We start from the raw sequence: 134,607 nt of genomic DNA, 5'->3' as shown, positions 1-134,607 counted from the left end.
CACAGAATCCCTCTTTATCCAACCACTGTTTGATAACTTTTGAGTTTGTATTGCTGAACTACATGCCATTGGGCAAAAATTTCTATACAAGATGTCTGTCTGATAGTGCTGTAGCTAAATTTAAGGATGTGATTCCATCAGCTCTAAATTCATTATCAAGTCACAAAGTAACGGAGGACTCCTATGCTAATTTCAGTCCCTCCCAAATCGATCCATCTTGTTGATAGTGCTGCAGGCTCGCTGCGAATGACACTGGACTCTGTAGCCCCTCTAAAAAAGAAAATACTAAAACAAAGACGGTTAGCTCCATGGTATAATACTGAAACTCACAAATTAAAGCAAATATCGCGGAAACTTGAGAGGAATTGGCGTTCCACCAAACTGGAAAATTCTCGTTTAATTTGGCAAGATAGTCTTAAAACTTATAGGAAGGCCCTCTGTAATGCCAGAGCAGCGTACTACTCGTCATTAATAGAGGAAAATAGGAACAACCCCAGGTTTCTTTTCAGCACTGTAGCCAGGCTGACAGAGAGTCACAGCTCTATTGAGCCAAGTATTCCCATAGCTCTCAGTAGTTATGACTTCATGAGCTTCTTTAATGATAAAATTCTAACTATTAGAAACAAAATTCACCAAGACCTGCCCTCAACTGGCACCAACTTATCTCTTAACTCAGGAACCTTAGAAACAGCTGTAAAACCAGATATATGTTTAGACTGCTTTGCTTCCCTCAATCTTTACCAACTAACTTCAATAATTTCTTCATCTAAACCATCAACCTGCCTCTTAAAGATGTTTTACCCTTAGTCAGCACTCCTATACTAGATATGATCAATCTATCTCTATCAACAGGCTATGTACCACAGTACTTTAAAGTAGCTGTAATTAAACCTCTTCTGAAAAAGCCCAAACTTGATCCGGATGTTTTAGCCAACTATAGACCTATATCTAACCTTCCATTTCTCTCTAAGGTCCTGGAGAAAGCAGTTGCTAAACAGCTGTGTGACTTTCTACAGAGCAATAGTTTATTTGAGGATTTTCTGTCAGGATTTAGAGCTCATCATAGCACAGAGACAGCACTGGTGAAAATTACTAATGACCTCCTCATTGCATCAGACAAAGGACTTGTCTCTGTACTGGTTTTAATCGATCTTAGTGCTGCATTTGATACCACTGACCATCAGATCCTATTGCAGAGACTGGAACATTTCATTGGCATTAAAGGAACCGATCTAAGCTGGTTTAAGTCCTATTTATCAGATCGATTTCAGTTTGTACATGTTAACGATGAGTCCTCCATGCACGCCAAAGTTAGTCATGGAGTTCCACAAGGATCTGTCCTCGGACCAATCCTCTTCACTTTATATATGCTTCCTTTAGGCAATATTATCAGGAAATGTTCCATAAATTTTCATTATTATACAGATGATACTCAGTTATATCTATCAATCAAGCCAGATGAAACTCATCAGTTAGCTAAACTTCAAATGTGCCTTCAGGATGTTGTTGATAATGACCTGTAATTTTCTAATGTTAAACTCAGATAAAACTGAAGTTATTGTTCTGGGGCCTAAGCACCTCCGTGACGCATTATCTAAAGATATAGTTTCCCTTGATGGCATCGCCCTGGCCTCCAGCACCACTGTGAGGAATCTTGGAGTTATCTTTGATCAGGACATGTCGTTTAAGTGTCACATTAAGCAAATTTCAAGGACCGCCTTTTTTCACCTACGTAATATTGCGAAAATCAGGAACATCCTGTCTAAAAATGATGCAGAAAAACTAGTCCATGCATTTGTTACTTCTAGGCTGGAATACTGCAATTCCCTATTATCAGGCTGCTCGAAAAAGTCCATTAAGACTCTTCAGCTGATCCAGAATGCTGCAGCACGTGTTCTGACAGGAACCAGGAAAAGAGATCACATTTCTCCTGTCTTAGCTTCTCTTCATTGGCTTCCAGTAAAATCCAGAATAGAATTTAAAATCATTCTTCTCATCTACAAAGCTCTTAATGGTCAGGCACCATCTTATCTTAAAGAGCTCATAGTACCTTACTACCCCACCAGAGCACTGCGCTCGCAGAATGCAGGGTTACTTGTGGTTCCTAGAGTCTCCAAAAGTAGACTAGGAGCCAGAGCGTTCAGCTATCAAGCTCCTCTCCTGTGGAACCAGGTTCCAGTTTGGGTTCAGGAGGCAGACACCATCTCCACATTTAAGAGTAGGCTTAAGACTTTCCTCTTTGATAAAGCTTATAGTTAGGGCTGGCTCAGGTGAGTCCTGAACCATCCCTTAGTTATGCTGCTATAGGCCTAGACTGCCGGGGGATTTCCTATGATGTACTGAGCTCCTCTCTCCTCTACTTTCTCTGCCTCTGTATGCAACCTCATCCCATTAATGCATGTTACTAACACAACTTCTCCCATTTCCGGTAGTCTTGTGCTTTCTCGTCCCTCTCCTCTCTCCTCCTATCACTTCCTGCAGGTGTTTCTGGCTCTGGAGCTGTGGAGTCTGGATCTGTGTTCCTGCTCGACACCCTCTGCTACAACAACTATTGTTACTAATTCTATTGTTATTATTGTTATTATAATCATTAACATTACGATTGTTATCATTAACACTACTATACATATACCATTTTTCATTTAGTCTATAGTAACATCACCTTTACTGTCTGTACCTCTGTGTGTGTATATTGTGTAGGCTGCCTCCCTCCCCTCTCTCTCCTTCCATCCCTCTCTTTTTCTCTCTGTTCCTCTCTTGCCCTCTCTCTCTCTCTCTCTCTCTCTCTCTCTCTCTCTCTCTCTCTCCTTCACCCCCAACCGGTCAAGGCAGATGGCCGCCCACCCTGAGTCATGATTCTGCTCGAGGTTTCTGCCTCTTAAAAGGAAGTTTTTCCTTGCCTCTGTCGCCTAGTGCTTGCTCTTGGTGGGAATTGTTGGGCTTCTGTAAATAACATCATAGAGTACGGTCTAGACCTGCTCTTTTATGAAAAGCGCTGTGAGATAACTGTGATTTGGCGCTATATAAGTAAAATTGAATTGTATTGAATATGGACGCCTGTCCCAAATATAGGCAGGGTCAATTCAGTCTAATAAAAGCCCGGGCTAATATTCAAAGTTTTACGGTATATATATATATATATAAGTTGTATTAATTTAAAGTAAATTCAGCTGAATATTTCTAGTTTTTTATTTTCAGATTACGTTGGAACTTAGAATGTTAGAAGACAGACATGATGGAAACTTGCTATGTGTCCTTAATACATGTTAAGATAAGTTCATATTCATGAAAACAAAGTTAACCTTGATAAAGGTTAGGCTAGTATGAATTACCGCCTCTACCCCCAAATGCTGTTAATTTAGCAATGTCTCTGTAGAGACTCTGGTGCAAAAGGTCTCCGTGTCAAATAAAGAACTGAATAATCAAACTGAGAAAATTAAAACGTAAAATTATCTGACTATAAAATTTGTCAGTGTGATTAAACTGTTGCTGATTCAACTTACTATATTAGGTTTATTAAAATTGTTTTGCAAACACTACAGTGCAGTTTTGGAACCAACGGTGGCCCCTGAGAGTCCTCCTTCACCTTGAAAATGTTGTTGAAAGACAGTCTGGGTATCTTACTCCTCTGTAGGAGGGGTGTCTGTGCCCAGGGGCCCATTATCTCATAATCCTTTCATGTATAAGATATTGGCTGGTTACACTCTTCTTATTCTTGTTAAATGTTTAATGTCAGTGATTAATGCATAAGGCTCTCTACAGGACTAATCATTAATTTCTATTGATATTTAGTTAAGTGATTACTGCATTACTAATAAGAAATCTCAGTTCAAGACTTGTAAAAACTTTCCAGGTACTTGAAATGACTTTACAGATTAATTTGTTATCTTATTTATATCTGTGCCACAAACACTTGAGGTGCTGCTTAAGAAGTGCGTTGGACAAACTAACACGCGATCTGTGGAATAGAAACCCCCAACAAGGCCACCCTGACAAAACGATGGCATAAAAAGCTGTGTATCAGCTTTGGTGATATTTCCGTGCTATTTATCTTGAATTCAATCTGGTAAAGATTTGTTTCAGTGGCATGCATTGTCGGAGGCACTGAATTAAATATTTACAACTATCGATGTCTCCCAGAGAGCCTGTGTTCAAAGTTTATATAGTGGGTCTTGTCAGACACTCGACAGTTCATCCATAACCTGAAATATTCAAGCAGCAGCTTGGACTAAACAGACTCTATCCTTTTGTTGTTTTAAAAGTTTGACTCAGAGGAAGTTAAGGAACTTAGGACCACTGACTGTTATGTTCATTGCTAAAGTGTTTTTTATATGTTATTTTCTTCTCAGTAGGACAGCATTTAACTGAGATTGAAAGTATACTTTTTCTTTAAAGTAGGTAGTCCTAGTTTCACAAAGAGAAGGCAATGTCACATAGACATGAAACTTGATCTGGAATGTGAAGACATTCCTATGCTATACCTGTGTAAGTTTGCTTTCCTTTCAGATTTTCATAGTGATATATCCACCCTAATAGGACAGCAAGACAAAATAACAGATGTTTGTTTTCCAGCATACTGTCTCTTATATGTCAAATTAATTGATTCAGTTATTTCATATTCTTTTTTTTGTCTGATCCTGAGCCACCAAAGCAAAATTGCTAAAACATATTCAACTGAAAAGTGTACTGTAACACCTTTACTGAAATAAAAATAAATGACCCTCTTTAATTTTAAAGTTATTTTAAACATTTAGGGGTTTTTGCTTTAATATTTGCTTTAATTTATTTTATATTTAATTTAATTTAACTGACATAATTTGTCTGATTTCTGCTTCTATAATGCTGGGGATTAGTCTTTTTGTAAAAAAAAATAATAATAAAATTCTATTATTCTGGAAATGACTGCTCATGGTTAACACAAACTAAAACAAAACAATTTCCTTCACCACTGTTAAAATCATGAAGAGCTGTATACTCTGTGTGTGTGTGTGTGTGTGTGTGTGTGTGTGTGAGAAGCGTAAGACTCCAGGGATGCTGATAAATTCAGTCAAAGTCACTTGTTTGTCAAGGTCCCCTACAGTGGCCCTAATTTTAACCATGTGTTCAGCCCAGGTGTCAATGCACCATGCTGTGTGGAGAATTAAAATAGAGTTGACGTTGTTTGGGGAGAGGACTTCATCCTAGATATCTCACCTCCAGCAGCTGTTGGTTGACCCAACCATGAAGCATCACCAAAATACCGCGGAGCAAGCCACCCACTGCCACTGGATTATCTCCTCCCTGTAATGTGCTTTGTGGAAATGACTGGTGTAAAGTGTTTAAAGTGACAATGAATGTGTTATTTTTTATTTCAGCCCTGCAGCAAAAGCAGTATGGAGTTTATCTGTGAGGAATCACACTATGAACAAAGGCATTTCAGCTACGGAGACAATGAATGTTTCTTTGGATCTATGCGACAAATAGCTAGAATTATAAATGTTAATTTTACTCCCAGGCCACCGTAGCTCATGAAGACAAATCTTTTTGTCCATTTTGTGCAGATAAGTAAGTCCAGGAATACAACTCAATTCTTCTCTTAGTTGTCTTAAAGAGAACAAACTTGTAAAGAAATCACACCTTGAGGTGGACTGTGTGTTTGCTGCTTTCATTTAAAATCAATGAAGATGCAAAGTGATCCATTCTCCCATCTATTTATACCAGTTCTGTATAGTAAACTGAATGCCTCAATATTGCTTTTCACATTTGCTAGAGAGCCAAATTGCCATCTGATGTATCCGTGGTTCTCAAGCAAACTGCAGGGATCTTTATCCATCCAACATCTTTGCATTCTTTTGTTTTGGAGTCATACTTCTGCTGTTGGATAAGATGCCAAAAGGGTCACAGATGACACAAGAAGGCAAAGAAACACACTTAAAGACGCATGAGGAACATATTTTGAGTTAGACATGGACCGTGTGGTTGAATTTACAACGAAACAATGATTTGACATTTTGTGAAAAAAAACACTATCTACACATCTTGATATAAGGTGTTACCTAATGGCTTTAGAGGTGCTGGTGGGCTGATTTTTTAATCTTTGGACAGAGCCTGGCTAGCTGTTTCCAATGCTTTCAGTTGTTATGCTAAACTAACCATCTCCTGCCTGGCTGTACCATATTTAGGAAACAGATGTGAGTGATAACAATCTCATCCAAATCTCAGCAAGAAAGTGATTTTTCTGACCACTGGGGGCCAACGGAAGGAGGCTGTAAACACAAGATGATATGGCTAGCAAACAGTTTCCTATTAACACATCTTGCAAATCAGGAGCAACATCAGCATTTATTTGGAGTTGTGTTTCTGGCATCCGATATTCACTTCCCCTTTAGCTCTCTTTTTCATATAAAATTACCTGTGGAGTTCCCCAGGGCTCCATTCTGGGGCCCTCTTCTGTTTAACATCTACATGCTTCCATTGGTTCAGATTATGAAAATCAACAAAATATGTTTTCTTAATTATGCAGATAACACAAATATCACATAGCCATATAGTCACATGTAAGCGCTGAGTAAGTGCATCATTGTTTTTGGAGCCCAGGAAAAACGATTCAAAGTCAGCACTTAGCTTCAATCAGCAATGTTAAAAACCACAAACCAAGCCAGAAATCTTGGTCTAGTCATAGACTCAGACCTGACTTTCAACAGCTACATTAAGATAAGTTATAAAGTCAGGTTAAGGTGACCAGACACACATGCGCACGCAGCATGTAACGTTATCGCCCTGTATCTTTATGTCTACAGCTGCTTTTATCTGGATCAAACCATACAGTCTATGTCAAACAGACATAACATATAAATGAACATCACTTTATGTCCGTGGTAATAGCAAAGGTATGTCTTTGTGAAACTTTAACGGTATTTAACACATAAAATGCATTTTTCTACTTGCTAGAAAGTGAGTGCAGCCTCTTATTGACTGAAAGGTAGTTTCTGCCTCGAAATGACTTGATTTCATTCAGAAGAGTTATATTTAGTTTTAAAACCGAAATTGCCCCCCTTTTTAATTTAATATATAAGAACATTACATTTTTTAATGACATACTGACCACCAAACCAAAAATGTAATTTCAGAAATCTGGTCACCTTATGTCAGGTGAAACAAAACATCGTAAACATGGTGAAGCTGCGTTCAGTTTTTATGCACCGTTTATCTGGAACAAACTCCCAGAAAACTGCAGGTCTGCTGCATCTCTCAGCTCTTTTAAATCAAGGCTGAAGACTTTTCTTTATAAAACTGCTTTTTATTCAATCAAAATGAAGGCTTTTGATTAATATCTTACACTGCATTGTAACTTTTACTATCCTGTTTCATCTTGTTTTAATTTTCTATGTAACATTTTAATTGTATTTAAATGTATTTTATATTGTCCTATGTTGCTTTAATGTTATATGTAAAGCACTTTGAATTGTCTGGTGTTGAAATGTGCTATACAAATAAACTTGCCTTGCCTTATCATCTCCTAAATGAAATATTTGGCTGAAAACAGCTGCCAAAAACATAAGAAAATCACTATCAGCTACCCCTTTGTTGATAGCCACTTAAAAGACACTTGACATAATCTTATTCAACTGGACTTCTGCTACATACTCAAGACTACTGCAATATAGACAGTTCAACAGACAACATCACTGTATACCTGACTGTCTCATTCTCACCATGAATATCCAGGCTTCCCATTTGTTCAGATCAGGTAAGTGGACCTTCCTGGATACCATCTTTATCTGTAGATATGAAGGAAACACAAATTTTACTTCAGAAATCTGAAAACTCTTCCTTGGCAGCTCTGGCTTAAAGGGAACTGTGCATTGTGCAATCACATCATCTACAATATAAATCAAATCATCCTTATCCAACTTTAATTGAATATGTGTCAGAGAATACACAGTAATTTAAAACGTTGCCTTTAATGTCAAATGTGAAAAGATAGATTGTCCTTGGTTCTTTTCGCTCTGCATTTCTAGACAATTTAATAAAATACTCTGCCATAAACATGAAATATAACAGGCATCATGTTTAATGTTAAATCTTTTCAGTTTCTGTACTTGAGATGTTGAAGTAAAGAAAGTGAAAGCAAGCCTAAGCAGACTCACATTTGGTCGGGTTGAGAGGTATTGACCTTGCCCCAGCACTCTTATTCCCGCTATGGTTGTGATGTGTTTGTTTGTGTGATGATCAATGCACTTATTGAACCGCACACAGCACTTATTGATCAGTGTTTCTTTTTCCTACAGTGGGCTCTGAGTGGTTTCTCCACACTGAAACTAGACATACAGTATGTCCATTAATGGATATTAAAGCTGCTTGACTGACTTAACTGAAAATGTTCGACTTTCATTCTTTTTTTTCTTCTTTAGAAATGGTTCTTTTGAGGAGGTAAAAGTTTGTTTTTTTTTCTCTGGCCCACATCTTTCCTTTTAAATCACACTAGTATTAGCAGGGTAATCTCAATGCTTGGCTAACTAATGAATACTTTCAAGGCCTCATTTTTCAAAGGTACATACACCTTTGGAGACCAGGACACCTGGGAGATTACACAGTGATGTTACGTGGGTAATATGTCTCCCTACTGGTGATTAAGTGTTACACATCCAGGATTCTTACCTGGCTGGACCATATTGCTGTTGTATCCTTTTTTCTTGTGGGAAATATCAAATAGTCAGTTCTGTGTGTTAGTGTTTGGAAACATAAGCTATTCTGAAAGATAGACTGCCTTTTATTGTCATGATTACAGAAATAAACATATACATTAATACAAAAGTATTCTTGTTGTTATGAGGACATATTTATGTACTTTACAATATAAACTGATCTAGTTCAACTACATTACAAAACTTTGGTCTCAGACAAGAGTTTCACAAAGGCAGTATTTGTTGCACCGCTATTTGTTGTATTAAATGTGCAGGTGGCTAAAAGTTTAGATGCATGTTTCTTTTCTGCATGCAGGACAACATAATTCACATAATATCAGTACAGTATGTTTACTCAGTGCTGGGCCCCATCATATTGGCAGAGTGAGAAAACACATGGGAGATGAAGTGATAGAAAAGTGAGATTGAGGGGTGACATCTTGTTGAAGCGGAAACATTGTGCAGAGTTAAGCCATCGGCATTCAAGGTCATACTTTCCCCCCCAGTACTTTAAAATACTTGACACTGGTGATGATTTTTCCAGCTGTGAGCAGGCAATGTTTGAAATGAAAAGAGAGAAATTCCATTGTGGCTCAACACGGCTGATGGATGTCAAACACTTCTCTCGTGCCAGGGAGCGTCAAGAGCGAAGCGGAACCGACACCAGCCGTGAGTGAAGCAGTTTTGATGTGACAGTTTGGCAACGACAACCTTTTCCTGGGATGTGGAATGATGCACCTGTAACTGGGAGCCGTAGCCAAATGTAACTGCTAATTCTGTGAATGGAATTCCAATTGGATTTAGACATAATCATAGTGTAGGTATCAATGCTGGCTGAGCTGGCTGTAATGCCTTGGTAACGCTATAGCTGGAGGTACAAAGTGGACAGAACAACAAAACATGGCTAAATTTTAAGACTGGAGCCTTTGATATGATATCCTGATAAACTGTTAAGACTTACTAAATAAATATTGGTTGTTTTTGGGGAGTGATCCTGATATGGGAGATTCAGTCCTCTCCATAGACATTGCTAAGAGACCAGTGAGCTCTAAACTGCCAAACATGTTCCATTACAAAGTTGTTTTCAATGATATTCTACATGTAACTCTAATTATTGTATCTGTATAGTGTCACTGCAATCTTTACTAGATAGGCAAAACCATTTTTTTTAAAAGCAGGACAGGCTGTTTTTTATTTATCTACAACAAAGATATTTAGTCACTTAAAACCAAGTGTGGGCATATTTGTGAATCAAGACACCTTAAATTTCCACACTGACAATAGCCTCGCACGAGACGAAGTGAGCCTCACCTGGAACGTTGACAAGAAGGCCGAGTTACTGGCTGCCTTCACTCAACAGGAAGTCAAACAAATATTTACATCCTGTTAGATTTGATTCCAGTTACTGAAATGCTATCAAAACAATCTATTCAGCTTAGACTATCTAACTATAACTGTTGTTTGAATCATGTTCTTGCACGGTGTCCGTCTTACCAGTTACCCTAATTCCAGCTAATGATCTGTGGCTGACTGAAAAGTGCTGTTTTTAATCAAATTCAATGCACTTTTATTTGTATATCATTACAGGAGTTCACTCAGGGCACTTTTACTATAGAGCAGGTCTAGACCATACTCTTTATAATATTAAAAGGTCATAGCTGGAACATGACTTTACCATATGCAAGGTACAAGAATGACAAAGTCGCACGCTGAGTTCTGGGCTAGACATTTCTTTCCATGCATGTGTCCAGTGGGAGACGAAGTAAACAAATCCTGTACTTGAATAATGGTACAGCTACCCTTGCCAAATATTACTCCACTAAAAGTCTTAAATATACAACTATAAGTACAAAAATACCAGCTTTTAAAAATACTTTAGTATCAACAGTAAAAAATACTATTAGTATGGTTATGTTTGCCAGGGGTTGCACACATCAAATTTAAAATTACAGTAGGCAAACTTTCCTTTTTATTAAACAATAGGTTGCCCTATCAATAATAATTCAAGTTACTCAGTGTATGTGTGTGTGTGTGTGTGTGTCCCCGTGAGTGGTGGGTGACATATTCAGATCCTTTACTTAAGTAAAATTAATACCACACAAGTAAAAGTCTTGCATTAGAAAATGTTACTAAAGTAAAGTATGTAAGTATCATCAGGAAAATGTACTTAAAGTATTAAAAGTAAAAGTACTCATTGCAGAAAAATGTCCTGTGGCTGTTAATTTCAATGTCATTCTAATAATCTTGTCATCTGTACTTGTATAAATGTTGTTTGGGTTGTTTAATTTATAACAAAAGATGTGTTTATATGTTTTGTGTGTAAAAAGCTTACTACTCAAATTTGTACTTAAGTACAGTATTTGAATAAATGTTAATTACTGTCCACCACTGCATGTGTCACACTAGCCATGTTTCCATCCAATTGTCATGCGAATTTTAAGCGCACTTGTGAAATTTCGCGAAAAAGAAATTGCAAAATGTGTGTGTTTCCATCAGCTGGTTTGGAGCGAATAAACCAGGCTTCGGCAAGCGTCGTTATGTCAGTAATTGACGTTACACATGGCTGTAATAAACAAGACGTATGGGTTCCAAACCAGAAACAAAACCAGTCGCATGAACCTGATGGCCACTGATCTGAGAAGAATGGAGAGAGGCCGAGATGCCGAGAATTGCATGCACCTCCAAATAATGCAACGCAATAATATCCTTTGTGGGGTTCATCATAGGGGATAAATGATTCTAAGTATATAGCCTATTCTATGAACGTTTAGAGTCATTAATATTTTATTACACTCAGTAGAAGTAGCCTAGCATTCACTGAGATTCAGCAAAAATATGCGGTGATAACCTCGTTTGATCAGTGTGCAGAGCACAAGCCAGAGCCGCAAGGTGCATGAAATTCTCGGCAGGCATGCAGAACTCCGCACAACCAGGCAAGACACCGACAGCAGAACGTCTTCAGATAGGGCACCACCGCTGTGTTGTTCTCTTCGGAACGAACCAGGACGTGGTGGCCTTGGAGATCGGGCAGGAAACTCCTTAGAGCCTGGAACACCGCCAACATCTCGAGACAGTTGATATGCCACTCGGATTGATGCACCTGCCAGGATCCCCTTGCAAAGCGGCCGTCCATGACCGCGGCCCAGCCCGTGAGGGAGGTGTCTGTCGAAATAACCAGCCGGCGACAAGACCCTCCCAGCACGGGCCCCTGGGACAGGAACCAAGTTTCCTTCCAAACTGATAGGGAACGAAGACACTTGCGCGTAACCCAAATCAGATGGAGAGGATTTCCCCTCGGGGAAAAACCCTTGTTCCTTAGCCACCACTGCAGGAGTCTCATGTGCAGCAGTCCAGATGGTATTACGCTGGACGCAGCTGCCAGGAGACCCAACACTCGTTGAAAGTGTTTCATAGTGATGGCGTGGCCTAACTTCACCCCTTTCACGGCAGCCAATATGGTGTCGACATGTGCCGGAGACAATTGTGCCCACATCGTTGTCGAATCCCATACAACCCCTAGGAACGTAGTCCGTTGGGTGGGCGCCAGCACGCTCTTCTTTGCGTTGAGCCTCAGCCCTAAACGCCGCAGATGAGCCAGAACGACATCTCGATGCCGAACCGCCAACTCTCGAGACTGGGCTAGGATGAGCCAGTCGTCGATGAAGTTGAAATCCGGATGCCCTGGAGCCTCAGCGGGGCCAGTGCTGCATCCATAATCTTGGTGAATGTGCGAGGGGAAGTGCCAGGCCGAATGGAAGAACCCGATACTGGTAAGCCACACCCCCGAAGGCAAACCTCAGGAACTTCCTGTGAGAAGGACGGATGGAGACCTGGAAATAGGCGTCCTTTAGATCTATCGTGACGAACCAATCCTCAGATTGGATGTGCGTCACGATGGCGGGGATGATGAGCATCTTGAACCTGAATCTCCTCAGAGACCGGTTAGAACCCGCAGATCCAAAATAGGGCACGCAGCCCTCCGTCCTTCTTGGGGACTATGAAGTACCAGCTGTAGAACCAGCGTCTCTGTCTGGGGGGGAGACACGTTCCACGGCCCCTTTCCTCAGCAGAGTACGAACTTCCTGTCCCAACACCGGACCTTGCTCCGGGCAGACCACAGTCCAAACCACCCCCTCTCTTCTGTTGAATTTGGAGGGCGGGTTTTGGACTGTAGTCGATACCCATCTATGGCAGTGCGCAGGACCCACGGAGAAATTTTCGTCAGGCTCCGCCAAGCCTCTGCAAAGTCTGCCAACGGAACCAGCCCCTCGGGACTGGTGGTCGGTGTCTCGTGTGATCTTCTGGTGGACCCCTGAAGCCCCAGAACGGCAGGGGGGAGCCGCCGAAGATCCACGGTGAGTGAGTCGGGACACCGCCTGACTGCAGACCCTCAGGGCAGGCAGTACGCCGTGGACTCGATGGTGGCAGGTGCGTCCTGAACGTGTAAACGGCGGGATAACATCACCTGTTGCCACGGCGGAGGGGACCTCGGTCGGCCTCCGGGGGGGGGGGGGGGGGGGGGGGGGGGTGCGGGAGGGGAGAAAGACTCCCCTACCCCGGTCTTCCCTGAGCTCCGTCGGGACTGGATGACGGTCCTCAGATCGCGTCTCTCAGACGGCTGAGGGTGAGAGCGCCGTCTCGCTGCCCCAGCTCCTCGGGGGGGGCCCCGAGAAGCGACACTCTGCTTCCTCTCCTCTCCGTAGGAGCTCGTAGAGGGAAGGGACCTACGCCTGGCAGCCTCAGCTGCCTTGGGTCCAGACCGGCGAGGGAGGTACTGGCGGAACGCTTCGCCCTGCGTCTAACGCTTCGTGGTTCTGCGAAGCTCCGCCAGATCTTCCTCGGAGGGACCCCCCCTCTGAACCATCTCCTGTAGCAGGTTGGCTTGGTAGGCTTGAAGCACCGTGGTGTGCAAGCTCGCACCTGCCTGGCCCGCTGCCATGTACGCCTTCCCCACAAGCGTGGATGTGGTGCGACATGGTTTGGATGGTAACGCCGGCTTCTCCAGGGAGGACGCAAGTCGAGGGGAGAGATAGCTCGCAAGCTGCCCGGGCGTGCTCCATCCCCAAACATGAGACACACATCTCATGAGAATCTCCATCCGTGATGTACCGAGGGCAAGAAAAAAAACACACCTTCTGTACATCTGGTTGCCGGACATGCTGGTAGACTTCTTCTTCAGGTAAGACATACTGCTCGTAGGACTGGAGCTTTCTTCAAACAACATACAGAGCGCCTGCTGAATAGAAAAAAGCTAATGATGAGTGTGTACAGGTGTGCTTTATACTCCTCCGGTTATTCCGTCACACCTTACCGTTCTAGCAACAAGCCAATAGGATTGGAGTGATTTCATTCACGTTCAGACCTTCTTTTCTCCTAGAGGCGTTCCCATAGTGTCGTAACCGACGCAGTTCGAGTTCCCTCGAAGGGGAACTTATTCGGAAAAAGTGTTTCCATCTCCCATTTAGCGCATTAACTATGTTTCGACAAAGGCCTCAAGCGAACCACCTCAAGCGAACCACCTCAAGCGAATGTATAAACTTTTTTGGGAAATTAATTTTTTTGTGAATTTAATTTTGCAGTTTCCATCAACCTTTTCTAATGCGATACTTTAAAATGTGCATTAAAAAACATTGATGGAAACACGGCTAGTGAAGCAGAACTCTAGCCTTTGTAGTCAGTGTTGGAGTATGATGGGATGTTGAACAAAAATGAGACCTCCAAGTTTCTTGATATCACTAATTATATGTTTTACTATATGTTCAGTTTAGAATGTAATTTTTTTACGAAACCGGTCTCACTGCCCTGTAATGGTTCACACTGTGAGGCTTTGCGAGAACTGATGAAGCAATTCAGTCTCATGTCACACTTTAATGAATTGTATTTTGATGTAAGATAAGGTCAAACACAAAACAAATGGCTGAATATAAAAGTGGTGAGATTTGAAGTAACAGACTGTGTTCTTTTTTCCCCTTGTCATGCTCTTTCCCGTAGTGTGTGTGTGTGTATAGTATCAACCTGAGTCCACACTGGCCATTTTCCACAGATGTAGTGTATGCTGTGGACAAACAGCGTGTGAAACCACAGTGTCAACACTCCAATATACTGATAGACTGAACAAATGCAGGGTCAAATAAAAAGTCACGAAGCTCACATGCCAAAAAATAATCCTGTGAAACTAGATTGTTTTGTTTTCTATCTTTAGAAAACAATTCTCTCCATTCTTCCATCTGTATTTTTTTTTCTGTTTTGATCGCATTAATCACACTTCGTGTACACTGACTGTAAACCCCTCATTGTCGTGTGCAGCAACCAGGAAATTAAATGAATCAGACATGTAAGTGAAAGTCATTTCTGTCATATTACTGTCACTGAGGGTGGATATGTTTTGACAGTAATTTGTTGCCGCAACAAGTATTCATTCACATAGCTGTTCCTCTTAAAGGCAGTTCCATCAATGTTCACTGTTGTCACTAATAAGACCAGAGACAGGTGTCAGAACTGGAATTGATTCTGTGCCATGCCTATGGCAAAACACCTGATGTGCAAAAACGGTTTCAGACATGTAAGACCACACTAGGAAAAGACCACAGTGCCCAGTCTGGTTGTTTGAATCACAAAATAAAAAATTAGTCAGCCATAGAAAAGCTTGATGTTTCCACATATAACACAACGCTAGCAAAATAAACCCCTCCTTTACTGTCTGTTTTCTCCAGTTGTGTCTGAGAAAAATAAGGCCACACTTGACAGTGAAATTTTCATTTGAAGTTTCTTTCACATTAAAGAGGAGATGGAGGTTAGAGAATTACCATCACTGTGGCATTGTTCACCTTCAAAGAGGCGGGCTAATTCCTGCTATCTTTGATGTGTCTGCAGGGTCACCATGTAGTTGGAGAGAGGAGTGAAAGGGTGACGGTCTGAGGGAGAGAGTGATGCCTCATGCTGCCTGCTAACTACAAATGAGGGCGAAGATGGTCATCTGTGCCATCATTAGCCAACATTCCTGTATCTTCCCTTTTATTGTGAGAACAAAAGACCTGGTGCTGTAAAGTACAGCTTTAATAAGGGTGGGATAATCAGCTGTGGTCTAGCCCTACTAATGGGAATATCTCAGCCAAGACTGGCAGTGAATCAAACAAATGACGTTGGTAAAAGACAAATATGGCTAAAAGTCCTTCACCCTGGCCACTGGACCACTGGATAGCATAGTGTGTTGGTTGGCAGCTCAGCAGCTACAACCAGGGAAAGTAAATGAAAACCTCCCTCTTTGCTCCTCATCTACTGGAATTAAAGTGCTCTTGAGCATTGACCAAGCCACATCCAACCTGCTTCAGTTCACTGAGTTCAGTGCTAGCATAACTACAGAACCACTGCGCTGACAAATGACAAATACTTTTTTTTTATAAAATAATTAATAGTTTTGAAAGTGAAGCTTGCATTAGAGACAGTGCGTGATGTACTGACACCAAAGTGACATTTTCCTCTTTGAAGCCCATAGTACAATTGGATAATGAGAGACTATGTAAGATTTTTGTTCCCTGAAACTCGTGTCCAACCAGGTGAGAATCTCTTCTTTGTCTGGTTTGCACTGATGAGCAAATGCAGTCAGTAAGCTAGATTGTTGCCTAGGAAGACCTTCATTTATGAGCCGTCTCCAAGCAGCAGAAAAAATACCTTTTTTGCTTTCACCTATCCCCAGGGACACAAACAGGTGTGTGAGTGAAATAATTATGCATGGCATGTTTGCTCTAAAGTCTCCTGCACAGCTTTGGTTTGCCGTGACTTCAGTGATGAAGATATAAATATAACTGAGCTTACCATGGCGACACTTATTGCTTCCTGTTTTAAAGCAGTGTCAAAATGAAATCAAGCATAAAACCACCATGTACAATTGTGTGTGTATTCTGGCCACACAATCAACCACCTACTGAAATTTTAACAATGAATGATTTTGTCATGTTGGTAGTAAACTGAATGCCCCCAGACCAACCAAGATTCAAAAACCTACAGGTATTTAGGCCATGCAGGAGTTTAAGCAGCTGCAAACTAACGTTAGCTAGATTTTCAGCAGGATTCATACACATTTTTACCAATGAATTTCCGTGACTTTTCAATGACTTTAAACCAAATTTTCAGGACCAAACAAAAGAAAAAGAGCAGGCCCGTGTGTGCACATAATTTCTAAGGATAATGTGAATTTTCCACCTTTAGCACCCATTGACTTCTTTCCTGGATACAGCATCTGTCATTGGTGTTTGCTTGGTAACACAGAAGAGAGATGCACTGTTTGCAGCTGGTATCCTCGCCAGCATTATTAAATCTACATTTCCCTGGCAGTGTGTATTTTAGCTAGCTAATGACTCAAGCCTACCGCAAGCCAAACCCACTGCCACAGGCAACTGAGGTAGACTCAACACAAGCAAGATCGTAGGGGAATGTAGCAAAGTCTTCCATATATACAGAAATATGTTTTATAGGCTAATGACTAAGCGATAGATGTCATAAGTTTGACATTAGTCAGAGATGAGATTGGCATAGGACAAAAGCAGGAAAATAAACAAGAAAAGTGTTTCAACAAAATGTATTTGATATCGCTAAGTAGCCAGACCTTCCTTACCTTATCACTGTTGTCTTTTTGACGCATCTCTGTTGCTGTTCCCAAAACGGCTCAAGCCCCTGCAATCACATAGCATCCAGCCAGTCCTACTATGGGAGGGGGTATATCTTATGTATGGTTTAGACCTGCTCTATACAAAATGTGCCATTACATAGCATCTGTTATAAATTAGCGCTAAATATTACTAAATAAATAATACATACAGGTGGCTTTTGTTTTAGCTTGTTTGTAACAATTCGTTGTTAGCTTAACAAGTTATAACAACATCAGACAAATCCGGTGAAAACATCATCCATTTACCACTCATATCCTTCACTACACCTGCTTCACTGCCTACACCAATGACTACATCATGACTAGACAAACTCTGTTCCAGTGTTTGTCTTTATGGGCAAAACCCCATAGTTATGCATCTCACTTGTGTCAAAGCAGTATAGTTTACTTTTCATCTGGCATCACCATCAAGTCAAAATACTTTGTTAAAATTTAAACCTGTACTTTGAGTTGAGCACTAATTAGCCATGTTAGCATGCTAACATGCTAAATTAACATGACGGACATGGTAGCCTACAGTAAACATTATACCTGTTAAACACCAGTGTGTTAGCATAGTGTCAGTGTGAGCATAGTATTTACATCAAAGCACTGCTAGGATAGACTCACAGACGCTAACATGGCTGTAGAATCCCAAAGGCAGCGGCTCATCTTATTCACTGTATGGATGCATGTGTAGCATTTATATATTTTATTATGCCATGTTACTGGAAATGTTGAATAAACAAGGGTTCAAGGTGCTTTGATGACCACGAGCAGCCCGGAGGAGTCAGAAGAAAAACATATTTAATCAGTGGAAAGGAAAGAGCAAACAGAACGAATGCCATTGAAGATATTTCTGAGAACAATGACAAAGTAGATTTACAAAGAACATGTTACACCAGATAAAAAACGCCTACAGAAACTCCAGCTTTCTCCCTCACTAATACATGCAGCATAGCAATATAGTATTGACAAAGCTGAGTCAATGTGTGCATTATTATGCTAACGAAGAAAAGTGTAAAAATGTGCAACATTTTACCGTCATAAGACTCTCAACATGCTCCAATGACGTAAAACTGTCCTACTCCAACATCTATATTACCTGAAGTAAGAAAAATGGTTCCATTTATTCACAATAACCTTGAACATAGAAAGAAATAAGTGTTTAACAAAACACATTTATCCTCTTGCTTCTGATCTATGCAGAGCATAAACAAAGCAGCAATGACTGCCTAACACACATCACTCACATTACCACTTGAAAGAATTTAAGAGAGTAATAGTAGGAGCTTTTGCATATGACCTTGTGGAGTGTTTTGGTAGGAGACAGAAAGGTGCTTCTCCAAACATGCATCTAATCAGACAGCTTGATTAAACCCGTGCAGACCCCCTGTTGCATGAGGGCTTTGCAGCTTACGTGTGTGAGCGTACACTCCTTTAAGAATCACTTATCATGGTAAATGAGTGTCAGTCAAGGTCTGACGTGCACTACATAGGTACAGCATCTGTCGCAGGTAAAGGATCCACAAAGCATTTCCTGTGTCTTTTGGACATTTGGGCAGGATGTGAGGAGGAAAGGAGGGTTTTTTTCAAGGTGTCAAAAAATATTTCACTGGTATGTTTTTTTCATTAAGTAAACTAATGAGCTGTTTTTTTAATGGAAAAAATACCAAATTTGTCAAATGTTTGGACCCCATTGTTGAATAGGTGTCCGTCTATGATGATATAAAGAATTAGCTAATGGGGTGAAAAAGTGTCTTTCCATTTCACTGTGTCACTGATGCTTCAGATCAACCCACAGTGTATACAGTATCAGCTAATTAACTTCCCTTTCTGGCCTCACTCATTGCTCCCACACCCCGTCAGTCTCTATTTTTCCCCTCCACCACCAGTCCTCCTCACACTCTCTGTCTTCCTTTTTCACTCACGTTTTCCATCTTTGGTAATTTGGCCCAAGTTCATCTTGTCACCTAACGGATTCCTCAGCAAAGTGAAAAATGACATTTTGGGTCAGGGACTTCAAGGATGGTCAAGTTAATGAATGGCCACCAGATGGCCCTTATTAGGCTAATGTGTTCCCCCTCTCTGCAGCCCCAGCTTTCGCCTGGGGACTTAAATCGCTGTCAGCCAGTGTGCATGTGTGTGTGTGTATATCTCTGTGTCTATGTTTGTGTGTGTCTGTACCCATATGAAGTGTGGTTTAACATCCTAAGTGTGCGTGCACACGCAAGTGTGTGTTGTTGTTGTTGAGTTAAATCAGGTTAACCCGAGAGGATGGAAGGACGCAGCATCTCTGCCTTAACTCAGCGGCTCTGCATTTTGATGGGGTCAACTGTCCACTGCTGTCCCAGTCACTCCAGCACCCAGCTGACCCTAAGCCCTCCCCTTCTGACGGCCTGACACCAGCCGCCACCAATACACTCAAGTCTGAAGTTTACATGAAAAAAATAGGATTCAGAGAATGAGCAGTGAGGCTCTTTCCCCTCCAATGTGACAGCGCGTTAATTGCCTCATTTATAATCCCCGCTCATCAAAATGAATAATTGTCGTAATGCATACATCTACCACAAAGACCTTTGTTAAACTCCAGAATTATGCTAAACATGGTAATTAATTGAGTTTAATTTATTAGATTGTCGTCAGTGTATGCTGCCCCTGGGCCTTTGTGTTTCCGTAGGTGAATGTTGTAGCTACCAGGGATGAGAGCAGAGCTGTCAAAGCTATTTCAAATGAGGGCTGCCGGTACATGCTCAACAAGTTTACTGGAGGGCTCAACATATTCTCTCACCACCTGATGGGATTCTTCATTATGTAAAACTCCTTTCATACAAATTGCATCTCTTTTTTTTGTGAACAGAATTATCATGGTATTTTCCATATTGCATGTGTGTAGTGTAACTTTGTAGCATGTTCTCTTCCCATTATAAAAGGTTTTTGTTAAACTGAGTCTATGTCACTATGTGCATGACTATTTTGTCATATATTGGGATTGTAAACTTAGATTGATTTCACCCAATGAATGTGTGAATATTAGAATGGGTTAGGTAATACTGTGTCACTCCTCAGGCTCTTTGGGCTTCAGTTTTATGTCATCGTCCTCCTTTATGCTATTGGCTGGTGAATCTGGTAACCAATCACAGACCATCGGGGTGTATATAAAAGATGAGGAGCTGCACTTCTGAGCCTCTTGCCTGCTTACATCAAGAGTTAAGACTGTTTCAGGAATGATATCTAAAACCTGGAAAATAAGTTAGCATTTATTCTCTTCCGGTTCCCTCGTCTCGAAGTCAGTGGGTTTTTTGAATGGGTAAGTAAAAACCCCAATCTTGAATTTTTAGGCTTCTACATGCAAAGACGCAGTTGCTAACAAGTGGCTAAATGAGACTACAGAGGTTGTCGGGGATATTAAATGTCATCACGCCAAACAGTGCAAAAATGAAATTAGAAGTTGGAAGCTTAGTGGTGGTGATGCGACCAAGGTGCAGTTTGTTTATAGCCGTACGTTAGCATTTTACTTCTGGTGATTGCATTTACGCATCAAAAATCAAAAGTGGTGTTCATTTATAAAGATAATCTTAATAAAGAAAAGGTGCAGGTATCAAACATTTCTTTTGCCACAGAGTTTTTTTCTGCAATAATCCAAAATCCAGTGGAAAAATTTCATTTACTTTTTGTCATAGAAACAAGGGAGATACTACAAAAATATGTCATCCCTGCAGCACTCTATTTGTATAGTCAGCTATCATGTGTAGGGGTAAACCGGGGCGAAAGTAACATGAGACGAAAGTAACAAGGCGATTTTCTCTGAGCCCTGACTGCATTTGCAGTCCAAGCTGTGACAGCACCTTCAGCACGCAACCCTTGATGGAGCTGCCAAATATCGCATGATTTCGTCATCGTTTCCCGCAGCCGTCTTCGGAAAAATGTTTTCAAGCACAGCAAGTAAATTTCTGAAGCGGGACTGTTTTTTCGAATTACAAGTTGTGTCTCTCGTGTCACAGTAAGGATTAATCTACAGGTTATTTAGTGCTTTAACACACCCTGAAGTTTGTCCTGTCAGAGTTTTTCAGTATAAAAATAAATCGTGTTTATATGTCAGGAGTTCCTGTCTGCCTGACCACAAGTGTTTATTTTGTCCCGCTGCTAATGTGCTGACTTATCTGTGTGTTGCAGCAGTTATTAAAACATGTTTATGTCATATTATACCAAGAGAATATGCCAATAGCGCGGGTCAGAAAGACAGAGGTCTGATTCAGCCAGATGTTTTAGAAGGCGTTTCTGGACATCTCTATTAGAAACATTAGTCTCAGGTCAGCTGATAAAGTCGTATGGCATATGCCATGCGCTTTGTTCAGATAATGCAGGAAGATGGCAGAGATAATTGGGGAGAAGACTAGACCACAGTTACAGATCACGTTGTTAAGTCTTCTCCTTGGTCTAGGAAGGGAAGCTGTATGCTTATATTAAGAGAGCGGATGATATTTATTTTGGCCTGTCTCCTAAGGAGGTCAGTGTAGTAGGTGTCAGTAAAAAGGACTGAAAATGCAGATCACATAGCTTTTTAATTTTTATCTTAATTTTATTGTTTGTTTTCATTTTTGTCCTATCTTTCTAAATTATGCAAGATATGCAACATGCAAATATTTCCAGTGTAGGAACAGTAGTCTTATTTTATTTTAATCATGTCAGGTTCATAAATGTCCATCTTACCATTTCCCCCCTGTTTTAGGTGCACACATATATATATATATTATATATTTATAATATATCCTTAATATAATATGAAATATTCTAAACAATCCAAGTTTGGGCTGTCAGGTTACTTTTGAATCTGAATATTTAAAATAAAATTTAATTAAAATTTTTTTTTAAAGATAAAGGACAAAAGATGTTTGCAGTTACACATTAACAAGGTCACAGTCATGTTTATTTATTAAATACACGGGTAAAACAAATCTAGCTTGTATTGTAGTTTTACTTTTGTCCCAGCTGACAGGGTCGAAAGTAACAGTGTGCCACTTCTGTTTAAAGTGAAATTATACGGAAGTCGTTCTACATTTGTACAAAATACCACCTGATATTGACAGACCACACCTCTGAGTTAGTGACCACAGCAAAAATATATCTCTGTCTGAAACATTATCTATTAAAATCAGGTTTTTCTGAAAAATGGTACTTTAGCCCCTGCTCTCCCCTAATATGTGTCAGCACTGCAGAGCAAAAACAGAACAGTAATGACCCAATTACCCAGGAAGTGCTTTGAAGCCAACTTGACAAAACCATGAAATAACTTCCGGGTCCATCACGTGATCCACATTGGCCCAAAAAGACTCTTCCCCATACTTTGTGAATGAAGTGGCTGTAATATGATAATTTTCATCCCACGCGACATGACTCGATTCACCATCAGAATTTGATCCATTCGGTCCGATAACATTTAGAAAGTCTAGAAGATCTGCATGGAGGGCTAAACCGTAAGTTAGCTGGATGTCTCTGGTAATGCATTCATCCCGATTCATCCAGGTAATTTCTTTACAGCAGGAAATGGCTTTATTTGGCTGTTGACAGAGGAAGCTAAGAAGAGAAAATAGAGTGACCAAGCAAGAGGCTCCAGGACGTTGGTGAAATCAAACGATGCAAGATAGATGCTGAGATGGTATTCTTTCTGTTGGACTAGTAAGTAATATTACTGTCTTGTCTTGTGGCACTTGCTTTATGTTTGGCTATGTTAGCAAAGTTGTCACCTTGCTTTTTGATTTTGATTGTAAGTAATGTTATTGTAACAAATGTATATGTAGAAATGTCCTTTTCTATGACAGTGGTGAATTACACTCTGAAACCGTAGGAGCGCCAAATCGCACAAAAAAAACAAACCTTACATAATGTTGCTTTAACATGTATTCACTTAAAGGCTGTATAGAAGTGATATTTTGGATTTTAGGCATTTGATGTGTGTGAATGCTTTGTCATATATTGAAAATTAAAGTTACAGAAGAGATTTTGACATGTTACAGTAAGAAAAGCATGTATAATTTATGGTGGCCTTATTCCCTTTAGCTGTTCCCATTAGCTGTTTCAGTTTCAGGGTCCTGGTATTGTGCATGCTACTACTGTGTCACATTCTCATGAACCATTGTTAACTTTAAGTAACACGTGGGTTTTTCTCATTGTTTGCTGTGAATGAGGCTTATTGTACTGTACTTACTTACGCGGCCTCTTTCTTTTGTACACTTGACTCTTACTCAGTTTGCGATCACTAATAACAAGAAAACAGGTTATTAGTTTAAAAGGGAACTCTGATAAAGTCTGCCCTGGTATTAAATGCACCAGTGTAGCTAACAGATCTATGAGAAGCAAGACAGCACATAAACGAAATGCAAGTGAATGAGCAATTGATGCTTGAGCGTGGTTGCCACAGCAGACTAAATAGGGCAACAACATCATTATCCATCACGCTGAAGGTAAAAAACTGTAATAAGGGAGTAGGGTGACCTCAGGCGGAGCTGAAACTCCTCGTAGTGGTGGTGTGGCGCCATCAGTGGAGGTTGGGACATAACTGCTGACGCCACCACATTCCCAGGAATGACAAATGGGAGCTGAATACATCTGGAGGTGCTTCAGGGGACACTGGGGAATAGGCACATTGCGAATGGTACGATTGCCAGTTGAGGTTAGGAGGGAAACAGAGAGGCAAAGCAAAGAGTGAGCTTGACTCAAATACCCCAAAATAGAAGCTCTGCCTCCAACATCTCCATCATCTTCCCTCTGCAACGTAGGAGGAAATATGGGTATGCATACATAATGTAGAGAACAGTATGTGTGTATGCTATCAACAAAACTACCTCTAGCCACAGGTGTGCTATGAGCTACAGTATGGTGGTAAAGTATAATCAAATATGGCTGCAGCTTTGTGTAAAGTATGACACATATGCACATTTTATACAGCTAACAGTGGATTTGAAGCTTGGTTGTGTTAAAAAGCATCAGCACATTATTACTGTATTGCTTTTATGTATACATGCTGCAGTATGTGTAACATATTCTGAAAACTACACTGCCCTACAATTTCAAAATGCTGTAACCACGAATTTGGTCAAAATTTAGTTAAGACCAGAATCTGACTATAACTACGGAAGTCCTAAGCGGCTATCCATTCAAATGTTTAATCCTTTACTCCTGTTTTCCTGTGAATAACGGGCTAATTTAGTTGTGATCGCGAGATAACAAAACAGTAGTTTAACACAGGGGTCAGCAGGAACATTTCTAAGGTAATTTCAGTATGATTTTCATTGACACTGGTTAACTCAGTTTTTAGGGCGCAGAATTCATAGTTGCAGGATTGTGTATTCCATCTTCATGGTAGACTGTTGCTGGACTGTGTGCATCCCGGCGACTGGTCCACATCCATCAACTTATGGACTTTTTTCACAGAGGAAATTCCTGTGCTTCTCGATCAGCGGAATCCAATTAACGTTCCACATTTCCGGCTATTTCCGAACCTTTGATATATCCGTGGGTAAACTGGATTCCCCTGAATCTCTTCATAACAACTTAATAAAAACACACAAAAAAATAAAAAAAATCATTGAGAGCAGAAGTTGAATATGTAATCCTTGGATTACAAGCACTGTACCACCTGAGCTAACCAGTGGCACTGATAATGTATCTGAAATTATCGTAAAGAAACGCACCTGCCAACCCCTGTATTCAGCTATGGTTTGTTATCTCGAGATCATGAGAATATGATCTCGTTATCACGGGAAAACGGAGTAAAAAAATTTATTTTAATGTATGGCCGCTTAGGGCTTCCGTACTAAACAAACACTGACATTTGTCACTGTAGGGGGAAAAACATACTCTGACTAATTGGTTGGCTAGCAATGATTGCCTTAGCTAAAGCTAACGTACCCACTTTTTCCTGTAATTGAAAAATCTATTTTTATGCTCTAACCATCTTATTACTTGAGTTTGGTATACTACACAATATATTTAGCTACGCAGTAGAATAATAAAATAATACCACGTGAAGTAGTCCTGCTAAGCGATGGCAAGTAACTAACCAGCCTAGCTTAGCAAAGTAGCGGTAACTGTCATTTCAGTGTATGGAAGTCATGGGATATTGATGTGGTACCTTTGTCCTCTTTCTTAGGTTTTATGTCTTGTATACTGATTATAGTCATCCTAATAAGTAAAATAAAATGTTTTACAACTAATATTTTTGTTACTCAGATTGGCTAAGAGCCATAAAATGTTAAACCCTCTATTCTCTCACCTCTCTGCCTTTGCAGAGATGCAGTACAGGGCTCCAGATTAAAACAAACATGCACACAAACATACTATAAACTGCCATTTCTATGCATTGCACAAACAGTCCAGATAAATAATGGGTGTGAAGCTTCCTGGCAGCACATAAAATGATCTTATCTGGCATTTAAAGAAGATGTACTGAGGTGTAAATCCCCACATGAAAACAATTCACATGCACAGAACCAGACCAAATATTACAGAAGGGCAAATACAAGAGCAGACATTCAGGCAGTTAACATGCCAAATTAAAAATGTGATAGTAATGTAGATAATTGATCTTTTAGGCAAATGGCATGCCACATTGCCTGTCTGTAGTAGTTGTTTCAGCAGTGAAGATCCTGTAACACAAGGTTTATCATGTTGGAAAAAAATCCTCCCGTTCCCACTTCAATAATAAAAGGCATGATGAGATAATGCAGTTGGAACAGAGTGGCAAATGAAATGTAACTGAGACAGCAGGCTACCATACAGAGTGATAGATTCCCACATCTCCTCTGCCAGTTTGGAGTGGATCAGTGTGAGCTCTGGCCTTCCGAACAAACCACAGGGGAGGGAAGAATTCCAGGATCTCCTGGACATGTTGAAGTACCTGGGCTGTGTTGAAATTTCACTTGAGCACAAGTCAAAATACTGGCTTAAAAATCTACTGGAGTAAAAATAAAAGGGCAGTTGAAGTTAATTTAGGTTGCTTCAAAGTTAGATTTCCACAACTAACATCACATATTCTGTGTCACAGCGGTGCCTTAAAGCAATATCACATTTATATTAAGGTAAATATTCAAATCTAGCACACCATGTTTTCAAGGCTGCACCAGTGGATTAAATGGAAAATTCTAGGTGCCTTTTTTAATGTACATTTGTCAATAATTCAGCATGACATATTTGGTACATTTAGAAACTTTGGGATACTGACTACATGTTTAAATAAAGTTCTCTGGGTTTGAAGTGTTGAAGCTTTAATTGTTCAGCAAAAGCAACTAAGGCCAAATTTGCATTTAAATTACAAAACTTCAAAGTCATGAACAATATTAAACATGAATCAACACAATTCATCTGAAACAATGATGGCAGAGAGTGCAATACTTTAAAACTTACATCCCAAATACACTGTTTTTGTCTTATCTTTATATACCGCATCATACTTACCCTGGGTGTTTATATTTCTGTAGAAAATCACTTGCTATATGTTACATAAAGGAAACTGACTGTTAGGGTGTTTTCTTTTCCCTTATTGTTTGGCACTGATGAAAAGTTGCAGCTATTCTTAATACCTCTTCAAAATGCCTGGGACGAACCATTCCGCTTCTCCAGATTGCGTCACTATGTGACATATTGCGCATGTGCACAAATGACTTTGCAAATATATAATATAATTTGCAAATATTCCAGCTCTTGTCTTCTGAATTTTGTTCCTGCACATGCACAAATAGTTTTCTGTGAATACCTTGTGCATGTGCACACAATTTGAATCCAGCGCATGAATGGCAGACTCTGCCACTGACAATGCAAACTACTGTATACTGTAGAGAGGTAACTAATGAATGTACACATTTAATGGTTACAGCAGAATAATGCCAGCCATAAAAGCATCATTATGTGTCGGCATACTATTGATGTTCATGACATGACATGTCTCACTGAGTATTGTACAGTTTTGTGAAAATTTACAGTCATGCATTTGAATAATAGAGCTGATAGTGTTCTGCGAAAGTTGTGTAATGGCAATGCTTGTAATGATACAACATAATACAGACTATAAATTATCATTACATTATGTATTATTACAACTTTCAGACCAATTTCTTCCAGCTACAGGTATGAGGTACAGGTATCACAAGGATGACACACACACCTACACTCGTTTTTCTTCTCCTTTTTTTTTATCAATTTATGCACTGAGAAAAAAAAGTGTGGAACATACAGGGTGTCTTCACACCCAAGTATTTATTTACAGCATAGACAGAATATAACTGCTGCAAGTATCAACTATACATGTGACTCCTGTTAAGATGCTTTTGTCAAGCCGGTTGTGTATTTCAGTGCATTTAGGCTGGAATGTACCTGGAATGACCTTGAAGGAAGGACAACACTGTGAAGAATTGAGGCTCTATTTACCCTCTCGAGAAAATAGGAGCAGAATTTGTTAAAAATTGCAAATAGGTGGTTAAATAAAATTTGGAGCAAGCCTTTCAGCAAATTAAAGGATACATTTTCAACTGCTTTATAATGCTGATTATTATTGAAGGCAATGTTTGTGCCACCATCTGTTACTAGTGTGTGCATGGGGGCCGCAAATTCTGTACAGCTTGTGTGTGTTTGTTGTTTGTTTGGATGTGTGAATTTGAAAGAAAAAAAAAGAGTCTACAACGGAGAACTGCAGCTCTATAACTGCACTATAGTATGCCTTCATTTCATGCAGGTGCCAGTTGGAATAAATGCAATCACCATGCACACACTTCGCTTCTGAGAAATGGCAAGCCATGTCAACATGCACACAGGGCCGCCAGTTAACTACAGTATAAGGGCTAGTTCCCCTTGAATCAACACTCCATGACTACATAACTATGTATGAGAACAAAGTAAAGCCTAGAATAATATAGCTTCAACCTGTAAAGAAAGATGGCCATAACAGCCGATACAGGAGTGTTTGGGTGTGTATGTGTGGCTCTGAATGGGCAAGTGTGTGTAGGCGCGTGTGTTTTATGGTGATGAGCTGTCTTGAGTGTGTTCCATAGACAGCACCTCAGTGTTTATGCAGTGCTGTCTCCAGGAAAACATGGGGGGGTGGGGGTGGGGGGGGCGCTTGATATTTACACACAGCAGCCATAACGTCTGGCAATGATGATGGCTCCCTCATGGCCCCAAAAGACAGCAAAAAAAACAGAAAGCATGAGCGAGACAGAGTGAGAAATAGACTGGGATATATGGAGTGCAGTCGAAGAAGTCAAAACATGGCAGCTTATATGAGATACAGGGATTTGGAAAGGGAGATGGAAGGAGAGGTAGACAAATGACTGCAGTGTGTAACACTGTAGATATTAGAGATTGCTTGGACCAGAGTCTAGGTTCGGAGGAGCAGTTCATAACTAGACCTCAGTAATAACAGTCCACAGAGCAAGAAGTAAGTTTGAACTGCCGGCCTATTTATATATGAGTTAGTAGTAGATATCCACAGTCTGGCACCAAGTCACACACATCATATACACAAAAAGAAACATACACTAAATTTCTTGGGAATATTCCACATTAATAATGCCCAGATCTCAGGAAATGTGTTATTCCTCCTATTTTTACCTCTCTTTGGTTTGGGTTAACGCCGATTGTTGCAAATTCGCATCACACCTCTTCCTTTCAGGCAGAATAATTTGCATCTTACCTAATTTTTTTTAATTGTAAATAAATTCAGGCATCAAGGGGTTAAACCTGGTTGAGTTAAGAGTAATTTCCAACTTAGGGTCCTTTAAGTTGTTATTTAGTTCCTCAGTTTCTTATTGAGTTAAGAAAACTCTCTAAGTTTTAATTTTATTAGTTAGTAAGGCCTGGTTTAAGAGTTTTCGTTTCACCTACTCTTTAGTTCACTTAACCAATACGTTTTTGTTTTTGTTTTTTCAGTTTACAGTAACAACAAAAACATTTCAATTGCAACATTTGCATCACCAATTCGGAAGGCTAAACTTGACCATGCCTGTTGCATGTAGCTTTTCAATTCTTTCACACAAATAAAACCACAAAATACACAACATAATTCACACTTTCTTAGTTTAGCTACTGGCACTTCAGGCTTAACCTTACATTCAGCTCGGGAAAAAAACAAGGAAATGCATGCTAATTTACACGTTGTAAATAGCAGCCTTTACTCACCAAATCCTTGTTCAAAGCAACTAAAACAGAATCCAGCGATGTGGACAAAAAGAAAACCAAAATCCTCCAAAAAATGGAAAAGAAATCAGGTTTTACAGTCTTCAAAACTTGTTTTTTTTTACTGTTATCTGATTCTCTCCTCCCTTGTTTTCAGTCTTATCTGTTGTTTACTTCTAGGTCTACTGCTCTGTTTTTCCTCTCTCCCCAGCAAGTGGCGCTAGAGTCACTCTGATTGGCTGTTACCGCTGCACTTCTTAAAGGAGTAGCAAATAAAATAAACTAACAAGAATTGTTGACTTAATGCCTAATGTCATTTGTTTGTTTACATATACATTTATTGTTTACCCTTTTATTGGTCTGTAGGTAGTATTAACCTGTGTTACAAGTGCAAAACTGAAACAAGACAGAAGTTCAATCAACTGAGCAGGTCACTTTCTTTCAGTGGTTCTTACTGGTGTTTTTGCATGTTCTAGGCAGTCCTGATGTATAAATACATAAGGTTTATACTGTAGTTAACTGGCGGTCTTCAACAGGGTACCGTAAGTATTAGATTGATTTACTACCTGCAAGGCATCCTTTGGTTTTTATTAATTCTACAATGGAAGAAGATCAGCTTCCAAAGACCCAGCAGGGCAAATACAAATAAGAAACCAACATATGTTGCAGAATCTCTTCCTTGTTGATACTCTGAAGTACTGAGGCGCGTGCCATATTCACAAAGCTGTGTTTTCACACATTTTCATTTTACTTCACAAGTTTTCAGGGTGACCTCTTGCTTTAGTTTGACTTCAGGTTTGATCTCAGACAGCATTACTTTTAAATGCTGCCCTTTTCGGCACTGATCTAAATGTACTGGTATGATCTGAAATGGCTACCTGGTGGGAGGTGGGAAATCAATTTAAAAATGTATCTTTAGCAAAATACGGCATACTTTTTGATTTTATTGGTAAAGCCTGGGGCTGCAGACAAAGGTCTCAAACATCCACGTGAAGAGAAAATCTATATTCTTTGGAGAACAGCAGGAATGTGTTAAATTTTGAAATTGACTATTACAACATAAAGTTTGAAAAATACAAAGTTTACACACATTTACTTATCCTTCAGGTTGTACTGATGATACAGGTTGCACTGCCTCTGCAGCAGGTGTAACTGAGTTTAGCCAGACACCACTGTAACTGGCTTGTTAAACAAACCCCTTGACTTTGCGTTGTGTTTTGTTATGTTGTGTTGGCTAGAGGGACGATGGACGAGAACCTTGTGTCTATTTCTGTGTTGCCGTTTACTACTTACTTACTTTACTACTTACTTACTGGCCAGGAACAGCATAAATACATATAGCACACTCTGGGCATGTCTCTCATGAACTGGCTGGGTTTCACAGCATTTACCCAGTGGTGGAAGAAGTATTTAGATGATTTATATATGTTGATAATTTGCATTTATAGTTGTAATCTAGTAACTAAAACGGTCAAAATAAATATTGTGGAGTAAAAAGTAAAATATCTGAGGTACTTGTACTTTACTAAACCACAGTATGTCAATAAATGTACATTCCACTTCTGCATTTAGGGACTGGGAGACGGCGCCCGTGAGCCACTGAACCTACACTACAGAATCTGTTACATAGGCAGTTTAAGTAAATATACTTTGACACACTTTTCCACTCTGTGCATGGGACTCTCTGATTGGGGAACAACATGACTATAACTATCACCCTCCCCTCCTGTTATACTATTAGTGACAAGAGTTTCTCCTCTTATCAGTCTCAACAACAGTGAGCTGTGAAAATCTTTGCTCATCTTCAAATCAGAGAGTATCAGAGAGACTGCAGCAGTCCAGAAACTTGGGCTTAACAATCTCTTAGTGCTGTGAAGAAGGCTGATGTCACCCTCTCACCAGCCATCTGTCACACTGGTGGTCCAACCTCAGCTGGAAGTGGACTGGCAGTGGATCCAGACTGACCCGGCCAAGGCCAAGGCCGCCTGGTGGGTATTTAGTACAGCGTCTCTCTCCGCCCCTGCAGTGCCATCAGCACTGGCTGCTACAGCCCAGCACCTCTCATCCTTTTGGTGTCCGAGCCTCAGTCTAGCTGCAGCAACGGCAGATAACCGGGCACCAGATGGCCAAGGAGACCACCACCCACACACACACACACGCACACACGCACAAGCATGCACAATCATTTTTACAAAAAAGCTACAGTCAGCATCAACATATGGTCTGTGTCTTGTACACACTTGTACAACTGTTCACTGCATGGTTTCACACACCCACAGTACTGTTAGCATTCACCTTTTTTGCAATCATTTTAGCTTGCTATAATTAGAAGTTTGGTTTACTAAGGTTCATTATTATCAGCGTGATAACATCACAAGACACAAGACCCACCGTTATCCCCACATTCATTCACACCTATTAGCCAATGAACTAGTGAGAAACAGCACCCCACTGGCTGCAGGTTTATATAAGTCCTGTGGAGGGAACAGCGACACAAACACGGCAGTAACACCATGGCAGCCATTTAATGAGCACTACTATACTTTAAGGACCAAGTCCTAATTTTAGTCAGAAAGTCACTTCTGGGCAAGCTGAGCTAACAGAGATGAGACTGACCAGGATCAGGGCCAGAGCCTGAATGACACGTTTGATTTACTGACGAGAGTTAGCAATTATACACAGTGTTTTCCCGTAGGTACTTGTGTGTTCTGTTTGCACATTGAGGAATTAAACATTAAAAATCCCAACCTTGATTTTATTAATTATTAGAGTCCATATTACAATTGGAATATGAATGAGCTGTTTAGAGGTTGCTTTCCAGGTTGAAAATGTCTATTAAGTAGCGATATGGTTCCAAATGAAAGCATTCATTCATTGGAATATATTATTTGAAAGTTAAAATCCTCATAATAAACTGACTCATTTATCTCTTTCATTATTAAATGTGGCACCCTGCACAATATGAAGCTCAGTATAAGTTCATCAGTTAATCAGGAAGACTATCTCCGTGCCTCATTTATTCACAATGATCTCGAACCAAATCTGTTCTCTCCCTATGCCGCCATCTAATTCAATTTACTGCTAATTCAGTAACAATAATTGAAATACATTTTATACTGATTGCATGGTTCATCTTAGTTGGTTTATGTTGTCGTCACCTCTTTGGTGGTGGAAGAAGCATTGAAATCCTTTCCTAAAGTGGTAGATCACACAGATTGAAAATACATGTAGTAAATGCACTGCATACAAAATCTTACTTAATAGCAGGTAATATTATCAGCAAAATGTACTTAGAGAATCCAAAGTAAAAAAAGTCCAACTCATAATGCAGCAAATTGGTCCATGTCGAAGTTAAATTGTTATACATATTAGATTATTAGATCATTATTACAGACATTTTACTGTGCATGAAGCATTTTATGTTGTATCAGATTGAGGTGCCGCTAATGGAATCATGTTTTTTGTATGTTAAGCCCACCTTGTCTGTAAAGTGTGTTTAACTTGTTATTTCAATTGGATCTTTGAGTGTCACAGTGTAGAATGATGTATAGGTAGAGTTTGACACTAGAAGGTTGGAAAGTTTCTCTGCGCTTACCTTAAATGGTTTAAGACGTCTGAGTACGAGTAGGATTTTGTGACATCACAGCTAGCTTGGAGGCTAATCTTGGTTCAGTATGCAACTTCTATGAGTGTGACATAGAAACCTCCAGTGCACATACACACACTGAATGACGTTTTCAGTAAAGATGGGGACATCTTAACCCATCATCACTAGAATCTATGAATATGTTATGTAAATATTTTTTCGTTTAAAGAGTTAAGTTTTTAAATAAGAGTAGAATTTTTTTATTTGACTTTTATTGTGGAAAAAACTAATGGGATACAAAATTATTTAAAGTATTTATTTATTGTCTTAAAACCAATCTGGAGGGGATCTTTAATCTGTAAACTAACTATATCTGTAGCTGTTCAAAAATGGAGTGGAGTAAAACTACAATAAAAAATTTTGTGAAGTGTTAATTAAAATTGTGAGGTACCTTATGTACAGAATGTCCACTTTCTGCTTCTGAAGTGGTGAAATGTAACTAAGTATACTGTACTTAATGTTTCAGCATCTAAACCTAAATCTATTTGCCAACAGACTCATCAGATCCCACTGCTTAACCTCTGAAAACTAAATATTTCACGATTCAGACTGATTTAAGTTAATGTGTTAAAATCATTATTTGAATCTCACTTAAACATGTTTTACGTATATGCATGTTTTTCGATTGTTCCTCTGTAAGAAAGTTGCAGTACATTTGATTAAACCCACATTATTGCTTGTTGAAAATCTGCATTAATGCGGGATGTGAAATCACAACACATTCGAAGAAGCTATGTATATCTTTATTGTGTGCTATGTACATATTTTACAGTATGGTACAGCAAGAATACACAGTAATGCTACACAGTCTAGATTGCACAGTTATAGAGTCAGGCCACAGCGGTCGGGTACCGTGATTATGATGAGACATACCATTGGAGTGTACAGCATGCATCTTTGGCTTCATAGGGATAACAAAACATTGACATGGGACAGGAACACAGTGGATGCAATCTTCAGCCAAGAGTGAGCAAAATAACTCATTTGTCAGTGATTCATTGGCTTAAATGGATTTTCAACCCAGAAAGAAAGAAGTATTATATATCTTCATGTATGGTATTATGTCTCTGTAAATGCATTCGTATATTCGGATCTGTAAATGTTATTACAGAACTGTCCTCCAGTGTTGGTTAGGAGATTGTATCCTAAGACCCCTGCTGGGTTAAGACTTGCCCAGTACTGAATCCTGTCAAAAGGTATTTCCACATGGTGTGTGCCTATATGGACATAATCTGTGCACACATTGTGTGTGAGATGATGACAGTGGTGAGAGCGAACTCATCCTCTAATTGGCATAATTTCTCTCAGCCTATTAATTTGTGGTAAAATTAAACTAGTCCTCATTTTGCAGAGGGTTGTTTATCAAGAGTCAGACCGCCTCTCTCCCTCCTCTCCTGATAATACTGAATCTTCCATTCTCCTCCCGCCAACATACAGCAACCGCAGTTACAGCCTACAGAGCGTCGGGTGAGAATACAGAGAGAAACCGAGAAGACAGAGATTGGATTAAAGATAGATGGGGAAAGAGAGCAGTAAAGAGAGAGCCAGGGAGAGAGAAGGGAAGTGACAAGGTGAGAGAGAGCGAGAGAGAGGGGAGCCGACAGAGAGATGGATGCAGCAGGGTCGCTGAGGTGAGGAGATGGTGTAATGATTAGATCACAGATACCCTTGAGCCTTCCTCCTGTCCCTCCCGCACACAAAAAAAATAAAAAATAAAATCTGGAAGCGTACTCGGGAGGGGAAGAAGGCCTGCAGTTGTAAATGGCCCCGCTGTCAGAGTGCATCTGGGCGGAGGAGGAGTGCGGGAGTGGATTACCGGAGTCTGCGATTAGAGCAGCCTACTCTGCCTCTCCACTTCTCCCAAGACGGGAGAGAAGCTTGCACTGGATCGCATTTGTGCCGCCAAAGACTTCCTAAAGATGTTATAAACATAATGTTGGACTGTTCAGAGACTGCACATCTTTTAGGAAGCAGGAGGGGAGGAGAAATATCATCCTGCAGGTTCTTACTGGAAATTAAGTTCCTGGAATATCAGGAAAGTCAAAGAAAGTCGGGGAATGTGATAACATCTGATAAAAGCCAGGGGCTGCACAGACACAATCCAACTTATTTTAGAAATAATCTCATGTTGAATGCAGTGAATGCTATGTAATCTACCTGCAGCATTAATCATGCCTGTCCACTTCATTAGAAAAACAGTTTAGTGTATTTTGATCCTTTTGGTTTTGTCTTGGAGGTGTCCTCTTTCCCTCTGAGTCACAACAACAAGTCTGAGGCTGATGCTAATTGCTTCCTTAAATATTCTTCACCGCCTAATCAGATGATGTCATCTCCAAACTTTAGCAAGTTGAAGGTGACTGCTTGGAGAGGAGATGTGTTTAGGATGCTTCCATCTAGTGGTCGCTTAATGACACTGTTGATAATACAAAATTATAAAAAAAAAAAGGGAGATGTCACAAAGCAAAAAAACAAAAACATTATTATGACCCTCTTGTCACATTTGTGCAGCCCTGTAGTTAAACAATCTGACTGAGAACAGAAAATAAATGTGTCATACATATCCTAATGGCATGGAGTGGCAGGGGGTTATTAGTGATCATAATGGCTCCATTAAGTGCATACAAAAGGATATCTTTACAATGAATTCTTACTTTGATTCACAAAATATATTTCTGACATAATACGCAATGGCATCGACACAATGACGACATGACAGGGGAGGATAATAGCTTTGAATGGAAGCAAGCAATGCCCTGAGGGCTGTTGTGGCTGGGTAGACACGCTCTTCTCCATCTTAACAACAACTCCAATATTAGCTCTGAAAAGATGTGACTTAATTAAATGCCTGATCGAGTGTTTCACTATGTTTCCACTTAAATGGTCAACTAGAGAATGCTGCCTCTTAGTAAACTATCCCATTATGTGTTTCAGTGACATGTATTGTATTGCATTGTATGTACATCGCATGTTACATAAATAGTTTTCCTTAACATAAAAAGAGAGGGTTGATTTTTAAAATGCCACTGCGTAGGTGTGTGTAACTGTGTGAAAGTCTGCATTTGAGGAGTGAGGAGGAACATAGCCAAAGAACAACTTCAAATGGAAGAAATTAAAGGACTAGTTGAAGGTAACGTTTTGACCATCTTCATAGAAATGACTGGATCATAGTTGGATGGCCGTGTGACTGACAAGTCCAGAGAGTTTGCCTGCCTTCTGCCAACAGAAATCACCAACCACAAATTAAGTGAAAATGTCAATATGTTGATATTTTAAACAAAGAAGAATTTTTGGTTGTTTGTTTTTCAGCAAATAAACAATCTATAAAAGAGGGGATCAACATCCTGGCTGCAATTAAAACATTAAAACTGCTGGGGGAGTTTTTGGCCTCACCTCCAGACATAAGTTGATCACTATTTTGGATCAGTGTACACTGCCTTCTTATTCTGTCTGTGACTACATATTGCCGTGTGTTAACATAACGAGTGTGTGCGCAAGCGTGTTTTGCTGTAAAGGTATTTATTCCCTCAAATGTGGGAAAATCCTTTTTCACTGTGGATTAAGAAGACAGTGTGCATAATGTATACAGGGAGTGAGGGTGGAACACAGAAAGGGTGAGGGGGTGGGGTGGCAGTTAGCAAGAAGATGTGAGCAGTGGAAAAAGGTTTTTAAAAGTTGACATCAGTTCTTTTGCACTGAAGTGGTAATACGTAAATACCTTTTTAAAATTGGGTGTTTTTCTTTTTCAAAACAGTTTTTCCTGCACAAACTGTATACTTGTGTGGAAACAGTGTGCATAATGTATACAGGGAATGAAGGTGGAACACAGAAAGGGTGGGGAGTGGCAGTTATCAAAAAGATATAAGCAGTGGAAAAAGGTTCTAAAAGTTGACATCAGGTCTTTTGCACTGAAGTGTTACATACATAAATACATTTTTTCTTGCCAAAACAGTTTTTCTGCACAAATTGTATTCTTCAGTGGCAAAAACCTCTAAACAAGCAGTTACAGCAGAAGACACTTAGTCTCCACAAACACTTAGGAAGATGATGATAAAACATTTTAAGCATAATCTGGTGTAAAATGTTGTAGAAGTACAAATCTAAAGAGCCAGCTTCGCATAGACTGCCAGTGCAGTGTTGCTCAATTTTGCAAGCATGTATTCAATCATCGTATCTGTAGATGATGAAACTGCAGAAACAATTCTGGAAAAAAAGCAAAGTACGTGAGACAGAACATTGGGGGAAAAATAGGTACAAAGTTGGGTTGCGTTCGTGTTTCATCTGCTTGTCTTTACTTAGTTTTTATGTTACGAGGACAGGTGGCAGCTAGATAGGGTGGCCTGTTCCCCCGACAAGCCACTAATGCCTCCAATAAGGTAAACCCTCGGCAAATTGGCTCCTGTCGACAAAGCTGCCACCGATAAGATCGGAGGATCGCTAACGGCCAAGACAACTGAAAGCATGCGAGGCTGGGCTGGAGATAAAGAGTGTAGGAGGTGGGAGCAAAATAGGAAGAACAGCAATCAATTGCTGGCAATGTGAAGCGATGCTATCCGACACCATCCCTCTCTTACATCTCCTGTAAGAGTGTGTGCACGATCATAATCTGAAGGGGTGGAGAGGTGGGTGGTGTGTGTGTGTGTCTGTGTGTGTGTGTGTGTGAATCTGGGTCATCAAGTCATCAATAGCCACCTGCATTAGTGGACCAAACACACAGCCAAGGTCAAAACTGACTAAAATCCCTTCAGAGTGAGAAGGAGATGAAAGGGGAGGAAAAACTTTACAGTGTGGGTCTTTTCCAGCTCAGATGACTCCCACAGGGGGTTGGTAGGGAGGATGGATGCTTGGATGGACGGATGGATGGATGGAAGGATGAATGAGCGTATGACTGGAAGAGTGGCATTTGAGTTTCTACTTTTGACAGATTGGCGACGGCCGACTTGGCAAGCAGAAACAGGTGGGAGTTGGGGGCTGCGGCAGGCTGGGGCAGAGAGAGAGGAAGGGAGGGAGGGGGTGAATTATGGATGGATGGATGAAGTTGGGGAGGAGGAGGGGGAGGGCGGTGTCTGGCGAGGGCTTGTGCCCTGCTGACAGGCAAGCTGCTAGTTGGTGGAGTCACTTAGCCACACAGAGTCAACCAGAACTGATGTACTGTGGCCCTTTTTCTCTCACCCAAAGGCCTCTGGGATGCTTGTAGGCAACAGGACTCCATCGAGGGCTGCTTGGCTCTGAAAAGTAACACCGGAGCAAGCAGCGGTGCAGAAGATCAGTCTCTTCCTTACTGTTATGTGGTCAGTTTGCTTGCTCCACTGCTGCCATTTTGTTCTTCATCTTACTCTTCTTCCCATGTCGGACCTTTCACTCCTCACCCTCCTCTACGTATGTGGATGGGAACCAGCCGACCTGGAGGGGGTGGGGTGGGGGTGGGGGGCGGAATAAGTAATCACTCACAAATACTTCACAGCACCAGTTGTAATTTAAAATCATTTATGGGGTACTGGCTTTCCCTCCCTTTTGCTCTTTCTACTTCAGATAGTGATTTACCAGAATGCCTTTCAACAGCCCACAGTGAAGAGCTGTAAACTCTGTGTGTGTGTGTGTGTGTGTGTGTGTGTGTGTGTGTGTGTGTGTGTGTGTGTGTGTGTGTGTGTGTGAGATAGAGCAGTTTTTTTGAATAACTAACAAAGCTCTAATTTACATTTTCCATCTTACTACTGGCAATCCTGAAGGTACCAGAATACCGAGTGTGGCCATTTTTCTTTATGCTGAGATCCAACATTGAAACTATTGGCTATTATATCAATGTTTTGCACTGTTCACATTAAAAGTATAATTAAATGACAAGGGTTTATAGATTAAATGTTCAGTTTGAGCATGGAGATTATTTTTTTAAAGGTTCAGTGTGTAAGATTTAGTGGCATCTAGTGGCGAGGATTGTGAATTGCAACCATGTGTCCAGTCTACCACTGCCCCCTAACCTTTCAAAGAGAGTAGGACAGCTACAGTGGCTGACAACAGCACAAAAGGTGTCTCTTCTAAGACAGCAGAGGGTGGCCAGTCAAGAAATGAGGGTTCTTTAGGAATATTTATTAAGAAATTATATTTACTTAATTATTCAGTAAAACCATATGTTATTGTGACTTGGCCACTGACAGAAAACATGGAAAATGTAAGCCAAGAGTGTGAAATACAGTCACTGTTTCTGCACCACAGTCCATTATAAACCACACATTAAATAAAGTTTATACAAACACTGACAAGGGAAACACATTCATTCTCTCTGTGATTATGGGCCCTCGCCAAAACAATATAATAATATCTGACCAGCGGTCAGATTATGGTGCTTTGATAGCGGCAAAAAATATAAATAAATAAATACTTTGACAGCGGTGCTGAAATAGATCTCAGTCATGGCAGCAACCGTTATTCACATAATCACTTCCTCTTTGTGGTTTTGCCTACAAAATAAAAGCGCGAGAAGCTTGTTTACTGTAATGCAGTATTGTAGTTGAACTGAGCTTTTACTTTGAAAATTTCTGAACAACATTAAAAGAGTCTGTTGCCAGCTTGACACCTCTGAAAGAGCCGTCAGAAAACGTGATTCCCCTGAATGTCCTCTGCTTGGAGATACTGGGGAATTGAAAAAGCGTCGTAGTGTAGGTTGATGGATGCGGATCAAACACCGAAACAAAAACAGTGTAGCACATGCCGTGATCCGAGAAACATTAGCTGCCGAATACATTTGTTGAAGAGAGAGAAAATAGACATTGCATGAAGGTGGGATTGATCCCTTAACCCTTGGGTTATGAGTCCGGCACCTTACCGATTGAACTAACCGAACAACATAGGGATTCAATACTATGTCTTATATTCTCATCCACAATCTAATGGTTGAAAATATTGCTCTGATGCAAAACTTATTTGCAGACCCCTGCAGTATATTATTACTACTTCTTCTAACGTACGTATTAAACATGATGATGATGAGTATCTGCACTGCCTGAATTATACCAGAAGTAGAACAAGATTGTAGTGACGAAACGCACTCTGTAGTGCTGTTTGTCCGTTTTCAGCTACTGTAGAAACATGACGGTGCAACGTGCCGAACTCCATGGAAGGGGGGACCCACAATTATGTAGATAGAAATGGCTCATTCTAAGGTAATAAAAACATAATGGTTTATTATGTAAGGTCTTTACACACCACTGAAAACATAGTTATGGATCTTATATTGCATTTCTGTTGATAGATCCTCAGAAATATTACACACTTAACCTTTAACAATAAAATTTTTTTGTGCACATCTTTTTTCTAACCTATGTGCAATCATTTACATATCCCAAAGCCTGGTACCTGAGCTGAAAAATTGTTGGGGTTACATTGCCAAAACCTTTTAATAAAAGAGATTAAGTCAGATTAAATTTAAGTCATTAAATTATATAACTCATTCTACTGTTTTTACTTACAAATATAATGGCAGTTGCTTTGTATGATTGGAATAGCCTGTTTTAAATAGTGGATAGTTCAATTTTTAAACAAAAATACATTTATGAAAACATAAAGTTCTCTGCAGCATTACTATAAACTATTAAATGAATTTCAAAGCTATCTAAAACCAACAATAAGAGCCTGCTATTCCAATGAAGTGATATTGAAAGGTTATAGTAGTATAATCCTAAAGTGTTTTATCAATTGGCAGATTCAGACACCTTTTTTTCCAGCCAGCAGTGGCGATTGTTGTTACTGGTTGAAGGCTCTAAAGAGAGTCTAACAGCTCGCTACAGACTCTAGACACAGTGTTTAGTTTTCACCAGAGCAACATCAACACACACATTAGGCTCAGTAATGTGTGGCTGTGCTGTGAGTGTGTTTTGTGAACTACTGTGGTAAATAAAAAAAGCGTTTCTCTTTTAGCGCAACACACACACACACACACACACACACACACACACACACACACACAGAGGCTGAATGTGAGTGGGAGTCAGTACTAATATTTCCCTGCATTTAGAAACCAGCATTCTCTCAATGCCGCATGCCTGATTATAAAGCGCTCTTGGTATTGGATGGGAACATTTATGCATTTCAGACATAAAAGAGCAGCAAATGAGCTCTTCCAAGTGATGATATGGGGGAACAGAAATGTTGGAAACATGTACATAACAGACTAAAGATAAAACAGACTAAATCTGAAGAGTCCCTTCCAGGTATGTGTAGACAAGAATATCCACCAAACCTTTCTTCTTCAAAAGCTCGTTTTTAGCTCTACTTAAAATGTGAATATGAGAATTTAACACGCAGAATGAAGAAACAAAATAGCATTTTTGAGTAAATCGTGCTAATGAAGGTTCTGAAACTTTTCTGCCTTGAATAAACATCAGTGAATGTAAACATGAATGCAGTGCAAAGCTACATTTCTCAGAGGTTTATCACTGTATCAAATCAGTAAAGATCACTTTCCCCATTTGGATTTGATGATGCGAGGCTATGTTTTATTGGTGTATTAAGGCTGCCACTTACCCTGCCATTTACCTCGCCCCTCCACCAGCCGTTGGCTCCTGACTTTGTGTAGATCTTAACCACGTCACCCTCCTGCAGCGAGAGCTCCCGGGTGTCGCGTGAACTGAAGTCGTACCGTGCTATCGCCACACCAATCACTTTTGGAGTAAACACTAGAAAGAGAGAGAAAGAGAGGTGGGTATTAAAAAATATATGAAATGTCGTTCACCCAAGGATCAAGAAGATGTGTTTGAAAAAAATCAAAAAACATCAGTGTCAGTGTCAACACATACACACATGTACACACACCGATAGAGATGGGTGATATTTTTTCAAACGCCCAGAAAAACCTGGGGTCTCACCATCGTTCTCCTCTCCTTGCTTTTTCTTATAAGAACATCTGTCTATTATTATTGTTATTATTGGTTGTGGTATTATCAGTAGTAGTAGTAGTAGCAGAAGTAGAATTTAGATAATAGCTTTATTAAAACGTGGCCTACTGGTCACACCAGCTCTGTAAGTAAGTTCGTAGAGATAGAGATTAGCTAGTTGTTGCTTAATGTTTACACTCCGTAACTGCCATTTGTTACTGTTTCATAGCTACTTCAACTGACTGAAAAAGCTAATGTCAGCTTGCAAGCATATGAAATAACACTAGACAAAATGCTGTTTAATAATGACATAAAGTGGGAATATTTTACATTGCATTTCACAAAAATGACCTTCAGCTATGTTAGCATGATGTCATTATAAGCTACATAAATAAAATAAAAACAAGTAATACCTATATTCACAAAAGACTGGCAACTTTTAAGGTTAATATAATGAGAGCTGAGTGTATTACCAGAACATTAAGGTTTTGTTCCAGAAGAAAGAAAACCAAGCCTTATTTGAAATCATGTTGACATTTTTAACTATACTAATTACAGCGTAGATTGCATTGAATTACATTAGCTAGTGGGACAGATGCTAGCCTGGACTTCGGCTCTCTATTTTGTTTCCCTCCAAAAATTCTTATTTTTATAAAGTTATGCTAAAGTTTGGGAATCTACAGTGACTTCCTGTTTACATAGCTTTAGCTGATTACTTTTAATTGCGCGACTCTAAATATGTCTTTTAGAAACCATTTTACAAGTCACTAAGTTTTCACTGGCCAAGTTTTAATGGTGTAATGGTGATTTAGTATGTCACTTTAGTACACTTAATTATCCCAAATGAAGACTGAGGGGTAAAAACCAAATGTTAAGTTAGAGATGATGTACACAGATATGAGCTTGCTGTTCGTTTTTTCATAGTTGCGCAGATGATCTGGTGAACAAAATATAGTGCTAAATAAGCTAATCCGTGAACTGTTTATACTACCAGTGCGTTTCATTTCAATTTCAGGGAATTACGGCCCTAAAAGTCCTTTTTATGTTGTGTAGTTTATAGCTGTATACTTTAGTGTTCTCACAGCCGCATGTGTGTGTGGGTGCGCATGGCTACACATCTTTTCTAGGAGACAGCAGTATGAGAGACAGCTGTGGAGCAAGTTAGCTAGTTACCACAGCTCCATCCACCGTGCCAGCTTTCTACCTTCTCCAAACACTGACTTGTGGGGTCAGACTGGGCTAAGTTGACAGGTGGAAATGGAATGTCAGACCTCTACAACCTGGCCGTAGGGATAGAATATCTAATATAGAGGAGCTCTGTGTATTTGGACACCTCCACCTTTACTTTGACGGACACACACAAGCAGACACACACCAAACTCAGCCACATATGCCTCGGGTAACACCTCAAACACCACTCCTTTCCCAACTATTTCTGCACATGCAAACACACATGCAAACATACACACACACACACACACACAGACACTCCCGCAAACACAGTACATACATGCATTATTAAAACAAGCAGTCCCTATTTTCCACACAGGATGACATGTGCACACAACTATGGAAGAGGTGAAATGGTGCAATGGGAAGCTAGATGGCAGATGTAAAGGCAAAGATCCAGGCGATGATGTGAATGCGCTGAGCAACAGCCAGCATGCTAAGCAGCCTTCAACATGAAAGCAAAAAGAGAGAGAGAGAAACAGAGTGTTGCAGAGACAGACAGAGAGAGAAGCGATACCTGTACCTGACCAGAAGGGAGCAGAGGAAGGAGGTACAAAGCTGTAGCCGGCAGGAGTTACAAAAGAGAGGCCGCAGAGCAATGGGGCTATGGCAAGGCGGGCCAGGCAGGGAGCGGAGAGATGCGAAAAGGGGGAGAGGGCAGGGATGGGGGATGGTAGAAGGAGAGAGAAGCAAAGGAGAAAAAAAACATGTATTTAAAAAATCCCAACTCTGAGCTGTTTTATTTCCAGAGGTATAAAGAACACAGTTGCAGTTTGATAAAGAATAAGTGACGACAGGCACACTTAATCTACACAGCCACTGGGAGCAGTTCATTTTTGCTCCTAAAGTATTTACACCATTTGGCCTAGAGTGGGCACTGTATTTAGGAATCTAAAATTTTAACTCAAACACGTAGGATCTAACTCTTGGTCTGGTCTAAAATTTCAACACTTGTGTTTAAGAATAACTGCCATTGCATGACTAAAGGTCAGAATTTCCAGTGCTAACCAAGGCTCTTACTAAACTCATATGAAACACAAAAGCTACAAAACCTAGCCATTATTCATTTACAAAATATGTGGTGCTCTAATTAAAACCATTTGAAGCATGTTGGTGATAAGTCACAACATTTATCTCAAGAATACACATTTTTTGTTCTGATGTTGGAAAACTGAGTTGAAAGGTCAAACCTTGGACAAGGTCCAGAACAAATACACACCACAACACTAAATATGGAATGATGGCACAACTTGATTCCAATTTGCCAAAGTCTCCACTTTTTCATTTAATTGGGAGGAATATGCTGTGTGCTCACAATTACAGATTCTTTTACTTTAGAAAGCCTAATTGTGCTTCTACCTTGCAAACAAGTTGAGAAATAGCCCACTGGAGGCCCACTGCATTTGTATTTCAATCTGTCTTCCAGTATTTCTAGTGGCAGAGAAAGGAGCTACAGGCATTGATCTGATTCCAACAATGTCTTTAGAGTTGGCAGTGTTAGTGCCTTACTCAGGGGAATAGAACATCTAACCCTGAAAGTATTAGTACAATAGTCTTTTTGGATACATTTGAGTATGCTGGGTTATTTTGGAATGTCAACATAGCAAGTATGGCACAAGCACAGTCAGGAGAAAATGCTGATGCTACATAGGGTTATACTCAGTAGCAGTGGTATTTCAGTAGAAAATTCAATAAAAGTAGTTGGCTAAATGGGTGCTAATACATATTTTTGTCCAAACAGCCCATTCCTGATGTAGGAATTTTTGTAGTATGTGGACATTCGAAAACTCCACGTTATATAGACAGGTGCAAGACATAGATGTGGTTAACTGTGGCTACACAGCTCCATATGTCTGCATTATAACACAGATCATGGATGGATTACTGAATGAGCCTACTGTGCACAGGTGCGGGGACCATGGACCACAGCCTCTGTTTAAACTGTAAATCCAACAGCTACAAAAAGCCATCGCAAAACTACATTTACACAGAACGACCATAAAGAGACACAGAACAACTCAAAGAGTCAAAGAATGACTACAAAGAGACACAGAATGACCACAAGGAAACAAAGAACTACCCAAAGAGACATAGAATGACTACAAAGAGACACAGGACAACACAAAAAGACAGACAACAACCACAAAGAGACCCAGAACAACCCAAAGAGACACAGAACGACCAAAAGAGACACAGAACGACCCAGAGAGACACAGAATGACCCAGAGAGACACAGAATGACCCAGAAAGACACAGAACGACTACAAAGAGACACAGATCAACCACAAAGAGAGACACAACGACTGCAAAGAGACATAGAACGACCCAAAGAGACACAGAGCGACCGCAAAAAGACAAAATCGACTACAAACAACATGCCTGCATTGTTCAGTCTGGGGGTCTTGCTCCCATGTAGGATGGGTGGGAGGCCTTGTACATATCTGTGTCCAGGAGCCCAGTATCTCATAATCTGTCCATGGCTGTAAACTAGTAACAAATAGCAGTTTTTAATTGATATCTGATCAGACTATTTTAAGTAGTTAATTTAGCTATTTTAATTATTTAGTAATTATTAATTATTATAAATATTATCGATAATGTGTAGTTTTGGTATTGGGCTTTATGTCACAAATTTTAGTCAAATGTGCACCTCGTCTTTAAAACGATGCCCCAGTCCAGCCCCCCCTTTTGAAAAGTTTCTAAACCCTCCTCTGCACAGGAGCCCACATTTCTGCCACTGGGAATAGAAATCTAATCCCCACAATGGCAGATAAATACCCAAACTTTATGAAAAATGTGCCGCTCCCAACAATACTGCTGGCAAGTTAACTGGCCTGGGTTATTGATATGCTGTAAGGAGAGCAGAGCTCCAGTGGTTTTTAAAATGAATACTAATCAGCGCACTGAGAGACAGCTCAGCAACCCCTAATGGTGTCTAGGTACGAGCAATATGAAGAGGGATTGTCCTCCGTTTCAAACAGCCACCAAGACACCAGCTGCATTTTACATGCTTCATTTTTGCAAAATCTGATTTGTGGACCACACCGGAATACACAATGCGAGCTGGCTGACTAATACAGGAGACTAACATCGAGAGTATACACATACATTGTATCATTTCACAAGAGAGTGAAGATGAGTTAAAATCCAATCAGCAGCCAAGAGTCCCACACACACAGTTGCTGAGCTTGTTCCATGGACACATTTTAATTTTTATTTTAGGTTAACATTGGTATTGTTGCCATTGTAGCTGGTGTTATGGTAGAAAAAAAACTATCAATCAATCAGTTCTGCCTTTTGCAAAGCTGTCCAAAAAACATAAAACAAAGCATAAACATTAATTAGCAGTCTTCCAGCCGTGCTCGAGGAAGATGGAAATCAAAACAAAAGAGAGGTTTAAACACGAAAGAGAGAAAATGAAGTCTGCACACCAGGCGGAGGCTGCCTACAAGACAGAATACCACACTAGAACAAAACAAATTTGGGTTGAAGCTGTCTTGACGTGTGTTTCGAAGCGGAGTTTGCGCAACAGGCCTCGTCCAGAACAACCAAACGGCTCTGTACAATCTGTTCACATTTCTCCCACTTGGAACGTGATCGTCAGCAAGCCGGGACTCCCGGCTTGTATGTACGCAGTGGCATACAGGGTTCAAATGAAATCACATTTTGCAACTGATTGCAATAAGTCATACTTTTTCCATTAACCAACTGATGGGCAATGTTGCTGTGCCTGGCTCACACTGTTTAATGCCATTTCCACTGGCATTACTTGAAACATTCAGCTTGTGTGTCGGGGAGACATGGATGTTTTACAGGGCTGACTGCTTCTTGATGTTTTTTTAAACTTATTCCCACTTGACATTATCAGCCAAGCCAATAAAGAAAATATTTTATGCTATATACATTCTTTTACCAAACAAACTCTTAAGCCTTTTTATTTTAAAAACACCTTTCATTCCAAAATGCCTATATTCATTCCTGAGTTGGCACTTGACAATGCTTAGCTGCCTTATCTATTGCTTACTTCAAACCCAAACATTATCTCATTAAAATCTTAGTTCAAAGTTAAACACCGCACATCTGGTAAAATCCTAGTCAGAAAGGAAAAACATGTCACAGGGTGTTGTGTTCTCTCTCATCCCACCCTGATAAATAACATCTCTAACACCTGACTGCTGAGCGGAGTCAGGTTAGTTAGGGTAATAACTGACAAAGTTGCACGGTTAAGGAGGAACAGCAGCTGCATGCATAAATAATCATCAATGTGCTGCGTTCCGGTACAGTTCTGCTCCTTGGAAAGTGTTGGTAATAACTGCTGCTTTGTCTTCAGGTGTTGACAAGTTTGTTCATAACAGAACAAACAGCTCTATCGTACACAGCGGGGGGGGGGGGGGGTCACATTGATGAAACTTCACCCTAACAGCTGCAAGATAGGATACAACATTCACATGAACAAAGTTTGCAGACAACTTCCTGTGGCGCTTTTGCTAACAAAGTTTAGGCTGTTTGACATGTACAACAATGTTTGCAGCAAGGTGAGCTGGCAGCTCAAATATAACAATAATACAGTTGTTTTTTTTTATCAATCTGTGATTATCACTTAGTTAAGGCTATGACGTACCTTCACGTTATGGTGTAATATTAACTACTAAACGAATTTTTACATGTTACAAACTTCAAATCATTGACACCATCAATTAAAGAAAGATTAGATGTCTTATGATGTAAGAATGACTACTTAATAAAAAAGGTGAATAACATTAAAAAGAACTGCTGTATACATGTTACTGTGTTAGTATATCCATATACTGTGTCCATCTACTCACTAGATAAGACCATAACTCCATTTATAAATGCTCTTGACTCTTAACTCGTTGAAGGTTCTACCAGATTATCTCTCTCCCCTAAAACTATAACTGATTTGATCTTCAGCAAACGTCTAGAGAGTGTTACCAAATCTAATAACATGCTTAGTGGATTCTCCAACTACTGCTTGACAGTCAAGAACAATTAACGTCAGATGGGACTGGACTGTTCTTAACGACAAATAACTACCTGGCTCTTTTAAGGCTGTGAGTTAAAGGCGTGTGTGAGAGAGTTGGGAAGGATGACAGATAAGAAAACAGAACCGGCGGCTGGAGTAGTGGTGGAAGAAATCAGAAGAGCCAGTGACAGCAGCATGTTGTGGGGTTGAAACCAAACTTAACAACGCAAGAAGCATGAATGGTCAGCAGAGTGAGAGTGTGAGATCAGACTGACTGCTTTACTGACTTGAATGATGGTAAGAGTCTGCCGATACTGATTAGCTGACTCCATGTATAACTGTCAAATGTCAATTCCACCTTCTTGAAGGAAATGATTTGCTGCTTTTCAATGTTTTATATGATAGTTAAATAAATCTATTTGATTTATTTGTGTGGAACAGTCCAAAACCCACTTTGAATACACTACCTTGGTATCTGGGAAATTGTGACTTGAGCATTTTTCAGTGTTTAATCCTTTGTCAGTAGTTTATATTGTCCAGTTGTTGCTTCATGAGTCGCTCCCATTTCTGCGTAGAAGTGTATTAATGGTGGATTGTTTCTAATATTAGTGACTGTTCAGGTGTACTCACTGTTGCTACCCGATCGGTTGAGGCGGTGCATTGCAGCGTTCTCTGGTTCCCGGTAAGGAAACTGCAGCGTGGTGTCCATACTCCTAAAACCTTCTCTCAGGGAGTGGTGTTTGTAATACTCAATCAGCTCCTGGACACACACACATAAGAAGTATACAAACACTCATTTACATTTCTGTTTACTGCATTTACTGTCACATTTCTCCTGAAAATCAGTTTGTAAAAATAGATAAATGACACGTGATAGAAACACCTCTATCAGTTACACATCTGTCAAATCTGATGAAATAGCACTATGTAAAAAAATATGTGATGCATTATAATATGTTATGAGATCGGACTATGACTGAATATACCACCACATTGGAGAGAACATTTGATCAGGTTTTCTAGCCCTATAAAATGCCACGAAAGTATGTTATTCAAATACAGTTTTGACACACACACTAGTATTCAAATATTTTACTCAAAAAACTGTTTTTAGTAAATCTGAGACACAGAAAATACAGTCCTGGCATCAATAAAACTGGTGAAGCTTTCCAATATGCAATGCACTTATCTATAATGCTGAAGCCCTCAGGCCAGTATAAACACGTCTCTAATCATGGCTATTTTTGTGCACACTGCTAAACTAAAATTCAGGTTTTGACACTTCATTAAGCGAACACGATGATTTATTTATGAATTGCAGTGGTGGAATGAAAATAAATAAATAAAAAAGGCTGAAAAGACTCACTGATATATTCCTAAACTTCTTGTTCTCTGCGATGTAGAAGCAGCCCTCCTTGGTCAGGATCTTTATGTGCTTCACGTCGTTGTTGTACCTGTGGGTCATTAAATAAGTGTAATTTCCATCTCTGATCACCGCCATCGATTGGTGGCCGGCCCTTGGCCCCTATGTGGAGAGCACGGCCATCGCCGTAATGCAAAGGGTCCCGAAGGTTTGTGAAACAAATGATTGGTGGTCAGGAGAGAATGTGCACATGTGTGTACTGGCTCCCTCCCCAATAATGTACTCATGTTTGCATTAACAGGGTGGCTGATGGGGCTCTGAGGCTGGATTAAAAGCTACCGAAGTAGGGGGCAGTCTGTCATTTATAGTGTTAGTTACATAAGTTAAATTATGTTTTAAGTTTACGTTAAAACAAGTCAACGTAGACTTTTGGAATTACATGGAACGCAAACAGCAGAAGGCAGGGGTAGGGTCTTCTTATATAACTAATTTTTTTATTCTACACATAGTGGCTTTAATCTATAAACTCTCTGTCAAGCTATCAACTACTTTCAGTACAAGTCTTCACACAACATAATCAAGCCATGTGTGCATAAATTACTTAGACAGACCTGGTATACAAAGGGGACCTGAACATAATAAGACCCAATTCCAAATTGTGATCGACCGAAAAAGACCCAAACAAAGAGAGAATTAACACAGCATGGCAGTATAATGCACCTCCGATAACTGAGCAAAAAGAGCAACCGAACATTTCTTTTTTTCCTTCACTTCAAAGTTCTCACTTCTCCTCTCCAGGTCCTAACTGACCCAATTAGAAGAAGAAGAATTTGGACACCTGGCCTGACTCTGCATCAGGCCTTGGTCACTAAGAACTGAGCTGGACTTGTCAAGTCAAAGTTTCAAAAACTAATAGTAACTTTAAAGCATCAATGCTAGAGCTAAGAGTTGCTGATTTTAATGTTAACTGAACAGTTTGATATTTTATTTTTATCTAAATAAGCTTTTGAGTTACAAGTAGGTTACATGACAAAATCAAAACCACACTTATCTGTTAAAATAAAGCTACAGCCAGCAGCCGGTCAGTCTACCAGCACTTTTAAAGCTCTGTAATTAACAACTTGTATGTTTTTTGTTTTAACTCTTCAAGAACTGAAGTGCAAAACTGACAAACGGTGGTTTTACGAGGGATTATGTAACGATTTTTACACTTGAAACAAACAAGATATCGTGTGTTAATCAGTGTGATTTAGAAGTGCTCCTAGAGCCAGGCTAGCCGTGTCCTCATGTTTCCAGTCTTTGTGCTAAGCTAAGCTAACTGTCTCCTGGCTGTAGCTTCATATTTAGCATACAGTCATGAGACTGGTATCAATCTGCTCATCTCTCTCTCTCTCTCTCTCCATCTCTCTGCAAGACAGCAAATGAGAGTATTTTCCAAAATGCTGAACAATTCTTAATACTTGACAATTTAAAATGTAACACTGTGGCTAATAAAAGTTGCAAATCTCAAACTAGTTCTCAATGTTATAAATAAACACAGAATTTAAAATTTTGAGAATCTTTTTTTAAGAGATTTAAAGAGCCAGATTTACTCTTCTACTGTGTGTGGCCACAGCTATCCAGGAAGCAGCCTCTACTTTTGGGGAATGCAGTAAATTAAAATGCTAGAGCTTTATTTGCACAGAACTGGGGGTCTCTTGGCTATTGGGCTTTACATAGAGAAACAGAGAATGAAGGAGAGTAATACTTTTTAAACATCCCACAATGCCTTTCTATTTATATTCTGATTCTGTCTTCATGAAGAGGTTTTAATAACCTTGAAGAGTCTTAGTTGTTCTCTGTTCTGTTCAGAGCATCTGTGCGCACACAAGCAATTAAGACTTCAGCACAGAAGGAAGTTGAAGGCACTGAAAGCGGTCCATTCTGCGGATTAAATGAAGTTTAAAGGAATGTTTCCGACGCTCACAGACAAGCGTGCTGGCTCCCTGTGATGGAAAGTTTTCCAGCTCAGAGACTCAACAGGAAGAGACACCTGCGTTTATACAGACGGTAGTTATCTTATGCACAGAGGTAAGTTACAAACAATGGTAGGGTCACTGACACACCAAGGTTGTGAAATGTGCTTTGTTAATTTCTCATTACCACGATTAAAATGGCAGTATTATTCAAATTATAAACGAATCAGATGGTTTTTGTGGGTTTTGAGGTCAAACCGTAAAGCGTCTGGTTTGGTCAGCTTCAGACACATCACTGTGGTTAACCACAGACTCTGCCTCAGAGGAAAAGCACATCATCCTGCAGAGGAACTATAAATCGGTGCATCAAATTGTGCAGTATAGCCTGGGACTTCCATCTAGTCAATACTGTGGTTTGGCTAAAGGCAGCTGATGAATCTAGCAGGCTGAGCGGCCGCAGAAAGACAGAATAACTGTCATGTTAAAGAGAAACAATACAATCTGATGATCGTTGTTAGGTGGACCCAAGACAAGCCCATAATTCTTACTCAATAAATATTCAAATTTACAGATTTACAGTGTTAAATTATATATAGATTATGTATAAATGTTGAGAAATTAACCTCAACCTCAAGATGATGGATATATGTTGTTATAGTTGTTCAATCTGTTGTCTAATTTATTGAAATTCATAATTTACACTATATGCTAACATTTAAAGGACAGTCCCATTATGAGTACAAAAGAGCCATTTTTACTAATGCTAATTTTTAATTTAAATCGATCCAATTATAATCAGAGGTGGTGATACTGGCACTGCCTGTGCATGTGGCTTGATAGAAATGTCAGCCTTACTTTATACTGATGGCGTACTCTGTGTACTCTCTGCTGCGATGGCGGACCAGGTAGGTGCTGTTGACCCTGTTGATGAGTTCTGCCTCCGCCTGGAGCCTCTCCATGGGCCCTGCAAACCTACAACACAACAGCCCAAAAATACATGAACTTGACCCACCTAAAATTCATTATGGAATGATACTATCGTTACTGCCTGCACACCACTGTGTGCTGTCCTTTACAATCTCTATGATAGCTGTTTAATTTGCTTACACTTCAGTCAGAGCAGAAACTGCTTTGATACGCTGCAGTTGCTATGTGTGTGAAATTCAAATAAGTGCATATTTTGTTATTGTCTGGGCCAAATGAATCTCTCCCCAGCCTGTAGCTGGTTTGTGTCATCTGATCTTCAGTGCATGCTGCAGGAATTTACATTTGCTACATTCACTGTGTTTTGCTCCATCCGATAAAAACCTGCTCTATCCAGTTAAACATAAAACTTTTGTTTTGTGAACATACCAAGGTTGAGAGGAGTAATCAACGGGCTTCGGAACCTGGAGCAAAGAGCAAAAGTGGACATGTGTTTTTGTTATTGTCACGAAGCTGTCACTCATCCAACCGCAATACAGCGTACACCACTACAGTAAAATCCTGGAGTCAGTTGCAGTTTTGCTCTTCATAAAACAGGTGCTTTCACACTGTACAATCCCAATAAAATAGCTGAATTATTACTATTATTCAGTTTAATTTAGCAAGGACAGTGCACATTAATAAAACATTGATGTAAATGCACCAGAGTTAGCCATTAGACTATTTTTCATCTGTAGTCCCTGGACAGTTGTTACATCTAAAAACAAAAATTAATTGAAAAGAGTCATTTAAATTTATGAGAGCATGGAACAAAAATGGCAGAAAATTATGCTCTTATCTTTAAAACAAGTGACATGGTGATAATAGTTTTTTATCTACAGGATGGATCACATTCCTAAAGCAGCTGGACATGCGAATTTCATTTTATGAAATAGAACATGACAATCCAGTGGTGGAGAGATTTATAAAATTGGACAATAAAAACAAGCAACAGATACCCGAGTTAAGTCGTTGAGAGAATGCACACCATTTCTCCAACTTCTCAGCTTTCCCGTTTAGTTTGCACAACATAAAGTATTCCTTATTCCTTTTAAGACATCGTTTTGTTCCTTGCTTCTTACTGATAAAGTGAATTAGACAGTAAACCACCGTTATCTCGTAAGACAAGTTCCTTGTGCCCAGAACATAAAAACCCATTGGTTGTTCTTCTTCTCGTGCCAAGTACAACAGCTCACCTCACCATACTCACATAACTGAACTGCTAGGAAATACATGTAACCAAATGCGGGCTGCAACAACAGGTCCTAATGTAGCGAAAGGACTAGGAGGAAATGCTGCTTACACATGGGCAAGGCTTCACAGCATCGCTTGGAAAGAAGCCAACCTCCTTCTTCGACAGGATTTTGCCCTGAAACCACAGAGAGATAATTGCGTTATGTACATCTGGCTGGCTCTGTCTCCATAATTCAGGAACAATTAGCTTGCAACACAGAGCCGAGGAAATTTACAGCCCTAGTTAACTATTGTTGAAATAATGGCTGGCAGGAAGAGTGAAAGAGCACAGGAGTTCCTTATTCCTCCCATGGTGATGAGTCTTTAAGCTCAGGGCCTTGATTTATAAACACTGGGGAGACTTAGTCCATATAAATAGGGGTTTTCTAAAGTTCATAGTGCAGTTATCTTCTTCTGACTGACTCAGGCGCAGTGGGTTGATTTATATGTCATGGATTTCATTGCTGAAATCTGACACTAAAAAAAATATTCGTTTTGTGCATTTTTACAGTTACATTCAGAAATGAATTGGTTAAAAACCTTCAACCTCTTTAACCTCCAAATAAAATGAATGTTGTTGGTAGATCATTCTTATCTTGAGGGGTAAATAAAAAAATACAATTTAATAAGTAACTGATCAGGAGTAAATACACAGGAACCTGCAGCATGCATGCAGTCTATATACTTAAAAGGCATGTTGTAGGTTTTGGGGTCATCCCTGTCATATCCCTGCTACCAGGACATTTTGTCAGTCCTTATGGAAAGCCTCGCTTGCTGCTGCATCCTTGCTCAGGGTGTGATAATGATTACAGTTGGTAGCATTGACAGAGTAAACCGATGGCTACTGTTGAATGAAATTAAATTACAGCAATCGATTCTATTTGTCACGCACCTCCAGAACAGAAACGGTTATGGTCTGCTGGCTACAAAGGCGATAGATATTGAATGTGTGCCGACCGCGGGGCTGTAGCGCTTTTACACAGGGTTAATTGAATTCTATATCTATTTTATCTGTGTTGTATTAAGTATGGTGAGATGTGGTGGCTTCTGTTACATGTCTGCTTAGAACACAACAGTACAGTAGCTCATGCCAATACAATGCCCTTTTCTTCAGGCCACAGGTAAAAATCTCATTATGATTCTTATGATGACATTGATTCAGCCTCTCTTAAACACCCACACGGTGAGTGACTACGGCACAACAATGCATCAAACTTTTCTCCTCCGGTGAGGTTTCAATCACATGTGTAGTCACATAAGAGTAATGCATGAACCAAACAAACATGTCCAGTGTGTGAAAGTTTTATTTCCTTATAAGATATGCTGTACTGTGTGTACAAATGTCTGTGGGTGTATACCATAGGTGTATACATGTTACAATTCTTACAAGTTATGTAAGAGGTTTTTTGTTTTTTTTCCCCTAGCAGCTTGTTAGCAAGAACTGTCCAAAAGACTTTCGCTATCTTGAGCCAGATATATACAACTGGATTGCTATTTTGAACATGCACAGGCACAGGTGTAAAATGTCCAACTAAAAGATATGTTTATGTAGACATTACGCTATAACTGATACAGAACAGGACATTAATGCAACATCCATTTGATAAAAAGTGGACCGTGCTGACTCACCAGATTTCACTTATAATAAAAGGGCAAAACTGACTAAGCAATATATCATTCTAGCCATATTACAAGAGTATGAGGTCAGGATAGCGGCTAGATGGAATGACAGTGGAGGAAATGAGAGATTTTAATACAGTAGGTCCCATTTTTTAGTGTTGTGAAATATGTGATTAAGAGATAGTGTGACCTCTGACCTGCCACCAGGGGCTGTGAAGGTCGGCGCAGATTAATTCGATGATGTCACCAATCTGGATGCTGAGCGCGGGGCCAGACGTAGGGCTGGGCACACCAAGGTAGTTCCTGATTACCAGCATCTTAGGCAGACCTGCAAGAGCGACGGGCAGTTAGTTCCTGCGTACTGTTTGCAAAAATTGCTACCAAACATAATGAACGCCACTCAACTGGCACTATATTGAGAGTGAGAACCCGAAGCAGTTCTGCAGCTAAAGGGTTCTGCAGCTAAAGGGTTGGCTAGAAAATATGAGCCACAAAGGGATTTGAACTCATTTTTCTGCAACCAAAAAGTCTGGTTAGTGTTGCTGAATCCTCCATTTGGAAACAAATTTGCTTCACCAATATCCACTGTACATAAAATATTATTTAAATCCACAATCCTTGCTTTTTACCTAATCCTGTAGGATATTATAAATGTAAACATATTAAATGTTTTTAAAGTCATTGCAGTGTGTTGTGTGAATTAATAAAATGTTTATATCGTGTTTATATCTATTTTACATTTTATGATTTAAAAAATTTTTCTATGGGCCATAGGTTTGAAAAGTGAATTTAATTGAACTGAATGCCTCTGTGAATTTATACTGTAACCGACATGTGATCCTTTGATGTGTGGTGATGGTTTAACCAAACGCTCCTCGATTTTTAAATTAGACCTGAGTAGCTATATGAGTAGAAAAGGACATAAAGTAAGTCTAAATCCATCCCTTGATTCCTTCCACCATGAATGCCTGGCTACATGTGAGCCTGTCTACATGTGTGTGGGTGCATACATGCGCCGTGTGACCTCAAGTCTAAAAGGGCATGTTTGCCATTCTAAAGGTGCATCTTTATGCTTCTAAACTATTCATGGCCCCATTATAGGTGGTAATGAGATGGTGTATACATATGTACACACACACACACACACACACATACATACAAACACTCCCCTTGTCACCAGTGTACTGCCCTTTCAAATCATTTGGACCCATTATCCATTATATTACAGATAAGCAACAGTGCACTCTGGTACATGGCTGGTTATCGGGCTTGGAGATAAAAGATAAGCAGGAGTGAGCTTCAGTGTGAGCACACGATGTATTCTGACCTCCTGGGGGAACTCATATGGAAAATCGAATCAATGTCATAAGCGCTTTGTTGTGTTACTGAGATTTGATGAAAACTAGTCCTAATCACATTTCAAATAAAGAATTATAGGAAAATCATTATTTTTTTCCAGTTTACAAGTCAGTAATGGTAATTTTCCTCCTTTTTCTTAGTTACGTTCAGGTTCATATACAGCTTATGCTCACCTTCTAGAATTACCAGTGCATGGACTAAATACGGCATACTACTCCCCAGGTAATAAATTACATAGTAGTTTTGGTTTGCACTGGCACTAAGAGAAATACATTTTAATCAAGCTGAATTTGCTTGGTGAAATGACCTCAGTCAGCGCTATTTGATTGCACTATGACCAACTTTGATCCCATTATTGACCCAAGAAATCACTGCAATTGAATTATAGCACATCTGTTATGGCACCCACCCATGCCAAACAAATCCCAAGTTCATATCTCATATGCCCAACACAATAAAATGAAATATGCATATCTTTGTCTGCACTGTGGCGATAGTGTTGTGCAGGGATACAATGTGAGGAAAAAGAAATTCAAGTGAGCGCATGAAGAAAAGGGTAAAGCTTAAGGCAAATAATAGAGAAGTCAACAACATTGTATTGAAAGCTAATACATCTGTATCTGCCTTGCCTCTCTTTCAGTGTCTGTTCCAGTGCTGCAGCACTGTGGCTGGCAGCCTGACATGTGGTAGCTTGCCTGAATAGGACTTCTAAAGACACATGGCCATGGAGAATTGGAGTCTTGGGGGCATGAATTGCATTCCTATCCACACAAGGACAAGCCAAGTGTTAGTGCACCTTTGAAAATAGACAGAGAGAACAGCGTCGAAATATTATGAAACACCACGGGCTGGGGCAATCAAATGCCTATTGATTTTAATGCGTCTTCAGTCAGAAATGATTTTCTGCAGCATAATGGATGGAGGGGTGGAAAAATGAGTGTTGAAGCCAGGTTTATAAGAGATTAACAGTCCTTTGTGTAGTGCAGGCACACACATACACACAACGTAAAGGACGCTGTACATTATTCCTGTTCCACTGGAGAAAGACTGAGAGACAGAGAGCCACAGAGAGGAGGAGGCAGAAATAAAACGGCTACATTTCCAGCATTTACTGTACAAACCCAGTAATGTGCTATTTTATGCAATATGGTCTTGGTTTTATTCCACTTAAACTAATGTTAACATTACCCTTTCTCTCTGACTGAACCAGGATACCGTTGGAAAAAACATTATGATGGCACACCAGTAGTAATAAATGCACACCTACAGCCAATCCTGACAAACAACCTGATAGAGAAACTTCGAGCATACTGGTTGATTTTGTTTGTTTGTTTATGTGTCTGTGTCTGTGTGTGTGTGTGTGTGTGTGTGCGTGCGCGCGTGTAAATTAATTCATCCATATTTCCTGCTTCTCAAAATGTGAGGATTTCCTACTATTCTCAGTTTTATATCATTATAAAGCCAACATCTTTGTCTTTTGGACTGTTGTTCAGACAAAGTAAGCAATGTGAACAAGCCACCTGTGGCTCTTTGAACTTGTGAGGGGCATTGTGCACTATTTCCTAACATTTTTTTTGTGATTCTTTTAAAAAAATGTTGATACCGCTTGGAGTATTTTTTAAGATCATCATAATTATAACATATAACCAATTGGATAGTTTTGTTAAGGCTAAGATCAGCTGATACTTGCAGACAGTTGATATACAGTGTTAGTGCATATCAACAGCTGCTTGGATTAGCTGCCAAAATCTGGTTATTTGTTTTAGGAGCAGCAGTCTCTATGCACATAAATATTGCCAGTGACAGAAAAAAAAACAGACTACAGTGGAGGAGAGAGAAGAATTCCTGTCGGGTGGGAGGAGGTCTAGTGTGTAGTCTTGTTTTCTGAATTCCTCACCTGGATCTTTAGACGTGCCCTGAAAAAGTACACACAGAGAGTTACAGTCTGAAACAGGCACATGCATGCACACACACAAACAAAAGCGTGCGAACATTTAGACAGGAACACTTTGATCTTGATCAAAATATTCACTAGCACACACAAATTACTGCCGTAGTGGAAGTGTACATGGTAAATATCTTAAGTCATCATGCAAACTGCGTCCCCTTTGACTAGTTTATAACCTACTAAATCAATTATTAGAAACACTCTTATATTGCTGTGACATGTTCAGACACACAGCCGAATTATACTAATATACTCCTTACTACTGCACACATAAATTAATATTTTATCCCAGCCTGCTATCTCCCCTGTACAGACCACACGCAGCAGGGCCCGGCATGGAGAACACAACACGACATGTTAAAACCCAGATCGCATGCAGTGAAAGTACAGCGTGAAGCAGAAATATTTCAAAGCTGAAGAGAGCAGTTAAACTGATGTGATGTTTTCTTTTGTTTTTGCAGAAAAATATATTTGTTTTTTGATGATGCAAAGGTAATTCCAATAAACAAACATAATGTATGTTTCTGACACTTTATTTATTTTTTTTGGTGAGGGTGAAAAACAGAAAAACATGTAGACAATTGGACATTCTACAGTATTTCGACCCAAATTAGTACTACTGCTTTTACTACTACTGCTTCTAGCAAGAATAACAACAACACAACAGACTGTATGCAAGCACACATTTTGTGTGAGCTGCATCAGAGCAGTTGGTCGACAAACAGGGACACAAGTCAATTTGACCCCAGGTTTGTGATGATAAGAAGGTATAATTTTTGTATAGAAATCCTCCCTACATAGTGCAGTATTAGCCACAGTTATTGGCATACTAAATAAGTTGTTATGAGCCTAGTCTAATTTCCTGTTTGGGGATACTTGTGAGTGTTGCAGCAGCAAACAGAAGTTTCAGAAACAGCACAGACAACTCAAGGTAAATCTGCAGAAACATTCTCTTGTCAGGTAGGCCACGGCAAGCTAAGTCAATTGGAGTCTCCTTGGCAAATAGCTGCAGGAGAGAGCAGTCTTCAAAGTGCAGCAGAGCTTTGGAGAGGAGGCGAATGGCAGACACAGACAGACAGTGTACACATCAACACGGACGCACACACACACACACACACACACACACACACACACACACGTACGCACAGCAGCAGCTCACCTGAGTTCTGACGGAGCCCGGATCTGAAAGAAGTTTGAGAACAGGCATAGTGAATGACGGGTTAGTGGGTGCACGCAAACACTTGCACACACTCGTCGGTACAAGGCAACACTCCCTCATTAGTGAAGAAGGCGGACGCTCGTGTCTGACCGAGGTTCGCTTTGTTTTGCTGCGCTGCCACTACCTGACAGCTGGGATAGAGGAGGTAACGAGGCGGGTGGGGTGGTTAGGAACAGAGGGGAGGGGGGGGCAGACCTGAGGTTTTTGCTCCACCAGTTTCTTTCATTGGCTCCCTGAGGGATGGGTCACACCCCCTAGACACACACAAACACATACCTTTGCACACACACACACACTCTCTCTCATATGTACCTGTACAAACAGAACAATTGCATAAACACAAGCATACCTCCACACTTACACACATGCTAGCTGGCAGAAAGCCACAAATATATATAGTACCTGTACACACAAACACACAAACACACACACACACACACACACACGTCTGCCAGCAGGCCTGTTGTTCCTCAAGTGAACTTTGACCTGTTACGCAAACATCTGGTAAGGGATCTGATAAAACAGACAAATGTAGGTAAACAATGGCTTATCTGTGACACACACGCACACATACATACATAACCCTATACAGTGATGCTGTGATTGTGTTTTTGTGCGTGAATGAATTTTAATGCTGAGGTCAAACGGACATCAGCAAAAAGGGGTGCAACTGCGACAACAATTTATTTATTTCTGAAGTTTCAGACTTCTGAAAATACTTTTACTTTAGTATGTTACTTAAATACTGCTCCTCACATCTGCACATTTTCCTGTAACAGCAGACGGTGAATACTGTGCGGAGTAATGTCAGTGGGAATTCAAACCAACATCCCAGTCTTCAGCGGCTCTGCCGCCGCTGGTGTCGCCCAAATCTATTCAGGTAGACACTGTGCCCAGGTGGGCCTGGCAGTGGCGTTATTGCCTCTGCGCCCTAATAGCACCATGACAGATGCCAGGTCCAACAGGAGCTGGCAGCTTGCCACGGGGAATACAAACACACACACAATTGCGAGACGCAGTGTTACAAGTGCAGTGTGTGCGGGCTGTAACACTAAGACTTGCACACTTGCACACAAGCTTGGTTTTTCTTAAATGTTAAATGCAGAGGTTTAGTGGTAGGAGAACACGAGTATGCACTTTCAAGACCTAAAAGAACTTCCACAAACAAAAAGTGTGAATTCTGTTTTTCACCTGTTCGTTCTCTTCCTCTCTCTCTCTCTTTCTCACACACACACACACACACACACACGTGCTGAGGACATGCTAAGCTGGTTTCTGAAGGCTTTCTTTACACTCCACATGTCTGAAGTTTTCCTACCATTTCTTTCAGAGCTGTGAGTGCTCCTGCACAGGGAGCCAAGTAACAGATACACAACAGGAGCATAATAAAAAAGTCAGGAGTTTCTTACAACTCCCCAGTAAAACTACTATCAAGCGTTGGGGATCGGTACAATGATACACAGTGACATTGCCTTCAAGGTGCTCTGAAGTGTCAAAAACCACTCAGGGAAGCGGGAGAGTTTTTGAATGAATATCTGCAATACTGTTCGAATACTTACATGACCTTGGTTGGTAGAGATAAGGGCATGTGTAAAGTTCCTACTTATTTAGAGAAACCCCACTAATTCCCACAAGTCCACCCAGTGCAATCATTTCAGAATGTCACTGGCACTTTTTTCAATCACAGTGCAACAAATCTCGCTCAGACCCATAATTAGTCACAGGAGACACTCGTACATCAGGTTTTATGCACCAGTGTGTGTCATCTGTCATTATGTTCATACTGCTATAAAAGTGCAGTTGTGTTCATACAATTACATTTAATGTGTCCCTTGAAAACATTTTGTTCAGTGACAAAGTGTTAAATTGCTGCTGACTAGATGCGACTGACATGATGTTGTGCAATAAAGTGAAAGACTTATTTAAGGAATTAAGGATTTTTGTGTGTAAGCAGTGATGTGTTACCTGTTTTTCCACAGGACCCAAACCGGGCCAGGCATTCTTTATGAGCACCTAAACCACACTTGGAGCACAGGTAGCCCTGGTTAAAGATGCCCCTGCAGACAGAGAAACAGAAAAAGTAATCTGATGGAGTGCTTGACAGTATACACACAGCAGCAGTCCATCAATGCAAAGAACAGAAACATTACTGTCATGCCTATTGTAAAGTATGGATCCAAGTTGCAGTCAAAAGATGACCCCATTTCTGACTTCTTAGGAGGGCCAACAGTTTGGAAAACTACAGTAAATTTCTCTTGTTTCAGCCACACTCCATGCCTCCATGGATGGAAATGTTGGTCTAAATATACCAAATATCTCAATATAGACATATTGATAGACTTTCTCGCCCCAATCTGGACGAACTGTAATAACTTGACTCCTTAACATTTCATCTTTGGGTGACCAATTATTGACCAAATACCTGCAAAATGAATTGTATTTCTTTCAGCCTCAGGTTGCACTTTAGCTTAGCTTATAGAGCTTTAGCTTATTAGCAACTGTTAGCATACTAACATGCTAAACTAAGATGGCGAACACATCCTACCTGCCAAACATCGGGATTGACAGAGAGGTACATTCTACCTTCATTTCAACCAAAAAACTGCATCAGCTCATATCTAGCAAATACTGAATGTAAGAAACAGGAATTCTGGCGGAAATGATGTGTACACCGTGTGTAGTTCACTTTTCATTTACATAACCGTCTGAGAGGCCCTAATTAACATGACATGAAAGTAAAGGCTGCTTTGCTCTGCTCCCAAGATAATTATCTGTTTAACCTCTTTGAGAAAATTAGCATGGAGATAACCTGCAGGTACACTACTTTTTTTTTTTTTAGTTCAGAACTACAGGGTGCATGTTGCACTGGGGTAAGAAGGGGTAAACAGTGAATTTAAACCATTAGGACAGCACTCTTAGTACTCATCATAGTAACAGTATCATGCAACAGATATTAGACTTGATTAGACACAGAAAATCTGATGTGACGCACCAAGAATAACTAGATTTACAAATACTCATTTTTGCTGTAGGTTCTATAAAAAAAGATGTTATATACTTCTTAAAATCACAGAACACTTGACTCATGATTCATAAAGCTATTTGATATGTGGTGCCCCTGCCTGTAAGATAAGCGGTTACATTTCTTTTGTGTCTTTTCAAGTTAATAAAATGTTCTCGAGGTCTAGGACAAGTCACAACGAAATCGTCCAAAGGACCAATCAGTATTTAAAGACTTGAGAAATAATCAGGAAAATAGCAACACCACAGGAAATACTAGGAGACAATAATGACAAAAAGAGACCTTCCCTGACCTTATTCTTGTTTTTCTGATATCCTCAGAAAATGTTGGTGAATTCAGCGCCTCTGTATATTCACAGCGCAATAACCTTGTCCCCTTTCCCTACCCGCCGCCTTGAAGAAGTGCTGAAGTGTGACAGACATTTTTCTTTGCTGTCCTCGGTAGGTGAAACCACTCAGTCGTCCCCGCTGTGAGAAAGACCACGAGGCACAGTCCTCTGGGTGCTGATACCATTCAGCAAATTCAAAAGGAACTTTGTGTAACGGAGGCACATGTGCAGAGGAAGAGAGGAGCAAAAGGAAAGTGACGAATAGATTGTTAGGGTACACTGGAGAGGAATAAGAGGAGCGGAGTTCTTTCAAAGGAGTCCTGACAGTTGTTTGAAGGGAAAGGGTCCGCGTCTCGTCCTCAGTCTTTATGTTTGACGATAGCCTTGAAGAGATTTTTGTGCTGCCTGTGTGTGTGTGTGTGTGTGTGTGTGTGTGTGTGTGTGTGTGAATAATAATTGGCCTCTTACCTCAGCAGCATGTGGCAAGAGTTGCAGGAGGTGATCCTTTCAAAGGTGTGCATACGAAACTCGTGGAAGTTGTTAGTGGCATTCTCAGGACGAATGTTGGATCTAAACAAGACATAACACACAACAAACATTAGCTACTTTCTGAGGGTTAAAATGAAAGATTGTATTTGTTAATGAATATTCTGAAAAGTTGGTTTCAATATTGTATGTTTAGTATTTAAGGTCATTTATATGTCTCAGAAAAAAACATAATATATATGCATTAACATTAAACATTGCATTTTGTAAAAAGTGTGTTTTTAAGATAATATAGTTTACAGATAAGATAATGTAGGTATATTGAGTATCTAACATGACTGATAATACTGTAGCTCACCATGCCTGCTGAGGCATAAAGCATGCTGTACTGGAGAAGAGTTGCGCAACATGTTTTATTTTTGATGGACTCGCGCTTGTCTGTGCTTTGCTGTGTTTGCATTCTCAAAGTAAAAAAAAACAACTAAACTTTTACTTTTTAGGCTGATTTCCAACCTACCAGGATCCTAAAAAGTAACTTGCATCAAGTTGAAGCTCGGTTGAGATAATTAGTCCATGAGAGTAATTATTACATAATGCTCTCGATCTAGGGTTTGTGTTGAACATTAACAAAAAGCAATTAAAGCTATGTTTATAATATATAGGTAAACACTGACAATATTGTACTGTATGTGCTATTAAAAATAATATAATATAAAAATAATGGAAGTTAAGTTAAGTTAAGACTCAAAATCAGAGCAAACTGTTGAACCAAACACTAGCCGCTATTGTAGGTTGTACTATAAGTTACAGATGAGCCCAAATTAATGAATGAAAATGAGTTTGTGCGTGTTGCCCATTTTCTTACAGTTTTCAAACAGCTTTGGTCTTTGATGAAAACCTCTATTTCAAAGCCAGGCAAAAAAAATATTTTTCACTTATAATTGCATCCAACAAACTCTCTTCCATGGCAACAGTAACATTTCACCGATACAGTTCTTTGAAGTGGGAAGGAGAGGACTGCACGCAGACAGGCAAGGTCTGCTTGAAGTAAAAGCACGTATTCTTGGCCCCTTAGGACATGGAGGCATGTGGTGTGTGTGTGGGTGGGTGTGTGTGTGTACAGTATGAGAAAGAAAAAGACAGGATTTGCCCAATTTGCCTGTAGCACAAATGCCAGTTTATTTGAAATTTATGAGTCCTTCCTTTGTTTTCCAGTGTTCAGACTAGCTAGAGATGATTGTTGCATAGATGTTTTGCTTAATATGCACAGGTACAACTTGTGCATCTTAGGCAACTCAAAAAACTCAAATAATAAGTAAAACTAATGGGGTACAACATGTTCTCTGAAAAACAGGACAAACAGCGCTGAGATGGAAGAAATTGTCAAAGAAGAAAAAGAGACCTTCAGTGGCGTCTCCTCTGTAGTCAAGCAATATATACGTGACGATTGTTGTTTGCTAGAAATTGCGTGTTAAAGGCAAGAAAGATCACATTGAAAGATACAGAATATGTCGCTATAGCATGTTTACAATCAGCTTGACTTTGATAGTATGACTGGCCTCTTCCAGTTCCAGTTTCTGTGTACTGAAGCCTTTAATGCTGTCCAATAAAACCTCGTATGGTCCAAAATTAAAAATGCAGCCGAGAGGTAGCCACGTGTGTTTTAAGGACTCTAAAACAATATGACTTAATCTACAAGTGTTCTTCTGACTTTCAGGGACTCACTGCTGTTCAAGCAACAGTTTGTCTTTACTTTCAATTTCCTGCACCCGCTACGTGGAACAGTGTGTCTACCCAACCCCTCAGGGCTGCTGAATCTTAGTAAAGCAGCAAACAGTGGGTGGTTTGGAAATAAATGCGTCACGTGAGAAAACAACTGTTCACAGATCAGCCATTGAGCATCGCTGTGGGAGCATCCTCGCAGCTCGTTAATTCAGCCCCGAAAGTTAATCAACCAAAGCCGCTGTTTTCTCAGTCTCATTTCACACCGCCCATCATCTTCCCAATCCTCTTCTTCACTTCCTGTTAAGGCCTGTTGCTTTCTTTTGATATTTCTTTTCATCATTCCCCCTTTTCCCCCCAGTTATTTATTTCTATATTTTCATTGTAATTGCACCTGCTTGAGAGCCCCACTGTGCTTAACTAATTGTCTCTGCTGTCACTTGCAGTTAGGTTTCATTACAACAATAACAATAACCTAATCTAATAACAGGCATCTGAGCTCTAACTAAAGGAGATCCAGGAGGACTGGGAGAGTGGTTATCAGAGGGGGTTGTGCTTGGGTTGTATATATTTACATATCTATGTGGAGTGTAAAGACTAATGAACATTATGAAGTTATGTCTACTATGTGGTATTCACTAGGGCTGAACAATTAATAGAAATATGGAAATGGCGATATGGCCAAGTGCAATTTCCAAATCGCAGGAGTTGCAATATTTTGGTAAAGGTCAAATATGTCACAACATACCATTATAAATCAAGCACTGTGCTGCTACAGAGACACCACGGCCTGCAAATCATATCCTCCAGATGTAAGGAACACATGCTTGTTTGGTGCAGACCCCAGCACAAATCACATCTCATCATCATCATTTTGATATTTCTTTCAGTGAAATGAAATTAAATCACCCAAAAAAATCATAGTAATATGTTTTTATACAAAGGATTGACCTTAAGGGGTTACCGCAGCATTTTAGTATCGCAGACTTGAGAGAGATACATTTAAACAGGAACTGTCAAATCCAAAGCAGCAGAGGCCTAGATGTCCTGACTTTAAGAATTAAATATTTGATCCTGCATTTCCCATAATGCAACTCAACAGCATCATCTGTTAGACAAGTAAATGCATCTCTCAAATTTATCACCTTTGGTTTGAAATTAAGTCTGTTAAAAAGTCTGTGTCACCCTGACAACGTAACTATGATATCATCAGGGTTACTTTCCCAGACTTCATAGATTCTCCAGAGCCACAGAGGAGACTACACAGCTGTCTTCAACTGCTTCCTGCGTCACCTGATTAGTACTATTTGTAAGCTTGTACTCTTCTGCCTTGTTGTGCGAGTTGTCATTATTTTCCAGGTGCCAAAAGACATATTCACTGCACTTGTCGTCCGTGAACGAATGAACTGTGGTTTTATTTCATTGTTTGATATTAGGAAATTAAAAGTTCTGCCTAACTACTGGGCCCCCTGCTGTGGATCAAACACCAGCTTCATGCAACAGTTCAGCTAACATCTTCACGAAGTTTCAAGTGGTATAAATGTGGTATAAGATCTTTTACTGTTCTCCTTTTTAAAAATCATTAAAACCGTATGCAGTTTTTTTACACTTTTGACCAATGTTGTATGAAGTTTAGACTGACTTACTTCTGTGAAAAACAGAATGGCTGGTAAAGATATTCTATCTTTCTTTCTCTACATGTCAAATACTATAGCTCCGTTTGTCACTCCTGGCACCAGTTTGTCAGTCAGTGTAGATTCATTTGGATCCAGTTCAGGATGTGGACTGGTTGATGCAGTTTAACAACAAGCACCTGATGCTGGAATCAAATTTAACCAATTGTGTTCTCTTAAGTATAGGTACTAAATGTTTATAAAATACTGTAAAATCCGTGATTCAAATGTTTGACTATTATGACAATGCTACTCATGCATGAGCTTAAGAGACCGTGACGCAATTTTTTTGTGCATTTTCACTCAGGTTTTGCTTTTAAAAGTAGGTGTGCGACATATCATCTGTTCATTTTTTTGTCACAGCGTTGTGTCCCTCACAAATCACCAGGCAACCTAACTTGAATAACAGGACGGGCAACATGTGTGTTTTGATGCTGTGACAAAATGCAGACAAAAAAAAAGGTACACACTCTTATCACTGTCACGCATGAACTCGCACACACACACACACACACACACTCACATGGCCATGCCAAACTGCTCCAGCCACTTCTTTTTCAGCTCTTTGGTCTTGAAGAAGAATTCAAAGCCACTCTGGCCCTGGTTGTGAGTGAGGTAGAATCCGTAGGACCACTGCAACAGGAAGAGAAAAACACACACATTTGAGACCGGAAATAAAACGACGGCGAAACAACTAAATTGAGGGTTTGAGTGAAAGACAAACAGAAGCAGGATGGGGCAGGAGCTGAAGTAGACAGGATGCAGGGAGACAGATGGAGACAAAGAGATGCAAAATGAAAGAGGGATGCCTCGGGGAGAGCAAACACAAAGGGTTGGAGGGCGGCAGAACTGACAAACAGAGACAAGACAGAGAGGAAGAGCATGAAGGAGAAGAGGAGGGGAGTGTGCCATATAACTGCTGGGCATCAGACAGCACGCACAGACCCAAGTAGTGAGTGGGCCTGTAATCATCTACCATTACCCGCTTCAAAGGCTAAATATTAGTCTATTAGTCTTTGTGTCAACACATGCCTCTGTTTTTTAGATAGCGTCACCAAACAGATGCTTGTGATGCACTTTTTATGGCTCCTAGTTGTGGTATTGAGCTTCTAGCACTCAGCTCTGAAAACATGCCAAGCTCAGAGTGCTGTCAGTGAAGCTCATCTTTTTCTATTGAAAGAGAAGAGAAAAGGAAAGCAGCTCTCTACAGAGGCATTCCCAGTGGACCCCAAGACTTAACGCTCAGCAAAGATATCTCCGGCTACCAATTTGTAAAGAGGAGGAGGTGGTGTTTGTCTGTCTTTCCATCCCTTTTTTTGCTTGGTTTATCTTTTGGATTTGAAAGGATCCCACCTCCAGACAGATAATGAAAAGTGTTTCTTTGTTGATTTACATAAAATACAATTAATCTGACACTTGCAACACTCATGTGGGTTAATGTGCATGAGTGGTTATTCGCAACATTCAACCGGCAGTAACCATTTTTGGCACAACACAACAACATTGGTGTATTACGTCTTAAAGGTTCAGTGTGTAGGTTTTAGTGGCATCTAGTGGTGAGGGTTGCAAATTGCAAACTAATTGCAAGGAAGGGCTCTACCACTGCACAACCCTCCATTTGCAAGCGTGTAGGAGAAGCTACAGTGGCTAATAGGCTCTGTTGGCTCTTGTGCTAAATAATACGTGTGGTCCTCTACTTGTCCAAATTTCACTTCTCTTCTTACTTCTTACAAACCAGATGACTACTACTACTAAAACTACTACTACTAATTCTTCCTTCTTGTATTCGTACATATTCAACGTGGTGACGAAACACACTCTGTAAAGCAGTTTGGCGACTTCCATATAAGGTGACCCGCGGTATGTAGATAGAAATGACTCATTCTAAGATAATAAAAACACAACAGTTCTGAGAACATAGTTAGGTTTATTATATTGTATTTCAATAGATCCTCCTAAATATTACACACTAAACCTTTAAGTTAATATGTCCCACTTGTTTTGCACACAGCTGCCTAGTTGCACATCCAGCAGACACAACAGCTGTGTTTCCTCCCACTTGGCAAATGTCAGTCAATATTCACTCTACTTTTTGCTCTGTTTTTGGTCTCCACCAACTTCTCAGAGAAATATCTGCCTGCTAAATGTCTGCACGTTCACCATCCCCCGACTGGACAGAGTCGGGGTAGGCTATCTGTTGGTTTGTCCTCACGAGCAACACCTTAGATATTGACATAACACATAATCTTTTGATCTTTTGTTATTATAAAAATACAGATTACAGCAGCTTTAATAGCTGAAATACATGAAGCTTTCATTCCATTATTTCCTACTGCAGAGGCTCACACCATCAGCTTTTGCATGGAAAATGGCATCAGTCCAAACGTTGTTCTGTAACACTTTAGAAACAATTAGACTTCAGGGGTTTTTTGGTTTTACCACCAGATGACTCCCACGATGAAGGTTCTTACCGCTGCTTTCCTCACACAGTGTCATCTTCGGCAATTCCATAATAAATATGTAATCAAAGAAACTGCATCATATCCATCATGCTAGAAATGAATGACACTGAGGTAGCTGAAAGTTTCATTACATAAAAAAGAACTATATAAGGCCATATGGGTCTAAGCCTACTAATGTCTGCTATTTACAACATCATTATTGCCCAAATCATTGTTTCCTGGCACGCCTTAGATATCATTCCCTATTATGATTGGCAATATTTTTCACCACTTGGCACTTAGTATTCACTGTGTGTGTATGTGTGTGTGTAGTCAGGCCCAAAGCGAAGGTTTAATGATAACACCATCTGGGACGAGGCAGGCTGCTCTAGTCTGACACTGTTTCAGCATTATGCTGGTAAACGAACAAGACAATGTAAAACATGTGCTGGAACAAGCATGTACCAAATTATTTAAGACTCTTTTCTGTTGATTGTTTTGCGTTATGAGCTGGAAAGATTTTTGCACCAAGTTAAATTTAGCAGCACATCGGGGGATTCAGAGCACGACAGGCAGCAGTGGGGTGTAGAGGCTGGTACAGGTGCTTACAAAATACAGTCAAGAAGAGAATTAAATCCATTTTTAGTTGATTTTATGAACCTGCATTTATCTGATAAATTGTTACGGCTGCTCATTATGCTGAAGTAGCGCTGTTAATTGGTTTGTCACGAGTCCAACATGGTTTCTGAGCTTTGCTGACTCAGTCATAAAGAGGCAATAATGGACTAAACAGTGCAAGACTTGCCTCCATTATAGCTGATTGGTTGTTATATGAGATGCTTGTTTTGTTCTTTTTCATTTACAGCATGTTAAGAAGTACGTTCTATTATTTTTCACTTTTACAGCAACAGAGAGAGAGAGAGTGAAAGTAGGAAGCAGAATATGCTCACTACATTGTTCAAACCCTGTTAGGATGGACGTGGCTTACAGCCCTGGGTGAATATAAAGTATCATCAAAAGCAGTTTTAGCTGTTATAAAATCACCGTAAATCACAGCTTAAAGTGGGTTATTGCTTTCTGAAAATGGTGATAACACACCGTAAAATTAAAAGCTAAACGCTCAAGACACATTTTTCCTTTTAAGTCACTGAATTGAATCCATGTGGATTCAAAGTGACGCCACCCATCACTCCCAAGAAATTGAATCTTCCTTGTTAAGGTAAAACAATCAAATTGGACGTGTGATTCACACTTTCCTCTCAGCTGTGATGGATCTGGACTAAGAAGTTTTAACTGTAGAAATAAACTATTTGGCTGTCAGAATCACTGGGACATTTTTTCATTGGATTAAAATTCAAAACCCATGTTTTGACTGATGGCAGGTCTCATTTTTGTGTGCAGCTCAATAAAGAAGTGGAAAAATCTGTTTCAATATTTTGTGCAAATATGAGCTATAATTGTGATTCTTTTTGGGTTGAGCTTGATCTAAATCTATGTTTCTGCATGTCTGACGTCAAACACCATCACTGTGGCCTTGCCAAAAGTGGAAATGAGGTACTCTCTTTGAATCGAAAGGGAAATGTTCAAAAAGAGATGGGTTGCTGCCAAATAATAAAAATAAAAAACAGAAAAGAAATGAGAAAAAGATGAAATGACTAAAAGATGTGCCAATATCTTTTCCAATGTGACGGCCAAGTTTAAACTTGAATTCACCTGGGAGACCTGCTCTGGTGGGGGGTTCAAACCTGACCATGTTGAACAACACAATGGATGTCCAAGGCTCTCCCTAACAAAATCAGAACAGTTACATGTTCCATGTCCAGCATTTCTGCTATTCTTCTGATCAAATACTGTATTGTATTTGATGTCATACATAAATTCCTTGATTTTCCTGTCTGGGGTCTATGTGTGTAATAAACACTGCTGATAATCACTCAAATACTAAACCTTTCTTGAATTAATAGGGGCTGCAATCAATGGCTTAAAGACCACTAAATATAACAAAATAAAACAAAGTCAAGTCTATGAAAATCCTTGCTTTCAAGTCAAAATGTCTGCAGCAAAAAGAAGTCTATTGGTGGCGGCTATCGACTCCCCCCCAAACGTTTTCTTGATCTTGTGATCTGAAATTCATATATTCTCTGCATTTCAGCATGGAGAGAAAGAGTCAACTCAACAGGGCCGTGTCTCAATAGAAACCACATTCCCACGCGCGCACAGACCTTTCGGTTCTCCTTGTCCGACGTGGGATTGTTGGTGATCTTGAAGAGGTGCAGGTCGATCACTTCTTTCATCTCATAGTTGTCTCCTCGCCGCTTACATACAATCACCGCCGCATCGAACAGGAAGATGTGCCTGTGGTTCAAAGAGCGCCATGTCAAAGTAGCTGAATACAAACTTGACGCACCAGTTGCTGTTTTCATGCTACTCTGCCCACTGCACTTTGGGAAATTCTACAATATGCATTTTTTCTAATACAATAATAGCAATAAATATGAATTATTATACATTATATGCCTCTTTCTCAGAACTCTGTGTTACATGAAACTGGACTTTTAATAATTTGTTTTTGGGAAATTTTGGGGATATTCTGCGATTCAGGAATGTCTGCACCTACAGTCCCTGTGAAAGCTTCGCTGATATGGACTGCCTCAAGCTCAAGCAACCTGTTTTAATACACAGTAGTCCTCAAGGTAGGTGACGAGCGAACGTAATACTAGTTAAGAACGGCATGCCAAACAATGTAATTTGTGTTGAAAAAGTTGTTTCATACAAGATACAATGGTACGTGACACACAAGACTGTGCAAAAGTAGTTAAATATACTGGTGAGATTTTAACAGGTTGGTTGTTCTTTTTTAGTAGTTGTAGATATTGACTGATTACTTCACTTTAGTTTTTCACTTACAAGACAGTTTCTAAAAGCACTTAGGCTTAAAGTAATATGCACCCTGGCAGTTCTCCAACCATTGTACCTGATTCTAGTTGCAATCAGTCTGTCAGTGTTTTTGTCAACCAGCGTGTCATCTCACCTGTCCTGTTTAGCTCGTTTGTCCACCGAGGCCACCCGTACCTCCCCGTCACCTTTTGGTCTTCCATAGTTACTCAGAGGCTGATTCTGCAGAAGAAGAGAAAAAGAAAGATGGGTTGGAATCAAGAATTCCCAAAGCGTTGAGAAGTTGCGTGGTCAGCCTCTTGTTATTTTGAAAAAACAGGCAGCTTACCAGGTTTTCGATGGATTTCTGATACTGATCTATTTCTCGCAACGTCTCGTTGTCTCTCTTGACTTCGTTAACATACTGAGCCAAGTCCTGTGAACAAACCAGGAAATAAAAAAGCATCTCCTTTTAATTTTGCTCCATCCATGGTACTATTTTAATTGTTTTTCACACAGGTGGGATAGGGCTATATAAATAAACTTGACTTGGCGAAGGACAGGACTCTAAGCTTTAAAGTGAACAGCCTTTGATGAGCAGGACTTATAAATGCTGCAATCAGTGGAAGACTCATTTATTTATGGGTAGTCAAAAGTTGTGGACTTGCAATGAAGTGCAATATCTTATAGTCTCTTTTCAGACAGGACCATGTTAGTTTGTGAGCCGACACAAGCTTTCATAGCAGGCTGAGAACATTTCACTAGGAAGAGGGAAAATATTCATTTAACACAAATGCTAAAGATGCTGGTTATTATGGTTTAGGATAAAATAATCCTAAATTAATGAATAACTTCATAAGTAAGTTAACCAACAATCCAAAAACAATAATGTATTCCTTTTAAAGGCCCTAAAAGACCATTACTCAATTAGCTTCTTATTATACTTGACGGGGTCCTGTATGGTCCTGTATATGAACACAATATTTGTCCAATGTTAGAAGCTGTTAGATGAAACTACACACACACACACAGTCCTATTGAAGCAAATTAGATGTGTTTTGTAATGCTAAACTCTTAATAAATAGGGTAATAAGGTTTCCCCCACCCCTGACTTTAACAAGATAAGACTGCATTGAAATGAAATAAACTTGATAAACCGGTGATGTACCTTCATGGCATCCAAAGCCATTCGCAGATTACTCTTGTCAGTGGCATCATGTGTGTGCTTTACCAGCTCCTATTGGACAGAAGCAAATCACACACACACACACACAAAATATAAGTAAGCAAGTGTCCTTTGAAAAGCTTTTTCATATTGTTTAACTGATTTGAAGCGCTTGTGACAAGCTAATCATATTATATATATATATATATATATATATATAAAATTATATACAAATTATAACTGTATGCCCAAAAGTAGGAACTGGAAAGAGGACAGTTAATCATTTTATGATTAACAGCCTCAAAGAAAATCATGAACATGGTTATCATGCTGCTAACACACACTATGGCCACATCCCACACATGAGAAAGTAATGCTTTGACTCTAGATATGAAATGAAAAAAAGGTTACTGCAAAAAGAATCCTGTCCTGAAATAAATCAGATAGTGTGTGTGTGTGTGTGTGTGTGTGTGTGTGAATCTGAAATTGCTTGCCAGTGCCTGGTTGCAGCGTAAACAAGACATCTAGACCTCAGCAGTGGAGGATAAGGGAAGATTCCATGCATGTCTTTTGTACAGGCCCATACAAACTATGTCCACATACACACACAGATACACACACACACTGAGCCACTAAGGGAGATATATATGTCTGCTCGGCACTGCTCAAATCCCTGGTGTCAGTCAAGCTCAACCTGGGCATTATTATCGGTAGCAAGACGGCAGAGTCCCATTTATCAAGCCTTGCTCCCACCTCCACGCCATCCACAGAGATACATAGGAAGGGAGTGGTCGCACTGATAGCCAGGACCATACTCATTCAGGGAATCATGTTTGTGGGGTGTTGGAGGGGGGCATAGGTGGGTGGGATGATGAGCAGAGGCAGTGAGGAAGAAAGAGAGAAAGATTGATGACAAAAAAAGAGGGAGAGAAATAAAAAGCAAGAGAGAGGAACTCAGGGAGCGAGAGGAAGTGACAAGACATTAGTTGTACAGATTTTGGCTGTCACCATGTGGGAAAGTAACCCAGTGGATGCTTTATTTGGTGCAGCTGGCTATTACCTGCCTGTTCCACAGGGATATCGGCCCAGGTTGACACAACGCAATCACTTTGTTCCTCCAGGGCTTTTTTTTCTCTTGGTGAGAGGGGGGCTTAGATCATAGCCTTTCAGAGAGCCTCATTTAGGACTTTTTTAAGAGAGAACCCTGATGGAATCCGCTCATTTCTGACAAAACAGGCATGTATATTGTTATGGTAAATTGTTCTGGAGTCATTTATGATTGGACATGCAGATAATGGGTCTGTCATTCATTAGTGAAGGAAATACGCTCTCTGATACTTGTATTAAATGCATTTTACAGGTAAAATATACAGTACATACTATACTGCAAACCAAACATCTATGGCAAAGAAAGGTCGAAATAATTCAATCAATTCAATTTTATAAGCAACTAAATACCTAATTGTAACTACTACTGAATAGTCATTGTTGACATTTCGATTCCATTGAACTTACAGAATTAACATTTACTTCCAATCAGAAATTTACAGAAAGTAATTTAAAAATTTTTATTTATTAATCTTTGTATTTCCAGTCAACCATTTAAGAGTTCTGGGCTTCCGGTCTCTCACCTGAAGGCTAAATTGCTTCTCCTTGGCAGCTCAAAAGTTGGACTTTTGATATGAAAAGGACCAATTCAACCTCAACAACTTTAATTTAGTTATCTGAGTATTGGACTCTTGAATTGTGAAGCCTCAAACAAAATAAAACAAATCAGACCATCCTGCTCCCCTGAGGTCAAACATTACAATGAAATAGTAAAATAAAACAAATTTAGACCAAAAAGCCTCTATGTGAGTAAGCAGCGAGGAGGTAGTGGTGCCCCTCTCACCTCCACTCCCACACAAACACGTACATACACACACATCTTTTCAGCAGGAGGAATGCTTCTGCTTCTTTTTCATTAAGCAAACCCACGTGTACATTATACACAGACCACCTTGAACCTGTTTGACTTATCCTTTGGTATGCACGTATAGTGTGTGTATTAGACTAAAAGGCTATGCTCCCCCACACACACACACACACACACACACACACACACACAAACGTATACTGACATACATACACATAATTTACATCTGCTACTATATTACATGTAATATATGTAATAATATATATATGAATGTTTCCATTTCCAGTGGCACGTTAGTAACTTCTCGTTGTCCACAGCCTCACTTCAGCTTTAGCTTCAGATTCTCACCGCTTTAAAAATACTTCACCTCTCTTTCTGTCTCTCTTTAGTTGTTTGTCTGCCGCTCTCTCTCTCTCTCTCAGTGCTCCCTTCACTTTATCTATTTTCTCTCTCTTCCTTCTTGATTGTCTCGATCAGATGACAATTATGTGTGGGTCATTTCAGACTGGAGAGGCATAAAGAAGTAACTGAAATAGACCGCAGGAGTCTCAGAGCCTGAAGGACGAAAGCAGGGGATGAGAAGGAAACATGATCAACAGCACCACCTAGTGACTGTGAGGCCTCTCGCTCATTAAGTCTGATTGGCAAAGATGGAGCATTTGATGAATCAAGAATTCCCTGATGGTGCTGTGTCACTTACTCATAGTCATCTATAACGTCAGTTAAGACTTTTAACTTCACTTGAAAGTGTTTTGTGCAATGATTGGTTTGCCAGGGCTAAAGGGGGGAGCAGCTATAGCAACAGCAGCAACTGAGTATGGCAGAGGCAGAGCCTACACCTCATAAGTGCGTCGACAGTGTTGTGTGATTACTTTCACTGTCTGGAGAGGGAGACTAAAATTCCACAATGTAGGTTTAAGTGAAAGAAAAAATACTCCATTATGAGTCAAAGTCCTGTTTTCAGAATTTTACTTAAGTGAAAAGTACAGAAGTATGATCTGCGAACTATACTCAAAGTATCAAAAGCAATTATATTATTTTTATATAGTTATATATAATTATTGGATTATTGTTTTTCATGCAATAACATGTATGCATCATTTTAATGTTGCAGCTTGTCGTGTAGTTTACTTTAACTACTTTATATTGTGTTGTAAACTATAAACATCATATTTTATTGCTGATCAAATGTTGCGTATGTAAAATATTAACCTGCAAAATAACTACTAAAGACAAGATCAGATAAATGGAGTGGAATAAATAGTATAATATTTTAATATAATACAAAACAAGTATTGTAAAATAGAAACATTCAAAAAAAGTAGAAGTACGTGAAGATTATACTTAAGTGTAGTACTTGAGTAAATGTTACTTTCCCCTGCTACTTATGCACTTTGTTGCAGCAGGTACCCGTGGCTATTTGATACTTCAAAACAGTGTACGTTGTTTTCCAATGTTATTGAGAAGGTAATATTTATGTTTTCACCAAGAACGTGAAGCAAAACCAGGGCATGATGACATCAGCATATCTACAGTATATTAATCTTGAGTCAATGATCATTTTGGTTAATTTTAACCAACTTTCTATTCATTCATTTTTGTTTTCGTTTAGCACCTTCTAAACTGCACCACATAAGCATGGAATCCTTCTTAATTCTTAACCGTAGCTACCAGTCTGACTCTGAATTAGTCAATCTAAAAAGTATCAAGCTGCCATAAACCAAAATGACACAAGTGCCCAAAGAAATTTACAAATCTTAAGTGATAATCACTATAGAATATATAGTGAATATAATATAGAACACTTTTTGTGCCTTTTTTCATTGAAAGTCTACATGTGCCATCCTAACATATATAACTAAAAGATGAATTGCCTTAAAGAAGTATATGCTCTACTCTATAAAAATAAATAAATTATTGTCTGATTTTTTCAGTTTGCTCGAAATGATGTATACATAAAGTTACAGTACTATATATAAAACATCCGCTGCATATTCACAGAAGAACAGATGGAACAGTTTTTAAACTTTTGTGTAGAAAACTCAAGCCACTGAACTGGTTTCCCAACATTCACAGCACTAATTAGAAGGTCATGGCTTTACATCAATTGACATGACAACTTTGTGACTACAGTAAAACACTAATATGATAGGTTGGAGTACTGTACCTGCAGGAGGAGGTGATACTTCAACACTCGCTGCATAGGAACCACTAGCAGATCTCTCAGCGTGAACTTGCCATAGTTGGCTCTCTTTGAACATTCCTGCAAGAAGACAACAAAGAAAGGAAATCAATAGATTATCAATTATAAACAGACACCTATAAAATGTATTCTTTATATAAATTCCAGCTGCTCTTAGTAAAAAAGAACTTAATGTAACTTTTTTTTTCACTTTCTAGAATTGAGAACAGTGAAAGTATGACTCTTAAGGGGCAAGCTATTAGAGCTTATCAGAACAATTTACATGCTGTCAGCAGTGGTGTTGTCACCTGCAATGCCTCAGGCATACACATGAGGGCATTCTCTGACTATTTTGACAAATGAACATTGGCTCTAAATAACCATTTACAGACACTAAAAACGTTTTACCTCTAGCTTCATGCGTAAGTCCTCTCTGTCTTTGCAGATGTGATCCAGAGTGGCGATGGCTGTTTCCACATGGCTGCAGTATTTCCCATAGATCAACAATCTGGGACATAAGAACACATGAAGAAAAGGCAAAAGGACTGAGGTCATTATTTCTAAATTGGACATTGCACATGAATCTAAATGTGAACAAAGAAGCCTGATATTATTTGTTGACTTACAGCAATTGTGTCTAAGATACTGTATAACAGCTTATCAAGTCTTATATGCACATGATTTATTAAAATTAATTAAGGGTGTGTGTAAACACTAGAAGAGAATAAATAGAGAGGAAGGAGAGGTTACAAAGTTCATAGTGTACCTCTCTTTGAAAGTGATGAAGATCTGGTAAAGGTTCTGGGCACTTCTGTGGTGGACTGAGTCTTGGATTTCCAACAGTAAACATTTATGAACTTTAACCAGTTCCTGAAACACACCAGCAAAGATCCTTTAAAGTTGATCTCCATCAAATTTCTGTGATGACAGTGTAAAATCCAAATATTTTCTGTTTATTAACACGTGATGAAGAAAAGCAGGGTTATGTTGCTGTTTATCAATACAATGATTAATCATCTCACTTCAACTTTAATTAGAAACTAAACACGTTTAAAACAAAACTAAAAAAAATGTAAAAAATACCTGCTCACCATCAACATGTTAGCATTGTAATTTTGAGCATGTTAGCATGCTGACGTTAGCATTTTGCTCAAAGTGCCTAAGTAGAGTCTCATGGCTTACATGGAGCCGCTTACATGGCTGTAATGTATTTAACACACATTATAATGATGTATAAACAGCTGTGTTATAGTTTGGAAAATAAAAACAGCAATAACAATGTGGCATTCACTCATTATTGATTTTATTCCACATGTGCTTTTCCTAATGTGACATGTCAAAACGTCTTTAGTAAAAAAGGCCCTTTAATGAACAGTTTTGTGACCCCGTTGACCACCCAGTTGGATTATTGCACTGCAAAGTGTAAAGTAAAGACAATGACTTACCGGGATATTCACAAACAGCTTTTCCATCTCAGCCATAGATAAAAACATGGTGAGGGGCGTCATAAAGTGCTGCAGCAGAGAGAGAGAGAATGCAAGAGAATGAAGCTCGTCGCCTCTAGAGCGGGAGTGGGAAAGTCATTTTGCGAGAGGCTATTATATTATGGGGCCGAGTTGCAAAGAGCTGCAGTCAGCAAAAACAAGGAGGTCTGTCTGGGTCACAACAATAATCTCATTTTCAGAGTTTGCAATTTAATGATTTCCTCACAGAAACTCCCGCCGCATAGTCACCTCTACATCTCAAAGGAGTGGGCGAGCACAAACTAAACTCCACCATCCACTTCATATCGAAAGTCATCTACTGAGATACCCCACTGGGAAATCTGGTGAGGTCTTTTTCCAGACGTGAACGTACAAGAGGGAGAAGACAAGTAGCTGTGGCTGGGATTTAGGGACAGGCAGGCCTCCCACGGTCCTGCAAAAATGCAGGGTAAGGTGGAAAACATCCACGACAAAAAGGGGCTTTCTCATGGTTTTGGTTTTTTGGTGCAGTTTGTTCTAAACAGCGGCCGCTATTAATTGAAAAATAAAAATGTATTCTTTCACTCATCTCTCTCTGGGAGTACAGATATGTTACACAATATATATGTTTCCCTTATCCCTTGTACACAAAAACCAAGTCATTACAGTCTCAAATTGCAAGTGAGAAGGAGGCCAAATTGATTGCGTAAAATCAATGGGGTGGGACTATTTTCACCCAAAGAAAGTTAACTTTACTTTCATTTTTGCCCCACATCAACTCAGAGATCAAAGAATAATTCAGTTTTTGATCATATCTATTGGTTATTATTATTGGGTATTGGATTTGTACTATTTCCAATACTGAAATTATTATAATACTAATTAACTAGTTTTAACATTTTAACAGTTATTGAAACAATACACTCTGACATGTTCAGAATAGAAAATCACTTTGTTTTATCGTCACCTAAAATGGTTGGGAACCACTTATGTAAGTAACATCATTTGTAAGATTTACCAACAAATCTAACTCAAGCGGCAATCTCCGTGAAGCCAGTGCCTAAGTGTCCTAAACCTGCATTCTTTCTAGTTGTACTAAAAGACACTCTAAGGAGTCGGTGGTACAATTAAGCCTGTTTTTTGCAAGCCAAAATTAGCATCCCAATTAATATCACAGTTAACGTGAATTACAGATGCAGCTTACTAACTAAGCTAGCTAGCTTAACCCTCTTGTCCAAATATGGTCACATCTGGTTCCAAAAAAAACAAGATGGTGACAGCACAAATTTTCAAACTCAAGTCTTCAAAACCATAGTCTACAAACCAGTGGGTGACGACACGGTGTCTATGTCAACTTCTTTTATACAGTCTATGATCTAGACTTGGGCTACACACCCAAGATTGCTTTCAAACTATGTGTATTTAAAATCAAAACTCTTTAAATTGTATGTGTATCATATAGAAGAGCATTGTATTTTGAACCACAGTGTCATTATAAAGTGACAAAAACAAGCCCTGTTAGTCAGTGAGTCAGTACCTTCTCTATAGACTCCAGGGTCTCAGTGTATTTCTCCTCTGTCTGCTTGATTTCTGTTAAACAGCAACTCCTGATGTCAGTCTCTGCTTGCCTCTGGAACGCCTATGCACACACACACACACACACACACACACACAGAGGACTGTTACTATGTGTCAGCGCTGTGGGCTGACAAACTGTTGAGTCTTCAACCAGATGTAGTCTGTACAACTCTTTGAGCAAGGTCAGAGGTGAACACATGCTAGCTAGATGTCTGCCAATTATGATGAGGTACCTTTTTTTATTTTTACTGAACAAAGCATTTATAGTGTGAATAAAAATACAATTAACTTTAGATAAAGTTCTGAGCAAGTTGCCATAGTTTGCAGTGGAGAAAAAATATCAATTTGGACCAAAAACAGCTGTTCAAAAAATATCAAATGTGAAAAAACAAGTAATAAAACTGACATGAACAAGATTATAGTTAGTTTAAATCTAGAGAATGTTAACACTTAATTAGCATTTCAAAGGCACCCATATACTTTGAACATCAAGGTGTATTCTCCTTATTTCATTTTCAGTTTCACTAAATACACTGCTCAAAAAAAATTAAGGGAACAATTAAATCACACATCAAAGTTCCAAGTCTTTGCTGTACATTGTATAATTAATTGAGAACAAAATGACGTAATAACGGTCAATGGAAACCAAAATCACCAATCGACTGAGGGCTGGTAAAAGAAACTGAAATCACAGGCTGATCCCACTTGCTTTCCTCACGGCAACTCATAATGTGACTCAGTTGTGTGTTTGGCTGGACTGAAGAACTGGACTACCTGTGCAACCTGAATGGGATGCAGGTACCGCCTTATGCTACCAGTAGTGACAAGGACACTAGCACAACACAAAACTAGAGAGCAATCAGTCAGGAAGTATAAGGAGAGAGCAACTATCTGTGGCTACTACCTGCAAAACCATTCCCTTTTCCCTTTTTGGCGGTTGTCTTGCTGTTGCCTCTTCAGTGCACCTGTTATCACTTCCATCTGCACCAAAACAGGTGACACTGATTCACAATCGCCTATGTTTCCTAACTGGACAGATTGATATCTCTTAAATGTTCCATTTTTGTTGAGCAGTGTAGTACTATATTAAAAGTAATGTAGTAAAGTTCATCAATGTCACACACTAACAGTCCAACAAAACATATAAAGAGATCATTTTCGAGACTCCAATAGTCAGATTTAGCACGCTAAATATGAAGCTACAGCCAGTTGCCAATTAGCTAGCTTTGCACAAAGACTGGAAGCAGGCCAAAAAAACTAGCCTGGCTCTACCCAAAGGTATCCACCAAACAGCACCTCTACCACCTATATCTCATTTTTTACAATACAAAAGGTGAAGAGTGAACAAAACTTTATAAACCTTATAAGTGATTATCTCTGCTGGTTTCCTGCAACTTCCCAGGGACGACAAAACTCCAGAAAGTCACTGAGTCCAGCCAAAAAATAGTCCAGAATCACCAAAACAGACTAAACAAACAAAATATACTATATTGTGTTCGTTAATGAACTTTAGAGGTGCTGGTAGGCAGAATTTGTTTCCTTGGTATGGTGTCACGGTAGCTTCCAGCCTTTATGCTAGGCTAAGGCTGAAGCTTGGTGGCTCTAGCTTCATATTTAGTTAAAATACAGACACGAAAGTGGCATCAATCGTCTTCTCTATCTCTGGACAAGAAAGAAAATGTGCATTTGCATGTGCAAGTGTCAAAACAATTTCTTGTTAAATACAGGTGTTGACTCAACCTGTATCAATGATGCATTGTAAAGAGTTAAAGACTGACCGGGGGAGGGATGGCTTCTGTCTTCATCAGGTCCTCATAGATCTCTCCTCCATCTTCATCATCATACACACAGTCATACAGATCCTCCTCATCCTCCACCCCCTTCTCACTGAAACACACATGACAGAATATTGTAATGGCACATTACACCACACTGCTGTTTCATCCGTAGTTGTACTGTGAGTGGGTAATGGTTCTTCTCATGGCAACCACAGGAAAGATACACACAAAAAACCACACAGTGTTCTGGTTTTACACAAGGGGATTTTAAATACTATAGCAGAAATCGTGTTAGTCAGGGACAACACTTAATCCATGGCTATGAAAGTGGCTCAGAAACACACACACACAAGCAAAGACTTTTATGTGTGACGCCACAAGCCTGTTCTGACACACATCTGAGCCAATTACTCTACCTTAGCAACTGGCCTAACATGACATGAGTCAGTGCGTGTGTATTATTGTCCTTTTTATATATTATGTAACTTTGAACCAAATGTCCTCAAGAGGAAAGAAACGTGCCTTGTATGGTGCAGGTATATTCGGGGGGAAAAGAATAGAGGGTGAGGATTAGGCTGTGGACGTTAAAAGAGTGGGTGAAGAAAATCCTTTGCATGAACCCTGGCACACACAAGGCTGACAGGATGCATTTGAACCATATCCAGTAACATTAATACATCAAGGTTTTGGCAAAAAATACTGTAGACTGAAGAATGATCCATATGCTCCTGGTGGTCAGTATGTAGCGTGATTTGAGAGGTCAGAACGTAAGGTATAAAAAAAACACTGTTGTAGTTCAGTTACCTCTAGTTATATGCCAGATGTCATTGCATTATTTATTATTTTTTGCATCAAATCAAATGTGATTAGCGGCCACCTACTAACCTTGACCATCGTATAAAACTACACTTGACCGTTAGCTCATGAGTAGTAGCTACCAGAGCAAGGTCATAGTAGGAGGTATGTGTTTGGATCTTACTTGGCAGAGACCTTTCCAAAACAGCATGGCTGTGGTCTAATTTATTAATTTCTCCCCTACTCTTCTAACTCTTGATCTCACAATGTGGGATGCTGAGGGCAGTGTGGCTTGAGGCCAACAGTTCTAATATTCTGGTTCACTCGGAAATACATCATATTACAGAAGATAAATAAACTGAATATGAAGGCCCTGACGCATGTAAATGTTAAATGTTCGTCAAAATGAGAAATGTTTTGGTAATTTCATTTTCTCATATGATATGGATGGAGATTCAGTTGGAAAAAAGGTGATGTCGTGTTCTTACATCGACCGATCAAAATCTGATGACAGTTGGCGGGTTGTTTGGTCACTCCGTTCATCCGTTCAAACCACACCTACACCACACTACTGATGAAGATGATTAGCTTCGATGATTTTTACTGTTAAAGGTTCAGTATGAATGTTTAGGTGGCATCTAATGGTGAGGATTGCGAGTTGCAACCAATGACTCACTCACCGCACAGCCCTCCCTTTGCAAGTGATTAGGAGAAGCTACAATGTATGACATGCTCTGTCTGCTCTTGCGCTAAATAATGCATGTGGGCCTCCATTTGTCCAAATTTCTCTTCTCTTCTGACTTCTAACAAACCAGACTACTACTACTACTACTACAGTTCATCCGTTTGGGCTACTGTAGAAACATGGCGGCGCAACATGTCGATTTCCATGTAAGAGGACCTGCGGTGTATGTAGATAGAAATGGCTCATTCTAAGGTAATAAAAACATAACGGTTCATTATGTAAGGCCGTTATTTTAGGGTCAGGGTTACGTTATGTACAGTGCCTTGCGAAAGTATTCGGCCCCCTTGAACTTTTTGACCTTTTGCCACATTGCAGGCTTCAAACATAAAGATATAAAACTGTAATTTTTTGTGAAGAACCAACAACAAGTGGGACACAATCATGAAGTGGAATGAAATTTATTGGATATTTCAAACTTTAACTAATAAAAAACTGAAAAATTGGGCGTGCAAAATTATTCAGCCCCCTTAAGTTAATACTATGTAGCGCCACCTTTTGCTGCGATTACAGCTGTAAGTCGCTTGGGGTACGTCTCTATCAGTTTTGCACATTGAGAGACTGAAATTTTTGCCCATTCCTCCTTGCAAAACAGCTCGAGCTCAGTGAGGTTGGATGGAGAGCGTTTGTGAACAGCAGTTTTCAGTTCTTTCCACAGATTCTCGATTGGATTCAGGTCTGGACTTTGACTTGTCCATTCTAACACCTGGATGTGTTCCATTTGTGAACCATTCCAGTGTAGATTTTGCTTTATGTTTTGGATCATTGTCTTGTTGGAAGACAAATCTCCGTCCCAGTCTCAGGTCTTTTGCAGACTCCATCAGATTTTCTTCCAGAATGGTCCTGTATTTGGTTCCATCCATCTTCCCATCAATTTTAACCATCTTCCCTGTCCCTGCTGAAGAAAAGCAGGCCCAAACCATGATGCTGCCACCACCATGTTTGACAGTGGGGATGGTGCGTTCATGGTGATGAGCTGTGTTGCTTTTGACGCCAAACATAACGTTTTGCATTGTTGCCAAAAAGTTCGATTTTGGTTTCATCTGACCAGAGCACCTTCTTCCACATGTTTGGTGTGTCTCCCAGGTGGCTTGTGGCAAACTTTAAACGAGACTTTTTATGGATATCTTTAAGAAATGGCTTTCTTCTTGCCACTCTTCCACAAAGGCCAGATTTGTGCAGTATACGACTGATTGTTGTCCTATGGACAGAGTCTCCCACCTCAGCTGTAGATCTCTGCAGTTCATCCAGAGTGATCATGGGCCTCTTGGCTGCATCTCTGATCAGTCTTCTCCTTGTATGAGCTGAAAGTTTAGAGGGACGGCCGGGTCTTCGTAGATTTGCAGTGGTCTGATACTCCTTCCATTTCAATATTATCGCTTGCACAGTGCTCCTTGGGATGTTTAAAGCTTGGGAAATCTTTTTTGTATCCAAATCCGGCTTTAAACTTCTCCACAACAGTATCTCGGACCTGCCTGGTGTGTTCCTTATTCTTCATGATGCTCTCTGCGCTTTAAACGGACCTCTGAGACTATCACAGAGCAGGTGCATTTATACGGAGACTTGATTTCACACAGGTGGATTCTATTTATCATCATTAGTCATTTAGGTCAACACTGGATCATTCAGAGATCCTCATTGAACTTCTGGAGAGAGTTTGCTGCACTGAAAGTAAGGGGGCTGAATAATTTTGCACGCCCAAAATTTTCAGTTTTTTATTTGTTAAAAAGGTTTGAAATATCCAATAAATTTCGTTCCACTTCATAATCGTGTCCCACTTGTTGTTGATTCTTCACAAAAAATTACAGTTTTATATCTTTATGTTTGAAGCCTGCAATGTGGCAAAAGGTCAAAAAGTTCGAGGGGGCCGAATACTTTCGCAAGGCACTGTATATTATATTGCATTTCTGTCAATAGATCCTCCTAAATATTACACATTGAACCTTTAAACTCTGTTGTTGTTTAGTTTACACTGATTGTTGCTTATTTAATCATTAAGATTTAAAGTTATGGAGAAATTCTTGAGATTTGTTTTTTGGGGGGTTTAAAAAGTGTTAGGATTACACAAAACACAACTACCCAAGAAACCCCACTGGAATGTAAAGGTACAGGAGGAAAAAGGTGACTGGCATCCCTTTATTATTTAATAAAATGTCCATATTTAATAAATGTTCCACATGCACATATTCCAGCTACACACTGGATGTTTAGTGTGGAACATCTAGCAACCTTGATGTATCCACTAAATAATTTAAACATATAATGAGCCTAAAAAATTTCAGTTTGCAGATGTGAAGATTTATTTTGGGCTTGACTTGTGACAGTGTTAGTAGACAGTTGACTCTAGATGGGCAGATAATCAATTCAGCTGTAGAAGTGAAGCTCTGGTATGTGAACAGGTCTGTTTCTGTGTGTGTATTTCTGTACATGTTATGTCCATTTGATAGCCGCTGAACACTGAGCAGATGGGAGTTGAAGCCTGAACACGGCTCTGTTCAGTGTGATCCAGGCTACACTTCCACCTCCCACCCACTGCTGGCTGCTGATTTCCTGTCACAACTGACTTGTGGGCTGCTTCCTACTCTAGGAGCCGTCAGCACTAAACATAAACCAGAGCGCCGTGTCAGTGTAAGACTTCCCAACAACATTTCTACATGATCTGTCTCAACTGAATTACACTAGCCACACAGTTGGCAATGCCATATTTTTCCTTACCTGTTCATGCTTTATGCTTAGATCCAGGAACTTACATTTGACTCTTGGCCAACAATAGACGAATATGCCTTACTAATCAAGAGGCAACCACACTGGCTTACTAGGAAGCCACTCACTTAAACGTCAATGCAATGTTTTGATAAGCATGTACTATGAACAGAAAAAAATAGTGACTGACAGCTTCATTTAAAAACTCTTCACCATACTACCTTCAAAAATCCATATTAACCCAGCCATAGCAAAGCCTTTCAGATTCAGTTTTATATTGCTGCACTGCATTTAGAGAAAGGGCTTAGCAAGGCATTGTGTCAGGAGTCCTTTTTGTAATAGTAGGTGGAGAATGTAATGATTTGGTTCCTCGCTCACCTTCAAAGGGTGAAAAACACATTCTTTGTAGATTTGGTGAAGTATTTTTAAAATAAAACTGTTGAAAACATTAATCGTAAGAAGATTAGTTTTCTACTTATGTTAAATGCAAGGCCTGAAAGAATAATTAAGGTCAACATGTTGTCGGCGCCCACAACAGCCTGTAGATTTTTAAGTGGTTGGGAAAACTAAAGGCTAGATTAATGAATGTCTTTTTTTTAATGTACATACTCTATAAGGTCCTCCAGGTGGTTGTAGATATCCTCATCTTCGACACTCTCTTCCGATGGAAAGGGCCTTCCAAGAGAAAACAAAGCATTCTGTGTTAGGCTTAAGTTATATACCCTGCTGTTGGATACACATTGGATTGTATAATATTCTCACATTATCACATTTTATTGAATGTAATTTTGTATAAAATAATATCACAAAACACTATCACATTGTTTCATATGTTTTAAAAAATATCTTTTATTGTGTCATTTCACTTGAACATACCTGATTCCAGTTTGTTGTGTAATCGCTGTGTGGGAAAGTTTAGATAGTGTGTCCATTACCTGCAATGGAAATAAGAACATGTTTATAATTTCATATATTTACAAAACGTACAGCCTGGAAAGTAACATGGGCGCTTGTTGTTTGGGTGCTCTGGTGGTGCTGCATGTCTAAGAGGAGACACATGAGGGCAGCATTCTCAAACACTCCAACTTCGCTACTGACACCCAAACGCTGTGTGTTTACATGTGTGCAATGAAAGAGACATGTCACTCCATGAAGCTAAAGAAGTTACACAACCCAACCCATAGTCTGAATAAATTAATATTTATAAGACTACAATATTAATTTGGTGCCTTTTAAACATCCCCATGCGGCAATTTTTGTGTTAAGTCGCATCTGAAATCAGAACACGCACAAAGCCCAGTCAGATATATTTAGAAATAATGAGAGAGGTGTTAAATGAGAGATGAATGCTGTTGCTGCACAGAAATGACTCATTCAACACACAGCCAGCAGTTAACAGTAACTACAGCAGCAGAGCAGAATTACATGAACTGATCAGTAATTGATCACTTGATCGTGCTGTGAAGTTAACCACGTGCTCTCATCGGCTGACATGATTGCATTTAGTATGACATTTCACGCTGCGGTGCTCAGTCTTAGCAGTGCCCTTGACCCTGTGTGTGTTTGTGTTTGTGTTTGTGTTTGTGTTTGTGTGTGTGTGTGTGTGTGTGTGTGTGTGTGTGTGTGTGTGTGTGTGTGTGTGAGTGTGAGACCTGCTTAATTAAAAATCAACACGGAATTCTAATGCTATCTGAACGATTCAGATTTATTATCTGAATCACGACTTGACAGGGAGTTTATTCACTCTTTGCAACTTGGCAAATGGCCCACAAACCTCTTTTTTAAGGGTCATCTATCCATTGACATAACGCGCGGACGAGTTGATGAAAAAAACATGCACATGCACGCATTCAACACATCACAGATGTAATGCAGATACATTTGGCCTGGAGCACAAGCTCTGACAGATCAATACTGATCACACAACCGGCCTTCCCCCTTCCCCACCAGCAAATAGAATAAACAGGGGCACAAAGAGGACAGAGAAAGGCAGAAACATGTTTCTGCTGACATTCTTTAAACTGTACTACTGTACACCAGTGGAACTAATAACGCTGTAATCGTGTGTCACTGATGTAAAATATGTTCGTCCAATGTAGCATGCTGAATATTGATGGACTTCAGCTGTTTTTACTGACAGTATTCAGTGTTTTCAACCAGAAGGGTCTCTAATTTAAGGATCTCTGATAAGACGAAAAGACTATGCTGATCAATTGTGCAACAATCAATCAAGCTGTACAACACCCATCAAAATAGAAGGTGGGTGACACTGACTGACTTTGACAAAGCATTTTATCATCCCAGACATCAGATGCATTAGACTCATCCGAGGCGGCAGTGCATTAATAAAGCCATAAAACACACATTCAAGCTGAGTCCATTAGTTGCACTGATCAAAGGGAAATATTAGTCGCTAGCAGCTGAACAGTGGGAGGGTACAAAGCTGTGTTTGTCACAGGACTACACGGGGCTCAGCGGCAGGGTCTGATTACACATCATGAGAGGAGGAAGCAGAGGTGAACTGGTCTTTTACACCTGGATTTATGTGCATTTATTTCAAACGAACAAATAAGATTTAATGTGATTGGATATTAAAAAGTGATCCCTGGTGGAAGACCAGTGTGCCAGCCAAAGTACAGTCCATTTTCCACTTATTTATGCTGCAGTGTATTGTGTAAGTGTACTGTATTCTCAAACAAAATAAACATTCAGAATAATTGTGCCTAAGCTGTCCTCAGAGTGCTACATTTTGCTGTACAATGTGAAAACTTTTTTATCAACATGTCAGTTTAAAAACAAGAACCAAAACTAACACTTTCAGAGTCGATTTAGAAACATCTCTTAGCTAATGCACAGATATAAGCCCTGAAGTGGCAGCCAGGAGGTTAGACAGCCTCTGTTATCAATGTGCCCTTCTGCAAGCAAAGAGGAATTAGAAAAAGACGTTTAGACTTTAGTCAGTTTTTGAGTACAATTGTAAACATTTTGGCACTATTTGTCGTTTGTGTATACCAGTCTTTGCATTACATGAATTCAGTGATTAGACAATGCTTTTGCAACATGTCAACCTTGCATTATTAGCAGTGTTGGGGGTAACGCGTTACAAAGTAATGCGTTACTGTAATCAGATTACATTTGTCTGTAACGTAGTAATGTAACATATTACTGTTGATAACTTCAGTAATCACATTACAATTACAAATAACAAAATTGCGTTACTTGCGTACTGGTATCCGCATAACGGGAGGAGAAATAAATAAATCAAATGTCCCTTTTCGTGTGTGTTTGCATAACACTTTTCCACCTTTTCTCACTTTTGACGCCAGTCCATGAGGATGCAGAAATTCCTGCTCATCAATATAACCACTTCTTTGATACGCATGTCCAGTAAGAGGGAAAAATCTACTTTAAAGCCATTGTTCGGCAAATGAGCTACAGTAAGTTTCTTGTGTGTGTTTGGCCTGTTAACTGCACAGTTCAAATTTCATTACATATTCTTACAAGTTTTTCCTTTTAAGTCTCACCATCATCTCATATTGTGATGAGGGCCAGTGTCTTATTTTTTTTCATATTATTTTCAACAAATTAATATTTGCACTGGTTGGAAGGACAACCTATTTTTAGTTATGTTGTATTGTAATGACATTCATTATTTAAAAAATAAATGTTTCCAATGAAATGCCACTTAAAGTTTGAAGCATTATAGTACTGTAGCCTTGTTCTTCTCTTGACAAATGTTGAGCTGATGTTCACAACCTTGTTGTCAGCTTTGTAATATTAAAGAGTATAAAAGAGAGATCATGCGTATGTTCTCATTATAATAAGGATTTGTTTTGATCTGGGCATATATGATTTGTAACTTTATATTGTTATTTTGCATCACAGGTAATGTTACGCAGTAATCCAAAAGTATTGTAACTAGTAGTGTAACTAGTTACTTTCAGCAGTTAGTAATCTAGTAAAGTAAGGCATTACTTTAAAAAAAAGTAACTAGTAATGTGTAATATATTACCTTTTTGAGTAACTACCCCAACACTGATTATTAGTCAACTCTACATACAGTGGATATGCACGAACACGTTGTTTTGCAATCCAAACACAGACATGAATGATTGCACCCTCTGACACTGAAAGATAATCTTCCTCCTTCAAGTTATCAATCCCCACACAGTTATTAGACAGAGTCGATACAGTTCTCCCGCCAATAATGAATGAAGGGCATGACATCCGGAGGCCAGTTGGCAGGTACAACATGTCCAGAAGCTGAAGATCTACTTTGTGGCGAGCAGAGCTCTGGAGGCTTTCCAGTTTTAGCTGGCAGGCGATTTAGGGGGACGAGTTGTGTATCGTTGTGCTTTTTGGCTTCATATTTTGAATATGTTAGTCACACACATTCGCAACAAAAGTGACCATCTGCGCACAGCCAAGAACAGTTTCTGAATAATCACAAGTATTATATCCATCAGCGGTCGTACCACTAATAATAGAAATTCCAAGAAAACGTCCACAAAGGAAATGAGGTTAAAATTCCAAGAGGCAATGTGCTTAGTTTTAGCTAAAAAAATAAAATAAAAACTTCAGCAAAGCAAAAATATAGATGATTACTACTGTTCTCAGAGCTGTATTATGCACAATTTAAAAATACATCATGATTCACATGTCACGAGTTCAATGCAAGACTGGTACAGTATCGGTTCTTTAAAACTCAGGCTGAAACAGCAAAAAGCCGACCCGTACAGTAAGACATCATGCAAGAATATCAACATTAGATTTGTATTAGATTATGTGTCCAGTGTGAGCGCATAAAATACAGGCCGCAGGCTCAGCAGCCAGGTAGCAGACGAGGCCCTATGATGGAGGTTGGACAGCGATTAAAGCAGGATGACGGATGTGTCTGCTTAGATGAAAGGGGGATGAGTACACAGAGATTGTGTGTGTGTGTGTGTGTGTGTGTGTGTGTGTGTGTGTGTGTGTGTGTGTGTGTGTGTGTGTGTGTGTGTGTGTGTGTGTGTACGATTGCTTGGATGCAGGTGCATGTCAGTAGCAATCTGTCTGCTTTCAGTGGATTTCATTCCCACTGTATTTACTTCTACATTGACAGACAGTACAGCTATTTCGTTCTATATCATCATTATTTCCTACTTCGGCAAGTGGAAACAGCTTTCGCACTGTTAAACACACTATATACTGTGTATGTTATCAGGAAGAGACAAAAAAAAACATTTCTAACATACTACTGACGTGCAAAGCCACTGATAACCTCCTCTTTATTTATTCTGAGTCGTCCTTCACCGTTTCTTATGTAGGGAGGCACCTCAAGAAAATGGGTGAGGCATTACAATGTGCCAACAGTCTTATTGGTTTCACACACAACCTAGCATGCTGTCCCAGTTTTCTGCACTCCGCTCTCACTCCTCCTTTCTGTGGCTCTTTTCTTCTCTTTCCTTTTTTCTCCTCTAAATGACTGAATACTGGCTAAAAATAGAGATCAGTTAAGTAATCCAGTGATACAGGTGGTAATATTATATTTTTTTGTTTGTCTGGTTTTGTTTTGTTGTTCATAGCCTTTGACAACCACGATAAAGCGCACTTAGTTCATGTTTACAGACTGTAAATGAGGTCACCTACCCACATACAGTTACTATAATCAGTGCTGGAAATGGTGCTCAACCACAGCCACAAAAAGTTGATTTTGTTGCAAAGGCCAGGACCAAGGGCGAAGGTACAGACAGCGCAGCCGCACTGGGGCCCGCACTGTACAGGCCCGTGATGGGACCAGGCCCTCCCAGGTTACGAGCTGGAGTTTACCAGTTCCATGGAAAAAAATTCCTCACCACTCATCATTGAAAACTAGGTTCCACATCACCTTATGTGTTTACATCTTCAGTGAGCTCATGTGGTATATATACCCTCAAATGTCCACCTTTGCCACGGTGTCAGTCAGTAGTTTTTGTCTTATTTTCTTTGGCATTCATGTCACAAATGATTGCTGGGTAATATGTGTATTTTGTGGCCCAATCTTAAGTTTCTATTTGATCATGTGACTCTAGCTAGGTGTAATGCAAATTCCGACAGACTAAACAGAGCACACCTGCAATCTAGCAGTCATGCAATTCAAACATAAAAGTTGTTGCAAAAAAAGACAGGAGGGAAAAGAACAGGAGTAGAGGGTCGCAAAGCTCCCAAATTAGATTGTTTTGGATTTTTTACTAAGGACATTGTCAAAGACTTCAAGGCTAGTCGGATGGCTTTCAAATAGGTTAATAGGTAAATGCTTTTTCAAGTGGTCTGGTGTATCTTATGGACTGGCGTGCCCGTTTTACAGGCTGTTATCATCTCGGGGTCAAGTCGCCGCCGAGCACCTGGTTGATTGTGTGGGGGTGTGCGTGTGCTGTTCCTGTTTTCAGGACATGGTGGTGTTGATAAGTAGGCTGTTGTCTTATTTACCAGAATCTCTTGCCTCTCTGTCGAAAGGGGAAGCAATTGACGTGATACAGGTTATTGTGGGCCAACTAAAAATGCCCAAAAAAGTGTGAGGTCATTTCAGCAAAGTGGACAACTCCTCCTTTTGAAAATAAACAACTGACTTTTCAGCGGCTAGTCGCTATATAACTGACGCTGACCATAGATCAGCTGGGGTGGTGGTGGGTAGGTGTTGATCCGAACACACCAAACAAACCGGTGTGAAAACACCTTCATATAGTGTTACGGTCATCTGCAGCCCTCTCTGGCCATTATTTCAGGGGATTTTCCCACCTGACCACTTTAGGGTTGCTATTTCAAAGATTACAGTTCTTCCTATATCGAAGTATCCTCACACTCAGCATACTATATGGAGTGCGGCGGGTTTACTGCTTTAGTTGATTGCATAAAGACCTAAGACTGTCTAAGAGGAAAATTCAATGAGGTTCCATTTTGTTTAACCTGAAAAAAAGTCCTTGCTGCCCCATAGAAGGCACGCTCCAACGTGACATTTGCTAATACACTGTAGGTCCACTGAAGTCTGAAAACACATTTAAAAGACTAGCTGTAACTACAAAGGTTTGTTAGCATTGAAAATCTCATCTGTAAATGTGTGTTTTCACTGCAAGTGTGCATCAATCAATAAGTATTTCTTTTTTCTGAATGTTCGCTATCCTTTAAATACTTCAGTCTCACTGGCCATGCTTGATAAAACATTTATGTAAAGCAGGAAAGCGAGTCAGTAAAACCGTGTTTGTATTTCAGGTGCAAAACCAAAAGGCTCTATTCCCACACACTTTTTCACATCAAACATTTAGCTGCTGAGACAGTTTGGAAATAAAGGACATGTGAATATTTAACAGCCTCCTCCGGTTCTCTGTTACTGTGCCTGGTGACAGTGGATGTTGAATTCAAAATTTACACAGAAGAGAAAATACTACACTTGTTGGTGTAAAATGCGTGTGGGTGTGTGTTAGATCGGGACAGTAAAAATTGACTTCATGCGTGTCTTGTTGCACGTGAGACTGATTATTGTTATTTGTGCATATATGCATAAATGAATGTGTGTGTATGTTTGTGTGTGTGTCAGTTTGACAGATGCAGCTGGTATAAAGGAGCCACTGAAAGCCTGATTGGCTCAGAAAGAGACTAGCTGATGTTCAGCAATCAGTGCCATGGCTCATTAACGCCCATAATAAATTATTAGTGTGTTTGGGTATATAGACGTGTGGCTGATTAGAATGCGACACACGCTTGCCATTTCTCCTCAACATTCATTGCCTGCATCATTTAGTCCACCACTTTTCTCATCAAACACTGCTTTACTTGCATCATTTCTACAGTCATTCATCTCTGTTCTTCTCCCTGTTTATATTGTCACACAACGGAAACAGAAATGTATGTAAATGAGAACAACTAAAATGTGAGTTGAAACACAGTATAGGTGAACATGGTGAGCATGAGGGCGGAGAATAGTCTCAGATGGTATCAGAAATGAACAAAATAAAAAGAAATGACTACTGTGCTGCACCTGTACTGGGAGATAGCTATCACTTAATCCCTTGCATGATATCATGTATGTACATGCATATTTAACACCCTTTGACAGGGCTCTCGATTAAACTGAGTCAAGTCAGCTACAGCTGGAGCGTTTGCGGCCAACTCTTTATGAGCTAGACATGGGATTTTCTTTAAGTCAGTGTGAAATCATCATAGATCTGCTAATTCAAAAATAAGGACAAATTTCTGCCACCATTATCTTTGGAATCTTTGGAAAGCTTGACAGGCATTGCAACAGAAACTGAGAGGGGCGGGGCTTAGCAAACAGTTTTACTGGAGCAGTGACAATACTGTAAGCTGTGGTGCTGTTAAACACAGCGACTGATTGGATGATTACTGCTATATGAGCAGCAAGTCATCTTTCAGCTAGTGAACTAATGTTCCAGTCATTTTGGGATAACAGCTGTCCGTGGCTGGTTGCAGAAATGGGGGTTTCTCATTCATGGATGACACCGTAGTGTTCATTGCATATTTATAAAACATAAAATAATGTCTTACTCAATCTGTTGAACTTCAGCTATGTGCGCCATGGGAGGAAAAGTCCACAACACATCAGCCGTGGGCCTGAGTATGATCCTCTATCGCTCGACTTCCTAGTAACTCCCTCTCAACAGCATAAGGTCAAAAGTGAGGGCATCGTTGCTGTCCAGGTACATCACATCAACCCCCATGCACTACAGCCCCTCAGGACACACACACATTCACACCCTCCCCAGTAATCAAAGCAGATCCTTGAAGTCCTGCGCTCCCTGAATATTCTATGTTCACATTAATAGTGGAGCATATCACCCAAGTGATCACACATTTGCTTGGTTTTCACACACAAACAAACACACGCACACGCACACACACACACACACACACACTTGCATACAAGCATACTGATACAGCTCCAGGCCTTGATGCACAAACACATCTGATCTGCCAAATCCCCACTTTGCTGACAGGCGAGGTAACTCCAGCTGAATTTCGCACTGTCTGAATCAGCTGGCTGCTCACAACTGACCAGCAGCAAACCACCAGTCATACTGTAGCAACACACGCACACACACAAACACTCAAAAGGAAGACAATCTTTATGCTTCAATCATTCACAACTTTCTCTCTCTCTTCTTTCCCGTCTCTCTCCCTGCCCTCTATCAGCTGACTATGGGTTCTCTCTTTAGGTCACCAATCAGACTTTGCCATGGTCGTCAAAGCCAATCACGTGGTCACTGTCGAACTTTAAAATCCGTTCTCCACTCTACTGCTGTCAGCTGTCATTTCAGTACGCCGTGTCCCTCCTCCACCCCATCCCTGACTGAAATATATACGGTAAAGTTTGGATATCAGAGGGCTTTCTTAGTTTGTTTTATTAATCAACAAAAAAAGCATAATTAACACCAATCCAGTCATTTGTTCAAACCCAAAACTATGGCGCTTTTACAAAATTTATAAAAGATAACACGTAATAAAAGCAAAGTTAATCTTTTTTTTTGTGGATTTTTACTAAAAATATGCAACATTTTAAAGGGCTACTTATATAGTACAATTCAGCATTGCCCTTTAATGTGTGCTTGTTGGGGGACTCAATGATTAGACAATTAAGCTATTAGAAGATTGACACAAAAACGATCAGCAGCTGTTTTACTGAGTAATGTTTTGTTGCTCTTACTAGTATATATTGTCATTTGTAGATCTCTTGCTGTATTGATGCTTTGTTGATGCTTGTCTGTTGTCCCTCAAACGTAAGTTGCTTTGGATAAAGACGTCTGCCTAATGAGTAAATGTAATGTAAACATAAATGTAAATGTAATGTTGATTAGTGGTTTAATTCAAAAATTGAAGCAAACATCCCAAACAGCTTCTCATGTGTAAGGATTTGGGTATTTTCTTATTCTTATGTGGGGATAAACAGATTTTTTTAAGTTTTTGGGACTGCTGATGGACAAAACAGGTAATATAATGACAGCACCAAAATTTCTCTATATTTGCAGGACATGTCACCGGCCAACTGATTATTTGAGAACATACTGTAAGAATAGTCAAAATATAATCATATCAGACTGATGTGGAAGATCGTGATTGTATTGATGGATGGATTTCTTTCTACGATTCAGCCTCCTTATAACTGAGGAGGAGAACCCCACACTCAGAGACAGCATGAGGAACCTCAGAGCTTGTTGCTATTGTGTTCACTGCTGTTATTCTCATTGAATCCATTGTGGCAGCCGTGCTTAAGACATAACCTCATCTCTCCACCCACTCCCCACCCAATCTACAATACAATCTCCATAGTTTCATCCCGTTGACATGACGATCCCGCTCCCTCGCAGCTGAAACACTATCCTGTATAACTGCGGGTGAAATGAAGCAAACGGGGGAAAGCAGTCTCCCTGAGGGGTATTTCATTCGAAAATATAAACTCTGTTTTTAAGAGTCCTTCAAACAGCCGCTGTAGTGAAGGATTCTTCAGGATCCTGTTTAAAAGCAGATTTCAGCTCCTTGTAGACTCATTTGAGGAGCCAAGACTTAAAAGAACCATAACCAAGTGTAAGGGCACGTTTGAGTGGGTTGTCTGTGTTGTAAACGATGTCCTAAGGTAGTCAGTGAAAATCCATATGGACATTCTTCAGGATGTTTTTTCCCCCCGGCGTCTTTGATCCTGCTGTGTCAGTCATGGAGCCCTATGTTTCAGTTTTAGTGGGTACTGTCTCACCACATGGGACCTTATGATTCACAAGAGGAGATAATCAAGAGTTGAAATCAGTTATGGGAATTTACTTCTAAATACAGAAGCCTTGGCCTGTATAGTAATATAGTAATTCTAGCCAGGCTTTCATTATGTTGTGTGTTCACACAGGAAAACCCATACAACTTAGTATATTTAAAGGTGATAGAGTGCATAGTACTTCTGCTTGATTTATGAGTGGGATGCTGGTGGACACTTTTGCCCCACAGTGCAATGCACAAAGGAAATTGAGGCTCACAGCTGCACAAAATGTAAGTAAACTGTGAGTGCTGGTGAGAGAGCTCAACAAAGAGCTAGAAAAACACAAAAGGCTCAATTTTTGGAACAAAGTCTCTTTGTGAAGTTTAATTGGCAGTGGCACAAATTGATTGATGTTTGTTTGTAAAGTATGTTGGGGTCTTATTTTACCTGTAACTACTTCTGATTACTTAACTACTAATTAATAACTGAAACTATTTGATATAACTTTCACTAAATAAGAGCATCATTCTCCACAGCCTTAACATACATTTTTGAGGGAAAATAATCTCAGTGAAAACAACTCCTTATAGGATCAACTCTTTGTGTGAACTTATATTATAAAAATACTTAACACATGCCTTATTTAAAGTCTTTCTTCTTTCCAACAGTGGAAAATCAGATCTGCTGGTTCTTTGCAGCCATCTAATCAGGAAGGGATTTACACCTGGGACACCAGGTGAATGTAATTAACTCGGAAGAATGGAAAAGCCAGGAGCTCTGTGGCGCTCAAGAGAGCCAAGACTGAGAAGCACTCAGCAGGGAAACTGCACCTAGTTGAGTGAAGAAATGCTGCAATGCCTTTCACATAAAATAAAAGGAAATTAGATGTCTTCCTTAAATTAGTACGAAACAAACACACCTAATATATTTAGATAAACCCTTCACAGATAGGAAAGTGCCTTATCATTTATGATGTCCAGCAGCTCAAACATAGTAGTTTTCCGGCCAACAAAAGACACTCCACTGTGCCAGATTTACAACCATACTGGCTGTAGGTAAACAATGGGAGAAGCAGGGTTATCCATCTTCTTGCACCTCGCACCACGATTCATCATGGTAGTTTACATGTCAGCCATTTTATAGCCTTCCCCCGTCGATGCTGGATTATAGTGTCGACGGGTGACATAACACACAAATACTCTCTGAGACAGTGCTATAAATCCAAATCTCTATGGAAAAAGGTAAACATAATGACATCTGTGTTATTGGCTCAAGACATTAAAAGCCTGGAAAGAAAATGAAGACTGCCAATATCACAATCTGTAATCTGCAATCATAAATCCTGGTTGTTAGTCTAGTGTGTGGTTTTAAATTATTAGCTTTTATTGGTTGTTGTTTTTATTATCTGGTTTAGTGTATTACAGATGCAATAAGCAGGATTGTTATGGAAAAAGCTACTCATATCATCAATAGATAAGAAAGTAGGGTTGCAACAGAGAAGAGCGTCCACTCATTGATTATCCTATTTAAGTAATAAGTTAAAATTCTGATGTAAGTTATGGCAAGTGTGGGAAATCTTCTTGATGAACATAACATGACACATCAAAACCAAGTGATGAAATTCCAACCAGGCTCCAGAACAGCAGCAAACAAGCATTCTACTCAGAACGTCAGACTAAGCAAATACACTTCACTTCATCAGTCAGCTTGTCACATCTTTATGGCATAAGTGGGTTAGCATCAATTTGCATACCCTGAGGAGTTGCCATTCTAATCATGAACATTTAAATACGCACTGTTTCAATTTCGCTGCGCAGATTCTGCACATTAGTCATGCGGCTATGTGCACTCTAGTTATGGTGCTTTTCGCTTGGATAATTTAATATCGCAGAGGAAAAGATGACACTTTGGAAGCATGATGCATCCATTACAAAAACTTAAAGCAGCATAAGACAAAACCATGTAATAACTGTTGATCGTGTTTCTCAATCTGGGGGAAAATGTCCTAACTCTTTAACTTTAGGGTTCATTTTTTGGTCTTTCTGATTATAGCATGGACCTTTTTGAGTTTTATGGAAATTGACAAAGAAGGAAGCATTGATCTCAGTGTTTCATTCCAAAACCTCTTTTGGATCTCTATTTTCTTGGTCCTCATGTTCATGCACGCCTTGCCTTAACTAATCATGCAGATCAGCATCCCTAGTAATTCCATACTGGATAAATCCACACCTTAAGAGTTACATTCAGTGCCAATGCAGAAAGCAGTGTGCCCTGAATGTAGCAGTGTGGAATGGCCAGACTGCCAAACTCAAGGCTTCAAAAGGGCGGTCCACAAACATGTGGGTGATGTCACGATAACTACGTCTACTCCTTTTATACAGTCTATGATTAGATGGAAAGATTAGTATTGATTTAACATTTGCCTGACAATGTGAGCTGTAATGGATAACCCATATTATCTGCCATTAAAGATTGTGTCTCAAGTTAGACATTAGAAGTCATTTCATAAGGCTCATGACATCCTGTGTGAAGCTAATCACAAACAGTCTACTCTGTTCTGTTATTAATGTTTTACTAATGAAACTGCTGTGTCCATATAATACTCACATTAATTGAGGTACTATTGTTATTATTATCATCATCATTATTATTGCTGGTTATACAGTGTGCTTATGCAGTGGATGGAATTTTTGCCATTCACCAAGGATTTCCAGAAAGAAAATGAGGATTTGATTAGACATAAGGAACTGGCTGTATTCGAGTACACCTCCACTATCTGTCATTGTGTCCAAATGCTCTTAAAATAAAGCTTAAATTATAATCACATCACTATGCTCTAAATCCACGTTAATACATTCCAACAACAGGTAGACTGATGTCGTGTTTGCTGTTTATCTTGTTAAAAATACAGTGAACATTTGTGAATTATTTCTAATTAACTAAATGAGATAATGATAAACACTGCAGGGCTGTAATCCACGACAATATGTTTCTTCTATTTGTCCAGAGAAAGCAAACCACAGCTCTTTATGAAAGATGAATCAAAAAGGCTTTCTCCACCATATTTTATTTCAACTACCTTTTTTTTCCCCAACTGCCCATGTGATTTCAGCAAAACTGCTTCTTTTTGGATATTATATAACACATAACAGTTGGTATGTTTTCTGAGCAGAATGTGGAGGATGGAGATTAGCTTTTAGAAACACCCCCCTTTGAATGACAGCACATCCACCCACTCTACCTCCACCTCTGGGATGTGATACAGAGAAGAAAAGACCCCAACCCCCCATACTTGGAGCCTTAAGCATCTGGAAAAAGCATCACTGACATACATATAATCCTCTGCATGGTTTCTGCAGAATCTTTATATTACAGAAAAACATCTCAGCGAGATCAGAAGAACATAAACGTCCGTGTGAAATCCCATTCATTGCTGTTAGCTCAGATACGTTGCAGAGATGACAGACGCTGCCTCCGGCACCTCATGAAAGATTTAGAAGAAAGTTTTTAAAGATGTGTCAGAGACATGGATTGCACTTGTTGAAAATAAAATCTCCCTCATTCCTCTTCTTTTAGATGAAGCCGGCAGGTGCTCGATGGAGACTTGGCTCGCAGCAGGGAGATAGTGGACCGAAGAGAATGAAATAAACATGTAGAATCCAAACATCACACCATCTCAGCGCATGGAAGAGATGGAACATCGATGGGGGCGCAATTCATGCTGTGAATGTAAATGCACCTTGTACAGTTATCTGTATAAGTTGTACGGCTCTGCATGGTTCCAGCTCGACTCACCTCAACTCTACTCACCTTTTTTGGTTTTCCATTGTGGAAAAGTTGTACCAGCTACCAGGTACTTTTTTTGTATCACCTCCGTCGAGGTTCAGAGCGAGCTGAGGCGATACTAAAATGTCACATGAAAACGTCATCTGCAATGGAAAACGCAGCATGGCTAAACCGAGTTGAGTCAAGTCGTGGCGAGTTGAACTGGTACTGGTAATGGGGAAACCGCAATAGGTGAGGTTTGTCTGGTGCTTTTTGAAGTCCAGTACCATTACTAATGCGGCCAATCACTGTTATGAAGACCTGATTTCTTAGTGGTTCTCAAACCTTTCCTGTCATGACCCGATTTCAAAAGCAGAAAGTCCCCCCTCCCCCCACAACACGTAAACGGATTGAATTCTTATCAATAATTTAAAATCGGGGGAGCAACAAATAAAAAAGGAGCCCAGTTGAATTTGATTGAAATTAATAAAAAATGATTTAGGTTGGCACAATAGCATCAGAAAAGTGTTTTTATTTCCCTATATAATTCATTCAACTTTGTTCCACTCCTTCTCTTTCCCCTGGTCATCCACACCCCTGCTGCAGTGGTTCTATGTAAACCTGATCCAGGAACGTATACTACGTATCGTCATCCTACATGAATAACTCACACACCCGCTCATAAAATTTCTTAAGTGAAGAATGTTGAACCTTGAACCTGACCTGAACAGTTTGACATGTTAGTATATGTGCTTATTCACTTGCTCACCAAGCGCTAGATTAGAATACCACTTCATACCAATCTCATGTCTGCACACTATGTGTAGTTAAGCATAAAGACTGAAAACAGGGGAAACACCTAGCCTGGCTCTAAAGGTAACAAAATATTCCTACCAGTACCCTTAAAACTCAATGTTTAACTTTCTATCTTGTTTAATTCATATAAAAAGACAGTGTAAACACATTGCAGTAGTACAATGTTTTTTATGCTGGACTACTTCTTGGGCATACACACTAATATCCTGGAGTCTCTGGTGGTTGCCTGTCAACCACAGTGACAACACGACTCCAGGAAGTCCCTGTGCCTGGCCAAGAAAAAGTCAGACACATAAGTCCCATAACACCGCAACGTGTCATTTTTACACAGTTTGTATTGGCTTTTGCAGTATGTAAGAGACCTCTCTCTATCGGAATAAATCATGTTTTCTGTTTCTCTACAGCCATGTCATTTTATATCCCAGCTTTAGGTATAGAAGATTCCCCACCATTCACTCAGTTTCAGTGAGTGAGTGTGTTCAACATTCCTCCCATAACATATTTCATGAGTGGATATGAGAGATATCCATGACAGCAACTATTGAAGCTACTGGAAACAAATATATTTAGCTGATATTTTGAGGCCTTGTGAAGCCCCCATGTTTTCTTCTTGTCACGGTGAAAAGGAAGTGTTGAATGCTACATTTTTTTGGTGAATATGTTTGAGTGTTTTCTTTTTATATAAATCAGAAAGCATAATTTCTACAACTCTGACTAGAGCAGATCAGGTCAGTATCAGACTTGCAAACCAATACATCAGTCTAACCCTATTCTGTTTCATTTAGCCACAGTGAGATGGAGGTCTGTAGTTCCAGATAGCAAAGCAGTCAGAATTGAAGCTGGGGGGGGGGAGCTGTCAGAAAGTAGGACAGCGAGGGGAGGAGGGCTGGTTTGTAGACCTGCACTTCAGTCTTTGTAGTCTTTGATCCTGACCACGGTGGCTCAGCATCACATGCTCTCTGGCTGCCCAGACTCTGCAGTGGCCTATAAATACCTGGCATGTCTGCACGACCAGGTAACCTCAATACCCAGCAAGAAACTGAGATGCAACACCTTCACACTAAAGTCCCTGCAAGCAGAATTAACCTTGCACTATTTGCTGAGCAATCAATGATGCAGCTGGGCAACAGGGTGAAGTGTTTGTATTGCTTCTCAAATGAGAGCTATAAAAACACAGAATCCACTATGAAATGTATCTTTAACCGAAACAAAAGATGATGAACCATGAAAAAAGAATTCTTTATTTGTTTTGCAGTTAAAAAATATCCAAAAGTCCGTTCAAGTTTTGAAAATGAGGAATACTTTCCTTTTGAGTTTTTTCACAGTTCGACTACCTGCAGTGTTTATGTGTTACACACTCAATAGGAGACTCCCTTTGATCTGGTATGGGGCAAGGATGTACAACACACTTTTCTAACACACACTGTGTGTGTGTGTGTGTGTGTGTGTGTGTGTGTGTGTGTGTGTGTGTGTGTGTGTGTGTGTGTGTGTGTGTGTGTGTGTGTGCGCGCGTTTCTACACACAGTTTCTACACACAGTAGACTACTTGGAGCAGTTTGCTCGTCTATTTATTTCTCTCCGTCACATTCACACACACACTTCCACCTCCATGGGCCAGGGCCCGGTCACAGGAAGGGTGGCTACTTGATAGAGCCTCTGACAGGACAACACAGAGACACGCTCAAGAAAGTCCAATTGTGCACACACACACGCTTGCGCACACACAGAAAATATAGGTCTTAAAAGGCTTGTTCAGAAATACAACACAGCAGGGGAGGTAGTTTTGATTTTGACAGCATGAGGGGGAGTGGAGCACATCTGCCTGTGTGTTGTAGCTACACACACACACACACACACACACACACACACACACATACACGGATGCTGATTACACTGGTGTAAATGCACCATTACACCTGAAGCTAAGTTTGAATAGATCCACACTCATACAGAAAGGAACAACTCCAGAGGGGCTCTGTGGTGACCGTTTCCCCTTCCTGTTTCCTGCTGCTTACTGAAACTTGAGATGAGTCAGTCCTCAGGGGACTCACTGGTAGCTCACACACACACACACACACACACACACACACACACACACACACACAAGTACGTAGGCACTCACACATGCAAACATCTAATTCGCATTTAAAAGGTCCACGTGGTATTTTAAATGTCAGAGAATCCCTGTCAAAAGAATTGCTTTACCTTTTGTATGACGACTGTAAAGACATAGCGGTAATGACTGGTAGCCTGTCTCACTCCACCCATACTTGTGTCAATATTTCTCCAATTTCAGCTCATTTCCCATAAACTCTGTTACAGTTGTCATAGAGAGGTGGTTGCCAGATACAGTCTATGAGCACGTAGGCCACAATCTGAAGCTCTACTAGAAGGAAATTCATGTATGTTTGTCTTAATCTCAAATTAACTTGGTTGTTAGCATGAAAACATGAGGGATAAATGCCTCTCTGATGTATCATGCAAGCCAAACCAAACTTTATTTATCTGCTATATCAGCAGATTAACTCAGCTGTAGCTAATTAACGTTAATTCTGCAAGCAGGCAAGAAAAAAAAGAAACGTATGGCTGTTAATCACCAACTCACGCACCTGATATTCCCTAAAGGGTTGTACAAATAAACACGTGTTTCAATTCAAACTACTGACATCAGGCTGCTATTTATACACAAAGTGCCAAACATTACAGCAGTCAAATAAAAATTTAAAAAGTGAACAGAAAGTAAAGCAATTAAACACTGGTGCCATAAATCCATTAAATTTCAAGTGAAATGTCATGTTTGCAGTAGTCATAATTCAAGCCAGTAGTGTTCCTGGCAGAACAGCAGGGACCCTGACGCACACCCTGACCTTAGCCCCAGATTGTCTGGGCGTAGCCCTTAACTCTTGGAATGCCCCTGGTTAATATGATCGTTTGTGTCTGTACTGTTTACACTTAGCCAAAGATGTTTTCATCAAAAAAATATCACTCTGTCACTCAGTGAAAAAATCACGGTTCTCTCCTATTTCTGTTCAGAAAAAAGACCGGTGGAAAGAATTTTTCTACATGTGATGCCCTTGTTTTTTTCCCCCCAACAGATCTTTGACAACTCTCACTTGACGGACACCAGCTTTGCCTCAAGTCCTTCCCCCTACTCTGCGTCTGATTGGCTAACACTAACCCCACCTTAACCCCAACCTTGACCAACCTCTTGTGGTGCGCCACATCAGGTAGCTAGCATGTAGTGCGGTCACAGTAGTCAAAATCTACAAGTTAAACTTTTAATCTCATAATATCATTTAAAGCATATCACCTTTAAAGCTCTGACTCCAGGATTCAGGGCTGTGAATTCAGCTCGTCCTGTCAGTCTGTGGAGCTAACATTAGCTTAAGCAGCTACAGTGCAGATGTGACAGAAGCCAGCAAGGCTGTGCAGTGAGTAAACCTCACTCCCCGACAGCTTAAGAGACACACTGGCGACCAACGCCAGAGCCCACAGGTTTTAGTCTCCTCGTCAGCTTGTCCACCTCCAGTGACCGAGGTCGCCTGTTTGAGTCAGGACCGTGGACAATTATGCAGTTGTTATCAGTAATTTCATAATTATATTTGCATATTGAACATTATTGAGCAATATCTTAATAAATAATAGCAATAATTGGGCAATTTTTTAATTTTTTTTTTTTTAAATAGGCAAGTTTACTAAAAAGTTGGCTTTTTGATGACTGACTAGTTTTAAAAAAAGAAAATGGAGAGAACCCTAAGACGATCTCAACAACCATTTTCAATGTTATATCTCCGTTCACCAACGTACCACAGATAAGAACAGCAAACACGCAAGGGGTTAGAGGGTTCAGCAGCAAAGTCAAGAAGATTCTCCGAAAAATTTCACCTATGGACACTGTAAAATACAGCGCCCCTGTCAAAGCATCAAACACCTTCAAAACAACATGTGTTGTCTGCATTGTTTGTTTGTTTAAGAGGAATTAGCTGTTACATTCATAACCAAACATGAGCTCCCCTTGACAAGCCTAATGTTCCGCCTTTGTAGGAGTGTGTATTTATGTGTGTACACGGATCAGAAAGGCCTCCAGATGAAATATCCCTACAACTGTGGCAACCCAGCTGAGACATCCAGAGTGCTCAAACAGGAGTCCACAATCATCAAAGACGTTTCTCTCTGACACCCTCAAACAATCAAAGAGGCAATCCATCTCAGCAGCTGGCAGGCAGGGAGGCACAGAGCTTTCTGGCCAAGCAATTTCTTCAGCAAGCGAGGGTTGGGTGTGTGTGTGTGCTTTTCCACATATGTACGCGCATTCACGCTCGAGGAAAGCCGGCTGATATGAAGAGTGCGATTCCAGTGGAAGCTGCCGTCATGCAGTCGGTCACTGGGAGTCTATGAATTATCCACAGAGCTTTCAGCGCCACAGCTTTAGAGCAGGTTCCATCAAATTGTTTTGGAGAAAATTCTAACTCCAAATGCATTGTAAGTGGAAGGAAGTGAAGCGTGGAAGCTTTTTCAGACGCAGCACAATCACTGGACCTTGAGGTAAATGCACAGTATGATTTTAGAGCAAACATGTCTACAGTAACCAGACAGCGAAGACTACTATACAGTGCCGACGAAACTCAGGTGATAATAGTTCATGGGGAATCACAGTGAGAAGAATGCAGGATTGATTCTAAGTTTTGACTCCTTTTATTACCTCAGGTTCTTCTCACAGTTCAAAAACCTGCAAGTCAGGGTGGATTACGGTCTGTCAAAACACCCAGAGGTACGCGTGTGAGAGTCTGAACTCTCCACATACATACTGTGACATCCTCGGTCATGCTACACATTTTCAGACGACACTTCTGTATTCTTGTTCAGAAACTATTACTTCAGCTGCCAGAAATAATCCAGATTGCCAACTACACAGACCTTTGCAGACAAGGTAGCATGATTACTCAGGGCTCCACAGTGCCTCACGCTCCTAAACATAGATATATTATATCATATATTGTATTAAAAAAAGGTGCAAACAGGAAAAATAACATAGCAGCACAGTGTGTGAGTCAAGACTACAACCGACCAATCACAGCCTGGACAGGGTGGTGGGACATTAAGAAGAAGTTTGACGTGCTACAGCAAACTTAATTAGCGCCTGCTAAATGCGGGTACATTGTTGGCAGTGGCAGGTGAAATCGTCAGGGGAAAAGCACAACAGACACGTATAGTCAGCATAACGTTAGACTGTGTATAAAAAAAGGGTTAACGTATTGTGGCGATCGGCACATGTGCCTGCGTCAAACACACCCGGCCGGTGTGACACCAAAATGTGTGGTTGCTGTGGTTGCAGTTTGGTTGGGTTTGGGTGTAGTCACAGAATCTGATAGGTCACAGATTTTGGTGTTACACCTGTGACTGCAGTCAGCTCAGGGAACATCTAATTGGCTCCAATCAAAACAAACTCACCAGTGGAAGAGGCACATTCCACCCTGAGTGACAGCCGGTTAGCTTGTCAGCAGCACCGGCCAGGCTACCGGAGGTAACACCGGTGTTTTTCTGAGAATCACTTAGCTTGTCTATTAAACCTAAGAGGCGTCACTTCGTTTCATTTTCGTTGGCCATTTTTTGTGTTGAAGATTAGTTTTTTTGTTGAGATAGGGACTGTGTTTAAGTAAGGTGGCGTGATTGTCATGAAACGTTACTGACATTAAGACATTTGTCCTTTTGTGCATGCAAACATGCAGTGAACGACGGCATTTACATCAAATAATGCCTAAATGAGCTGAATGTCATTCCTTCATTCAAAGCACTATAATCTTCAGTAATCTTGTTTAGATAAAGTGGGTTTTGTGGGTGCTGTTGGTGTATCGTGAATCGGTCCCTGGTTCAAAAACTACAGTCCCACATTCCACGAGCCGCAATGCACCAATCACAGTAGAGTTTTCAGTTATGAGTGATCAGTATTTTAAAAAGCGTCTTCCAGTAAGTCCTCCACTGGTTTTCACATCATAATTGCACGCAAGTAGAAGAAACACACACGCACGCAGTATAAATATGTATGTAATAGGCCTACATTGTTTGTTTATAAAGTCTGAACATTTTTCACTATGCAGCCATTATTATTGAGAAAGCATGCACCTGCATTTGACAAGTCAAAATTTGCCTAAGAGACCTCTGTTGTACAGCGTCTGCCAATAAAATGTAACTAATTGTTTTTGCATCTGCTCAGCCAAGCAAACAAACCTGCTGTGCACAGCTGCAGACGTTTTGACCAATGTGGGTTTTTATTTTTGTGTGCCCAAAACACTGCAAGTTTTCAAAATGTCAGTGTTTCCTGTGTGTTTCTTTTGTTGTGTTCTCTCATGGTAGAAAACCAATTGAAACAGCGTTTAGCCCATGACAGAAAAGTAAGACCCTACACCCCAAGCCAAACTTATGAATGTGTTCTGGGTGTGTTCAGAGCACCTTAAGGCTGATGGTTTAATTGGTTTTACCAACTGACACCTGCGAAGCTATATAATTATTAAAATAACACTGGTCTGGGAGGAACCTCCATCATATTCAGGAGGACACTGACATGTCAAAATATGATTTTTTAATAAAAGACTAATACCAATCCAATTTTTTCTAATGGCTATTAAAACTTGCGTCCACCCAAAGCAATCGTGGACCTCAGTTACTGCAGCTCAAGCATGCAGTATAAAGATACACCCCAAGTGTCCATTAGCACGAAGCGGACATATGATATCCGACCACACAGATCTGCTGGAGAGAGCACAGCTGAAGGACAAAGGAAAGAGATGGAGAGATGGCGGGGGGTGGGTGTTCCATAGTTAGATTTATCACAGTCAACAGAGGAGGAAGACACTAATCAATAAACCCTCTATCTGTCTCCCTCTTCCTTTCCATCTTTGCTTTCCCTTCCCCCGGTCTCTCATTTTCAACACTCCCACCAAAAATAAACCTAATCAGCATCTTGACCCACCTTAACATGAGAGCCAATAACAGGAGAACAGAGTAGAGCCCACCAGGGCAGAGTTGACACGGTCTTTGTATGCAGAGAAAGAGTAATACATGAGGTTTTTAAACATGTCTTGCTCATAAGAGTGCAGTAGTGCACTTCTCTTAATAACACGCAATTGTGTTGTCAGCACTCCCCTTGTTTACATGACTGAAAATGCTAATTGATGGGCAAAATATCAACATATACATTTTTTCCAAGAAGGACCCGTTGCAATCGGAAGTTAGAGTTTGATTTACAGAGCCCTGTATACATGGATTTCACTGCAACAAACCTACTTCAAAAAGTGTAGACTCAAGTGGTGGGTGGAACATTTAAACCTTTCTGTATCTGATTAATGAAGCTCCCACACATTCTTTACAGCAAACGCAGGTTTATTTCATTGCAGATGGATGAATGGAATGCAGCTGCAAAATCAAGATCTGCCGCATCTCTTTTTGCCAGATTATTCACATACAGTATTATACTGGTAAATAGTGCAGGTGTGGCATCTCCTGGCACATTTAAAGGAAGTTGCGGTGCAGCAAAATTTGCATAGTCTACAGAATGGACTGTAGGAGATGAGCTTAGGTTACTTTACCATGCAGGAATAAGCCCACATGAAGCCCACAGTGTTCCATCACTCATTCAGATGTGCTTTGTGTCTCCACACCTGTCTTTGAGATTTTAAGTGGGGTCTTTAATCATAGTAAAATTCAGTATTCATTATTACATATAAAACTGAAATATGAATAGTTATATAAGATGGGAAATATGCTTATTTGCTTTCTTTCTAAGAGTTAGATGAGAACATCAAAAATACTGTATATGCTGTAGCCAGTAGTTTGTTAGCTTAGCATAGCACAAAGACTGGAAATGGGCAACAGCTCGCTTGTCTCAGTCGAAAGGTGACAAATCCACCTACCTGCACCGCTAAAGATCACTAATAAACGTGTTCTAATTAATTAGTTTATTCCGTAGAAAAGACAAAGCGAAAAAATTACTATTTGCAAGGTATGAGCATTACAGGTGTCTGTGGTCAGATTTTGTTTTATTCGTTTTTATAGTTTTTTTTTACCTTTATTCAACCAGGTAGGCCGATTGAGAACAGATTCTCATTTGCAACAGCGACCAAGATGAAGAAAAGCCGTGCAGTAGAACATGTAGTTATACATAACTATACAAAATACAAAAACACAAATGCATTATAGAGTCTATAAAAATACTAAATGCAGTAGAGAGTATATATACAGTTTGTGGAAGGTGAAGTCTGTTCAGAGAGGTAGGTCAGTTGGTATTCAAAACAGCATAATGGAAACATAGAAAACCATATAATAAAACAGAAAAACAGAAGAAGATTGTATTGATCAGTTAATACCTCAGACAAAAGTTCATTAAAGGCTGAGAGTTTCAGGGTTTATTGAAATTTGTTCCAATCATTGGCAGCTGACAACTAAAAGGAGTGGTGGCTGAAAGAGGTGTCAACTTTTGGGGTGAGCAGAGAGATAAAACTGCTTGAGAGCAGGTTGTGGGTCAGTAATGATAAGGTGACCAATGAGTTTAGCTGGTACCAGTGAGTTAGGCGACGTGTGTGTAACGAGGGCCTAACTAGTGCATATAGGTCGCTATGGTGGGTAGTTATATGGGGCCCCGGTAATAAAACGGATGGCTCTATGATGGACCACATCCAGTTAGCATTCCTATAAACCACATCACTGAAATTTAGAACTGATAAAACTTTTCATCATTTCATCATTTTTACACATATATATATATATATATATATATATATATATATAAATAATGCACACACAGTATAGTAGTTGTTTGAAATCAGCATTTATATTTACAAATTAGAATTAAAAAATACCAATAAAAAGTTCAAGTAGAAGAGAGCATACATCATTTTTAAGATCTGAAAAGACATTATGCTGTAAATGCTGCCAATTAAAACAACTTATAATTATGCATAATTATCTGATTTAGTTTTATTCTATTAGTTACAATGTGCATTTAATAGGTAACATACTGTTCCACACTGTTTGAGAATATGTGTCTTGCTGGATGAGATTCCACGGTCACTTTTACACGCAGTTCCTTGGTGAGAGGGGACCTTTTCCAAACAGCCAACTGAATGAAAAGCACATCAGCCAAGATGACGTGTCACTTGTTGTTGGTCCCAGTATGTTCCAAAATTAAAGTATGTTGCATTATTTAACAGGTCAGTCCATGACACTAATTTTTTCCAAGTACTAAGCCGCTGTCCATCATGTGACGGTGAGTATGGAAAACTCTCGTCAGCACTTTGCTGCTATTTTGAAATGAGACGATAGGAGCTGACTGGAATTAGCAATAAAATAGAAGTGAGACAGATAGTCATTCACTCTCAGGGATGGAGATGCGTGAGTACATGACATTTTTACACAAGATCAGAGGGTACTTGGGTTACGTCAGCAGCGCTATACCCTCCATTCGCTGTTTATAGACATTGCGTAGGATACTGTAGCTCTTAATATCTTCTCTAAATATGTCCCACCAGTAACTCTGGTGCTCTCTCTCACTTCCCCTCTCTCTCTTACTCTCTCTGCCAGGTGTGTATCAGTGTGTGCATGCTCTGTGCAGCCAAGATTCTCTTCTCCCTACAGAGCCCACAACCCTCCCTGTGTCTACAAGACAGATGTGCAAACCAGATGTTCCTGCGCTGAGGGGAAAGGGCTACAGACCTGCTGTATTAGTCAGATTCCGTAGAATTGCGGTGTTGTTCGGCCACAGTTTGAATCCACGAACACCAACAAGTCAAAAGCAGTTGTCAGATGTGTTACTGTTAGCACAAGTTCAAATACACAAGTTCTCACATCCCCTTTTGAGTCTGATCATGTTTTGCTGCTGGATTCCTTCCCAGCTTTTTAAGGCTGCATGGCAAAGATTGTCTCATGCAGGCACGAAAATACCTTAACATTACACAGCACAACTGTTGAAGACCAGAGAGAGAGAAAGAGAGAGAGAGACATCCAGTGTGAGAGTGTTTCCACACGTGGTCGCTATCAAGAATGCCGCACTCAGTTTAAAATAAACAGGCACAGTTGATGTTTTATTCAGTAGCAGTCCAGCAGCTATTTTTAAAACAAACAAAAAAAATGCTGGAACTGCAGGTGAGTGTCAGCTTCGCCCATTCCCTCCTCTCCTCACTCCATTAGCCTCTGCAGAGCCAGCCAACCAAGGATTAAGGGGCCGGCTTGCTGTCTAATTTCAGAGATGTTAAATTCACTCCGGGCAATGTGGGATTCGCTCAAGAGAGTCAACAAAGTGTTTTGCTTGAGCACACTGTCATCACTAAGGGCAATGAGGATGAAATCGGACATCATAAAAATGGAAAACAAGGCTGTGCTTAACAAGAATTTATCGTCAGGGAGGAACTGTAAACCTAAGTGGACAGAGAAATTCAACCTCACACGGTTATCAGACATTAAGTTATTTAGTGTGAAGCTAGAAAGTGCTAGCTAGAAAGATCAAGCATTTATTTTTGGGGGGTACCTGTAACCAATCTCAAAGCAATTTGTGGGTGCAATATTCTCAATACATTTGGGAAAAACACTTTGCCTCTTGCTGAAATTTAGATGAGAAGATTAACACCCCCTATATCTGTTGGTGTAATGAGGCCAGCAGCCTGTTAGCTTAACTTAGCACACTGGAAAATGAGGAAACAGCTAGCCTGGCTTTGCCTAAACAAAATCCACCTACCTGCACTTCCAATGCTCAATGTGGGAAATGTTTTCTTGTTGATCATCACTGATTTAAAGAGAATCGAGTTTAGTCATCACATACAGTGTGCTGCTAAAAAGCCTCTCTGCCACCCCCATACAATGGAGCTCCCAGTTATGCATATGATCTGGAATACATGGGTCAAGATGTCCTTTTTTTTCTCTATGGTCTCAGCACACGAACAAGCTCACTTTCTGATCCCAAGTAATGCCTCTCCTGATTAGGGTTGGGTATCAAGAACCAGTTCCAAGGTGGATCTGGTGCCAAATATCCAAGATCTGTGGACATATGCAATTCAACTCTGCCTATCAGTTCCCAGTTTTGTACATATTTCAGTCAACTCTACAGATTGTACTGCAGTGAGCATTTTACAGTCCATAAACGTTGCACGTATCTGCCAGGACCTGCTACGCTGACCATTATGTCACGTCATTTGTTACAAAGTACGTCAACAAAGCATGCCAGAAGAGAGTTCTTCTGTTTACATTCCTGGACCATGGTGGACCGCAGCAAACGCTCTAAAGTTTGTTTTAGCTAAACTAAAAAAGATACGGCAAAATGCAACACCTGCAGTAAGGAGATTTGGTGCAAGGGAGGAAGCAGCTCCAACATGACGAAGCCTTTGCTTCAACACAGCGTCAGTCTTAAAGATTGTACCATGTTCAGTTGTGTTGCTGAGCGTGTTGCACTCTCCCAGATACAACGAAGCCCCAGATACAGCTAACGCTAACAGTAGCGAAGTCTCAAGTTCAGGAACAGAAATGTAGGTGAGCTGACGTTCACCTATACTGATGGTAAACGAATGATGTCTACTAGGGCTGTCCCCGACTAAGGATTTACAGAGTCGAATCACAATCGTCAAGACCTGCCTATAGTCGACTGATAGTCGAATCATGTGTTTTTGTGCGTGACGATTGCGAGCATATCTTAAATACGAGTTTCCAGAGACGCCCCTCTAGTACAAAAACTCCTTTCACAGTAGCCATGAAGGGGAAGGTGAGCAAGGAGAAAGTGGATGAATGTCACCAAGCAGTGACAACATTTGAAGTGAAGGGGTTACATCGCTTTGCTACGGTTGAGTGTCCTCCGTTTAGGTATGCAAAATGCATTATTGATATCTGCTTATTCAGCAATATTCATGGACTTTAGCCTTCTTTGACATTTTCCTGAGTCATAGCACATCAGAAACAGCCGACAGAACAACTAAAGTTATAGTCTACAGTAAACTCTGAAAAGGCCTACCCCGTGGTAGGTGCATAATAGTGATTATAGCCTAAATGTGCCAAGAATAAAGGTAGGCATTTTTTTGCGTGAAATTTTTTTTTCTTACCAAATAACATTGGAATCAGAACCGAGATTCGATTCGGAATCCGAATCACAATAGGAATCGATAAAATGTAAACGATACCCAACCCTTCTCCTCATTGATTGCATACAGTGCTGCAATAAAGCCTTTATTTTTTATATTCTGCTGTGGGGAAAAGACACCACTGCTTCCAAGAAGAGCCAATTTTAGTAGGAAGCTGGCTAAAAAAACAGTGGTGTCTAAAGGTAGACAGGATAAGTTTAGGAGAGGTGGGCCTTGCAATAAGTCCCACAGAAGGAGGAGCAGAAGGTTATTTTATATTGCACTGAACTGTATTCGACTCAAGTGTTTTATTGAAAAATAATTAAGCAGCGTGTGAGAGGGCTTAAAGACTAGTGGCGCAGCAGAAGGTTTTTCTCCCACGTCACTACACGTGATAGACATGTAGTATTTCCCAAAATGTTTTACTCTAACACAGCAGATAAATGGATGTGATACCTGCAACCCGTTTTGTTAAAAATTCATGTTGTTGTTATTATTTCATTTGAAAATCATACCCGGTGTTTTTCAAAGTGTTTCTTTAAAATCCATGAAGGCGCTGACATTTGAAAAGGAGCACAAAATCACGAGGATTAGCAAATCTACAAAGCCCCAAACAGTAACATTTTAGGAGTAAGGATAAAGATGTGTATTTGCGTATCTTAATCCGCCGAGCCACTGCTGGTTCTTCTGTAGATTTCCTGGAAAAATATTTCCCTATGAGGGTAAAGAAATAAACTTGCCGGCGATCCAAATGGATTTTAATTATACATGACTAAATGAATAGATGACTTAATTCTCTCAGTTACTTAATTCAGCTCAACACACCAGCAAGAATGTAGAGTAGAGATAAAAAGGTTGAGAAGGGCTTTAGATAAGTTTGACCTTATCTAAAGCCCTTCTCATTTCCCCTTCTCCATTCTTAGACATTTTTACACAATATCTCTTTTTTTCATGCATTTTACATCATCAGCAGGTCATCTGAGAGACAGTATTAACATATATTTCAAAGCCTTCATTAAGTGAATATTTTTCAGTGGATATTGGCCAATTATTCATCATTTTCAGTTATGACTATGCAAACACCAAAATTATTTGGCCCCAACGTCTACTAGGGAACATGTATGATTCTGCCAATTTGTGTTCTTATCAATGAACAGTTAAGATGAACCAAGTTTGCCGCCCTTAGTGCTGTGGCAATTTCACACCTATCCATTTCACAAGCTGCTGCTTTCGTAAACTTTTGTCTGGTAGAGTGTTGCTCCCTGACGTGTGTGTTTGCCATGAAAAGGGAAGTTCAAGAGACAAACACTGAGAGGAATTTTTCCCATTTATCATGAAAAGAGTGAATTTGTGATTAAGTGACGGTGAGTTTCTTTTTATTCTGTAAGATGTGGTTTTGTGCTGATGACTTAGTTCCCTTATACTATAACAGCCACGTGAATAATGTTAATAAATTGGTGTCTAAACAGAAACCAAAGCATGTTTAATGTTCCTTATTATTAGAAATCAGCTATATCACATTCAGTGTTTCACTTCTGATATGATGGACATTTGCTTTATCGTAGAGCTGACAAAATGCATACTGTGTAAAGCAGCTTCTTTTTTTAATCTCAGCTGTATAACATTAATCCCTGATATTATTATATTTATTGGTGTCACTGGAGGGTTTTCATCTACCCATGATACTCTACATGCCACTTCATCACAGATTTTATCATGATTAAATGGAGGATGATGACAGCTCGTCCATCAGTTTGTCTCTGTCTTCCAGTGTTTCTCCCACTGTCTCACACACACACACACACACACACACACACACACACACACACACACACTTCACGCCTGACATCGTGTGCACCAGGGTCCAGGAGCACCCTCTCTCTGCCCAAGGCTGCGATTTCTAATTAAAGCTCCTGGGGACTTCACGAGGGCAGCAGCAGGGCTGTCAAACAGCCGCAGACAGTTTCACAGCACCACAAGCAGAGACAGAGAGTACTATCAAAGTAATGAACCCGAGGCCAGACTTTTAACCCCTCGTAAAAGCCTGCACGCTGATGCATTTTCACTCTAATGAGAGGATGTGATTAAACTGCTGGGTCATGCTGCTGACAGCAGCGGTAGCGTAGAGTTTACGAGTGCAAGGAATGCTGCAATATGGCCTAATATTGTGTTTATTAGCACTTGTTATGCCTGTAAGAACATCTATGACCTAGAGGCCATTAGAATTGCAGTTACAATGACATGAACTAAACAAAGATTATCCAAAATGTGTCGGAAATATCAAAGGCTCGTATAAGTCTTAGCAAAGAGAAGCATAGACCCTGGATGCACATCCCAAGAACATTCATTATAATTTAAAATCTAAGTCCAAGTTAAAGGAGCTCTTTCACTAACTACATTTTGACTTAGTTCCATAACTTCCACTCAAAGACGAGAGTGGGCATAAAAGCACATTTTGGAACAGCTGGCAAACACAGTGAGGGTGGATACAGGCCGTGGTTCCCAAGAATCGAGCCCCTATCTCATTCTTGGTCACTGAGCAGTGCTAGTGCTGCCTTACCTTTCCAAAGTCCCTGACATCAAAAAGGTCGAAGGCCTCGAACAGCTCGCCTTTCTTCATGCCGAATATGTCACTGCATGCTGCCAGGAAAGTCCTTATATTCTTCAGACACAGGAACTGGGTTGGGGAGACAGAAAAGGGTTCATCTGTGAGCGAGTTATCTTGAAATGTACGACATGTATGACAGCCACAAATTATATGATGTGTTATTATCTTTCATTTTCATTTTTCAAAGAGCTGCGTGTGTATTTTTTTTTGTCACTGAATTGGGTTTGGAGACTGGCTGCTTTTCTATTCTGCCTGCTAGCTTTCACTCCGGCTGCAGCCGTGGACTTGGGAGACCCACTGGAGGACCACAGCTCTAAGAGATAGATGAATCAGTGTTTATGGGCACCATGAGCCATGGGCATCTTGTTTTATTAATATGATGCATTTCCTGTTGAAAAGGGACAGTGGATTGGTGCATAATTAGAAAGAGAAAGGCAGAGATATGCGGGCACAGTGTGATGTAGCCACTAAGATAATGTAAAAGGATTGCTTTTCATTAAAGGCCTGTCAGTTCTCCTTATATTTGCAGCTTGACAGTACTCCCACTATGTTCTTTTATGATTTCTCACCTCTCTGTTTATAGATGACAGATTCAGTTTACTTGCTGTAATTGATATGAACACAGAATTCAGCAGTGAAAAAAGCAAAACAGTTCAGATAAAAAACAGCTGCATTTTTGGTTGAATGATATTGCACTGCCCTTTCAATCAATCAGTCAACACAAGTCTTTGTTTGTTCAGCCATGTTGGCTATCGCTGCTCATTCCTACTGTCCAGGTCTAAGCATTGTGAGCATGTTAGCTGGTTGACATTAGCATTAAGCTCAAAGCACCGCTGTGTACGGCCTCACAAAGCCGCTAGCATGGCTCAAATATATCTTTGGCATTTCTGTAATGCAGTTTCTGGTCAGAGGACATATACACAGATCTGGGATAAGCTAAGTTTTTTTTTTATTCCAAAGAAATAGGAAACAGAAAATACATTATTTCTGATGTATCCGACGCTTGTTTTCCCAGGAAAAACCAAAGCTACCAAGACCTGCAAATATAAATGTTTTCATATTAAATAAAGGGCATTCTGTTGTATGTTGGGGTTAATTATGCATCTAAATTAATCATGATTGCTTCAATATTTCTGTTAAATTTGGTCATAAACTAATTTCCGTACAGGGTAAGGAGTAGTTTGTTGCTAATAATTAAGTAACATAATGCAAGTACTCCAAGGCAGAGGAAAACAAAAGGCCAGTAAACTCTTCCTCAGCTCATTTTCATTCACTGTGACCTTGCACCTTGGCCCAAGAAAATTTAATCAAACAATCAATAAGTTATTCCTCTAATAAACAAGGTAATTTACTGAGAATGCTTGTTTTCTGCCTCACACTGAAGCCTAAATCCTTTGCTAATGATATTAATGGGGCTTCATCCAGAAACTGTTTATGCTAAGTATGTGGCATTTAACACTGAATGCTGCCCAAGAACACCAATGAAACTAAGCAAACAGGGGGAGGAAAGCCACAGTATTAAGCAAGGTTTTCTGAGGTGGTCAGAGTGTCGAGCAACAGGCAGTAAGCGAAGTGGAAGATGTCAACACACTGCAGTTAGCCAACGTGCAGTATCTTAGTGACTTACGCCCATTAGCTTTCCTGTAGCTGATACAGGATGGAACAAATAAAGCATACTGATGAAAGAGATTTCCCAAAGTGATGTTTTTGGCCATATCACTTAGTGTCCACCACAGAGCTGGGAAGACCGCATCTGCAAATGTTATGTCAAAGTGACATCAGTGTTGACTGATTGATTGAAAGAGCAGTGCAATATCATTCAACAAAAAATGCAGCTGTTTTTTTGTCTGAACTGTTTTGCTTTTGTCACTGCTGAATTCTGCGTTCATGTCAATTACAGCAAGTAAACTGAATCTGTCATCTATAAACAGAGAGGTGAAAAATCATAAAAGAACATAGTGGGAGTAAATAACAATAGTTAGGCACTGTCAAGCTGCAAATATAAGGAGAACTCTGGCAGGCCTTAAATGAAAAGCAATCCTTTTACATTATCTTAGTGGCTACATCACACTGTGCACGCAGATCTCTGCCTTTCTCTTTCCAACTATGCACCAATTCAGTGTCCCTTATCAACAGGAAATGCATCATATTAATAAAACAATAAAAAAACATGCCCTCATAGTGCCTGCAGATTCATCTATCGCTTAGAGCTGTGGTCCTCCAGTGGATATATATATATATATGTCACAGCTGCACCAGTACTGTAAAAGGGATCATTACTACTGATCTGAAAACAGTTTATTGTAGTACATACAAAGTTGGAAAGGAAAGGAAAAGGTACTTGAAGCGTCAAAGTTGCAGTTAAATTGACAGCCAGACAGGGACGTTACATTAATTTGAATGCCTATCAGCATAAAGTGTTAGTTTTGAAACTCTCCAGAGACAGGTTTTCACAGTGCAATGCTCCATCATCACCATCTTCTTCTTCTTTTTCCTCTTGGGTAACAGGTTTACAGGAAGTGAATTTCATTTGCCCTTTCCTGTTTCTTAAAAGAGCACAACCATACCGCCATGGAAGAGACAAAGCAGCCTGTTATTCATAACACACCTTTTCCCATTGTGGTATAAAGCGATATCAGATTTTTCTGTAAGGCGCATGTCCATGCATCAAATATGAAATGCCTCTCCACTCCAATTGAATTAGTCTTTACAGATGGCTTCACAAGAGAAAGAAAAGCCCCCAGCCAGTGAGCTCCAGATAAGACGCAGCGTAAAGCATAGAGCGAGCAGTGAGTGAATAATATTGAATGTTTACACTTGTACACATCACTTTCTTTTATCAGACAAGCACATCTTGTCTGCCTGGAGTCTCTGGAGATTCCCAAAGGACCTCAGAATATTATCTGAGGGAAGCAGCTTCACAGAGCGCATATGAAAGACAGCAGAGGGGGGATTGTATTAACAAGAGTGTAGCAGCATGAGGCAACCAGTAACTGTTCCACTGACAGCTTTTTCTTCTGCATTAGTGACTCTCTGGGGCTCGGGAAGTGAATGGCCTATTCGTGTGTGAGCATGTGTGTGTGTACGCATCTGTATCTGCATGCCTATGTGCATGCATGAGCCAGTGTCATAGTAAACTAAAACCAAGAAAATCATGTGCATTTAAGTGTTTTTGTCATCTCATTCACCTTCATGGGTTTTGAGGAAGAATTAATTTAGAATTTTGCTCGTTAAATCACAGCTTTTATAGGACTCTTCCGCCATTTTGTGAAATACACTTTTTGATTTTCTTGTTCCGAGTTACATAGATAAGAAGATCGATACCACTCTCACATCTGTCTGGTAAAGATTAAGCTATACCACCAGCAGCCAGTAAACCAGTTATTCTAAACCTCACTAATTAACACCTTATATCTTTTTTGTTTAACCCATACAAAAACCGTGAAAAAAAACTGTAAAAATAACTTATGGGGATTTAGAGTAGTTGACCTTTATTTAGAAAGTGAAGCTTTACTGAAAGCATTGCTCTGTTTTTCTCTATTATTATCTCTGTTTCCTGGCTGTACGCGCTAAACAAACAAAATATAACATGTTAATTAGTTATATCTCATCTGGCTGCTGGTTGTAGCTTTATGTTTAGCGTACCAACAGGAAACTTTCCATCCACCTTCTCAAGAAAGCAAAGATGAGATTCCAAAACGTCATTAACTAATCCATGAACAACAACAAACAACAAAAAAGACAAAAAAAGAAAAATCAAGTGTCCTTCTCGGACCACGTTACCGCTGTTTCACGTTGTGCCGCCTTGCTCCATACAACATAAAAAAAAAAATCAGGCCTTACTGACCTTTCTCAGTACGCTATCCAGCTTCTGATACAGGCCATAGTTATCACTCCCCTTGACTACTGCAATGACCAATGCCTAGTGGGTCTTCCAGTTTGTGGGGTGATGTGTTGGGTTTTCGCTAATGCTAACTAATGCTTCCTTACAGAGAGACTACCTCTAACCTCTAACATGCACTTCCTGTGCTTTTCTTTCTCTATCTTCTTACAACCAGCTTGTCTTGACAGCACTAATTTGTTAACTCTCATTGCTTCTCCTAGGTATCCGTTTGATGCCGTATGCATTAATAACTTCATAATTACTAGTATTATTGCAGCTCTTACTAGTATCTGTTGCTACTTGTAGATCTCTTACTTTACTGATGCTTTTATGTTGTTCTTCAAATGTAAGTCGCTTTGGATAAAGCGTCAGCCAAATGAGTAAATGTAATGTACTGTAAAAAACGCTAGTAAGTGGACCTTTAGTTAAGACTTTTTGTTCCAAAGACTTGAAAGCTATATAGAAATAAAACCTAGTTTTTAAAACATCCCAAATTATTAAAAAACTAACTAATTTTATTTAGGGGTTGTACCAGAACAGGTTTACATGGTTTCTTTTTCAAAAAACAACATATTTTTTGTCATACTGCACATTGCTGCAGCTCCTCTTTTCACCATGTGTGTTGAACATTCCGTTTTAGCTATAGAGTGATGCATCTCACATCTACAATATCTTTGTTGGGGGTTGTTAGTTAAGGACTGCTAGCCTGTCAGAAGCAGAATAGGGCGGGTCAGTGAGAAGCCGGTAAACAGGGCTTTGGTTCAGCTGTATAAGTTCCCCTTTCCAGCTTAGCAACATAGACTGGAGCAAAAGTTTCACAGAGGTGAGTTATAAATCTGTAACAAATGTATCTTTCATACATAAAGAGGAGGGTAGCTAATGTTTGGAAGGGAGAGGGGAGGCAGCAGGTGGACATCTTGTCACTGTGTGCTGCAGCTCAGTGTGTTTTTCCAACAATGTTTTTAGAGGGCGTTAGGACTAGCCACTAGGCGAGCATTATGACGCATGTTTTCCTGTGATCTCACAAGAAAGCTGAAGAAACGGCTGGACTACAAACGAGCTGTATTCACTCAGTTCAGAGCAGAGTTTCCTGTGGGAGATGGGAACTCCCTTTGGGGTGGACTTTGGGCTTTTTCACTTTGCAAACCTATTAAATGCACAAAAAAGATATAAACTCAATAAAAAAGCCAAAAAGCACAATATGACCTCTTTTAGTAATTTAGAGACAGGGCCGCCATTATATAGTTTGTCCACTAGCACTAACATGCTCAGTAAATATCTTGGTCACATAATTCTTTATTTAATGTGTTAACGAATTTATGAAGTTTTTCCGATTTTCTTCAACGTTCAAAAATCAATATCAGCATCAGCCTCAAAAAGCAGTATTGGTTTGGCTCTAATTATAACACTGATGTTCTTAAATGTACCAAGTAAACCTGTGCCAAACCCAAGGCAAATATAAACAAAAATATACCTATTTCTGCATTTCAATGAAACCTGCGATTAACCTCGCTGTGTAGAATAAGGTATTAAAGACAGATTATGTTGCAACGTCTCAGCATGAAGCTCCAAACACACGTTGTTGGATGGAAATGCTTAGCTTATTCGAGACCAGTGTATGGAGGGCTTTAAACCCCACCAGTGCATTCATCTCTAAAATCAACCATCTGGAACATAAGGAGAACAAATATTCCTGTAAGACAAGCCATCTCGCTGCTGTGCTTTTGATATGAGCCAGGTCGTGCTCTGTATCCACAATAAGTATCCACTTTCTGCTTATGTATTCGTTGGTACAAGTCAGAGCTCCATAGCAACAAGCTGGAGCCTTTTATGGCCCCCGTGCGTATTGTGGAGCTTAATGAAATCCCGTTCTTGTTCTCTCATAGATCCACGCAATGAAAGACAGCCGGAGTTTGGCCATCTTACTGCTTAAACCTTGTTGAGCATCAATTAATGGCAATCAAATGGATGAGTCTCTTGCAGACGGAATCAAGGCCTGTGCAAAGAATCTAATTTGGTAGTTAAATGCCCTCTCTCTCTGTCTGACTCTCTTATGTGTTTACTAATGGTATTGTGGATAAGTAATGAGGGAAATTATTAAAAGGAAACCATGCTTATGCAATGTAAAGAGAAAAGGGTCAGTGTCAAACCCCTACTGGATTACATCGCTGAGATACTGTGTCCGGAGTGAATGACAAAATGTGCACAGGCCTGATCTGCAGAGCTCTTTTGTCAAGACTCTCTAAGTCATAACCAGTGGGTGACATATCCCAATCCAAGCGATCAGGTCACATCCATGTCATGTTGGAGCTTTTGTCAGCTGTGTAACCAGGAAATGGGAGGTGGAACGTAGGCGAAGGTCTGCTGCGCTGACAAAAACGCTGCTCTCTCACAGTCTGAGGCTGGGGTCATCAGACAGCCCAGCCAGACACCCATCAGCTTAAGCTGTCTTAATGGAAGATTGTCATAACCGAATGCAGTGGTCAGCAGCTTTTCATTCCAGAAATCCACTGTGGTAACTGATTTCATAGTGCCTCCTCTCTGGTTTAAGATGTGCTAAAGTGTGAAATGCTTGTTTGGTTGAAATGCAAACTCACACACTCTTGGTTTACGACTGCATGTGACTGGAAAACACCAACATAGCATACAGATGGTCTTTCCAGTCAGTTTTTCCAGTCACTTTCGTGACTCTGAATATTCCCTGCTAGTTCATGAGAGCCTACCTTATCACATTTCTGGTACCATTCTGTTTTTTCAAGAGTTTGGCTCACTGGTCACCTCCCTCACTCCACACATTAACAATGGCGCACATGACATGTGTAATGTGACAGGCAATTTGTAGAAACAAACCCAGACTCTGCAGAGCCACTCAGCTCTACAGAGCATTTTTGCCTCTTTCAGCTCATTGTTTTGGTTTTCAGCTATTTCAGCTATATGCTAACTTTCCCGCAGCAAACAGCAGACAAAGTTGGCTTGTGAACATAAAGGAGCATTTAGCATCAGAACAGAACTTCATTTTTTTCCATCAAACATTCAATTGAAGAAAAACAAAACACAGCTACAAGAAGAGTGAATATGGGACAGGTGACCAGAAATATAACTCCACAGGAATGCTAATGTTGCTCTATTTCTGCTGAATGTGTTAACAGGCACTGTTTGTTAATAAGCCCACCACATAAGGTGAACTTTATAAGGTGATTATGTTAAAGGTGCTCTGTGGAATTTTCTTCAACAGTTATGTTTACATTCAGTGTTACTCACCAATATGCATTGTGTGTATCTGTGACTTCTTACAAAAACATTCGCAAAGCCCATTGTTTTAAGTATTTTAAATTCATCATTGTCCGTTTACTTTGCTAGCAGTCTTCTTCTTCCCTGTCCTTATTAGCACATTGCTTCATATCTTGCCATGTGACCTGTAGATCAGTGGAACAGTGTGACACTATTGGCAGGAATTCATATCTGCATATGGCATATGCATCCTCAATAAAACCTTTGTGGCTAAAAAATGAAGCCAGGGCTGAAATGAGGCTGGCTACTGAAGTAGTTTTAAATGGCAAAAGCCATTGTCTTCCTGCATGACTACAAGCATAATGTGCTTTGCTTCAGTGCATAATGATAGTAGGCTAATGGACTTCACCTACAGATAACAATGCAAAGTTTCCAGAAGAAAAAAGATAACTTGTATAATTCTAAATGCAAATGAAATGGTAGTGTCACTGAGCCAATTTTAAAAAAGGAACAGCCAGATTACTTTTTGGCTGGGACCAGTTACCAGGCAACCAGCAATGACAAAGGGAGTTACCGGTCACAGCCAAGTAATGGTCCAGCACATAACTTCCCCTAAAACAGTGAATTATTTGTGTTTTACACTTCAGATTTTGTATTAATCACACAAAAAAGATATAATGTTTTAATGTGCTTTAGAGGTGCTGGTAGGCACATTTGTTACCTTTGGACAGAGCTAGATTAGCTGTTTCTAGTCTTTGTGCTAAGCTAAGCTAACTGCTGCTGGCTGTAGCCTTACATTTAATGGACAGATATCAGAGTGGTATGGTTCTTCTAATCTAACCCCCACCATAAAGCAAACAAGCATGCTTCCCAAAAGGTCCCACAACTATTCCTTTAAATTCTATTTCCAACAGACTGAGGCTACTGCGGACACACACAGTAAATGTTTTGGTTTGCAGCAGACTAAGAGGACGTAGCTATGTGGCTTCTTAAAGGCCAGGACCGTCAAAAAATTCAAGACAATTTTGTCATGCTGCCCAAGCACAGTTTTACAAAGGCTACTGTACACACTGAAACACCACAGCAATACATCTTCCTCATCTTTGTTTTGCCAAAGAACAAACTGCTTGGTCTCAGCAAGTCAAAGCTCCTTTCTTTCACCTCCTGATCACTGATACTGTGTTAAAATATAGCAAACATTGCAAACAATGCTGGTGTTGTCAATGCCATATTTTAACAATTACTGCGCTGTTGAACTGAGGTTATGGTGTCAAAGTCATCAGACAGCATTAACATAAATAAAGGTTAATAGCACCCAAACTGTGTGATTGGCTATAGTGACATTTGAACAATCGCGGAAATAATTGAAGATGACAGAAAACTAGACTCTTTGATATTTGTGCTACACACACGACCAGGTTTTGGAAAAGCTTGGATTACCCGTCCACACTGCACTTTCACATATAGTAGCCCACATCCCTTCCATCTCTGTACCTCCCCCACAACACCAATAGTGTGTCTCAGAAGCCATTTTCCATTAAATCCTGGTTTTAACCCCAATGACCCCACACGTGTACTCCATCCCCCCACTAGATAAGGGAACTGAATTAGTGTTGCCGCATGAGATATCAACCCTCTTGGCTACAGCATCTCAGGTCAAGTGGTTTTAGCTCAACTGTGTGTGATTGGCTCAAAAGATGGTAAAAGTAGAAAGGGTGGTGGAGATTGGAGGGTTGAATGTCATATAAACATAATTAAACATAAATAAAATGCACACACTGAAGCATGAATGGTGGGCAGACAGCATCCCTCCCCCTCTTCTCCCCCTGATTTTCTGCCTCTTGAAAGATTGTGTTTGGGTGTCGTGCTCCTTGACAGAGCTTGAGCTGCTATTGGTTTGTGAATACAGTGATACAGTATCAGTGCTGATTTTTATTTTTTATTTGAGCTGTCTAGCGTTTGAGCTGATAAGCTGCAAGTTTGTCCATTTTCTTGCCAAAAAGTATTAAATGTTTCCACAGATTTTATTCCTCGCAAGTTAGAGCCTCCAAGGAAACTATGTATCATAAAGCTGCATTTACTGTATTACTAATAACAATAATATATAGACATGACCCTCTACTTTTGCTTTACCTCCTGTGTGTGCTGTATCATACATGTATGGAGTTACTACTCCCACTCTATTGAAGGGATTCTTACTCTTTCCCGCTCTGTCTCCATTACACAAAGAAGCACATTCCCATTTCCAATAGACAACAGTCATCCATCACCTCCACCCGGAGTCAAGCAGAACAGGTCAGTTATCTGCAGCAGGCATTATCCAAAACCATACTGGGCCCACACACTATGCATAAGGCATATATGTTGTGCATACAAACAGTTTGCACAGGTCCATTAGGGTCTATTCAGGCAGTATATAAAGGTTTTGGTGAGTCTTAAATGAGCTTTCTGTAGAGCTTGATACAGGAGTCTCCACCTCGCTTGGCTCCAGGTTTCCACTACAGTGAACCTGACAATAAAAGGTTGCAGACACACTGCTGCTGGCTATGACCATTGTTGTGGGTTGGTATCATCTGGATCTAAATCTACAATCCTTGACTGCCCGCTGTCTTGCAGATAACATCTTGACATTTCCATCAAGCTACAAAAAAACGCTATTTCTTAATGTAGCTATTTAACATTGTATACTTATTGTGTATGCCGAGAGGTCTCCTCTGATGTGAGTAAGCCCCTGACTACATTTAAAATGCCCTTTATGATGATGACTGTTTCCCAGTAAAGACAATGGACAGTACTGACTTCTCAAGAGCTTTCAGAGCACTCAACAGTGATTAACTGAAGCATTTGCTAGAATTGAGCAACATAATAAACATTGACTGCAGGTACACTCTTCACCATAGAATACCTCCAAATAAAATCAGCATTTACATTATCTATACTTTAATGTGCACTAGAGCATAGCCTTTAACGGTTGGCTGTGGTGCACACTTGTTACCTTGGTGACGGAATGAAAGGTCCGTTCACTTTCTGCACAAGTACGTGCACAAGAGAGGTGCAACAGAATCTTGTCTTTGCAAATAGCTGCGTCCAAGCCACTGCGCAAGAAGCAGCGCATGAATATGCACGTCATCGTAATCGTGCGGCTCTGGAATTGTAAATAGGAGGCTGTGGTGTCTTGTTCTGACACGGCATGCATGGCTGCAGTAATGTGGTATTTACACACTGACAGGTGCATTCCCAGTATTCAAAATGAATCAACAAGGGCAGCCAAGCCACAGTAACTCAGGGGTAGTCATCAAGGGACTCACAAGCTGGGTCCGAATGTTTGCATACTAATTGCATGCAATTTGTAGTATGTGCAATGCAAATTTAGTAGGTTAAAAGTGTGAGTCTGCAGTTGAAAGGTGTGTTTATAAGGAAAACATGCAGTATATCTTATCCATGAGTGTGAATATGGATTAGAGAGAGAGAATGAGAGTCTCTGTGTGTGATGAGTGACGAGAGTTAGTTATAAGCTCTTCTAACACCACACTTACCTATGACCTGTATTACAGAGTGCCTTAAATTTTAGTTACCCTAACAATCCCACAATAGGCTTTATCCCTCTATAATTACACCTTTATACCTAATCTGAACCCTAACGCTACCCATAAAAGTCCTAAATGTAACACCTTATGTGCCAGCAACTGGGACATCTTATTTTATTTTTACACAGAATCCCAATCTGTTACGTAGCTGCAGATTTTAGCTCGTGTTTCCCGAGCTAGAGGTCTTATTCTGTAGGAACCAAAAGTAAATCATCACATTCTCTCTCTGTCTTTCTCTTTCTCCCACGCTATCTCTTTCTAACTTATGTCTCTGCGAGTGAAGAGCTAGCCTCTGAGCCTTTGAAGCCTGCTGTTCACTGGGGTATTCACTGTGTGAAACAGGCTTTTCTCCTCATTGTTTGACATCGCAGAATTTTGGTCTCAGCGTGATAAAAAATACATATGTACCATGTATAATGTATAACAGAATTCTGTAAGTGTACGAATGTAAAATGCCCGCCAAGACTCAAATTCAGGTCAGTTTGCAGAGTGAAACAACAAACCTGCTGCATACACTGTCAAAACAAAATTAGCAACAAGCTACTCTATTGTGTTATTCATTGAGCAGATTGATGGTGAAAGTAGCATGATTGCTAAAAATGTCTTGGCCGTGATGTTACCTTTTTACATGATGATAGTTTTTCATATGCAGTATGTTAGGGTGACCAGATGTCCTCGTTTTCCAGGGACAGTCCCTAATTCACAGTCCCGGAAATGTCCCCGTTTTTAACTGTGTGCTAATCATAGACTGTATAAGGTGTTAACAGACCTGAAATCAGATTTTAAGTGGCCAGAAGGACTGGACAGCAGAGCATAAAACTGATTGCCGTCCGCGGGGGCGCGCACAGCATGTTAAAGCTGTATCCACCCAGTGTCTTTATGCCTACAGCTGCTTTTATCTGAATCAAACAGACTAAAGAATAAACATTTCTTTATGTTCATTGGTAATAGCAAAGGTATGTCTTTGTGAAACTTTACTGTTTCTTTTAACGGAATAATCACAAGTTTATAGTGTAACCAGGCATGACATTTACGTGATTACAGGCAATAATAGAAGCCTGTTGTTGCAGATGGATTATGTGTTTGGTAGGCCTTTGTCTAATATCCTTGTTTATATTTGGACAAGTCAAAAATGACTTGATTTCATTCAGAAGAGTTATATTTGAATTTGTCCTATATATATTCATATATACCTTAAAACATGCTGTAGCATAATAAATCAATCATATGTATCAGATGTGGATGTTTTCCATATGGATCTATGCCTGCTAGTTAGCTATACGTAGCCTAACCTTGCTATATTCTGCATCACATTCAAATAAACAGATAATTCATTCATAAATGTGTTGATTGAGTCTTCATGGCATCTCCTCTTGAATCTGTGTAAAACCTATGAACCATTTTCTCTCTCACTTTCTTGATGTACTCTGTGAAACACTTTCTGCCGCCTGACGCTCGTTAAAATTAGACCTGACTCTTACCCATACGTCTTTCTCTCACTTTCACTTTCCAAAAGTGAAGAGCGGGCCTTGAACTATTTGAAGGCTGCTCTGTAAAGAGCAAAGTGGTTGTTTTTTTATGTTCTGTGTGAAGAGAGAGGCGGCTTTTCTCTTCATTGTGTGTAACATGTCAGTGCTTTGGTGAGAGCTTGATCGAGGGCATGTTTGGTTTCACTTCCTTCCTCTATTCCATTTCCTGATTTCCTGTGCATGTTAGGGCTCACGGCTGGTCTGTGTGAGAGGCTTTGAGCTGCTGGTGGGTTTACAACAATGTTGCTCACTCTGAAGCCGCAGTTTAAATCCTGAGTCATGGAAAATATGGCAACAGTGGACTTAACAAGTTAGGGGTGCCAGAGCTAATTTCAAGATTTAAATGTCATTACATTACATAAATATATACATTTGAACCTGAACACAACCTGTTCTATGCATTTGAGCAGTTGCTTGTGTGTTTGAACTAAATACATTAATGGTTGCCTCATTCTTTTAGCATGATAGCAGAAAAAGCTAAGGAAAAAAACAAGGAGGTTAATATCCTTGCAACCAACTTAAACAAGCGGCGTTTGGAATATATTTGTAGTCTTCTCAAACTGACATTCAGCAGAATGCCAACCCAAATGTTTTTTTAAAAAAACAGAAGGATGCAAGACTGCATGCTGCATATTTGACCACATGGTCGCTTTGTTGCGCCATGACAAGCAATCCATAGTTCCTCTTAACACTAAACTGCTGATTTTCACTGAGTGAGACAAAAACAACTACTGATTATGTGGTGTTTTCCTTGGTAGAAAAGCAAAATGCAGCAGTCGCTGTGGTTGAGTTGTGTCTAGACTATGTAATTGGTTCATTACAGCCCTGTAAAACTATGATCAAAGAGGATGAAAATGTTGCTTTACACTGACCTTAAGCTCTGGAACTTTAAGTTCTTCATTTTTAACCGTTATTGCAAACCTTGTAAACAGCACAATTTCATGCATACATGCACAGAGTACACACACACCATGCATCATTCTTCATCTTTCACCATAGGAGAGGTTACAGCACAGACCAACTCATTTAATCAGTAAATAGACATAGCTGCATCAGGCTCTTTGCTGCCCTTACATGAGCCCATCTCTAAACAGAACTGACTCACTATATATCCCGTGCAAATCCCTAAACCACATTAATTTGGCAGAATGAGAAACAACCCGCCCTGACGCCAACATCACACATGTGAACTCTCCAGAGCTTCTGCATTGTGCCTCTAACATTGCAGCTAACACCAGCGGGCTAGTCCTTTAGGGCCCTTAATGTCCTCGGACATGCATCTATGAAGGTCAGACAGGCTCTTTGTAGCTCTGTCCCTTTACTTTCTTTGTCTTCCATCTCATAGGTCCCATGGGTGAGGCCACAGTGGCGTCCCATGTGTTATCATTGGCCAATGATAAAGTAGCTGCCACGGCCCTCATGAATTATGCAGAGGGTAAAGGGGAAGCAACTCCGCCCTCAGTTATGTAAATTTAACTTTCAGGAGACAGAGGGAGGAAAGTTGCTGGGGGGTGTTGACACCCATTTTTAGTTGAACAATGATGTGCTCATAAAGAGTGTTGGTATCCAACACCAAGCAGTGTAAATGTGTGTGAATGGGGAAGCCACGAGTCATTATCTAGTGACATACGTATGAAATAATGAAGTGCTATTTTATAAAATGTACACTTTCACACTATTAGTCACATCACTAAAGTAGAACATGAGAGTGATCATGATTGCTGTTATAAGCAGTGTCTGGTAGGTTTATCTAAAAAAAATCCTATGGTGAACAGGAAGTGATGCACTTGCACATGTCTATATGTATGCAGATCTCACTGGGTACATTATTTAATTGGCAGATGTACAGTAGGCTATTCGCTCACACAAGTGTGGACATGCGCTTGGGAAATTTACGGGATGATGCCTAAGCCTACCACTAATGCTAATTCTGAATGTGGCTTCATCACTGCCTCAGTGTGAGTAAGCTATCCAGCCATGCATAAAACAAACGCTGCCTATAAATAACCCAGTCTGGCCCAGGCTAGGCAAGGCCAGGCCAGGCACTGAACATAAGAACAGTTCACAACCCCTCTATGCATGGCAGCTACTTTGTATGTCATTATGTCATGACCATGACAGCAAACACTGACCTATTGACGTCTCTTTCAGTAACTGTTTTGGTGCTAGCATAACTTCCAACAGTAAATGGTACAATCAGCTTCTCCTGTTACGGTCCCAATCTAGTTTTCTCTGAAATCTCAACGTAAACAGATCCTTAGACAGCTGATTTCCATTGTCATCAATGGCATTAAAATCCTTTATGCTTTTATAAATTGTCCACTTGCACATGCTCAAGTTAAACAGCGAACACACAATTAGATTGCGCAGGGAAAATAACTGCATATCATATTGACTGTCCGGCTGTGACATTGAGTTTGGAGTGCTTTTTCCAGGAAACAAGCCTAATCCCTCCTCTCCATCAGTTGTGCAGTACATCCATAGTACTGATCTTCAAACCTTAATCACCTGTTTTGCATCAGATGAGAGCATTAGGGCATCCATTAATATACTGCAGTCTCCGTGTGTGTGTTACTGGTACAGCCTAATTTTTCTACAGCAGGTCTGCAGGCACAGTAGGCAAGTGTCTACCTCACTGTGTGTTGTCACCAAGCCAGGTTCACCGTTATGAAGGCGAATATTAATCTGGTCGTAGCTCCGGCTGTCCTGTTATTGAAGCAGATGGTATCTGACAAACGGGACCCACGTGGCCAGAGTGACTGTCTATCTATCTATCTATCTATGCAGGATTTTTGCCATATGAGTAATAATGATAGAGTTGTTTGCAGTACAGTAGTAGGTGCATTAGTTAGTTATTGTAGTTATATTGCTACATATAAAAAATATAACGCAAACAAACAAGCAAAACACCAGGAGATTTTGTTTGCCTTTGTTCCTTCACGTTGCCAGGCAAGCCAAACAAACAGCTTTTTCATTTGGATTTTCAATAAAAAAACGGTTGTTATAAAATACCTGATTATTCATACATGTTGTAACCAAATTAGATAAATCTGATAAGGATAGGCCACAACAAAGGCTCACCACCACATAATCATGATCCCCTGTGTACAGTACCTACATCACCTACAGAGGGCAGATTGAGGATCTCTGTGTATTTAAGGGTTCAGTGTTGATAAACGTTGTCCATAAGAGTCACTAAGTACTAACTTATGCTACATGGTGAAGTAAAAGGATAAAAAAAAGTCAGGTTTTTGTCATTTACGCCCACAGTAGCCTTGACTTTTATATAGCACTAAGTTGCCCCCAATAGATGGCTCCCAAATCCCGTCCAATTCTTTAGCAATTTAGTATTTCTTTGCTCGCTGTCAGAGACATGCACGTGATAAAGCTACAATTAAGAGTGCTCCACATTGACAAGGATCACCTTTTTCCTTCGTCATATCTTTCACACACAAGCACGGCCCGGGGTGAATACAGCTTCTAATATAATTTGTTGACATCTTGGTCCCGTTTTCCACCACCAGTATATATACCGTGGGGGCGGTAGCGACCGGTGTCAATAAGATTTTCGAAAGTTTGCATTTTCCTGAAACCAAGTGCTAATTTGTGGATTCTATTATGCCGAATTTTAAAAGTAGGCATTTCTAGTGGAATAAGCTTTAGTCATGTTACGGGAATGTTTCTTTTTGCCGAGAAGCAAGGAAACGTTAAACTAGCGTAATTTTTATGAAGTCTGGTTACCCTCCATCCAACTGGGCTAAGTTGTAGTTTGGCGAAGGAGCAGGGAACACACATTTGCGGTGTCTACAGTCGTTTCTTACCTGTGACATTTGCGGTCGGAGGTTGATTTCCTTTAGGTTGATGGACTGGGGTCTCAGGTTGTTGAGCAGATGGCAGAGGAGGACTCCATCGCGGAGGGTTTGAGCCAGGTCAAATACCTGTGCACATTCCCATGTAACCCGGTGGTTAGCTGGAAGCACCTTGCAGTTAATTAGCCACAGCGCGCATTGCCTCCAATACTCCATCATTATTCTGACTTCGGCAGGACGAGCTTTAAGAGAATTGATTGGGGGGTTTTAAGCAAGTAAAACTGCTGACGGCTCGGTAGTTCGTCTTATATCGTGTCCATGCTATATCCGCCAACAGTAAAACCCGATAATGGTCACAAAAGTGGACCACAACAGAGAAGGTGCAGGGAGCCGCTCCAAGGATGACAGTCCGGTGTAAGTGAGGCTGTGGATGGAGCGCACCATGCACTCTTCCTCTCTCTCTCTCTCTCTTTCTCTCTCTCTCTCTCAGTCACTCATACACACACACATAGGCCTACATACTCTCTCTCCAGCTCCCTCAATGTCTCTCTTCCCTCCCCCTCACCCAGTTCTTCACCTCTTCCGCTTGCTACGCATAGGCTCGTTGTGTACTGTGAAATGACAGTAAAAGACACAGCAGCAGACTGCAAACACACTAACTAGTAGCCCTACAGAACACAGCACAGACGGAAACTTGCATTTCTTAAATTAAAGGAATTAACTTGCTAATGTTTACAGCCAATGTTATCATACAGCATCTTCCTCTCTGTGTGCAAATGCACCGGCTGCACAGGGACCATAGTGATAGAGCTTGGCAATTAATGATTAAACAAACCAAATAAGTGTATCTTCCTGAGACAGAGACCCACTTGTCTTCATCAGAGCACTATTACAGTGGGTACGGAAAGTATTCAGACCCCTTTAAATTTTTCACTCTTTGTTTCATTGCAGCCATTTTCCAAAAATCAAAAAAGTTCATTTTATTTCTCAGTAATGTACACTCAGCACCCCATCTTGACAGAAAAAAACAGAAATGTATGTAATGTAATGTAATATCACATGGTCATAAGTATTCAGACCCTTTGCCGTGACACTCATATTTAACTCAGGTGCTGTCTGTTTCTTCTGATCATCCTTGAGATGCTTCTACACCTTCATTTGAGTCCAGCTGTGTTTGATTATACTGATTGGACTTGATTAGGAAAGCCACACACCTGTCTATATAAGACCTTACAGCTCACAGTGCATGTCAGAGCAAATGAGAATCATGAGGTCAAAGGAACTGCCTGAAGAGCTCAGAGACAGAATTGTGGCAAGGCACAGATCTGGCCAAGGTTACAAAAAGATTTCTGCTGCACTTAAGGTTCCTAAGAGCACAGTGGCCTCCATAATCCTCAAATGGAAGACGTTTGGGACGACCAGAACCCTTCCTAGAGCTGGCCGTCCGGCCAAACTGAGCTATCGGGGGAGAAGAGCCTTGGTGAGAGAGGTAAAGAAGAACCCAAAGGTCACTGTGGCTGAGCTCCAGAGATGCAGTCGGGAGATGGGAGAAAGTTGTAGTAAGTCAACCATCACTGCAGCAATCCACCAGTCGGGGCTTTATGGCAGAGCGGCCCGACGGAAGCCTCTCCTCAGTGCAAGACACATGAAAGCCCGCATGGAGTTTGCTAAAAAACACCTGAAGGACTCCAAGATGGTGATAAATAAGATCCTCTGGTCTGATGAGACCAAGATAGAACTTTTTGGCCTTAATTCTAAGCGGTATGTGTGGAGAAAACCAGGCACTGCTCATCACCTGTCCAATACAGTCTCAACAGTGAAGCATGGTGGTGGCA

The 134,607-nt window shown here is 40.1% G+C and overlaps 1 protein-coding gene across 2 annotated transcripts; it reads right to left on the bottom strand.

Annotated features, from left to right (window-relative positions):
• Nucleotides 1-33,848: 33,848 nt before the first annotated feature.
• On the bottom strand, nucleotides 33,849-133,247 carry LOC119907141 (guanine nucleotide exchange factor VAV3). 2 transcript variants are annotated; one of them, XM_038724765.1, is made up of 28 exons: nucleotides 132,785-133,247; nucleotides 116,686-116,802; nucleotides 87,612-87,670; nucleotides 87,345-87,410; nucleotides 82,496-82,604; nucleotides 80,677-80,778; nucleotides 79,122-79,190; nucleotides 78,443-78,546; nucleotides 78,085-78,184; nucleotides 77,662-77,757; nucleotides 73,583-73,651; nucleotides 72,764-72,850; nucleotides 72,572-72,657; nucleotides 71,763-71,895; nucleotides 67,623-67,732; nucleotides 63,687-63,788; nucleotides 61,834-61,925; nucleotides 59,809-59,831; nucleotides 58,599-58,617; nucleotides 55,540-55,670; nucleotides 53,793-53,858; nucleotides 52,880-52,914; nucleotides 52,382-52,498; nucleotides 49,575-49,662; nucleotides 48,839-48,968; nucleotides 43,748-43,828; nucleotides 41,645-41,796; nucleotides 33,849-38,527 (listed from the first exon to the last, which is right to left on the bottom strand). In XM_038724765.1, the coding sequence occupies exons 1-28, from the start codon at nucleotides 132,989-132,991 to the stop codon at nucleotides 38,483-38,485; spliced, it is 2,595 nt and encodes an 864-aa protein (XP_038580693.1). In that variant the 5' UTR covers nucleotides 132,992-133,247; the 3' UTR covers nucleotides 33,849-38,482. The 2 variants fall into 2 exon arrangements, with proteins under 2 accessions (XP_038580693.1, XP_038580701.1); XM_038724773.1 differs by lacking the exon at nucleotides 43,748-43,828 and having other exon boundaries at nucleotides 132,785-133,245.
• Between the last annotated feature and the right edge of the window lie 1,360 nt (nucleotides 133,248-134,607).

This window comes from Micropterus salmoides, unplaced genomic scaffold (genome assembly GCF_014851395.1).
Source record: "Micropterus salmoides isolate LMB-PRFRI ecotype aquatic unplaced genomic scaffold, ASM1485139v1 Ms_hic_scaffold_1, whole genome shotgun sequence".
NCBI classification, from domain to species: domain Eukaryota; kingdom Metazoa; phylum Chordata; class Actinopteri; order Centrarchiformes; family Centrarchidae; genus Micropterus; species Micropterus salmoides.
This window is presented reverse-complemented; position numbering and strand designations above follow the sequence as displayed.

Bases quoted from the DNA above. Each gene is read 5' to 3' on its own strand.
- LOC119907141 (XM_038724765.1), bottom strand. From the start codon at position 132,991: ATGATGGAGTATTGGAGGCAATGCGCGCTGTGGCTAATTAACTGCAAG. The intron at 78,547-79,121 runs GTAAGTCATTGT...GGTGTGTTTCAG, and splicing joins AGCTGTTTGTGAATATCCCG to GAACTGGTTAAAGTTCATAA. The intron at 63,789-67,622 runs GTGAGTGTGTGT...TGTCTTGTTTAG, and splicing joins GAGCAGTTTGGCATGGCCAT to ATCCAACATTCGTCCTGAGA.